Here is a 144,179-nt window from a genome sequence, read left to right on the forward strand (position 1 = left end):
ATTATTGTGAATGTAAACACCATAAAATTATACATGTAAATGTGTTTAAAAGGGGGAATTTTAGGTTGTGTATATGTTACCAGAATGAAAATTAGAAACTAAAAATAGGATTGCACAACATAAACAGAGAATCCTAATGTAAACTATGGACTATAGTAAAAGTATAATTACAATAATATTATTTCATCAATTGTATCCAAGTACAACAGTAATGCAAAGTGTTAATAATAGGGAAAACTGTGCAAGGAGGGGTGGTTTATGGGAACTCTGTATTTTCTGCATGCTATTTCTATAAACCTACAACTTCTCTAATAAAAATTTAAACACTTTTAATTGCATGTGCTTTTTCTCTTTGACCCACCAATCATAGTTCCAGGAGTCTATTCTGAATTGCAAAATGATATTTGCTCAAGCTTAGTCATTGCAACAATTCTTGCAATAATAAAGACTGTAAACAACTCAAATATCCATCAATGGGGACTAATTGAATATATTATGAATTATGCAAACATTGAAGTGCAATGCTGCTGTAAAAGGAATAAAGATGACTGGCTGAATATATTAGTGGTGAGAACTACAAAGTCAGAAGAGTATATACAGTATGCTATTTTTTTTTAGAAAGGGATGGGGGATATAGTCACATACTATCAATAACAATGGGAGGGTAAAGAAACGACTAATTTTAAAAAAGTTATCTCTAGGGGGAAGAAGAGAATGCTCATTGAATGGGGAAGAGAACCGAGATGGAAGATAAACTTCTCAGCTTAAATCTTGCTTTATAACTTTGACTTTCAGCCATGTAAATATTCTACATTATTAAAAAACAAAGTATATTCAGAAACAGCAACTCCTGCCCTCAAAATCACGCTGAAGCAAATGAAACTAACAGTATAACAAGCTGATTTCAGAATCACATGGAGAAGAATTATTTCAAGTGACACTGAAACAGTATTTTCAATCCCTAGTGGGATAGAGCCTAGGGACAAAAAGAATCACAAAGAAACCTTGAACCATGTGCATCAGTCTTCCTAAGTAATTCTACAGGACAAATGACCCAGTTTTTCAACAAATATAAAATTCAAAGAAGGAGATTATTTTATAGAGTAGAAAAGACAAGAGATCTAAAACCAAATGCAGCTGTAAAAAGACGGTGTTGATAGAATCAGAAAAAACTGAGCTTTAGTATTAAACAATAATAAGGAAGTATTAATTTTCTTGGGTGTGATAATGGTATGGTGGTTATTTTTAATTCTTTCTCAGTACATATATATATATATATATATATATATATATATATTTTTTTTTTAAGTGGGCTTTAAGTGAGGTCTCAGACATCTAGACAAAAGAAGTTAAGTAGTAACTCTGAATGTCCAGGGGAGCTGTTCCAGGGTCCTGTGATGGTAAGTCTTAAATCAACGGTAAATTTTTCAGAAGGTGCACACAAAAAGCTGGAGCCTTAAAGAGAAAGAGCTTATAACATATTCTGTTTGAGCAAGTTGACTGAAGTGGAAAAACTTCACTGGCATGTAAAATTAAACCATCAAAGGTCAAGACACAGGCTCTGGGGCGGGGCTGCCAAGTCTGAATTCCAGCTCTGCCACTTCCTACCCTGTGACCTTGGGCCTCCCATGCCTCAGTTTCCCTATCTACAAAAGCAGGGCAAAGCAGTAGTAATATTTCCTCCATAAGGTTGTCATATTGAGGAATAATTAAGTTAAATGCAAGTCAACTGCTTAGCATCTATGTGTTATTAAATACAACAAATCTGCTTTAGCATTTAATTTTTAGAATAAATGCATAAGCCCAATATTGCTCCTTTTAGTTTTCCAAAGGAAATATACTTTTAAAAGTGACACATTAGTAGGGAAAAATAACACATTAGATATTACATCCCCACCCCACCCTCCTTAACCCCCACCATCCCAACTCCGGCCCCTCACAAAGGTGGGCTCTGGAAAACCAGGCTCCTCTTCCTGCTGACTCCAGACGGTGGCACTGGTATCTGAAGAGTGAAGAAGCACAAAACTGCCCTGAGGGCAGACCAGACTATGTGCCAAGTTGACCCCGGGGCTTCCTCCTCCAGGAAGCCTTCCGTCTTTCTTTCGCCCAGGTTAGCTGCCCAAGGCAGCACTTCTTCACACTTTACTGAGATTCCCGTTTGTTTCCTCACCCCTGCAGGATGATCCTCTCTTTGTTTCCTCACCCCTGCAGGACGATCCTCTCTTTGTTTCCTCACCCCTGCAGGACGATCCTCTCTTTGTTTCCTCACCCCTGCAGGACGATCCTCTCTTTGTTTCCTCACCCCTGCAGGATGATCCTCTCTTTGTTTCCTCACCCCTGCAGGATGGTCCTCTCTTTGTTTCCTCACCCCTGCAGAATGGTCCTCTCTTTGTTTCCTCACCCCTGCAGGATGGTCCTCTCTTTGTTTCCTCACCCCTGCAGGATGGTCCTCTCTTTGTTTCCTCACCCCTGCAGGATGATCCTCTCTTTGTTTCCTCACCCCTGCAGGATGGTCCTCTCTTTGTTTCCTCACCCCTGCAGGATGATCCTCTCTTTGTTTCCTCACCCCTGCAGGATGGTCCTCTCTTTGTTTCCTCACCCCTGCAGGATGGTCCTCTCTTTGTTTCCTCACCCCTGCAGGATGGTCCTCTCTTTGTTTCCTCACCCCTGCAGGATGATCCTCTCTTTGTTTCCTCACCCCTGCAGGATGATCCTCTCTTTGTTTCCTCACCCCTGCAGGATGGTCCTCTCTTTGTTTCCTCACCCCTGCAGGATGGTCCTCTCCCTCTTCAATCCTCCTCTTGTATCGACTGGTGGAGGGCAGCTTGGAGTGGCAGTCATGGGACCAGTTCCAACTCCCCTCTGTAAGCCTTAGGGGAGCTGATGGGTTCCCATTTTGGGAAGGTTACTGGTCACTCTGAATTGAGAGTGTGGATAACCTTGCATCTTTTGTCCTCACCTTTAGACCTCAGCTCAATCATTTGTGTCACTGGTGGTCGGAGGAGGAAGAGATACTTTCAATTACAGGAACCAGGAAATACTTTCTGGGGGAGAGAACATTTAAACTAGGTCTTAAAGGATAGGTCTGATTGGGCAATGTAGAGATTAATAATGGGGTGAGAGGGAAAAAGAAGCACAGGGCATTCTGGATGGGGGACACAACAAGAGAAAAGACCCAGAAATAAGAAGTTGCAGGACATGTAAGTCTGACCATTCAGCTACATCAGACATACAGGAAGGAGAATTATAGAAATAGAGTTGGAAACACACCTAAACACACCCTGGATTCTATTTCCTGTTGCATTTGGCTCTGTGTGAGCTCAGTTTGTGCCCTGACAGTTTAAGGAGGGAGAAGGCAGCAGTGGAGCAGTTCTCAGGGCCAGTGTTAGCACAAGCTGATTCAGCTGAGAGTCTGGAGTTCACTTATGCTGGCAAGGGGCTGTTCTGAAGGGCTGTTAACCTTGGAATCAGGGTACATTTATGTCTTATGGTTTCTTTTGTGTCAAGATAAAAAATTAGCAAATTGTTCTGCAAGCTGATAACATTTTTCTGTGGACCTCATACACAAGTGTTTCCCACAGTTCATTCTAGCCTAAATGCACTGGGCATCTGTCTTAGTTTGCCCATGCTGCTATAATAAATACCACTGACTGACTGGCTTAAATCACAGCAATTTATTATTTCACAGTTTTGGAGACTAGACGTCCATAATCAAGGTGTTGGCTGGGCCATGCTTTCTCTAAGTCTACCACAGTCTGGTGGTGACTTGCCAGCAACCCACAACTCAATCTCTACCTCCACAGAGGACCACTGTCTCCATCTACTGTCCAAATTTCCTCTCCTTATAAGGACTCCAGTCAGAGTGGATTCAGACCCACACCGATTCACTTTGGCCTCACCTTCACTAATAATACCTTCAAAGATCCTTTACAAATGGGTTCACATCCACAGGACCAAGGGTTAGACTTGAACATGACTTTGTAGAGGAAATGACTTAATCCATAGTTGTATCTGTCCAGCCTGTCCTGGATTCCTGTCAGTGCACAGCCCAATTGCTGTTAGAGGTCTACTCAAGGAAGCAGAACTGGAGTTAAGCTCTGGCCACTCATCATGGGACTTTGGACAACTCACTTAGGACTTAGGACAAAGTGAGACTTAGGTCTTACTTTGGATAGTTCTCTTAACCTCAAAATCATCATCAGAAACGTAAGGGTCAATAATATCTGCCATGGCATAGGATCAAATGAGGGAGGTTACGTGTGTGAAAGTGTATTGAAAATGTCAAATGACACCCAAATGTAAGAAATAATTGTGATGATGTGTGTCTTTATATGCTGGATGCTGCATTTTTATTCCTCTCTAGAACCAGAGAGTAGAAGGGCATAAAGAAGCAGGAAGTATTTCTACTTTGGTGGAGGGGTGGGGGGCTGGTGCACGTGGGACATGATAAATAATCCTGCCGGTTTAAAATAAACATCAGCGTCACAGAAACACCCCTTCCAATCCCCTGATGCTTCGGTTCCTCCCTGTCTCTGTTCCACCTCCCTGCTCTTTCCCTCTATCTATGGCACCTATCTCCATGGTATCTAAATATTCAAGTAAACACATTAAGTTTAAAACAGAGCCATATGTGGAAGACACACTCCTCTTCTGAAGCTTTATCTCCCAAAGCTGGGCTTGGAGAAGAAATGACAAGGTGGAACTGACTCCCTGAATGATGGACTTCTGAGCTAGGATGTGGTGGAAGCAGAGAAGCAAGCACCAAGCATTTATCAAATACCTACAGGATGTAAAACCTTATTAGCTGCCTGGAGATTCAGAGTAATAATTCCTGCTTCTTACCCTCAAGGACTTCAGGCCTCTAAGGCAATAGCAGACTCTCCAAATACACAACTAGCATAGGGACATTAGATTATAACACAGGGCCTGTCCTGGCCAAAAGTAGATATACACACAGATGAAAGCTCATCTCCAGAAAAATACCAGCTCAACTTGAAGCAAACTCTGCCTCAAACTGCACCAGGAGGCATCACAAGCTAACACATAAAAAGTGCATTAAGGGGAGGGGAGGGGAAGGTTAGTGGAAGACCTGCAGAATGGAGCAGACAGAAATAAACAGGGGAAGCGTGTTCTAAATCAAGCAATGATTCTCGGATCTCGTCACAGGAAGCCAGCCTGCTTTAGTCAGGATTCACAAAAGTCTTAAATAACATCCAGGGAGAAGTCAGCTCCTTGGTTCTAGTCCCATTTCTGCCAGCACTTCACTAGGTAACCTTAGGGGTTTACTTCATCTCGTCAAATAAATTTGAAGTTACAGATTTCCTAAATTGTATGGAACCCTAGTGCTTTGTCCATATTTTACAAACCAACAAATCAGGGCATGATTTAGACAAAACATTTTATGCTCTTTCCAAAAGGAAGAGGTCTCCTAGCGGGGTGTGGAGCAAATGTGAGCTCCAGAGATCCTGAGACAGGTGTTTACAGATGTAGTCTCAGGCAAAACATTGAAAGCAAGACTGTTTCACAAACCCTGTAACATGGATTTCCAGGAACGGGCCACTTTTCAGCTGTTCTTTCCCCAAGAACTTCTTCTGCAAGCTTATTTTATTTATCTGTTTGCACAGGCAGGCACCAGGAATTGAAACTGGGTCTCCGGCATGGCAAGCGAGAATTCTGCCACTGAGCCACCGTGGCCCACCTTCCCCAAGTACTTCTTAAATATCATGGTCAGCAGCACTTTCTTGAATATCTCCAGGGGGAGCTAATTGTCTTGGCTTTCTTGAAGCCGTTTTATTGAGATATATTCACACATCATACAATCCATCCAATGTGTACAATAATGGGTCTCTGTATAATCACATAGTTGTACATTCTTCACCACAATCAATTTTAGAACATATTCATTACTCCCAAAAGAAAAACGCCATACCCTTTATACCCCCCTACTAGTGACACAGCATTGGAGTGTTACCTTTGTTACAATTGATGAAAGAATTAAGATAATATTTTAACTATAGTCCATAATTTGCATTAGGTGTATTTTTCCCATATACCACCCTATTGGTAACATCTTGTAATAGTGATGATCATTTGTTCCAGTTCATGAAAGAATTTCATTATATTTGTACTATTATCCAAAGTTATTGTTCATAGCAGGTTCTCTGTTATACAGTTCCATGTTTTATCCTCCAGTTTTCCTTCTAGAGATACAGACGATCCTGAACTTCCCCTTTCAACCACAACCAAACACATAATTTGTGCTGTTAATTACACTTACAATAATGTGCCACCATCCCTGCTATCCTTTTCCAATCATTTACAATCAACCTAATTAAAAATTCTGCACAAATTAAGCATCAACTAGGGGGAGCTAGTTTTAATGTTAGAAGGCTTTCCCTTTTATTGAGGAAAAAATTTGCTTCCCAATAACTTATTCCTTGTTCCCAATTTTGTTCTTTAATCCTACTCAGAATACATATCTTCTCTTTCACAAATATTCCAAATATTTGAAGAGAGACTCTCCCTTGCTTGTCCTTTTTATTCCAGACTAAACACACTTAGCTCCTTCACCTGCTTCTTGGTTCCCAGGCCTGTCCTCCAGGATATCCTTTTAACTAACAGCATCCTCGTGGGCTGCACACCACACCAGAGAGATGCTTGGACCAGGATCCATGCTGGAGGCTCCTTTATCCCACCCTAGCTGGGGAGGGAGCCAGATCCCGGTTAAGGGAACATACAGAGTTGGGCAAACATTCTCCCGGCCTCTCCCACTCTCCTTCTAGGATCGCTGCCTCCTGGAAGCAGTTCTTGTCTAAAGCAGAAGCACTGCCTTCTGCGTGGGGAGGGGCCCTGCCTTTGCTCGCAGAACCAAACAAAGGGGATCTGAGCTCCTGGCCTAGAGAGAAATCAGTTCATGACAGAATTTCATTATATTTGTACTATTATCCAGAGTTATTGTTCATAGCAGGTTCTCTGTTCATCCACCAAGCGGTAGACTCACAAGGTCAGATAAAGGAGGCAAAGAGACTTACCACTTTCCTTGGGATTCCTTGAGCCTGGACTTGGGTTTGAGCGTGAAGCTTACCCAGGCCTGAGGGCTGGCCAGGACCTAGCCATTCCCATCCCCTTCGAGTAGTGCCCAACAACGGAGGGATGCATCCTAAGTATAGCACAAGGAGATTATTTCATTCCTCAGCCTGGGTGGCCGGCTGCAACTAAAACAAGCAAACATTGCATTGACCTTTTTAACCAATTTCTCCATTGGCTCACATTGAAACAATGGATTACAAGGTAAAATGTTTTTCTAAAGAAAACTAAACCCATATCCTGCCAGGTTTAACACCAGAAGGAGAGTTCAGAGAGGCAGGGGTGACAGATCTAACCTCAACTCCATCCTTAACTTTGGGTGCTCTCACTTGAGCAGGGGCTCCAGCCTCCTGGTACAGTCATAGGCCAAACGTGGGTCACCTCTTCCCCAGTCCCGTTGGTTTCCTCCAGATTCTGCTAAGCCAAACTAGATTTCCCCTTACTGAGGTCTTCTCCAACATGGCTGATTTGCCCCCAGAGTGCACAGGCCTCATCCCATTTATTCACTACCCTTGAGACCTACACATTCCCACGGGGCCGCTGGCGCCAGCCTTCAGGTACCCCCAGGCTCCTCATGTCTGCGTGGAGGGGCCCATCCTCCAGCCCGGCCCCTTGGTAATCCTGCGATCTCAACCTAAAGGCAGGGAGACCACCCACTCTGCCGTGCACCCCGATGTCCCTGCTCAGGTCTCGGATTCACAGTTGAGAACGTCCCTCTCCTCACAAGACGGCCACAGTGAGCGGCTCAGCCCCCAGGGAGGAGCTCTTCCCCCACCCGGGGCCCCCCCAACCTGAGAGGGCCACCGGGAAGACAACTGAGAGGATGAGAAGGACCTCTGGCCTTAGCGCCCTTTCTGGAAAGAGATGAGAATGGCAAGAATGTGCTTCAGACCTGTATTTCCATCATACATAAACGTAAACATTTTAAGTACTTAGCAATATTAAGGAGCTCATTTTAAAAGGCCTCAGGCAAAACCCTTCCCTTCTCAGCTTAATCCCCACTCCCGGAGGGGGAGAGGGGTCTTGGGGCCGCGAAGGCAGGTGCGCCCCACTGGGCCGGGGCGAGGCCAGCGGACCTGCGCGTGTGGCCGCGGGGACTCAGGACGCCCCTCCGCTGGGCCGGGGAAGGGCAGCGCGCGGGGGCAGGGCGCCCCGGGCGGGGGAGGGCGCTGGGTGGGCCGCGCCTCCCACCCGGAGACCCGCACTTACCTTTCCCGGCTCCCGCTCCGGGGCTGCCGGCCACCAGGGGGCGCCCCGTCCCGCGCGGGTCAGCGGCCGTGGGCGCATCCGGCCAAGCTGCGCCTGCTCCGCGCGCGGAGGCCCCGGGACTGCGCGGGCGGCTGACGCGCTCGCTCCCCCCCACCCCCCAGGTGGACACGTACGTTCACCGCTACTGAGCAACACTCTTGCAAGAGACAGAAAGAAAACTCCTTCTACCAACCCCAAATCAACCTGACAATAAAACATAAACTGTAGTACGGGAATTGCTGAGCACAGCGCAGTAGGACAGAGCAGCATGGGTGCGGGCAGCAGTGCAGTGTTTAAGCAGCTGGAGTGGGCTTTGGAGTGTAAATGACGGAGCTCAAGTCCTGTTTACTGACAACCTCTGTGCACCCCCTGCCTCATCTGGGAAATGTGGATAATTTATATAGAACTTCACTCACGGGGTTGTAGAAGAGGAATTCACATGAGTTGATACTACATTTCTCTGCTTTTGGAAACGCTTGAAAATTTCCATATAAAAATATTCTTTATAAAATATAGTTAACATTCTTGGTGTTTACTATGTGCTACCTGCTCTAGCAAGCTGTATACATTATTAATTTTTAAAATCTTACTTCATTCAAACAAGAGAAAGTCACACGGGCGTTTTATGTTGTTACTTTTTATATGGAAATTGTCAAACGTTTGCAAAAGTAGAGAAAATATTATGATGAACCCATATGTATCCATCACCCAGCTTCAATAATTATCAACATATGGCCGATTCTCTCTCAACTATATCCCATGCTTCCTCTCCCCCAGTCAACTGGATTATTTTAAAGTAGATTCCAGATCTGATATCACTTCATTCAGAATGAATATAATGTTTTAAAACTCAAAGTTTGTTTAATACTGCTTCGTGTGCAATCTGTTGCATTCATCAGTCCATAGATTTCCTATGACACTGAAAACCTCTTCCACATCGGCATTTGACACAGAAATTGAAGCTGAATATTGAGTTTAGGAAGTATTTGGCACAGCAGTTTCTCTGCTGTAAAAGTACTTTCACTTCTCAAGAGATGTGTTCTCTATAAGGAAGGGAATGCTACATTCAGCCGCTGGTTCCCTCCCAGTGAGAATCTAGAGGGTGACTTTTATCCATGCTGACCCATCAGAGGCTGAATTACCTCATTCTAGAGAAGATTTCTCCAAATTAGACAGATCCCTGTACTCAAAGAATGATATAATTTATTTTCAGAAGGAAACCACTTTTCCAGACAATTGAAAGTTTTAGGACATGCATCCAATACCTCAGGGATAATCTATTGTCTGCCTGAAGTGTTCCTACACGGTGCCAGTACTGCTTTCACACTGCAAATTGAACCAAATTTTCTTCCTCAAGGAATTTCAGAACTTTGTCAATATTTAAATTATTGACTTAAGATGGAAATACACACACACCTGCCTAAAATTCTTTATATTCAGAGCCCTTTGAAACAGAAGATAAAAACTAGACAATTACTAAGATCCCCATAAAATTGTATGTTTTTAAAATTCAGCACCTTGCTCTATGTTTGCACACAGCCTGACTGATAGACAATACCAGTTTGAGATATTTTTAAGCTACTTTGGGAGAGGGTTATCTTATTTTCTGGTATAATAATAATTACAGAAAAAGCAAACATTTATACTGGTATGGATAAAGCACTTTCACACACAATACTGTACTTAATTCTCAAAACCCTGTCAAGTTGGTATTATCATGCCCATTTTACAAAGGACACTAAAACTAAAAAGCAGGGGAATCCAGGAGGTCCCTTCACTCCCCTCCACTTTACGCCAACTTGTAGTTTAATAGGTTAAGTGGATTCTCTCACTGAATCAACAGTGATATATAAATCTTGGCATTGTTCTCTGATTACATCTGTCTTCCTTACATTCTCACAACAGGAAAAAGTGTAGTCACGTTGTAGCAAACGGAGAAACTAACTAGCCTATATACAGAATTCCCAATTTCTTCCATTCTCTTTTAGCAAGCGTAACAAATTTTCTAACACAATTACACTTGTGACACAAGTGAACCCTTTTTCTGACCATTATTCTCCCTTGTCTGGTTAACATTGCTACAGTCCCATGATACTAGGTCTCCAGTTCCTAAGGCCTCTACACCTTGGGGATTAGCATCCTTTTGGAATCAGTATAGTTCAACAGCAGTTCACTCTCTCCTGAATTTGTCCATCAGGCAATAGCCATGCTAGCCAGAGACAAAAAGGTCCAGGGGAAAGTAAGTCTTTTAGGGACCAAGGGCCTCACCCAATTACAGGACGGGGTTAAGAAGGCGACTATCATGTCCATGTGTTTGCTGGTGATCTGAAACCCAGGGAAGAACTCACAATCCTTTTTGTCTTTTAAACCCCATCTTAAATTCCCTAATCCTTCCAGGAGGATGTATTCACCCTTCCCCACATCACCATGACAATTTGGACAGACTTCCTATGCCCTTCTATTAGAATTGTCAATTATACTTGTCAGCCTCCCCACTAGGTGACAAGCTCTACAAAGGCAAAGAGCAGCCTATTCATCTTATGTTCCTTAGTTCCAGTCTCATAGAAAGCAGGTCTGCAGTAAATGGTGACTGGATTGACTTTTCAAATCGTTGGGAAAAGGTACTATCACCACAAACTTGCTCTTTCTTACACCATCTTTCAGCTACTTTACGTATTTTGCCTTTTATTTTTAAGACATCCTTCATAAATCACCTGGGGGGTTGTTTAATACAAATGTCCCAGATCCAAGGGTACCTTGTAAAGTGAAGATATATTAACTTGGAGGCTCACTGGGTCTATGAAACTAAATATATATAACTTAGGAGCTACCAGAGGTAGAGCTGGTAAGGAAAATGTAGCTCTTGACATCATCCATCTTCTCCTCCTTGGGGTCATCTACCCTTGGGCTCAAAATGTAATTTCTGCCCTGCTCACTTACTTCCATTTAATAAGGTGGAAGAAAGCATGGGCTAACCTTGAGTACTCAATATCTTCTTTCCTATTTGAAGCAGACCTTCTCTGCATACTGCAAAGCCCTGGCAACAATCTACAAGATGTTACAATCCATGGACTTATTGTTAGAAATGAGCATTCCATTGCTGACTTGTTGAACTCAGAGAGGTTGTTTCTCTTGTTGCCCCAATCAGCCTGGTGTTAGGCTATACTTCTAGAAGTGTCTCTAATTTAAGCATTTCTTTTTTCTACCTGTGCTTAAAGGAGTTAACATAGCAGGGCTGACGGCTATCCTTGGAAAAGCCTGCTTGCAAGTTTAGCCCTTGGCTAGAGTCTGGGAACTTGGATTGTGGGAATGTTCCCACCATTCCCAGAATGGATGAGTGTCTTACTCTGCTTAAACTGTTTGTGCAAACAGTATGGTTTATGCTGATCACCTGCTTTCCTGGAATTTTAGTGCATGCTAGGCAGGGGGTAATTGAGTGTCAAGCTTCAAATTAAAACCCTGGGCACTGGGTCCCTAAGGAGCTTCCACAATTGGCAACATTTCACACACATGTCACACACAACTCATTGCTAGAAAAACTAAGTGTGTCCTGTGTGACTCCACAGGGAGAAGACACTTCAAAGCTTATACCTGGCATCCCCCCAGACTGGGCCCCAGCACTTTTACCTTTGCTGATTGTGCTTTGTATCCCTTCACCGTAAAAAATCATAGTTTTAGTACAAGTATATTCTGAGTCCTCTTAGAGCATCATCAAGTCCAGGGTTGGTGCTGGGACTCCCAACTCACCACCATTCTACTTTGGCTTGCTGCATAGGACATGTACAGTGTCACATGGCAATCATTCACACTTTGCCTAGGACCAGTCAGGACAGTTGTGTTATTTGTGAGAATGTGAAACAAACTTCATAGCAGCCAGTCCAGGGCCCCTGTTAGCTGTCACGTCCCAGCACTTCTCAGGTCCAGTTGTCTTCTTCCCACTTAAGTCCTCCTGCATACCACCATCAGGTATCTCTTCCTAAAATACATACTTTTCTCTAGGCTACTTCTCTTTCAGGAATCTATAGTGGTTGTCCCAGAAAGGAAAGAGAGCACAAATGTGCTGAGTATCTACTACCTTATGTGCCAGAGAGTGTTGGGTGATGACATCGCTATTCAAGCCAGTGAGGTAAGTCCTATTATATTCATTCTTAGATGCAGCTCAGCAAGTTTAAGAAACTTGCTCTAAGTCAAACACCTTTTAAGCAGTAGAGCTAGGACAGATTCCACAGGCCATAACCTTTTCTCACTCTCATTGCCTGTGAGGATGGAATAGAAAAGTAAGGCAAGCTGGAATTTAAACATTTCCTCATTGGTGCCCACTTCACCAACATGCTCTTATCCTCCAGTACTTTGCAAAGACATACACCATCACAGTCAGATCATTCTCTTAAAGGTCCTCACAGAACTTGCTCATTCAGGCAATGAATAAATACTTGCCTACTGTCAAGTACCCAATACAAAAATGTAAATGACTTGCTCAAAATAATTGGAAAATAAGTGGCAGGGTGAAATATTCTAGGCCTCTGCCTTCAACTCCACTATGCCTGTCCACCTCAGTTTTACCTCTTGTCAATGGTCTCCAGACCCAAACAACCAGAAACACAGCTGAAATCAAAGTTGGGTTTATTGACTTGTAGCATTAAGGGAGATCACACACCCTCAGTAAAAGGGCATTAAAAGGGCAGATTATGGTGTTTGGGCTGTGTTACGTGACTCTGGGGAGGGTTCAGGGAAGTGTGGCTTTGTTGTGGACTGATGTGTCAGGAGGACTTCTCAGCTACGAGGCGGGGGCAATGAAGCAAGTCCACAGCTGTACATGGTAAAGAAGCAGCAGTTACTCAAGGTAGAGGAATGTTTGGTTCCTTTTGTGGTTTAAACAATGTTCATCTTTTCTCTGTTCAGACACAAATATGGTCTCCTTCATTGTCACGGACTAGTTTTGTTGATGTGCTGTTCTATGAAATTGCTTTAAAGGGATATACCAGAGACTCGCTAATAGTGCTTAGCCAGCTCCTGACTGTCAGGGCTGCTTTTCTCTCTCATTCCACCTTACTTGCACTGGTTGTACACAGTTCACACATTGGTGTAGCTGTAGGGACCTCTCTCCCTGTTCCTCACACAGCCTTATTTAAATCTTGGGTCTTCCCAAGAAGACTGTCCCAGTCAGTTTTTCCCTTCACTGACTTTCTGCCTGCACCACACAATTTAGTACAGATTGTGTGTGGATGTCCCCACTGGAGGTTGAGCTCCATTACAGGGGCCCAGGCAGGTCCGGAGATGAGCTGGACCAGCCTAGAGGAGTTTAGGTACACGAGAAGCCTAAATAGCACTTCTCTGGTGACCACCCAACAGAGGTTGGAGGGGAGGGTAAAGGAAGGCAGCCCTTCCTCCTGAAGGGCTAAGGCATGGCTGCCACTTTTGGAATCTCAGGGGAAATGGCACTACTTAGCAGCTTCCACAGAACCTTGAGCACAGGCTCTGCCCCACTCAGGACACAGGCCTTGTAGTTAAGCTAAGGCCCCACCCTGGAGTAAGCTGCTCCAGCAGGTAGTGGCCAGGGAGGAAAAGCAGAACAGGCCTGGCAAAAGCTGGTGAAACAACGGTTATAACCATTTCATGTGATGCAGCATACATCCACAGATTGGTGAGGCCTGAGAAAACAAAGATTATGCATTTTATATTTTCTAAAAAGCTTTCTGGAGTTTTATAAAACACGTTAACTCTAACAATTTAAACAAACTGAACTACAGAATGATAAAAATAATATTTTCTTCCTCCTCTGTCTGATCCCACTCTCGTAAAGTAACTATCATTAGCATTTTGTTATAGATCATGCCATACTTTCTCTTTGCCGATACATAGGATCCCTTATTTAGAATCTGATTTTTGTTTTTTTACAAAAATATGATACTCTTCATATTTTTCTACCACTTATTTTCCTTTAACAAGTGAATATGTATAAATGTGGTTTCTTCTATTTGATGGTTGCAGAGTATTCACATAGAGTAGATGCACCATAATTTCTTAAATCAGCCCATCATTAATCACGTGTTATGGTTATAGCTTTCAGGTTTGTTTGCTAATTGCTTCATATGAACTAGTTCTGTCTTAGTTATTATCTCCTAAATAAAGACCATGCCTTAAATACAATTTTCCTTCCCAAAACCTAACACATCACTGCCTCCACACATCATGCATTATTGGACATGACATAAAATTCCTTTTAATTTTGGAATTGCTCATAATGTCTTCTCATTTGCTAAAAGGAAGACAGTTCATGGCTGAGACGATCCTCTTTGGCACCCAAATTACTTAGGAAATTTTTAATTCCCTAATCCCATATGGTCCAATTTCTCTCCATATGTCAACCTCCCTCCCAACACGTGCATCACATTTTCCCATGGCAATACCCTTTGTCACTGAATAAAGTTTAAAGTCTACCTCCTTACCATACAATTATTCATGTGTCAGAGTGAAGCTACCTAATCCAACACCCTCATTTTAAAGGTGAGGGCCATGGTAGTAGTGATTTGGCCAAAGTAGTATGGCAACATAACAGAGGAGCTGGTGTTCTGATGAATCCAAGGCTTTCTCCACTACAAGACACAGCCCCTCCGGGGCATGGGAGTGACTGGGGGGAAGGCATATAGGTAATGTTTTTATTTGAGGAGAATTTAGAAATAGGTCATTAATTTTTTCAGACTTTGAAACAGGTAACTGAGTGCCACACACCACCCATCCCTCTGAAGAAAGAACTCCTTCCACTAGACCTCAAGTCTTGGGCGTGTTTTTCTCCAGGAGGTCTGGTCTTGCTCCTGTTGGCAGTTTTCTCTGCAACCAGCAGCCGAGTGGTGAATGCTCTTCTTTCCTTGAATTCCCACAGCGCCCTTGGCATTCCAGTGAGCCCTGGTCTGAGGAATTGAGGCTGCTCACTATCTGGTTATATAAAGGTGAAATCCAGCCAGCAGGACCACAGAGAAAGACTTGTCAATGATGGATCCAGATTTACAGGGCTCATAGTTTACTTTGAAGCCTTCCTTATGGGGAAAAAAAACCTTCTTTTGTGTGTGTGTGTCAGTTTTACAACATTGCTAGGATCCTTCCCAGTGCCTTCTTAGAAAGGGCCAGGCCCTGGCAAGTGAGGAGTACTGAAATATTGCCTAAGGGCCTTATATGGAATATTTTAAGACATGCCTAGGGCACCCTTTCTAACCCCTCACATGTAGAGGAAAGGAGTTGCTCAGTCCCCACCGTGAGGTATTTTACCCACTGCAGCCTCAAGTCCCAGAGTTTTCAGGAAATCCCTGTTTCAAATATTTTATCAGACATTGTGTCAAACAAACAACACATCCTGACTTTTAAAAATATATGGGTAATGATGATACAGAATCAAAGTATAAAAGAGAAAGAAAACAAAACAAAAATGCAAATATTCACCTCTTTCCTGTATTTTTTTTTAACTTTTTTTTTATTGTATAATATAACCTATTTACAAAGCAAAGAAAGAAAAAAGCAGTAAGTTTTCAAAGCACTCTTCAACAAATAGTTACAGGACAGATCCCAGAGTTTGTCGTGGGCTACCATATCATCATCTCAGATTTTTCCTTCTAGCCGCTCCAGAATATTGGAGGCTAGAAGGAATAAATATTTTTTAATCATCACTTTTTTTCCTTTTCTTGTGAAAAATAACATATATACAAAAAAGCAATAAATTTCAACATACAGCACAACAATTAGTTGTAGAACAGATTTCAGAGTTTGGTATGGGTTACAATTCCATAATTTTAGGTTTTTACTTCTAGCTGCTTTAAGGAGACTAAAAGAAATATCAATATAATGATTTAGCAATCATACTCATTTGTTAAACCCTACCTTCTCTGTGTAACTCCACCATCACCTTTGATCTTTCTCCCACTCTTAAGGGGTATTTGGACTATGCCCATTCTAACTTTTTCATGTTAGAAGGGCATAGGGAGATGGAACTAGCTGATGCTCTGGAGAGTCTGGCCCCTCTAGGTTACAGGACTTATCTGGTCCAGGGACCTATCTGGAGGTTGTAGGTTTCTGGAAGGTTACCCTAGTGCATGGAACCTTTGTAGAATCTTATATATTGCCCTAGGTGTTCCTTAGGATTGGCTGAAATGGTTATGACAGGTAACAATGTCTAACCGAAACCTATATAACAGTGACCTCCAGAGTAGCCTCTCAACTCTATTTGAACTCTTTGAGCCACTGATACCTTATTTGTTACAATTCTTTCCCCTCCTCGCCCCCCCAATAATTCTTGTAACTGGAAATTAGGTTATAAGTTCAATGGTGTAAGGTTAAGTATGTTTGAGTAAACATCACAGTTAATGCTGTTTACTTCATCTTTGATTACATCAAGAAACATGTAATGTCTGGCTGACCCTCCTCACCCACTGGATGAGGGTGATGACTGATACCGTGAGTGAACACTACATTTTCTCCCTTACAATTAGGAAGTAATCTGTATGTATTACTTTGACACTACATTAACATTCAGCTCTCCATCAACCATATACCTAATTCTTTTAGTATCATTAATAATCCTTGCCTGGGTAAGGTATTGCAGGATGTTGATTTGCCAATATAATCAATACATCTACATTACTGGTTGACATTCTTCCATAAAGTAGAGACTTTTCTTTATCATCTGGGGTCATTAGGTTACCATGAAAATCAGTTCCTATTGGAAAGACAAGTTAAATGTCTACTTCTTTCTCCTTAATTGCCATTTTTGAATTAAGGAGTTAGTTTAATAGCCACTTCGGCCCAATTTTGAGGTTACATTTGTAGTATCTCCATCAAGAAAGTGAGCACCTTCTGGAACAATCCAGTGGTTGTAGCAGAATTCAACAATGTCAAAAAGTCTGGCCAGACTGTGGGTAGACATGATTGACAACAAGAAATATTCCACTAGAAACAGTAGCTATAATGAGAAGTGGTGACTTAACTACAGTTTTCACATCTGATCCTCAAGCCACAATCCTGTACTTTATCTGTGAGCTCAGTTAGTTCTTGAAAAGCAGTTTATGATAGAACACATTCTGTTGCCTCTCAGAAAAAAGCCTTCATTAAGCAGAGGCAATTGTTCTAGTTAATGAGAATCTCAACAAACAGAGGAGTACTGTTACCAAATTATGGAACAATCATTCTTTGTGTTCTTAGCTTTATATGTTGTGTAGGGCTTAAAGGCCTAGTACTTCCAAGAGAACATATATCACACACTGTGGCATATTCTGTTTTCCACAGATGATTGTAACAATATCTACCAATCCCATATAAATAAAAAATATCATAATACGATACAATGAACAACTACTTCAACAAATTAGATAACTTAGATGAAATGGACAAATTCCTAGAAACAATCAAACTATTTACACTGACTCAAGCAGTAATAAAAGATCTCAACAGACCCATAACTAAAGATAAACTGAATCAGTAATCAAAAGCCTCCCAACAAAGAAAAACCTAGAAACAGATGGCTTCACAGGTGAATTATACAAAACATTCCAAGAAGAATTAACACCAATCCTTCTCAAACTCTTCAAAAAACTGAAGAGGAGGGAATACTCCTTAACTCATTCTACAGCTAATATCATTCTAATACCAAAGCCAGATAAAGCAGCACAAGAAAACAGAAGTATAGACCATTATCTCTGATGAATATAAATGGAAAACTTTCAAAAAAATATTAGTAAACCAAATCAAACAGCACATTAAAAGAACTATATATACCATGATCAAGTGGGGTTTATCTGAGAAATGCAAGGGTGGTTCAAAATAAGAAAATCAATTAATGTAACAAACCACATTAAGAGAAAGTAGGAGGAGGGGACACACTTGATCATCTCAATTGGCACAGAAAAGGCATTTGAAAAAATCCAGCACCCTTTCTCAACAAACACATTCTGAGGCTAGGAATAGAAGGAAACTTCCTCAACATGACAAGGGGCATATATGAAACTCCCACCAATAACATCATGCTCAATAGTGAAAAACTTAACGCTTTCCCTTTAAGATTAGAAACGCAAATAGGATGCACTGTCACCCATGTTATTTAACACTGTACTGGAAGTGCTAGCCAGAGAAATTAGGCAAGAAAAAGAAATAAAAGTCATCCAAATCAGAAAGGAAAAAGTAAAACCTTCCCTGTTTGCAAATGACATAATCCCACATATAGAAAACCCTAGAAAATCCATAGTAAAGCTACTAGAGGTAATAAACAGTTTAGCAATATGGTGGGGGATAATATTAACATGCAAAAATTAGTAGTGTTTCTACACACTAGTAATGAACCATCAGAGGAGGAAACCAAGAAAAAAATTCCATTTACTGTAACAATTAAAATAATCATATAGCTAGAAATAAATTCAACAAAGGATATAAAGAATTTATATATAGAAAACTACAAAACATTGCTAAAAGAAATCAAAGAAGACCTTAATAAATGGAAGGATATTACACATTCATGGACTGGAAGACTAAATATTGTTAAGATGTCACTTCTACCTAAAGTCTTTTACAGAATCAATGCAATCCCAATCAAAATTTCAATATTTTATATTTGAATATGGTTAAAATGGGAAATGTTAGGCTGTAAAAATTAAAAAAATTAAAAAAGAAATTCCAAAGCCCTGTTAGCAGAAATGGAAAAGCCAATCATCAATTTGATATGGAAGAGTAAGGGGCCACAATAGCCAAAGCCATCTTGAAAAAGAACGAAGTTGCAGAATTCACACTTCTTGATTTTAAAACATTACAAAACTACAGTAATTAAACAGCAATTTTTAAAAATTAAATAGTGGAGAATAGATTATTTTCTTTTGCTTATACCTTTTATTTTGACTGAATCTTCTGTAATAAACATGTCTTACTTTTATAATCAGAAATATCAGTAAAGTCATTTCAATATTTTTTATTTCACCCACTTAAAATCAGAGTAGAACAGTAGTTAAGGGTATGCCTTTGGAACCAAAATGCCTAGGTTCAACTTCTAGTTCAACATTCAGCAAGTTGCCTGAAACCTCTTTTCTTCAGTTTTCCCATCATTAAAATGAGTATAAAACCATTTCATAAGATTGTTAAAAGTTTTTTAAAAGTTAATATATATAAAATGCTTAGCACATGCCTGGCACACAATATGCACTTGTACATATTACTTGATTTTGGAAAAACAGCAACTATTTAGTGATTTGTGTTTTAGACTGTGTCAAAATGTCTCTGATGTCAAAAGAGGTGATTCAAAGTGTCATTAGTCAAAGGGGAAAGACATGAACAAATTAACAGATTGGAATATTAGAAAGGAAGAGATATAATGTAATTATTTGAAGATAATATATATAATGCCTTTCTAAGAAAACCCAAGTAAGGTAATTCAGCAGCATGGCCAGATAAAAGATAAATATTCTAAATTTAATGGCTTTACACTACACTAGCAATAATAGTTAGAAAATATAATGAAAAAAAATTATCCAGATAACAGTAAAAAAATAAAAATTTTTTTTTTTACTTACATAGGAGTAAATTTCACAAGAAATATATAAGCACTACATAAAACTAAAAAATATGCTTAAGAATTTAAAAGGAGTTTGGACTCTCCTGATACAATAATTAAAATTATAAAAACTATGTTGAGTCTCATAAAAATAATCTATGAATCTAATGCAATTCTATTCAAAATTCCAACAGGGATTTTTTAAATATGTTTTAACCAGTTGATCCTTAAATTAATCTAAAAGAGTAAGTACTTGAGAATAGGCAAGAAAAGTGTCTAAAATGAGATGAATGAGAGATGATGAGAACAGATACGAATTAAAATCAAATAAACCAGATATCAATTGTAGTACTGACAAAGAAACAATCACTGGAACCAATTATAGAATACAAAATCAGACACAATTATGCCTAGGGATTTAGTAATGGTAAAAGTTACCATTTTGGGATTATTCAGTAAACTGTGTTAAAACATTTGATTATCCATACATACAAAACTTAAATTAAAACTTTGCATTATATAGTACACAACAATAAATTGCCAGATGGACTGAAATTTTACATTAAAAAATATTAATATATAGAAAAATATTTGAAATTGTTCTTGTCTTTCAAATCAAGAGTCATAGTCTACAGACCATATGATTCAATTTTATTAAAAAAATAAACACACATATACATATATGGACAGATAATTATACATTAAAAATTTTGGAAAAAGGTCCTACAGTCTATCATAGTGGTTAGGAGTTGGAATTACAGCAGACTTCTACTATTTGTTCTGTATTTTGGGGAGATTTGGATTTTGCGGTTATGTTTGACATCACAGGAAAAATAATAAACAAAGAAAAATCTTTTATCATATATCCTGATGAGATACATCAATGCTCTCAGAAGATACTGGAATACAACAAAGGTAGAATGTACAAAATGCATTGATTTCCAAATTATTAAATGGCCATCACTACACCATCACTATGCTTGATTCACTTTTAAAAAAATATTTGACAAATCTTCACACACATACAGTCCATACACATATAGTGTACAATCAATGGCTCACAATATCATCATGTAGTTGTGTATTAATCACTATGATCATTTTTAGAGCATTTGCATCACTCGAGAAAAAGAAATTTTAAAAAAAGGAAAAAATTCATATATTCCATACCCCTTACCCTTCCTTCTCATTGACCACTAGTATTTCAATCTACCTAATTTATTTTACCCCTTATCCCCCTCTATCATTTATTTTTTATCCATACATTTATTTTTTATCCATATTTTTTACTCATCTGTCCATAAAAGGAGCATCACACATAAGGTTTTCATAATCACAGTCATACTGTAAAATTACATCTTTATACAGTCATCTTTAAGAATCAAGCCTACTAGAGCCCATGACAAACTCTGGGATCTGTCCTGTAACTACTTGTTGAACAGTGCTTTGAAAACTATTGCTTTCTTATTTCTTTGCTTTGTTTATATGGTATACTACACAATAAAAAGTTTTTTTTATTATTAAAAAAAAAAAAAGAAGCAAGGCTACTAGAACACAGCTCAACAGTTTCAGCTACTTCCCTCCAGCCACTCCAATACATTATAAACTAAAAAAGGGATATCTATATAATGCATAAGAATAACCTCCAGGATAACCTGTCCACTCTGAAATCTCTCAGCCACTGAAACTTTGTCTCATTCTCTCTTCCCCTTTTGGTCAAGCAGGCTTTCTCAATCCCATGATGCCAGATCTCGGCTCATCTGGGGAGTTCTGTCCCACATTGCCAGGGAGATTTACACCCCTGGGAGTCATGTCCCAAGTAGGGGGGAAGGCAGTGAGTTCACTTGCCAAGCTGGCTTAGAGATAGAGGCCACATTTGAGCAACAAGAGGTTCTCTGGAAGTGACTCTTAGGCCTAATTTTAAGTAGGCTTAGCCTATCCTTTGTAGGCATGTTAAATTTCATAGGGCCGAACACCAAGATCAAGGGCTTGGCCTATGGATTTGGTGGTCCCTACTGTTTGTGAGCACATCAGAAATTCTCCAAATGGGAAAGCTGAATATTTCCTCCTTTCTCCCCAGTCCCCCAAGGGGACTTTACAAATACTTCTTTATTCACTGCCAAATTACACTGGGATATTTTGGGGCATCACACTAATCTGGACAAACCAACAAGAACTCATGCCCTATTCAAGATTCCATGTACTTATGATGTTCACCTAAACCGACCATGCAAGTTTAAATTAGGAACTGCACTACCCAAAATAAATATTTTGCACCAAATAAACATCTCTCCCTTTGGTCTCACACAGATGTTGAAGTTTTAAAATATGGACGGTATCATTCTTTACTCTGTATTCTTATCTACCTTATTCCTATCCAGATTAGCTTCAATCATATCTCTAGTCGAAGTGTGATCCCTTTTTCAACTGTTCCTGGATGGTGTATTGCTGACTTCCATTGCTTCAGAGCTCTAAATCTGAGTCTCAGATGTCACATAAATACCCTTAGTTTCTTGGAATGACCAGGTTATATACAAACAGCTCAGTATCTCAAAATTTAGAAATAACAGTTACAACTCCTGAATATATGTGACTGCTATAAGAGCTTACAATCTAGGCTCCTTCACAACAGACCCCAACTTGATAACACATGCTCTTGACTTCAGTTCACTGAGTTTTTATGTTAGTTTTTCCCTCAACACACAGGTCTTAATGTTCAGTCACCTAATTGCATGCCTCACAACTGCATTCTTTCTTGTGGCCACTCAGTAGTCCATTGTATGTATACACCACAGTTCCCCGTTCCATTCCTCATCATTTTACCCTGAGGCCACCTCCATCTTTAGGGAATCGAAATACTTCTGCCAGAAACACTAGTATGCAAATATCTATTCATGTCCCCACACTCAGTTTCTCCAGGGATATACTGAGCAATGGGGTTTCAGGATCATATGGCAACCCCACCCCTAGCCTCCTATGGAAACACCACACTGCCCTCCAAGAGGCTGCAACCCTCAGTTTCCCTACTGACAGTGAATAGGTACAATCTCTTTCTCCACATTTTCTCTAGCACTTGTTTCTCTCCTGATTCACTTTAATTTGCTGATGATTCTCAAAATATGACACTCAGAATTGGCTCAAAATTCCAAAAATAGTCTGATGAACCTAAAGTACAGTAAGACATTTTCTCCATGAATACTTCTAATCCTCGTTTTCCTTTTGTTTTAGCCTCACCTCACTATGGTTTCATATTTAGCCGGGGTTACTGAAAAGCCCCGTTACCCAACCAGATTTCTATCATTCTATCTGCAACTGTATTCATTTTTCTATTGCTGCCATAACAAATTACCACAAATTTAGTGACTTAAACAACACAATTATCATACAGTTCTATAGGTCAGAAGTTAGACATCTGTCTCACTTGGTTAAAATCAAGGTGTCAGCAGGGATGCATTTCCTTCTGGGGGTCTAGAGAAAAATCCAAGTACTTGGTCTTTGGGTTGTTAGAAGAATTCAATTCCTTTCAAGGTCCCTATCTTCTTGCTGGCTGAGAGCTGTTCCCAGATTGTAGAGAGCACCACTGTTCCTTGATAAGCCTCAATCTTCAAAGTCAGCAATAGCAGGTTGAGTACTTACGCTTAGAATCTCTCCCTCTCCTTCTCCTGTCTTCTCTCTTCTGCCACAGAAGGGAAAAGCTTCTCACTCATGTGAAGTCTGGACCCACTCAGATAATCCAGGATATTCTCTCCACCTAAAAGTCTATTACCTTACATCTGTGAAATCCTTTTTACTATCTTGGGTAATATATTCAGATACCAGGATTAAGATATGGACATCAGGGAACCATCGGAGCTCCCCAAACCAGGGAGCTAAGGGAGTGTGCTTCAGAAACAAACCTCAGGAATTGGAATTAAACCCACCATTTAATGTCTGAGCAATCTTGGACAGGTTACTCTAAAATTTCCCAGCTGTTTTCAACCCAGAGCTGTAGCCTGTCAAAACTAGTTTTTAATCTTGTTTCTATGGTCCTCAATATTTTGACTTCCTTTTAGATTTATGTTATCTTCCTCTTGATAAGCATGCTTGCTCTATCATCTCAGCCATAGACAGGCAAGGTTAAACTTTGGCTTCCACACCAATGGAGATAGCCCTCATTTGTAAAAATAACTTCATACGGGAGACCCTGAGTAACTGGATGAGTACTGAGAAGAACGAAAAAGAAATACTAGGATTTCTGCCCTTATAGAGTTCACAGTCCAACGGCTGTTTTCACAAATGAGGGGGGAAAATCATTGCATTGCAATGGTGTCTGGGGCCTACTCAATGCCACTCTATATGGTTTTAAATTGATAAATGAGCAATAAATAAGGAAGATTATTAACATCGTCACTTAAAAGATTAACTAACTGAGGCTTAGACCATTTAAATTGCTCAGGCTCATATAGCTAGTAAAGAGCAGAGTAAGGACTAGAATCCAGGACTGTGTCTCTAAGTCCTATCTATGCTCTTTCCCCTTAGCACTTTTCCTTCCAAGAGTATGGAAACCAAAATGGCAAACAGCTTCCTATGCTTATGTAAAACTGGAGTGGGTTCACAGTGGGCATACAGTTCTGCTTCCCACAACCCAGAACATGAAAAGCCCTAGAAAGGAGACAATTAGATGATGGAAGCAATCTTCGGTCTTTGAGCAAAGAAGAGCTACTTAATTAGAACTAAAAGAAAAGAAAAAAAGGGGGGGGGGGGGGGTGGAACGCGAGGACAGGACTTTTCAGTCTGGAAATGGTATAGCTGAGAAAAAACTATCGAACCACACCACAGAACTAAGATTAATAGGGAGTGTTTTCTATAATCTAGCTGGCACCTTTCAAACTCCTGTAAAGTACTTCTTCACAGAGCAGAAAACAAATTTACCAACTCTATACTTCCATGAAGTAGTGCTAGGCAGAAACATTTGGACACGCAGTCACATGGAATGGGCTTCTGGAAAAAATCATATTGAATCATTTAGAATTCGTGTTTTCCCCTATGAACAGGAGTATGATGAGGGGTCCCAACCAAGAGGGTATCATGTGAAATAAAACATAGATATGGTCACACAGTATTAAAATTCAATATTATAAGTAGGAAACTGTGCATTCATTAAAATTAAAAGGATCTACATATACCCTGGTTATACAAGGGATCTTTATTTATTATAAATTGTGTATACAAACATATATAATTTGTATACAAGCAAATTACTAAATGTAAAATTCTATCATAAATTTCCCTTAAACCTAATAGTTAAAATAAATATTAACTTTGCCTGCCTTTGGTCTTCGGGGAAAAAAGCTATCCATGTAGGTAGAAATCATTTTGAATCACCACTTTGTTAGATTTTCTAGTACCTGATTTACATTAAATTTTTTTTTAATTTTAGACCCAGCATTTATTAAGACTCTAAAATGAATGGGTGATTACTTTTAAACACTGCAACTAGAAGAAGAATGATAACTAAACTTTTGACAGCCTTCATTTCCAATGAGGAGAAGAAAGAAAAGAAGTTCAAAAGAGGAAGAAATCACATTATAGACTGAATCTGAGAAAGGATCTCGTTCAAAGATTCACTGTTTGAACTACACTATTTTTTTTTTTTTAATGTACGGACACTTTGGGACTCAAAGTTTTAAATACTGTGTTTCTTTTTACCCTGAGTCTCAAAACTAGGATCTGGTATACCTTAGCTATTTCTTCAAACTCAGAAAGACTGGTACTTGTAGGGCACAGCTTTCAAGCTTTCCAACCCAGTACCTGGGTGTGCCAACATTATCATTCCCCTCCCTTCATCATAACAACCCAATCCATACCCAGGCCACATCCACTTTACCTACAACCTCAATAAGAGGAGGAGATGGATGGTAACATTCTGGTAATCTCACAGAATGGAACCACTGTTGCTTGGCAACCATTTTCTCAGCTATTTTCCCATATGCTGGGGTAGAAAGTTCTTTCTCTAATTCTAGCTATCTCTGATTTGTAGCAGCTTTAAGTATTCTCACCGAGAATTTTTATGATTCCAAGAACTGACAGGCAGCCAGAGTCTTTCCCTTATTCAATACACCGCTGCTACTAGAGCAAAATTACTAGAGAACAAAAACAATAATTAGAATAATTTGGTTGATTTAAAAAATCTATCTGGATAATTCAGACAAGAATGAATTTTTTTCTCAACAATGTTACTTATTTTATCTAAATAATTTCAACAGTACCCTTTTACAAGTAATAACTGCTGAGCCAGAAAAGAATCAGAAAAAAAATCGCCATGAATAGAACTGCATTCTAGAACAATCCATGTCATCTAGTCTAACCTCCACATTGTACACTTGAGGAACTAGACCTAGGAAGTGAATTGCCTTAGACCAAATACAGTCTGTCACATGCTGTTCATTGGAAAAACATCACTGCCCAGTACAGCTCTGAATTAACAGCTCCATCCAAAGTACCTCACCTGGTAGCAAGTAGGTTGTGTGCAACTCCAAGATATTTTCACTCTGTATTTTTAGTATGTTGCTCTATAATTTATAAACCATGCAGCCTTCATTCATGTATAGTGGCAATAATTCCCAAAAGCATTTCCACTGACCTCAGAAACAAACTAATGAAAATAACAGGTTTTATTGATTCTGAGACTGGTGTTTAGAGCAGAAATGTAGGGAGCAAAAGGTTATTATTATACAGCAGGAGACAGTGTAATGGGCTGTGGAACTATGTTAGTATTTTTGGTCAAGCAGTAGAAATGTAGACTAAAAAACCAGCACCTTGTTGAGAAATATTGTGGAATTAAAGAGACAATCACATTAGGCTTTGTAAGAGAAGCCTGAATTGATACTGACAACACCCTATAAATGTTGCTTAGCCTTAGAACAGTTTAGTAAGAAAAGCTGTGCCCATGATTGAGGTCTCCAATATTGGCATCAGTCTTCTCTGTTTTGTATTAGGCAGGAAAATCTGTTTTTATCATGTATCACACAGATGCACAAAAGAAAATGCATTCATTATCTTTTAGATAAAAGATTTCCTAAATCCCTTAGAAGCATAAATATATTACACACATAAATATTTTTATTTTTATGCGATTTCTCTATCAATCAATCTCTTACTGCACTCTTCAAGACTTTGAAACAACTCTGCATGTTAGTATATGGGTCAAAGTCGAAATGAAACTGCGCAGTCTGAATAAGACAGTCTTTTAATTTTTCAAGGACATTTGAGTACATTCATGAATATGCTAGTTCGCAGGGTGAAATTCAGTAAGAGGAGCTCAAAACTGGTAAAACCCTGTCCCAGAAGAACCTAAAAGTAGCCACTGTACTTAGTTTAGAACAAAGAAAACTTCTAGTTTCTATTCATAGAAATCATTCCCACCCTCCCCCATTCCTCAGAAAGTCCTCTTGCCTGCTTCTGTACACAAAACCTTCCCTAGGCTCTCCTCCCTGGATCCGACTCACTTCCACATAGTCCAGGGAACAGAAATAGCCATACAACACTAACATAATCATAAACCAGACCTAGAATCACAACTGCCATGGGGTTGAAACTGACCCACAGATACCCCTAACCCTCTTCTTTAACATATCTAGCCAGCTACGTTAAAAGCTCTGAAGCACCTTATTGGCTTTTGTTGAAACTGAAAGATGGTTGGGCTAGACTGTTATATGTGTGTACGCATATATGCAGTAAAACACACATACCATAAAATTTACTATCTTAAAGTGTGCAATTCAGTGGCATTGAGTGGATTTACCATGTGGTGCGACCATCACCAATATCCAGTTTTAGAACATTTACATAACCCCAAAAGGAAAGTCCATATCCACTGGCAGTCACTCCCAAATCCACCCTTCCCCGGCCTCTAGCAACCACTAATCTGGTTTCTATCTATTTTGCAGAGCATTTATAATAGAGTTTCGGTTAACTACAGTCATTGAGAAGAGCCAATTATTTCAGGCTTTTTTGTTTGTATAAGAATTCTGAGGATTAATATCAGGATTCAAACTCAACAACGTCAAGTCATGATTTTTCTATAAAATTCTTTTAAGCTTGGGTAGATCAAATATCTGGGTCTCTCCTTCCTAATTTATGAAATAGAATTATTTCGCCTACTTTCTGTCCCCCTCTCCACCCCCACCTCTACCCCTATGCAGTGGTAATCATTCATTTACCTCATTTTAGGGTAGAATCCATAAAATCCAAAACAGACTTAGGTTATATTACTCTACGTATTTAGGACAGTCTTTTGCCTCAGATCTGGAAAAATGTCTTTGCCATCTTTTTGTTGCCTTCTTTTATTCTAACAGTTTGCCCAAACTTGTACAGTCTGGCACACTGTGTGCACACAATATATACTGGGTGAATAAGTGAGTTAAATGTCCAAGAAGCCAAATGGCTGCAAGTAATATTTCTAGAATGATTTTTGTAAAAGCTGAAAAACTTCTTGGTTCAAGCTGTCATTTTTCTTTTATATCTCTAAGTTATATAAAAAATAACCATTTTTGGTCATATTCATGCTTTGTGACATCATAAAATCATAAATTAAACTCCAAATGGGAATCATTGTATAATTTGCTTTGACTATGTGAGAGAGAGTGAGAGAGACCAATTAAGATGGAATTTGCACAACGGATCCAGGGTATCAGCACTTTTTAAAAATTCCCCACCTGATTCTAACACGGAACTAAGGTTGAGAACTACTGCTAAATATTACAAGTACTCACAGGGCTCATCTACCTTGTCTTTTCCCTTGTCCTAATCTCCTAAGAAAACAATATCTTAAATAAACCACATCCAAAAATCATCTTTTTTTTTTAAGAGGAAATAAAGTATCTTTATCTGCAGATAACATGGTCATCTATATAGGATATCCAATGGAATCTGTAAAAAATACTAGAATAAATCAGTGAATTTAGTGTGATGGCAAAATTTAAATCAATATACAGAGCAAAAACCAATTGATTTCTATATATTAGCAATGAGCTATCAAATTGAAATTAAAATAACATTTGCAAAAAACAAAAAATATATAAAGAATAAATCTGACAAAATATGTAAAAGACATACAATGAAAACCACAAAATATTACTGAAAGGAAATAATGACTGAAACAAATGGACAACTATACCATGTTCATGGGCTGGAAAACTTAATATTGTTAAGACATCAATATTGCAATGTTTCCAGGTGTATACAAAAAGTGGATGGCTAGGCTCACAGCCCAAACTCTGTCCATGGGAAAGGTTTCCCTCACCACTGGGCCTGTAGTGCAACAGCAGTCCATCAGAAATCATCTTAATAACCTAAGTTTTGCAGTCATAAATTACCATGAAGTTTTACAGTCCACTGGTATTTAGGCACCTAATAAACTACAGTAAAATTATGGTAACGATTATAACTTTTCCAGTATTTACGGGATTATTTCCCAGGCTCTCGATAAACCATAACTATTCCCCAAAAGATACTAACATTGTTTCTTGATTTCTCTCGCTATTACTGGGGATGGGTTGGGGGACCTCAAGAAATGATAACCAAATTATCAAATCATCTCAAAACAAATATTTTAAGATTGTTCAGCAATTTAGCCTACCTAAGTACTGTCACACCACATGGAGGCTACGTAAGTTTCCAAATCAGGAATTGCCACTATAATTCAGTGATTTCTATGACTTAATTCAACTGACAGATCTGTATGATTTAAGATAAAAGGATTTAAGATAGAAAAGCAGACAGGATTTTTAAGTTGTGTATGTATAAGCTTTCACTCTTAAAAAGAAAATGATCACTTACAAATCCAGAGTATTCTTTCAGTGCACGAGTGTCCAGAAATATTGTACATTTTAAAGTTGTGGTAGTACTTATGACAAAAGATTAAAAGTGAGAAAATAGGATGGATTTAAGACTACAACTAGCAATAAGACAACAATATTTCAGGTTTAAAAATATTCTCAGAGCTTTTTTCATTTGACTATTTTGTTTGTGTATTAAAATAAACCACTAGCTAAAGGTGAGGTAAATGTAGGTAGAGATATTATCTAGGTATATATACATATATATATATACACATACACATACATACGTGTGTGTGTGTGTGTGTGTGTGTGTGTGTGTGTGTGATTTGAAGAAAAGGAAAATAAAGCCTAATTGTAATATAGGGGAGAAATTTAAAAATGTACATTGTGATGTGTAAATGCTTATGTGTGGCTGTAAAAGAAGCCAAAAAGAGATGGCTCTAAATGAAGATGGATGCTGATATGTTGTAAAGGCAACTCAAATACCATTTCAATGATATAATTTCTCAAATGGTGAACAGCTCCTGGAAAGGTTCCAAGCAAAAGTTATCTTTCCTTAATTTACAAGGTATTTGTATTTCTAAAAAATGCAGTGTACTATATATTAAAGCTACACAAAAACACTCATGTTTATATATACAAAACAGAGTTAGGTTCTAGGACCAAATCATTATAAATAAGTTCTTTACCTATATGAATACCTGATGGAACAGTGAAAAGTCATTTAAGATAAAAGATCATTCTTCTTGGTTCCTGTCTACCAAATAGTCATAGTATCCCTCAAACACTGTGAAAAAAAAACACCCCTCCCTACAAACTGTCAAAATGTCTCCTTAAGGAGTAGTATGTCCTTAAGGAACTTTTAAATACTTTTAATAAAAGTATTATCAAGAGCCACTGGGCTAGAAGGATGGGACAAGTCAATCAGACCCACACAGACCTTGATTACTGCTACAAAACAGGGGAGGGTTTACTGAGGAGGGTAGAGGAGCACCAATATCCAACATTACTAAATTCCTCAATCTTAAGTTAAAACTAAGAGAATTTTAAAAGTGTTCCCTCAGATGAAAGGCTTTATATAGAAGCAGCTTTTACTAGTAAAACAAAGTCCACTTTATTTATTCAAGTTCAAAGCATTTTAAAACTGAGTTCCCTAGGAAGGTAATTCGCTAAACTAAAATATACCAGGTTTTAACCAACAAGTGAAGTCAATTTGGTGGAATGCTAGGTTTTAAGAAAAAGCAATGACACCATGGGTTAAATGTCATTTAGATTTAAGATCCCAAATAACTTCTTTGCCTTAAACAGGAGTCATGTTCACACATTCACTTACTCTTTGGAAATCATCACAGTAAAAAACACACAAAAAACGGTAGAGGAGTAAAACATAAAGGGTCAGACCTCTGAGTCTAAATTTTTTGTTTCATTTCATCTTGTAACATACTTTTTGTTTTTCTATTAAATGGCAGAACACCACAGCAAACCAGTGGTACAGAGAACGAAAAGGCTTCCTCCTCTTCTTGCTACCATGGACTGAAAGTCTCTTGAGACAGGAAGGTTACTGCAGTTCTGTTAGGAGGATTTCTGTCACCTACTGATTTTTTTCTTAATCTATTTAATTTTTAAAGTGAAGCAGAGCCCCTGTGTGCTTTAGAGTCCTAATTATAGAAGAATGTTTTATATTTACAATTCCTTTACTTCAGCAAAAATTCAAATATCACTGATAACTATGAAAAGCTGTTACCTAGAAACCTGTCTGTCCCTGCAGACAGCAATGTAAATAAGCATGAAACATAACAGACCCCATTTAGTCATTTCCATCCTTTTCTCTCAGTTCTGTTCTAGGAAATATAATTCAGATAACCAGATCACTACGATGTTGCTATGTCTCATGTCTCCTGTAAATGCAAATATTTTTTATTATTATTATTTTTTACATGGGCAGGCACCAGGAATCGAACCCGGGTCCTCTGGCATGGCAGGCAAGCATCCTTGCCTGCTGAGCCACCGTGGCCCGCCCAGTGCAAATATTTTTATTTGGTGGAGTAACATTCTCAGCAAGAAAGTGAAGATTTTAAAAGGCAGCTCATATTCCACTACTCAGATTGGCAGATTTATTATCAAATAATTAATAGTATTTGGGTAGGGAAACTGGTTCAGTTAAAAAAAAAAAAATCAGGGCAGGCAACGGTGGCTCAGTGGCAGAGTTCTTGTCTGCCATCCTGGAGACTTGGGTTCATTTTCTGGTCCCTGCCCATGTAAAAACAAATAAACAAACAAAACTCAAAACTAATACTTATTCCTTCACAGCTCTAAAATCTTATCTTTTATGTCACCTAAAAACAGAATGATAGGCTCAGGGGAAGAATGTTGTCAAAGCTTATGGAAAGAGGGAGTGTTGCCAAAGCAAACAACATTACAGTCACCGTGCCGCAGTAACTATCAAAGATATCCATGACAGCAGCAGTATAAGGTTGACACACCACTGCACAGACCACAGCAAAGCCCGACTTACCAACACGTTTACTCCTGAGAAATTCACTTTACTTTCGGGCAGGTAAAGAGCATTAAGACAGAGCTTATATCCAGAAGTCAGTACCACACTGAAGATGGTGGAATAGGAAAGGCTGGGTTCACCCCTATACTCTGAAAGAACTAGAGAAAAGACAGAAAACAACCAGAATAGCTGTTTCAGGGTATGAGTAACCAGAGAGGAACTTCTACATCATATAGGGAGGACCAGGATAAAATGTGGAGAAATTACAATTGAGAATATGAGGTGAGTTTACTCAGTTGTGACTGCTCCTGGGGCAGGCTGCGAAGCACAGGCTGGAGCAGGTGGCAAAGGAGCAGCACGCTCCCACTTCTATACCAGCTTGAGAGATCTTCCCTCTCCATTCCACAGCAAGGAGTTCCCCTGTGGGAAACCAGAAACCAGCAGTTTTGGTTTACCTTCACAAAGAGACCTTGCTGCCGGGCACAGTGACTGTCCCGACCACTGAGACAGGACACTGTGGAAACCTGGTTTTGGTGGAGACTCAGAAAGAGAGAGGCCCAGAATAGAGTGCATCTGACAACTGGCTGGCAAAAGAGGCATTTTGGGTCCTGCCACCACTATTCTTTCTACATGGAGGCCCAGAGCACTCACAGCAAGGTACACACTGCCCATGCACAGCCCCGGGGTTGGCAGCTTTTAGCACATGTGGAGATCCACAGCCCTTGACTGGACCTGCACCTTGTCTTGATCCTACTCAGCCACCTCATGCAGTCAGGGAGAGCGGGGACCGAAAGGGAAGAAGTGGTCCAAGAGCACCATCTGCTGGGAAAACAAGGAAAGTGCACTCCGGCCACTTGCCTTTCCTTAGCTTTTAACAGATCTTCAATTAAAGTTGCAACTCCTGCATGAGGTCCCAACCTTGGTGTGGTGGGGAATTACAGACAAACCAATGGCAAAAGGAGACTTTCAATGCAAATCCAAGCAACTACAAAATCTTAAGACAAGCGAGGGAAATCAACTTTCAAAATAAACTTATCAAGATAATCGAATGCCATGTCAGCAGAAAACCACAAAGCACATGAAGATGCAAGAAGATACAGCACAGCTAAATGACCAAATTAAAACACAGGAGACACAAAAGTTGGAACAACTAATCAAAGAGCAGGTGAAGATGCTTGGAGAGCAGAAGTGACAGAGCCCACACAGCCAGAGACCTTTGGAGATGCAGGAGGAAATGCTCCCAGGGAAGTATTAGAAACAAGAAATTGGGAGAGAAAGCTAACAGATGTCACCATGTGCCTTCCTGGCTGACAGAGGTGTCCAGAAGCAACATCCCAGCAGACGCCAGCCATGTGCATTCCCAGCTGACAGATGTTATAGACCCATCAGCCCTTCTTGAATTAAAGTATAGTCTTTTCAATAAATGGGGCTGAGAAAACTGGATATCCATAGTCAAAGGAATGACTGTACTCATTCTTTGGTATCTTCTTTCACATCCATAGTCAAAGAAGACCCCTACCTCACACCGATACAAAAATTAACTCAAAATGGATCAGACTTAAGAGCCAGTGCCAAAAAACTCCTACAAGAAAATACAGGGAAACATCTTCAAGACCTAGTAATAGTAAATAGCGTCTTAGATTTTATACTCAAAACACAAGCAATGAAAGAAAAAAATAAAGGATGGGAAATCCTCAAAACAAAAGCTTCTGTGCCTCAAAAGCTGATATAAGAAATCCTACAACTCAACAACAAAAGAACAAACAACCCAATTATAAAATGGGCAAAAGATATGAATAGACATTTTTCCAAAGATAATATTACAAGTGGCTGAAAAGCACATGAAAAGATCTTCGTCTTCATTAGCTATAAGGGAATTGCAGATCAACATCACAATGAGATAACACCTCACACCTATAAGAGGTCACTAAACAAATAGGAAACTACAAATACTGGAGAGGATGTGGAGAAATTGGAATATTTATTTACTGCTGACAGGAATGTAAAATGGTACAGCTGTTGTGGAAGAGTTTAGTCACACTGCCCTAAACTCAAAGACTTTAAAACATAGAATATAGGGGGCCTAGAAATAGAAAAAGTTGGAGAAAGGGTAGCGGTTACCTAATACATTCAGACTTGTTGACGAGGTTGAACTTAAATATATGGGAATGGATAGAGGTGATAGCAGTTCGCTAGTGGGATTATAAGTAACGGTGCCATGCTGAAGGTGAATAGGATTGAGAGGGGTTGTTAAAGACCGTTATCTCACTGATTAGCACTATAAATTCTTGCATGAACTACTTCAAACATATGACGTACCAATAAGTTATAAATGAGGGGTATAAAGGAAAAGCTATCTACTGCAAGCTATGGGCTTTAAAAGGAATACCTGACTAGTATCATAGTATCATAGGTAAAAAAAAAATTGGGAGTAGGATAAAAAGTTAAGGGGAGATTGGGGTTTTCTCTTTGGGTGGGTCTAGCTTTTATTTTTCTCTTTGGAGCAATGAAAATTGTCTAAAAATTGACAGTGATGATGATTGCTCAACTAAGTAAGGAAACTGAGACACTGATTGTATGTTTTGGATAATATACTATGTGAATATTATCTCAAAATTTGCAGATTCTAAGTAAACAAGATTCAAGTGCTAGAGAAAATGTAGAGAGGTATACCTATTCAGTGTTGGCAGGATGGCAGAGTGGGGCAGCCCCTTCAGAGAATAATGTAGTAGATCCACAGGAGGCTAGATACAAGGTCGCCATGATTAGGCAATTCTGTTACTATGATTATACTTGGAAGAACAAAAAGCAGTGACTCGAAGGTGACTTGCACCTTGCTTTATGGTACCATTATTCACAAAAGCCAATGGATGGAGGTGGCCAAAGGGTACATTGACTGAGGAGCAGAAGGGCAAACTGTGGTATATACATTTGAAGGAATATTGTATGGCTACAGAAAGGAATGAAATCATGAGGTATGCAACAAGGTGAATGATCCCCAAGGACATTATGTTGAGCAAAATAAGCCAGAAACAAAAGGCAAATATTGTGTGGTCTCAGGTAGAAAATACCTATAAGAAAATTAGGGCCGAGATCATAAGCTTGTACAGCAGTCACATTTATTCCTAGATTTTAAGTGTTATTTCTAAATTCTGAGATGCTGTGCTCAATGTGAATAATCTGGTATTTCCCTGGAACTTTGGGTTCCTATGTGCCAACTAAGACTGAGAGTTGGAGTTCTGCGGCACAGCTTTAACAATCAGCATTACCCCATACAGCAACTATTAAAGAAACTGAAAAGAGATCTGATTTCAACTACAGGTATGACTGAAACTAATCTGGATAGGGACTACAGTAAATCAAAATACAGGGTAAGGAATGATAGTGTCTGTATTCTAGCACTTCATCTCTGTGTGAGATGATTTTAAATTTTGTCCAAAATTTAAATTTTCTGTAATACAAAATCTAACTTAATCTGTTTGGCCAGTTCATTTAAACAACCTAAACTTGTGGAGCCTAGAATAGGGAATGAGCTCTTGTAATTCGGTATGGCTAATATAATACCCTGATACATTCCAGAATATATTGACTAGATAATAAAAAAGTATTTGCAAAGTCCCTTGAGGACTGGAGAAAAAAATGTGGAACTATTAAAACTTCCCAACCTGGGAAATTCCTGGTATTCTCTCAAGCATTAGAGACTCCTAAGTTTATAGGCCAAGTCTCCCATCTTGAGGCTTATCCTTATGATATTCATTTCTGTATCAGGAAAGCTAAGTCTACCTATACTTATGCCTAAGAGTCACTTTCAGAGAACTTCTTTTGTTGCTCAGATGTGCCCTCTCTCTAAGCCCAACTCCTCAAATAAACTCATTACTCTCCCTACAAAGTGGGACATGATTTCCAGGGGAGTAAGTCTCCCTGGCAACATATGACATGACTCTCAGGGATGAACCTGGCCAGCTAGGCATCATGGGATTGACAACGCCTTCTTGACCAAAGGGGAAAAAGAAATGTAACAAAATAAGGTTTCAGTGGCAAACAGATTTCAAATATAATCAAGAAGCTATTCTGGAGGTTACCCTTATTGCAAACTGCCATGGTATGTCATGCCCCAACCAACAGTATTCCTGAAAACCCTAAAGAATACCCAGAGCTCTATCTGAGAATCGGTAACAGTTTCACCTAAAACCTTCAGATTGTTCCTATGCCAGAGAAGCCCTGAAACCCAGAGGTAGCAGTCACTTCAAGAGCATCAATCAGTTCCATCCCCCATCCCAAACTGTCGAAACTCCTTTTGAACATGAAGTGAGAATGGTCATTGCCCAAAAATCTCTTAAAGACTGAGAAAAGGATCAAATGAGAGGAAAGAGTTGTAACAGAAAAGATAGGATTTAATGAGTATGACTACTGAAACATTATATTGATATTTCTTTTTAATCTCCAGTATATTAGAGCAGCTAGAAGGAAATACTTGAAACTATGAAACTGTAACCCATACCAAGTGGTTTTATAACCACTTGTTAAAATGTACGGTGAAATCTATCACTTCTGCATGTTATGTTTCACAATAAAAAATGTTTTAAATACTAATATATAAAACAAATTCTACATTAAATAAGCCCTGCCACTATCTAATTTTGTTTCCTAAAATTTTAGATGCAAAAAAATCCGTAATACTGATTGACAATGGGTAACAGTTTTCAGAGGAGTGGAATGAAAGGCGACAACCATTATATAAACCCACACACACTTTTTTTTTTAATTAAGACATTTCAATTTTGCAACACATGTAGAAAAGTAGTTTCAGGGGGAAAATGCTTTGTTTATTGTAAAGTTAGGTAAACATAAGTGCTAAATTGGCAACACATAAGGAACATACATTCCCAATCATAAATTTATAGTTCACATACAAGTTAGCCTTGGCCTAATGGACTGAGCCCCATAAGAGTCTAAAATAAAATGCCTTTAGATTGAATAAAAATTTTCTAGATCTTTAAAGAGCTAAAGGGACAGCAGTCCACTGCTGTCAAAATTCAAGGGGAAATAAATGTTAATGTATGTTTAGTTTCAATCTAACCTTTCTATTCAACAGCTCTACTCTTTAATTTTTTTTAACCCCCAATTCATTTTAGTCTAGGAAAACTATCTTTTTAATGTTAAAATTCAAAATAAAGCCTTTATAAAAGACCTAAGTGGAACTTCTATCTGCACATTTGTTTAAAAGTCTCAAGATCACAAAATTGCTCATGGATTTTGTAATTATTCTAAATAGATGACATATATTCTTCCTTCTTTTATGAAAATAAAATGGTTACACCAGATTTCTATCATAAAAAGCTGTGAACTTGTGATAACAAGTGTGTTATATAGTATTTTAGACTTAAAATCTTTTTTCTCTACATATGAGATATATTATTTTGAAAACAATAAGAAAAACAGATCTAGTGGGAGAAAGAATGTTTAATAAGTGAAACTGAGACAAGTAGCTATTTGTTTGGAATAAAAATAAAATTAGATCCTTAAACCTTGCACCATATAGAAAAATACATATATTACTGATGGATCCAAGAGTAAAAAATAAAAATGCAAATACCCAAAATTCTACACACAATCAAAGGGGGTTTACAGATTCCCTAAACCCCATTCATGGACCCCAGATTATATCTAAAAAAAGAACTGATAATTATAACTTCTATTAAAATCTCAATGTCAAATATTAGATGCATTTTCAAAATTAAGTCACATGCAACAAATGAAGATAAACACATTAACTCGTTGTAACTTTATAAAATCTCCAAACTGCAACTAGAAACAGAGGCATGTCAATAGAAATGGACAATGACTTAAAAAAAATTCACCAATTTAAATAAATTTGAGTGCATACTGTACAAGTGTATCTATATGTTGGTTAGCCTTTCAGAAATATAAAATCAGCTAAATCTGTAGTACTTAAAATTCAATATGTGCAATGTTATTCTCAAACTTGATTAAAATACTTAATAAATACAAGTTAGGTTTAACATGAATAACTGCAACATACTTAAACATCTAAACATAAATAGGGACTGTATAATATTAAAATGCAATATTTTCACCTGCATTAATCTCATACATAATGGAAAAATACTTGCAGATAATTAGATTAAGAATGCAAATATACTTTCACTGTGGAAGAAAAAGTATAAGGTTGGTAATCATGTATTTGCATAATCTACAATGAAGCTGTAGATAGTCTACATTATGATATTCTATTTTTAAATGAAAACAATTCAATATTTAAAAGTTTACAACAAATTTACTTGAGGCAAAAATCTGTTTATTACAGAGCAGGATAAATCAAATAAACAAGGCAACATTAGCTCAACACTTTAGATTTTTAAATGAAGTGTAACTTTAAATTGAAACAAAGGTGAACATAAATTCTAACATGCTCTTCTCTTCTTATAAATGGGATGATGTAGAAAAGCAAAGCTTCAATGTGTAGGGATTAGAACCATCTGTAAAAATTTAAAAACAAAATTAATAATGCACTTCAAACTTTCAGACCCCCTTGAATTATTTCACTTTCTTATTAGTTTTAGAAGCAGGAATATAAAGAAGGAAACTTTCTAAGTAAGGTATGGGGAAAGATGACTTTTGTTACAGCTACTAAAAGGTATATTCTATTCCAAGCAGGGACACTGTTCATTACCACATCCTACCCTTCTAAAACATTATCTGGCATATAAAAAGCATTCATTGTTAGTGAATTAATTAATCACCAAAGATAAACAGTATCAGAATCAGGACTACAGCCATCAACAAGCTCATTTTGCAAAAAATACTGTCAATGGTAACTTTATATAAAAGCCAATTCAAATGCAGTTTGCTAGGGAGGACAAGAATGGAGTATGAGCCTAAAAGGTTCCAGGAGCTCTAGTAATCTCAGATCATCAATAGGGCATATATATTTTGAAATTAGCAAAAAAAAAAAAAAGTGTTGGTATTTTCTACAAAAATATATCTATTTTACAAATTTTCCTTTCTTGTAACTTTCCAGAGCCTGCAGAGAGAACTGTTCATCAACTGATTATATGAGAAACCAAAGAAAAGAAACAATTGTGGTACCTTAATGTACCACAACTTTAGTATTAAAAGTTATAGCTCCTCAGGGGAAAAAAATTACTGTAATGGAAAAAGCATATTCACCAACAAGTATTGCAAGATACTACAGAGGAGAAAAAGATAAATAATTGTCCCTTTCTCTAAGGAGCTTACAATCCATACACTATGTTAGAATAGATCTGTCAAATATACATGAAATTTTAAAGCCTTTTAGAAAACATGTTCTATCCAAAATTAAGCCTAATTTACTTTGTGACCCAAAGATTTTATTTTTAGCTTTTTTACTAAGAAGATTTTCAAACATGCACAAAGATACTGATTAGTAATATAATGGACCCCCAAATACCTATCACCCCACCTTCAATAATTATCACCATTTGGCAATCTTGTTTCACCTTCCCAACCTCCAAATGTTTTAGAGGCTGGAATATTTTAAAGCAAATCCCACATATTATGGCACTCATAAATTCCAGTGTTCATTTTTGTTTTTATGTTAACTACTATCCCATCATTTTACCCAATAAAATGATAGTTTTTCCCCCTATTATTTTATAAAATGTAGCTTTAATACCCTTTAAATCTAGAATAAAAGTAAATCACACAGCACAAAGTCTCAGAAGTCAGATACTTGAGAGTCCTCTGCATAGTAAATAAGAGGCCACTTTCTATTCAAATTTAGGACAGCATGGGGTGGAGAAGATAGACTGACAATTTCATTTTATACAAATCAAAACAACAGGATACTATTTTTCATCTACTGTATTGGTAAAAATTGAAGGTTTGACGACACTCAGTGTTGATAAGTGTGTTGAACAACATGCTAGATGGGAATGTAAACTAGTGCAACCTTTCCAAAAAATAATACAGAAAAATTACCAAAATATAAACCTTTATGCCCTCCACTACTAGGAAACTGCCCTACAAACAGACCTTTAAAAATCAGCAACTATTAGGATGTTCATTGCAGTAACAAAAAACAAATGGAAACAATGACAGTGGTTCATCAGCAGGAATACAGGTAAGTAAACTATAGCACACCTCTACTAATAAAAACCCTGCAAAGGCTTAAAAAAATTAGTAACTTCCTATGTTTTGATATAGAAATAGTTCCAAGATATATTAAGTGAAAACAGCAAGGCACAGAACACTGTATATATAGTTTTGTATTATTTTTTTAAATGAAGATATACACAAGAAAAAGAGGAGACAAAAAAAATCTGAAGTCATAGAAAGCTTTTCATTTTGTAACTTTATGAGTTTTCTAACCATTTACATGTATTGCTTTCTCCTAAACTGGTCAAAAGGGATTGGGGAAGCCAGTTTCCAAGATGACCTCCAATGATCTCCGCTTCTATACTCACACCCTTATGTAGTTTCCTCCCACAAAGTACCAGAATATAGCATAAGTGATGTCATTTCCAGTATTAGGCTATAAAAGACATTGTAGCTTCCAATTTGGTTTCTTGCTCTCATCTGTCTTGGGTCATTCACTTTGTGGGAAGCCAGCTATCATGAAAAGCCTGATGTGGTAAGGAAATGAGTCCTGCCAAGTACCACCAAGAGTTAGCATGGAAATGGATTTTTCCCTAGTCAAGCCCTGAGATGACTGCAGACCCAGCCAACAGCTTGACTGCTATAGTAAATTGACTGTGTGCCTCTATTTAGACATGTTCTTCTTCTTGATCCACATTCTTACAGGTGTGAAACCCTCACAAGCAAGATCTCTTAAAGAATTTATTTAGGTTGTGGCCCAACTGAATGAGGTTGGGTCTTAACCCAGACTACCAGAAGCCTTATAATGAGAAAGAAACTGGATGCCAGAGTTAGAGAAGGCCATAGGGAGAATCTAAAATTCAATAGAACCGGCAGAGAAAAACAGAGGGCAGTGCCATGTGACAGGAAAGACAAGGAACCCAAGGATTGTGAGCAAGCCAGCACGAGAACACTACTGACTCCAGGAGGAAGCAAGCCTCTAACCTCCAAAATTGTGAGTCAATTCCCACTGTTTAACCCAATCCACTGAGTGATATCTGTCATAGTATGTGGTAAACTAAGACAACTGAAATTTCCATGAGAGATCCTGAGTCAGTAGCACCCACTAAATGGCACCCAGATTACTGAACCTTAAAACAGTGAGATAATAAATGTCTGCTGTTTTAAACTGCTAAACTCGGTGGTAATTTTTTACACAGCAATGAATAATTAATACAAGATTATTTGCACTGCGAGATTATATGCCTTTTGTTTTTCCTTTGAACTTTTCTGAGTTAAAAAAATTAATATTACTTATTTTATATCTTTAATATTTATAATATTTATAATACTAAAAACTGCATTCAACGTTTCTGGAGGTAACGCCCATGGAATAATTACAATACAAATAAACCATTTCACTTACTTGGAACTCTTATCTGGTAGTGATTAAGTGCTGTAAGGGCTTCTACTGCATCAGTTTTGCATTCCCATTCTAATAGCCCAGAAAGTGTTTTGGCAGAAGCTAAAACGAAATAAAACAAAGAAACACAAACCCAGTTGTTGACTGCTTGTCATCATTTAACCAGAAAACTTAAAAGAGGTAACGTTCACTTACGTTTTGCATCAAACACTTTATATTTGATGAATGTAAGAACTTCATGGTCATTACACAACTGCCAAAGGGATGCAAAAAATTTATTAAAGATATGGCCACAATAAAATTGTCACTCTTTTCAGAAAGTAACCTTTATTGCAGGATTTAAGTTTTCAATCTTGCAAGAATGAATTAAACAAAATATGCATTAAGATTAATGTCAAGTTGTATGAAAAAAATAAATTTAAAAATAGTGAAATACCATAAATTATATAAGTAATTTAGTGCTTAGCAATAAAACCACAGATTTGTAACTGAAATATGTGTTCCCAGAGTTGATGATATTTATCTAGCACCTCAGGTAGAGAATGGAGTTTCAGAAAATCAGTTCTTCCCTGAAGCATTTCTTACAGTCAGGAAATGAGCTAGGGATACATAAATTTTTGTTTAAGAACATGGTAAAAGAACTTTTGAGTAAAGAGTAAGAGTTTCTCATTCTAATGTTAACTCTCTCAAAAGGATTGAGACAGAAACAAAAGACTGATGAGGAACGGAGTCTGGAGAAATACAATGGTGAAAGAATGAACTATAAAGTGGTGAATAAATAACAAAATACTAATAACATCAAAAGCAGAAGACAAAGAGAACAAGAAGCATTTAAAATGAGGCTAAAATATGATATATTTAAAAATAGTAAATGGCAACATTCTACATACATTTGCATTTTAGAATTTGGTGCCTACCTTTGTGAAGGTCTCTTCTGTGACACACAATGGAACATTATAATAATGGAGCACACAAGAAGGTGGCTGGATTATATTCTTAGATGCCTGGCCAGCACTAGTAAAGCGATTATTTTTGCTCATTGCAAAATCCTTGTAACTACTTGTACCATCCTCCAGTTCAAATATTTGACTTGGAACAACTGAATGCTGTTTAGACACACTAAATATTGGAAAGAAAAAACATAAAGAACATATCTAATTAAATAAACAGCAGCAAGTAGTCAGTGTCAAAATGCTAACATTTTTCCTGCATCAATCTTAACAAAAAAGGGCATATGTAGCTATTTAAACATAGTATTTAGAGTTATAATCAATACTCATAGTATAAACATTGGAAAGAAAATCTATTGAATATATGCTGATCTTAGAAAACTTTACCATAAAAACTGGTCCATTTTAACAGGTTGTTTATGATCTTAAAACTAAAAATGGGATACTAGTAAAAAAAAAATCTGAAATATTTATCCCTAATATTTTGTCCAACATGACAGTATGAAGGCTAATATTATTAATCCTCTCAATTATATTAAAATATTATGAAGCCAAAAAGAAACTTTAAAAATTAAGATAATAAATAAATAAATACAAAAATATTATGAAGCCAGAGGACTTTAAGGAATATGGCAGAATAGGACTTGCCTAGTTCTCCCCTACTCCCAGAACAAGTGAAAAACTGACAGAACAGCAGTTCCAGGGTGCAAGTGACCTGAGACGATCTTCTTCTCTATATAGGGAGGTCCTAGATGAAAAAGCTGAGGAATTGAAACGCAGAGAACAGGGTGGGTGTGCTCCATCAAGACTCCACTGGGGACAAGAGCTTGCACATGGCAAAGCGCCTGCTCCCACAGCTGGCTTGCGATATCAGCGCCCTCAGCTGCACAGTCTAGAGCTCCCTTAGGGAACACGGAAGGAAGTAAACTTACTTTCCCTGCTCATAGAGACCATCCAGCTAGTACACAGAGTTTACCACTCCATACAAAGGCCCAGAGCCCTCAGGAGTACACTGACAGGAAGGCAGGGAGAAGGAAGCAAGCCATGCTGCGCCTCTAGGGCCCACACACACCATACCCTGTGCCCTGGCCCAACCTCCATCCCCTGTACTCTGAGGTAAACTCAGAAGCTTATAATATAGAATATGGGGGACCTAGAGACATACAGAAGCTAGAGATGGGTCAACAGTTAGCTGATAAGGCTGAACTTAAATGTAATGTAATGGACAGAAGTGAAGGCAGTTCATTAGAGGGTCTGTACAGTAATACTGCCATACTGAAAGTGAACATGATTGAAAGGGGTTGAATAGAGCCATGTATCTCACCGACTAATGCTATAAATGTAAGTTCTTGTGTAAACTACTTCAAAGGTATGAATCTTGTACAAAGAGTAAATAATAGAGGGATTTAGGGGGGAAACTTTTATTGGTCTGTAGTTAACAGGAAGACATCAACAGTACCTCAGAAATACCAGGGGTAAATAACTGGGGGGAAGTGGGTAAGACAAGAATTAAAGACAGGTTTGGATTTTCTATTTGATATGGGTGTGTTTATTGATTATTTTCTCTTTGGAGCAATGAAAATTGTCTAAAACTGAGAGTGGTTGTACACTAAATGAAGATCATGTGAAACATGGATTGTTGACTGTGGACATTATACATGATTCACAATGGATGAAGGTGGCTGAAGGATACACTGACAGAGAAGCAGAATGGCGAACTGTGGTGCACACATATGATGGAATACTGTGCAGCTACAGAAAGGAACAAAGTCATGAGGCATGCGACAAAGGTGAATGAGCCTTGAGGATGATATGTGGTACAAAATAAGCGAGAAACAAAAGATATTATGCTATGGCCTCTTTCAGAAAATACTTATAAGAAAATTGGAGTCTAGATCCTAAGTCTTAAAGCAACCACACTTAGTCTGAGTCGCATTTTTCTAGACTCTGAGCTATATGTGTACAAGCTGGTTATTTCCCTGAAACTCTGGGTACTTCTGTAACACCTAAGACTCAGCTATGCAGCTCTGAAAGTGAGCACTGCCATATACAACAACTGTTAAAGAAACTGAAAAAGAGATCAGGTTTCAATTTGAGATACGAATAAAATCAATCTGGTCAGGACTAAGGTAAATCAGAATACAGGGGTATGGATGACATTGTCCGTATTTTAGAACTTCACCAATTGTATGAGACCAAAGAAAGAGAGGCTTATGTTGTCCAAAACCTAAATTTTCTGCATATAATCTAATTCAACATCTGTGGATAGCTCATTTAAACACCCCAAACACATGGAGCCCAGAATGGGAATGAGCGCTTGTAATTCTATATAGGTTAATATAATAATTGGATACATCCCAGACTATGGAGGGCTGATAATCAAAAAGTACTGGCAAAGTCTCTTGAGAGACAGGAGAAAAAAATGCGCAACTATTAAGCTTTACCACTGGGGAAACCTCTGATACTGTCTCAAACATCAGGGACTCCCAAGCCAACAGGCCAAGCCCTTGATCTCAAAGCTTGCTCTTGTAAAGCTTATTTCTGAGCGGAGAAGCTAAGTTACCTGTAGTTATGCATAAGAGTTACTTCCAGAAAACCTCTTCTATTACTCAGATGTGGCCTCTCTCTCTAAGCCAAACTCTGCAAGTAAATAATTCCCTTCCCCCTCTACGTGGATCATAACATCCAGGGATGAAAGTCTCCCTGATGATGTGGGACATAACTCCCAGGGAGGAGCCTGGCCCTGGCGCTGCGGGATTGACAACGCCTTCCTGACCAAAAGGGAGAAAAAAAATGCAACAAAATTAGACATCAGTGGCTAAGAGAGTTCAAATAGAGTCGAGAGGCTATTCTGGAGGCTACTGTTAAGCTAGATATTGCTAATTACCAGAGTTTGCTCAACCCCATCCAAAACCATTCCTGTCAACTCAAAAGAACACCTAGGGCTACAAAAGTTTCAGGTACAAAGATTTCTTTCCATAAACCAACAATGTCCAAATGGGTTCCTAGGCCAGATAAGTCCTGAAATCTAGAGGGGCCAGCCTCTCCAAGAACATCAACTAGCTCCATCCCCCATCCCATATTAATGACACCCCTCTCCAACATGAAAAAGTTAGAATAACAGGCATAGCCCAAATACCTCTAAAGATTGAGAGAAAGATCAAAAGAGAAGGAGGAGTTGTACAAAAGAAGACAGGATTTCACAAATGAATATGAATGGCGAATCACTGTATTAATATTTCTTTTAGTCTCCAGTGTCTTAGAGCAGCTAGAAGGAAAAACTAAAAATTAAGGAACTGTAACCAATACCAAATTCTGAAATCTGTTCTCTAACTATTTGTTGCAACATATTTTGAAATATATTGATTTTTTGTATATATATATTTCATAATAATGTTTAAAATGGAAAAATATTATGAAGCCAAATATCTATAATCAAAATAAAAGATTAAAAAGAATAAAATATTATTTTTTAATTTATCACTTAAGATAATTACCAAACATTAAGTCTTTTCCCAAATAACTTGACATTATTAAGGTGTGTGACAGCTCTTTCCACAGCATACTCATCTCCCATTTCTACCAGTGCTGTACCTGGGATGGTCTTCATAAATTTTACCTGTGAATACAAAATCCCAAAAAGTGACCATTTAAATCCCTTTTACAGCAACAGTATTTTTTAAAGACCGCATAATTTAAGCACTTAATGTCAAATAAAGAAGATTCACCTAGAATCTTAACTTTATTCTGCTGTATTATGAGATACACTTAACTCTTACCAAAATTCAGTAAAGTAAAATGGAAGACTATAATGCTAACTATAATAAGACTATAATGCTAACTTATAAGAATAAGCACAGGCTTATTCTTGCAGTGTTACATATTAATTCCTTGATTTAGGGAAATTTACTTAACTTTTCTGAGCGACAGACAAACCCAGTAAAAGGAAGATAATGATAACTATCTGGCAGGACTCATCAATGTAAATTCACTTGACAATTATTTATTAATAGCCTAATAATTTTCAAGCATTTGTGTTAGGTACTGATGGTTTATTTATTTTTATTCACATACCATACATCTATCTAAAGTGTACAATGGATGGCTCTTGACCCAATCACAGAGTTATGTATTCACCACCACGATCAATTTGAGGACATTCTCAATGCTCAAAAACAAAACAAAACAAAAAACACCGTATCCCTTATACCCCCTATATAGACACTTAGTTTTAGTATAATACCTTTGCTACAAGGAAAGAATATTACAATGTTACTGTTAACTATAGTCCTTCGTTTGCATTGTATTTTTCCCATATACTACCCTATCAATAACAATTTGTAATAGTGACGTACATTTGTTCTAGTTCATATAAGAACTTTTTTATATTTGTACAATTAACCACAGTCATCGTCCACAACAGGTTTTCTATGTTACACAGCCCCATGTTTTTCTTCTAGCTTTTCTTCTAGTGACAAACATGTGCCTGGACTTCCCCTTTCAACCACACTCACACTCAGCACTGTTAATTACACTTACAGTACGGTGCTACCATCACCTCTATACATTTCCAAACATTTACAATCAATCTTATTAAAAATTTTGTACACATTAAGCATGATCTGCCCCTTCTCTACTCTCAGTACTGAGGATTTAATGGTGAACATCTACAGACATGGTCTTCTTAAAGCTTGTATTCTAGTAGTTAGGTCAGAAATTTAAAAGTAAACAAATAATAATTACAAACTCTGCAGAGTGTTGTTAATAATGGCAATAAACAAATATTGTTAAGAAATAACAATAAATGGCCTTGAGAGAGCATGGTCAGGGAAGGCCTAGTGCAATGTAGGGGCCATTTAAAAAATAGGCAATACTTCATGAGTTTTCATGATCTCTTAGGCAAAGGCCATACTCATCCTCTCATATTATTCAAACTTTAGCATTTTCTGTAAGGGTTAGAAGGAATAAAGTATGATACCAATCTGGTATATCACCTAACCCTAGAAAAATCTCTATCAACAGTAGCTACTAAATAATCACCAACATATGTGACCACTTGAACATATTTATTTGTCAATCTCACAGGAACACTAAAAACATATTTACACAGCAGATGCAATACAGCATTTATTTTATCATTGTAACTCATTTTTACTAGGTTATCTTAGTATTTTTATACTACTCCTGAACTTGAACTTAACTAAGTCATAGCAAGATTTTTCTGCTTTATTTGAAATCACCTGTTTTCTTGAGGGCAAAATTCCTCTCCCTTGATTTAATTCAGTAACAACCTACAAATCTAACAGTGACAAAATTTATGTTAAATATGAAGTTCCTGTACACTAAATCTCAGAACGAAAAAGTTAGGAAAAAACAATATAGATCTTTAAAGAAACAATATAGATCTTTAAAGGATTATAATAGTTTGAGTTTAATGTATCATAATGAATCATTTAAAAATCACTTTGGAAAGGAAAGATGTGTATTTGGAGAAAAAATTTAAGTTGAGGGTGGTGCATTACCTAAATTAACTAGTATTTTCAGTTAGTTGAACATCATAAATACATGGAATCCTGAATAGGGAGTGAGATATTGTTAGTGAGATACAACTCAGGTTAGTATCCCAGAGTAATGTGGCAGTGAATAAAGAAGTATTTGCAATGTCCCCTTGGGGGACTGGGGAGAAAGGAGGAAATATTCAACTTTCCCATTTGGAGAATTTCTGATGTTCTCACAAACAGTAGGGACAAACAAATCAGTAGGCTGAGTCCTTGATCTTAGGGTTCATTCCTATGAAACTTATTGCTGCAAAGGACAGGCTAAGCCTAAGAGTCACCCCCAGAGAACCTCTTTTGTTGTTCAGATGCGGTCTCTCTCTCTCTCTCTAAGCCAACTTGGCAGGTGAACTCACTGCCCTCCCCTCTATGTGGGATATGACTGCCAGGGGTGTAAATCTCCCTGGCAAGGTGGGACAGAACTCCCAAGATGAGGCAGGACCCAGCATCATGAGACTGAGAAATCTTTCTTGACCAAAAGGGAAAGAGAGAAATGAGACAAAATAAAGTTTCAGTGGCTGAGAAATTTCAGTCGAAAGGTTATCCTGGAGGTTATTCTTATGCATTATATGGCTATCTCTTTTTAGTTTATGGGGTATTGGAGTGGGTGGAAGGAAGCACCTGAAATTGATGAGCTATGTTCCAGTAGCTTTGATCCTTGGAATATAGATGAATAAAAAAAAAAAAAAGGTAAGGGCGGGCCGCGGTGGCTTAGCGGGCAAAGTGCTTGCCTGCCATGCCGGAGGACCTCGGTTCGATTCCCGGCCCCAGCCCATGTAAAAAACAAACAAACAAACAAAATACAATAAAACAAGAAAATGTTTAAAGATGTTTCCCTTTCTTCCATCCTTCCTTCCTTCTGTCTTTCCTTCCCTTCCTCCCTCTCTCTAAAAAAAAAAAAAAACAAAAAAACAAAAAAAAAAAACAAAACAAACCAAAAAAAAGGTAAAATAAATAAATAATGGGGGGGATAAGCAGTAAAATAAGTTGGATAGATTGAAATACTAGTGGTCAATGAGAAGGAGGGATAAGGGGTATGGTATGCATGAGTTTTTTCTTTTTTTCTTTTTATTTGTTTCTGGAGTGATGCAAATGTTCTAAAAATAATCATGGTGATGAATACACAACTATGTGATGATATTAACAGCAAATGATTGTACACCATGTATGGACTGTATGTATGTGAAGATTTTTCAACAAAAATATTTTTTAAAAACAATAAAAAAGAAAGAAAAAGGGATACAAAAAAATCACTTTGGAGGAAATGCTGAGTGAAAAAGAATACAAGTGCTCAAATGACATTCAGTAAATCTAGGTTTTATTTAGACTTATTAATTAAAAATAAATTTAACAACAAACGAACAAAAACATTCTTACCATATGGTCATCCCGTTCTACATTTATAATTCACAATATTATCACATAGAGGCATATTCAGCATCATGATCATTTCTTAGAACATTTAGATCAATTCAGAAAAAGAAATAAAAAGACAACAGAATAAGAAATAAAATGAAACAGAAAAAAAAAAGATTATACATACCATACCCCTTACCCCTAGATTATACCACCTCAATCTTTATCGTCTTTCTTTCTGATTTCATTTATGCCCCCAGCCCTCCTTCCTCTATCATTCTCACATTCAGCTTCATTCAGTGTTTTAACACAATTGATTTACAGTTAGGTAGTATTGTGCTGTCCATTTCTGAGTTCTCATATTCAGTCCTGTTGCACAATCTGTATCCCTTCAGCTCCAATTACCCAATATTTTACCCTATTTCTATCTCCTGATGGTCTCTGTTACCAATGAAATATTCCAAGTTTATTCACTAATGTCAGTTCATATCAGTGAGACCATACAGTATTTGCCCTTTTGTTTTTGGCTAATCTCACTCAGCATAATGTCCTCAAGGTCCATGTTGTTACATACTTCTTAACTTTATTCTGTCTTAAAGTTGCATAATATTTCATTGTATGTATATACCACAGTTTGTTTAGCCACTCGTCTGTTGATGGACATTTTGGCTGTTTCCATGTCTTTGCAATTGTAAATAATGCTGCTATAAACACTGGTGTGCAAATGTCTGTTTGTGTCCTTGCCGTCATGTTGAGTAGATACCTAGCAATGGTATTGCTGGGTCATATGGCAATTATATATTCAGCTTTTTGAGGAACCGCCAAACTGCCTTCCATAGCGGTTGCACCATTTGACATTCCCACCAACAGTGGATAAGTGTGCTTCTTTCTCCACATCCTCTCCAGCACTTGTCATTTTCTGTTTTGTTGATAATGGCCATTCTGGTGGATGTGAGATGATATCTCATTGTCGTTTTGATTTGCATTTCTCGAATGCCCAGGGAAGTTGAGCAACTCTTCATTGCCTTTTGGCCATTTGTGTTTCCTCTTCTGAGAAGTATCTGTTCAAGTCTTTTTCCCATTTCATAATTGGATTGGCTGTCTTTTTTGTTGTTGAGTTGAACAATCTCTTTATAAATTCTGCATCCTAGACCTTTATCTGATAGGTCGTTTCCAAATATTGTCTCCCATTCTGTAGGCTGTTTTTTTTACTTTCTTGATGAAGTTCTTTGATGCACAAAAGTGTTTAATTTTGAGGAGCTCCCATTTATTTATTTATTTCTCCAATGCTCCTGCTTTGGGTGGAAGGTCTATAAAACCACCCCCAAGTAGGAGATTTATAAGATATTTCCCTACATTTTCTTCTAACAGTTTTATGCTGTTAGATCTAATGTTTAGGTCTTTGATCCATTTTGAGTTAACTTTTGTATAGGGTGTGAGATATGGGCCCTCTTTCATTCTTTTGCATATGGATATCCAGTTCTCTAGGCACCATTTATTGAAGAGACTGTTCTGTCCCAGGTGAGGTGGCTTGACTGCCCTATCAAAGATCAATTGTCCACAGATGAGAGGGTCTATATCTGAACACTCTATTCGATTCCAATGGCCGATATATCTATGTTTATGCCAGTACCACGCTGTTTTGACCACTGTAGCTTCATAATATGCCTTAAAGTCAGGTAGTGTGAGACCTGAAAAGTAAGTTGTTGGGATATTAATTGGTATTGTATTGAATCTGTAAATCAATTTAGGTAGAATTGACATATTAACTATATTTAGTCTTCCAAACCATGAACACGGTACGCCCTTCCATCTATTTAGGTCTTCTGTGATTTCTTTGAACAATTTCTTGTAGTTTTCTTTGTATAGGTCTTTTGTTTCTTTAGTTAAATTTATTCCTAAATATTTTATTCTTTTGGTTGCAATTGTAAATGGAATTCGTTTCTTGATTCCCCCTCAGACTGTTCATTACTAGTGTATAGAAACACTCCAGATTTTTGAGGGTTGATCTTGTAACCTGACACTTTGCTGAACTAGTTTATTAGATCTAGTAGTTTTGCTGTGGAGTTTTCAGGGTTCTCAACATATCATATCATCTGCAAACAGCGAGAGTTTTACTTCTTCCTTTCCAATTTTGATGCCTTGTATTTCTTTTTCTTGTCTAATTGCTCTGGCTAGAACTTCCAACACAATGTTGAATAAAAGTGGTGACAGTGGACATCCTTGTCTTGTTCTGATCTTAGGGGAAAAGTTTTCAGTTTCTCCCCATTGAGGATGATATTAGCTGTGGGTTTTTCATATATTCCTTTTATCAAGTTGAGGAAGTTCCCTTCTATTCCTATCCTTTGAAGTGTTTTCAACAGGAAAGGATGTTGAATTTTGTGAAATGCTTTTTCTGCATCAATCGAGATGATCACGTGGTTTTTCTGCTTTGATTTGTTGATATGGTGTATTACATTAATTGATATAATGTTGAATCATCCTTGCATACCTGGGATGAATCCTACTTGGTCATTCTTTTAATGTGTTGCTGGATTCAATTTGCTAGAATTTCCTGGAGGATTTTTGCATCTATATTCATTAGAGAGATTGGTCTGTAGTTTTCTTTTCTTGTAACATCTTTGTCTGGCTTTGGTATGAGTGTGATGTTGGCTTCATAGAATGAGTCAGGTAGATTTCCCTCCAATTTTTTTGAAGAATTTGAGCAGGAATGGTACTAATTCTTTCTGGAATGTTTGGTAGAATTCACATGTGAAGGCATCTGGTCCTGGATTTTTCTTTTGGACGCTTGTTAATGACTGATTCCATTTCTTTATGGGTGATTGGTTTGTTGAGGTCGTTTATTTCTTCTTGAGTCAAAGTTGGTTGTTCATACCTTTCTAGGAAATTGTCCATTTCATCTACATTGTTGTATTTATTAGCATAAAGCTGTTCATAGTATCCTGTCATTACTTCCCTTACTTCTGTGTCAGTGGTTATGTCTCCTCTTTCATTTCTGATCTTATTTATTTGCAACCTCTCTCTTCTTTTTGTCAATCCTGCTAAGGGTCGATCAGTCTTATTTTCTCATAAAGTCAGTTTCTGGTTTTATTGATTTTCTCAATTGTTTTCATGTTCTCAATTTCATTTATTTCTGCTCTAATCTTTGCTGTTTCTTTTCTTTTGCTTGCTTTGGAGTTAGTTTGCTGTTCTTTCTCTACTTCTTCCAAGTGAACAGTTAATTCCTCGATTTTTGCCCTTTCTTCTTTTTTGATATAGGCATTTAGGGCAATAAATTTCCCTCTTAGCACTGCCTTTGCGGCATCCCATTAGTTTTGATATGTTGTGTTTTCATTTTCATTCACCTCGAGATATTTACATTTCTTCCTTGATCCACTGGTTGTTTAAGAGTGTGTTGTTGAGCCTTCACATATTTGTGAATTTTCTGGCACTCCGCCTATTATTGATTTCCAACCTCATTCCTTTATGACTTGAGAAAGTGTTTTGTATGATTTCAATCTTTTTTTTCTTTTTAACATGGGCAGGTACCGGGAATCGAACCCGGGTCCTCTGGCATGGCAGGCAAGCATTCTTGCCTGCTGAGCCACCGTGGCCCACCCTGATTTCAATCTTTTTAAATTTATTGAGGCTTGCTTTGTGACCCAGCATATGGTCTATCGTTGAGAATGATCCATGCGCACTTAAGAAAAAGGTGGATCATGCAATTGTGGGGTGTAATGTTCTATAAATGTCTGTTAAGTCTAGCTCATTTATTGTATTATTCAAATTCTGTTTCTTTATTGATTCTCTGTCTAGATGTTCTATCCACTGATGAGAGTGGTGAATTGAAGTCTCCACTATTACGGTAGATGTATCTATTTCTCTTTTCAGTGGTTGCTGCATGTATTTTGGAGCATTCTGGTTCACTGCATTAATATTTATGATTGCTATGTATTCATGCTGAATTGTTCTTTTTATTAATACATAGTATTCTTCTTGTCTCCTTTAACTGTTTTACATTTGAAGTCTAATTTGTTGGATATTGGTATAGCTACTCCTGCTCTTTTCTGATTGTTATTTGCATGAAATATCTTTTCCCAACCTTTCACTTTCAACCTATGTTTATCCTTGGGTCTAAGATGTATTTCCTGTAGACAGCATATAGATGGGTCCTGTTTTTCAATCCATTCTGCCAGTCTACGTCTTTTGACTGGGGAGTTTAATCCATTAACATTTAGTGTTATTACTGTATGGGTAGTACTTTCTTCTACCATTTTGCCTTTTGGATTTTATGTCATATCTAATTTTCCTTCTTTTTCACCTTTACTCATAGTCTTCCTTTCTACACTCTTCTCCACACCTTTCTCTTCTGTCTTTTCGTATCTGTCTCTAGTGCTCCCTTTAGTATTTCTTGCAGAGCTGGTCTTTTGGTCACAAATTCTCTCAATGATTTTTTTTGTCTGAGAATGTTTTAATTTCCCCCTCATTTTTGAAGGACAATTTTGCTAGATATAGAATTCTTGGTTGGCAGTTTTTCTCTTTTAATAATTTAAACATATCATCCCACTGTCTTCTCGCCTCCATGGTTTCTGCTGAGAGATCTGCACATAGTCTTATTGGGCTTCCCTTGTACGTGATGGATTGCTTTTCTCTTGCTGCTTTCAAGATTCTCTCTTTCTCTTTTACCTCTGACATTCTGATCAGTAAATGTCTTGGAGTACATCTATTTGGATCTATTTATTCTCTTTGGGGTATGCTGCACTTCTTGGATCTGTAATTTTAGGTCTTTCATAAGTGTTGGGAAATTTTCAGTGATAATTTCCTCCAATAGTTTTTCTCCTCCTTTTCCCATTTCTTCTCCTTCTGAAGAGACACCCACAACACTTATATTCATGCGCTTCATATTGTCATTTAATTCCCTGAGTCCCTGCTCATATTTTTTCCATTTTTTCCTTATATTTTCTTTTTCTTGTCGGATTTCAGATGTTCCATCCTCCAGTTCACTTATCCTATCTTCTGCCTCTCAAAATCCACCATTGTAGGTTCATTGTTTTTTTCATCTCTTCTACTGTGCCTTTCATTCCCATAAGTTCTGTGATTTGTTTTTTCAGCTTTCAATTTCTTCTTTTTGTTCATTCCTTGCCTTCTTTATATCCTCCCTCAATTCACTGATTTGGTTTTTGATGAGGTTTTCCACGTCTGTTCGTATATTCTGAATTAATTGTTTCAACTCCTGTATCTCATTTGAATTATTGGTTTGTTCCTTTGACTGGGCCATTGCTTCAATTTTCCTAGTGTGATTTGTTATTTTTTGCTGGCGTCCAGGCATTAAATTACCTTAATTAATTTATTCTGGAGATTGCTTTTACTTCTTTTACCTAGTGTTTTCTTGCTGGATGAATTTGTTGTCTCTCTGTTCTTTGACATTCAGTTCAGCTTTTTCTGGCTCTCTAGCTTAGGTTTTGTTTAACAGAGGAGAATTTTTCAGTTCTTGTTTCTTGCCCTGCCTGTACGGTGCCTTCCCCCGCCCCACCCTTAGGAGGGTCTACGTAGGTATTATAGACCCCAGCCAGACTTTTCCAGACCAAACTGGCCTCCTATCAGGAGAAAAGAGTCACCTGCATCGGTTTTCCCTGAGAGTGACCCAGCAGGTTGAAAGACTTCCCTGTGAAGTCTCTGGACTCTGTTTTTCTTATCCTGCCCAGTATGTGGTGCTTGTCTGCCTGCAGGTCCCCCCAGCATAAGATGATGTGGTACCTTTAACTTTGGCAGACTTTCCCTGCTGGGGATGTGGTAGAGACAGAGGAGAGGTTGTAGACTGGTTTTAATGGCTTCAAATTACCAAGCCCTGGTGTCTGAATTTCTTGAGGGAGGGATTCCACCTGAGTGGGCTTCATCCCTCCCCTGGGGAAGGTACAGGCTCCAGACAAACCCTCATATGAGCTTGTTTCTGCCTATGCCTGGGGCAGATGCAGCCGGAGAAGTCCTGCTGCTGTATTCAAAGGCAGTCAAACCTTTGTAGAAACACAGCCACAAAAACCTGTTTCTCTTTTTTTTTTTTCTTTTTCCGTCAGCCCTGCCCCCCTGGCACCCGGGCAAAAACGAGCAACCTCCGCTTTGACCAGGTTCACCTGAGCTGGGGGCCTTTTATTTTTAGTTATAAGAATTTGTTAATTAATTCCACAATTGGCGTTTGGTTGGGCTCAGCCCCTATTGCTGGTAAAGTCTCTTTCCTCTCTCCTCTGGAAGGCAGCCTGTGGGGGAGGGGCACCAGCCTCCATGGCTTGGGGAACTCAAGACTCTGGGGGGGCTTGCAGCCGGTCCAGCTGGTCCAGACTGGGGTACACTATGTGTCTAGTCACTGACGTGGCCTCAGGAGCTATTCTGTACTGTTTCTGGTTATTCAGTAGCTGTTCTGGAGGACGAACTAAATCGTGCACATTGCTAAGCCACCATCTTGGCCCAGAACCAAATTTAGGTTTTATTAAAAAAGTGAACTATGTTTCTAAATCATGTAAGACAATTAAATCACAAGACAAAAAGCAAAGATTGCCCACCCACCCCTCCCTGCTTGGCTCCAGGCACCAGGTGTTCGCCTCCGGGATGAGCAGTTCTGGGCTGAGGTTGGCACAGGGACAGCTCCAGGACAAGTCTTGACCTCCCAGGATCCACCACAGGCCCAGGGGCATGACCCATTTTCCCAAGACTCTGCCCAAAGGAAGAACCCAGAAACAGGATATGGCTACTGAACAGGGGAAAGCAAGGTCTCAGGTATCCACAACCTTCGAGAATGTGGCTGTGCTCTTTACTTGGGATGAGTGGGCAAAACTGGATCCTTCTCAGAGAAACTTGTGTGAGGACGTGATGCTGGAGAACTATAGGAACCTGATCTCAGTGGCAGGACTCCCATTTGCCAAACCAAAAGTTATCTCCCTGTTGCACCAAGGAGAAGAGCCCTGGAAGGTACAGAAAGAAAGTCCCACAGGATGGAAGAACAATTCCCAAACCACAAAGTCAACTCAAATTCAAGACACATAATTTCAAAGACAAATGAGGAAAATACTCAAAATAGATGAACCTGCAGACTTCAAATGAGAAAAACCCTGTGTACAGGTCAAAGAAATAGTGGGACAAAAATAAAGGCTTCCAAATAATTTCAATCACCCATAAGAAAATCCTTACCATGGAAAGAAGCCATCAAAATACTGAATTCGTCCAAAACCTTACCCTGTAATCAGTCCTTTTTAGGCAACAGAGGGTTTCTAGAGGGAAAGCACCCTTAAAATGTGAAATACAAAGAAAGAGCTTCAAGGAGAATTCAAACTTACTTAACCACAAAAAAATCAACACAACAGAGAAATGCTATAAATTGTAGTATATGTGATAAAGCCTTCATTCATAATTCATCCCGTCGTAAACATCAGAAAAACCATATGGAGAGAAATTATTTAAATGTAAAGAACGTTTCAAAGCCTTCAGCCAAAGGCAGCTCTTATTCAACATCAAAGAACTCATACTGGAGAGAAACTCTACATATGTAAAGAATGTGGGAAAGCTTTCAGCCATAGTGCATCCCTTTGTAAACATATAAGAAGAATTCATACTGTGGAGAAATCTTATAGATTTAAAGAATGTGGCAAATCCTTCAACCAAAGGTCAGGCCTTTTTATACATCAAAAGATCCATGCTCAAGAAAATTCCTATAGATATAAACCTGGTAGGAAGCCATCTAGTTGTACATCCCTTCCTGGATTTCAGAGAGTTCATCTTAGAAAGAAGTCCTATCTATGCAATGAATGTGGCAACTACTTTAAGTGTAGCTCATCCGTTCATTATCATCAAAGAATTCACAGTGGAGAGAAACCTTTTAAATCTAGTGAATGTGGGAAAGCCTTCAGTCAGAGGGTATGCCTTACTCAACATTAAAGAATTCATACTGGAGAAAAGCCCTATGGATGTAACGAACATGGAAAAGGCTTCACTTCTATTTCATGACTTAATAGACATTGAAGAATACATACTGGTGAGAAATTGTATAATTGTAATGAATGTGGTATAGCCTTAAGTTTTCACTCAACACGTATTATTCATGAGAGAATTCATACTGGAGAGAAACCATTTAAATGTAAAGTGTGTGGAAAAGCCTTCGGACAAAATTCAGCTCTTCTTCAACGTCAGAAAATGCATACTGTAGAAAGACCCTATAAATGCAATGAGTGTGGGAAAACATTCAGGTGTAATTCGTCCCTTAGTAATCATGAGAGAATTCATACTAGAGAGAAACCATATCAATATCAATGCCTGGAATGTGGGTTATCTTTTAGCCAAAGCGCAGCACTAATTCAACATCAGAGAATTCATACAGGAGAGAAACCCTTCAAGTGTAACACGTGCAAAAACTTTTAGACAAAGTTCGTCACTTATTGTACATTAAAAAAATTCATACGGGAGAGAAACCCTATGAATGTAATGCATGTGGGAAACTCTTAAGCCAGAGATCATCCCTTACTAATCATTATAATAGTCATATTGAAGAAGCATGTGAAAGTCTTAAACCAAAGTTTATCAGAGAATACCTACTTGAAAATGATTCAATGTAACAAATATGGTACAACCTATTCTCATTTAATCCTCATCAGATATTAAATTCCAAGGATAAATCTTGACTGTGTAATAAACAAAGGGAAAACTTTCATAGCTGTCACTTTTTAAAATATCCTGAGACAGATAATTCACAATCAAAACATTGACTTTGGTCATCTGTAAAATACAGGGAGGAACTTATCTCTCTGCATTTCTTTGCATTATATATTAGATGCCACACTGATCATGATAAAATCTGGATGCAGGTGGATTCTCATTAGTAAAAAAATAACTGTAGAAAAATGTTTCCCAGACTTCCTGGAAGATGGCGGCTTAGTAAGACGCGCGGATCTTAGTTTCTTCTCCAGGACACCTACTAGGGGAGTAGAAACGATACAGAAAGCGCCCAAAGCCACAACAGAGATAAAAAAGACAGCGTACCCCATCCTGGAACGGCTGGCTGGCTGAGAGAAGCAGCTCGGGTGAGATCGCCGAGGCGCGCGGGCCTTACTGGGCGGGGTGGCAAGCGGCCAGAGTTACTCCCTTCCCCCTTCCCGGGCCGGCTGGGAGAATTGGAGAGGTGGTCCCCTGAAACCAAGGCGACTGGCGCCCACACCACGCGCAGCCCCCGGACCAACTGAGAGAATTGGATCGGAAACCCCCAGGCCGCGGAGAACGGTGACGGGTGGGGGAGGCCCCTTCCAAACCCGTGACTCCCGGGGAACGTGCACTCTCTCGGGCGGGCCGCTGCCGCTGGCGCCCTCCCGCCACGCTTGTTGCCCAGGGCCGACTAGGAAATTCGGACGGGCTCTTTCCCTGGCTGCGGCGACCAGCAACCCTCCCTGCGTTCGGACGCCGGGCCGGCTCAAGCCGCTTCGGCTAGCGAACCCCCAGGACGGCGAGAGTTTTCCAAAGTTTAAGGTCCCACAGCACCTTCTACTGGTGGGACCCGCAGACAAACGTGTGCCACGAGCGCCACCTACTGGGCAGGATAAGAAAAACAGAACCCAGAGATTTCACAGAAAAATATTACAACCTTGCTGGGTCCAACACCAAGAGAAATCTGAATAAATGCCCAGACGCCAGCAGCAGAAGATAACTGTCCACGCTCAAAAGACTGAGAATATGGCTCAGTCAAAGGAACAAACCAATAGCTCAAATGAGACACAAGAGCTGAGACAACTAATGCTGAATATACGAACAGAAATGGAAAACCTCTTCAAAAATGAAATCGATAAATTGAGGGAGGACATGAAGAGGACATGGGCTGAACATAAAGAAGAAATAGAAAAACTGAAAAAACAAATCGCAGAACTTATGGAAGTGAAGGATAAAGTAGCAAACATAGAAAAAATAATGGATAGCTACAATGATAGATTTAAAGAGACAGAAGATAGAATTAGTGATTTGGAGGATGGAACATCTGAATTCCAAAAAGAAACAGAAACTATAGGGAAAAGAATGGAAAAATTTGAACAGGGTATCAGGGAACTCAAGGACAATATGAACCGCACAAATATACGTGTTGTGGGTGTCCCAGAAGGAGAAGAGAAGGGAAAAGGAGGAGGAAAAACTAATGGAAGAAATTATCACTGAAAATTTCCCAACTCTTATGAAAGACCTAAAATTACAGATCCAAGAAGTGCAGCGCACCCCAAAGAGAATAGACCCAAATAGGCGTTCTCCAAGACACTTACTAGTTAGAATGTCAGAGGTCAAAGAGAAAGAGAAGATCTTGAAAGCAGCAAGAGAAAAACAATCCATTACATACAAGGGAAACCCAATAAGACTTTGTGTAGATTTCTCAGCAGAAACCATGGAGGCTAGAAGACAGTGGGATGATATATTTAAGTTACTAAAAGAGAAAAACTGCCAACCAAGACTCCTATATCCAGCAAAATTATCCTTCAAAAATGAGGGAGAAATTAAAACATTCTCAGACAAAAAGTCACTGAAAGAATTTGTGACCAAGAGACCAGCTCTGCAAGAAATACTAAAGGGAGCACTAGAGTCAGATACAAAAAGACAGAAGAGAGAGATATGGAAAAGAGTGTAGAAAGAAGGAAAATCAGATATGATATATATAATACAAAAGGCAAAATGTTAGAGGAAAATATTATCCAAACAGTAATAACACTAAATGTCAATGGACTGAATTCCCCAATCAAAAGACATAGATTGGCAGAATGGATTAAAAAACAGGATCCTTCTATATGCTGTCTACAGGAAACACATCTTAGACCCAAAGATAAACATAGGTTGAAAGTGAAAGGTTGGGAAAAGATATTTCATGCAAATAACAACCAGAAAAGAGCAGGAGTGGCTATACTAATATCCAACAAATTAGACTTCAAATGTAAAACAGTTAAAAGAGACAAAGAAGGACACTATATACTAATAAAAGGAACAATTAAACAAGAAGACATAACAATCATAAATATTTACGCACCGAATCAGAATGCCCCAAAATACGTGAGGAATATACTGCAAACACTGAAAAGGGAAATAGACTCATATACCATAATAGTTGGAGACTTCAACTCACCACTCTCATCAAGGGACAGAACATCTAGACAGAGGATCAACAAAGAAATAGAGAATCTGAATATTACTATAAATGAACTAGACTTAATAGACATTTATAGGACATTACATCCCACAACAGCAGGATACACCTTTTTCTCAAGTGCTCATGGATCATTCTCAAAGATAGACCATATGCTGGGTCACAAAGCAAGTCTTAACAAATTTAAAAAGATTGAAATCTTACACAACACTTTCTCGGACCATAAAGGAATGATGTTGGAAATCAATAATAGGCAGAGTGCCAGAAAATTCACAAATACGTGGAGGCTCAACAACACACTCCTAAACAACGACTGGGTCAAAGAAGAAATTGCAAGAGAAATTAGCAAATACCTCGAGGCGAATGAAAATGAAAACACAACATATCAAAACTTATGGGACGCAGCAAAGGCAGTGCTAAGAGGGAAATTTATTGCTCTAAATGCCTATATCAGAAAAGAAGAAAAGGCAAAAATTCAGGAATTAACTATCCATTTGGAAGAACTGGAGAAAGAACAGCAAGCTAACCCCAAAGCAAGCAAAAGGAAAGAAATAACAAAGATTAGAGCACAAATAAATGAAATTGAAAACATGAAAACAATAGAGAAAATCAATAAGGCCAGAAGTTGGTTCTATGAGAAAATCAATAAGACTGATGGGCCCTTAGCAAGATTGACAAAAAGAAGAAGAGAGAGGATGCAAATAAATAAGATCAGAAATGGAAGAGGAGACATAACTACTGACCTCACAGAAATAAAGGAGGTAATAACAGGATACTATGAACAACTTTACGCTAATAAATACAACAATTTAGAGGAAATGGACGGGTTCCTGGAAAGACATGAACAACCAACTTTGACTCAAGAAGACATAGATGACCTCAACAAACCAATCACAAGTAAAGAAATTGAATTAGTCATTCAAAAGCTTCCTAAAAAGAAAAGTCCAGGACCAGATGGCTTCACATGTGAATTCTACCAAACGTTCCAGATAGAATTAGTACCAATTCTCTTCAAACTCTTCAAAAAAATCGAAGTGGAGGGAAAACTACCTAATTCATTCTATGAAGCCAACATCACCCTCATACCAAAACCAGGCAAAGATATTACAAAAAAAGAAAACTACAGACCAATCTCTCTAATGAATACAGATGCAAAAATCCTCAATAAAATTCTAGCAAATCGTATCCAACAACACATTAAAAGAATTATACATCATGACCAAGTAGGATTCATCCCAGGTATGCAAGGATGGTTCAACATAAGAAAATCAATTAATGTAATACACCATATCAACAAATCAAAGCAGAAAAATCACATGATCATCTCAATTGATGCAGAGAAGGCATTTGACAAGATTCAACATCCTTTCCTGTTGAAAACACTTCAAAAGATAGGAATACAAGGGAACTTCCTTAAAATGATAGAAGGAATATATGAAAAACCCACAGCTAATATCATCCTCAATGGGGAAAAATTGAAAACTTTCCCCCTAAGATCAGGAACAAGACAAGGATGTCCACTATCACCACTATTATTCAACATTGTGTTGGAGGTTCTAGCCAGAGCAATTAGACAAGAAAAAGAAATACAAGGCATCAAAATTGGAAAGGAAGAAGTAAAACTATCAGTGTTTGCAGACGATATGATACTATACGTCGAAAATCCGGAAAAATCCACAACAAAACTACTAGAGCTAATAAATGAGTACAGCAAAGTAGCAGGTTACAAGATCAACATTCAAAAATCTGTAGCATTTCTATACACTAGTAATGAACAAGCTGAGGGGGAAATCAAGAAACGAATCCCATTTACAATTGCAACTAAAAGAATAAAATACCTAGGAATAAATTTAACTAAAGAGACAAAAAACCTATATAAAGAAAACTACAAAAAACTGCTAAAAGAAATCACAGAAGACCTAAATAGATGGAAGGGCATACCGTGTTCATGGATTGGAAGACTAAATATAGTTAAGATGTCAATCCTACCTAAATTGATTTACAGATTCAATGCAATACCAATCAAAATCCCAACAACTTATTTTTCAGAAATAGAAAAACCAATAAGCAAATTTATCTGGAAGGGCAGGGTGCCCCGAATTGCTAAAAACATCTTGAGGAAAAAAAACGAAGCTGGAGGTCTCGCGCTGCCTGACTTTAAGGCATATTATGAAGCCACAGTGGTCAAAACAGCATGGTATTGGCATAAAGATAGATATATCGACCAATGGAATCGAATAGAGTGCTCAGATATAGACCCTCTCATCTATGGACATTTGATCTTTGATAAGGCAGTCAAGCCAACTCACCTGGGACAGAGCAGTCTCTTCAATAAATGGTGCCTAGAGAACTGGATATCCATATGCAAAAGAATGAAAGAAGACCCATCTCTCACACCCTATACAAAAGTTAACTCAAAATGGATCAAAGATCTAAACATTAGGTCTAAGACCATAAAACAGTTAGAGGAAAATGTTGGGAGATATCTTATGGATCTTACAACTGGAGGCGGTTTTATGGACCTTAAACCTAAAGCAAGAGCACTGAAGAAGGAAATAAATAAATGGGAACTCCTCAAAATTAAACACTTTTGTGCATCAAAGAACTTCATCAAGAAAGTAGAAAGACAGCCTTCACAATGGGAGACAATATTTGGAAATGATATATCAGATAAAGGTCTAGTATCCAGAATTTATAAAGAGATTGTTCATCTCAACAACAAAAAGACAGCCAACCCAATTACAAAATGGGAAAAAGACTTGAACAGACACCTCTCAGAAGAGGAAATACGGATGGCCAAGAGGCACATGAAGAGATGCTCAATGTCCCTGGCCATTAGAGAAATGCAAATCAAAACCACAATGAGATATCATCTCACACCCACCAGAATGGCCATTATCAACAAAACAGAAAATGACAAGTGCTGGAGAGGATGCGGAGAAAGAGGCACACTTATCCACTGTTGGTGGGAATGTCAAAGGGTGCAACCACTGTGGAAGGCAGTTTGGCGGTTCCTCAAAAAGCTGAATATAGAATTGCCATACGACCCAGCAATACCATTGCTAGGTATCTACTCAAAGGACTTAAGGGCAAAGACACAAACGGACATTTGCACACCAATGTTTATAGCAGCATTATTTACAATTGCAAAGAGATGGAAACAGCCAAAATCTCCATCAACAGAAGAGTGGCTAAACAAACTGTGGTATATACATACGATGGAATATTATGCAGCTTTAAGACAAGATAAACTTATGAACCATGTAATAACATGGATGGACCTAGAGAATATTATGCTGAGTGAATCCAGCCAAAAACTAAAGGACAAATACTGTATGGTCCCACTGATGTGAACGGACATTCGAGAATAAACTTGAAATATCTCATTGGTAACAGAGTTCAGCAGGAGTTAGAAACAGGGTAAGACAATGGGTAATTGAAGCTGAAGGGATACAGACTGTGCAACAGGACTAGATACAAAAACTCAAAAATGGACAGCACAATAATACCTAATTGTAAAGTAATCATGTTAAAACACTGAATGAAGCCGCATCTGAGCTATAGGTTTTTGTTTTGTTTTGTGTTGTTTTGTTTTGATTTTACTATTATTACTTTTATTTTTTTCTCTATATTAACATTCTATATCTTTTTCGGTTATGTTGCTAGTTCTTCTAAACCAATGCAAATGTACTAAGAAATGATGATCATGCATCTATGTGATGATGTTAAGAATTAATGATTGCATGTGTAGAATGGTATGATCTCTAAATGTTGGGTTAATTTCTTTGTTTCCGTTAATTAAAAAAAAAAAAAAAAAAAGAGAAGGGATAATTGGAGATGAAGGGATACAGACTGTACAACGGGACTGGATATAAAAACTCAGAAATGGACAGCACAATACTACCCAATTGTAATGCAATTATGTTAAAACACTGAATGAAGCTGCATGTGAGGTATAGGTTTTTTGTTTTTGTTTTTTTTGTTTTTTTTTCTTTCTATTATTGTTTTAATTCTTATTCTGTTGTCTTTTTATTTCTTTTTCTAAATCGATGCAAATGTACTAAGAAATGATGAATATGCAACTATGTGATGTTATTAAGAATTACTGATTGTACATGTAGATTGGAATGATTTCTAATTGTTTTGTTAATTCTTTTTTTAATTAATAAAAAAAAATAATAACTGTATGCTAGTAGCATATTTATTACATCTAACATTTTAATAGCAAATAAAAGTTAATCTTAGATATATATGCATTTTTTAGAGCAAAGGACCAAATAAAAGATTAAAAACAAACTACCTCAACCTCTGCAATTTGCTTTTTCCTAACTTGTCAAACTTTCATTAAAAACAAAAAAAGAGAAAGAAAAAAAAAAACAAAGATTTCCTAACAGTTCAAACTGCCCGATTCTGATGGCCTACAAATGTGATGAGCATAAACAGAAAAGTAACATTATTTTAAAGAAAATTAAAATATACATTAAAAGCCCATTTAGTTATAAATCATAACTAAATCATCAGTTATTGACCTTAACTAAATACCAGGTCTAAGATAAATGTCCAATCGGAGAAAATCTAAACTACTTTTTCCAATGTTGCTGAATCTGTCTCAAGTATTCTCGGCTAGTTACATAACCAGAAATTACCCACACATTATCCCTCAAGCCAAAGGAGGAGTTTTCTTCATTTTTTCAAAATGTGATTGAACAGTAGTACTGACAAAATTTTTCAGATTTTCCAAGCTGCTTCCTCAAATCAAGGAGTCTTTATAATAAAAGAATTAAGAGTACCAACTTTTCAAGCCATGTTTTTCCCTTCCTACATACTTGCAATTCACATGCTTACACTTTCCTTACTGTTATGAAAGAAACCCTAAAATGACCTTAAAAAACAGGGAAAAATAACATTAATACAGTACTCAAATTCAAATTAGCAAATATATCAAACAACTGATAATTTAGGACTACATTTATCTCCCTAGTAAAGTTTTCCATGATTCTTTAAAGAATATTTTAACATCTACTATGCTCCAAGCACTATTCTAAATATTTGTAAGGCATGAATGAAAAAAAACATCAAAGATTTGGGGGAACCACAGAGGTATCTGGTGGAAATAAAGTTATGAAAAATATGAAATTAAAAATATGAAAAATTTAAATGTTCTGCTACTTTTTGAATGCAAACCTCCAGTCAGAAAGTTTGGACACATACTATCAAAGTAGCTCAGTTTCAAATACTGATTGACCTAAACTTACACAGCTCCTCAGAAGATACTAGAAATGAATGTTTAGGAGGCAAGTGTATAGATCTTAGAACTCAAGAATTTATGAGTTGTAGCCAAGTTCTGAGTCATGTTTATGTATACCTAGCTCCATGAAAGTAACTACTTTCAATTTCCACAGTTCAACATGTTACTGTAGATTCTCACTGAAATGATCAAAATGATAGGCTCTTTGCCAATTTACTAAAGTTGATTAAACTATTTTTATATTAAATTATTTTCAAAATGTCTTTAGCCCAATAACCTATACTTAATCACTTAACAATAAAAAATATTCTGGAGTCCCCACATAATGGATTTTAGCTCATATAAGTCACTACTGAAAGAACTCGTATGTTCCTGACAGAAGGAGAAGGCGTTTTCATATTTGCAGAATTGCCAAAATTTTTTATTAGATTTCCTTGCAAAAGAAATTAACATAATTTATAAAGTGAGACTTACCTTTTCAATATTTCCATATAGGCAGAATAGGTTGAAGACTCTTGAACAATTCATTTTTAGTTGATGTAATCCACTAACCATTACAACTGAACCAGAGGGATTTCCTCCATGCATATAGGAGGAAGAAGCCTGCGGTAACGGATATGCGACAAGCTCAGGTGTATCTCGAGAGCCCATTCTGTAACGACTTGGTAAAGGCAATAATGGGCCATGGGATCCTATAAAAATGAAAAAATAAAATATAAAATATAGATACATTTGTAAATATCAAGGTAGATATAGTTCACCATACCAAAAAAAACCTCTTTATATTAGCTAGTTTGATGTATGTTCAAGGAAAATGCAAAAATATGACTATTTATATTTAACTGTGGAAAACTAATAAAATCTATTATTTACTTGTACCAGGTCTAATATACACTGACCTGTACACATCAAGCTACATGTTTTATTTTTTAAAAATGCTTTTTGTTTACCTAATAATATAAAACTTTCTACCACTGCATGTAAATTATAGCTCAAATTTTAAAAAAATAAGCAAAAAAGTAAAAGAAAAAAAAATATCGCCAATGTAGTAGATTCTTCGAGAATAATACAATGTACAGTGATATCTAGGAAGCTATTTCTACGTCTCTATATAAATAAAACAAAATTTAGCTCCACTATAAAGTTGTCCCTTGAATATATTTACTATAATGAACTTCCAGGTTAGTGTTTTATTCCCCTAATTCTAATTCAGAAAACTAAAACCCAAAGTTCAGTTAATAAAATACCTCACCTACGCACAGGTGTCTATTATACAGCAATATCCAATTTTTGAAATGTCAAGAACCCAAAAGAAAATAATGCCTCTGAGTAGCTGAAAATGTCACAGAAACATACACACCCCCAAACACATACAACTATATGTCTCTTACACGAGAACCCTCATTAAGAATCAATTTTGCTAACTTTAGAGTAGTTCCAAACTTTAATTTATCTGGTTTTCCCATCTACAAGAGATTAGGAGCAACAAAAAAAAAAAAACAAAGCTAGAGTGTAGGAATGGAAAGGAGGGAGGGAGTTTGGAGAAACTGTGACAATAAAAGTAGGCAGCACATTTACAGCAGCAAGAAGAAAGGCATAAGAACTCAGAAGAAGCAACCAAGCTGGAGACATGGAGTTTAGAAACACAAACACTATACATTTTATGAACTCCTGAGTTAGTGATTACAGAAACACAACCTGGAGTACATGCAAAGGTCCTCCTGATGTACAAGAAACCAATATAAAAGTCCAAGGCCCTTCATTTCTCAGAAAGTATATTATAGGCAATGACACTATTTTCATTTTCAGGTAGAACTAAGGGACAACTATCTACTAAGTGAGTTACTGGAACTATAAAATTTTGGTTTTCAGCAACCAAAATTAGAACACTATGCAGTACTCTAAATACAGCTGCCATTAATAACACAGCAATACTACCACTGAGCACAGGTAAACACAGTTTAAATTTCCAAAATTTTAGAGAGGAATACTTTTTCTCAATGCATCATCATCAGTATTGCCTTAAACTGGTTATGGTTTTTAACTGCTCTTCCTGCTGGTGACTGGTAGAGTTTACTAAACAATCAATAAAGCCCATAGAGTTATTTGTTGATGATACCTATACATATTTTGGCCTCTAATTTAGATTGTTAAACATGTACTGAAGTTCAAGGATCAATCATTCTTATCCCTACTGCAAAAAATTACGTATATATATATATTACACTGCCCCCTTCCCAACACCACTTGCTTGCAGTACCATTTGCTTTTACAATAATAATACTTCACTGCTATCACTAATTTTCTTTTTCACAAACAGTAGAAAGATGTGCAGTACATAGGCAGCGGAAACTTTCACTCTGCTTAAATTGTCCAAAGCCCAAAATCTTTGCAATCCATAGTCCTCAATAGCAATCAAACTCTGTGCAAAAGAATACCTGATGTTTATAATTATGATCTTAAGCCATCAGGATTAAATTATGTTGCCTATACTATTTAACTTGTTAATTATATTATTTAAGAAAATATGAAAGAATGGAAGTCTTTTTAAAGCTTTCTAAACTGAATGGTTAATGCACAAAGTTTTGGTTCTTAAAAAATTAATGCTTTCGGTATTTTAAAAATTCATTTATGTAGGAAAATGCTACCTAAATAAGATGGCATTAACATTCCAAAGGCATCTCCCATCTTTGCACTTTAAAAGTCTTTGATCTAGTAAGCATACCTAAAGAGGCTGGAAATTAATATACAAATTTTTCTTCGACTCACAGCAAATAAACCTGTATATTCATTTTTACCGTTGTTCCAGTTTAAGAGTTTCTAAACTTTATACGGCCAAATTTTCCCAAACTAAAAGACTTAAAGAATTCTAATGATAATTATAGACTTATACTACTATAATAAACCAATAAGTAAATTTAATGTAATGGAATCTGTGGGTCCTAAAAGAAGGAATAGATTTTTCTATTCCTTCTTTTCCACACACCATCACACAGGAAAAACTACCTGTGACAAGACTTCAAAATGCAAATGAACCTGTTTTGCAGAACTGCTGATTTGAAGGAACACAGCTGTGCTTGGCAAAATTTTTGAAAAGGCTGAATATCAGCAGCAACACCCATCTTTGCTTTTTCTCCTATTTCCTGATCTTACTTCTCTTCCCCATCTCTTTTTATTCTTCTCTCTCTCCTCCTATATCTCATTTTGCTTAGTTCCAAAGGAAAACAGAACAAATTATTCTCAGAGTTAAATGTTTTAATGACATAGCCCAGAACAGATACCCCTATGCAAACCCACCACAATCACTCCTTCTCAGTAAGACTCTCCAGAGCATGAATGATCCATATTTAACAACTGTCACTCCAAAGAATCTTGCACCTCTTTGCAAATCAGCTTACATTTTAAAATTTACACACACACATACACTAAATAAATTAGATCACAAAACTTCAAAAAATATTTCCCAATAGTTTTTTTTTTAATGTAAATATATGATTCTAGGGCATGTGACATATTTTTGTTCATCAAATTTTTCAGTTAAGATGGATCTTCTAAAGGAAAGCAAACCTGGAAACCTATAGTGAGAAAATAATGTGTCTCAACACTATCACAGTAGAATTCCTTTCCTTCATTTATTCTTTCATTGATTTTTCTAGCCTCCTTTGGCAAAACATTTAATCAGTTTTTGGCCTTTAGCTGAAGGCCATGACATATTTTACCCCAAACTAGGATACACTTGTGATTAGTAATTCTTTCCTCACCTTCCATTGAACAAAGCACACTGGTCCTTTCCTTCAGGATCAGAACACTATACAAACATATTTAATTTGTACTCTTTTAACTGTAACAAACTAAGCAAACACAACCAAAGAATATACTCAACTGGAATAACATTTTCAATCTATACCACATTGATTGTTCTGACATAACACAAAGATTGTTTCAGTCTCTTTGCCATATAGACTAGTATGAAACATTGAACAAGTAAAAGGTGGTACGTTCTTGGAGTTCAAAAAAAAAAAAAGAAAAAGACACTAAGGAACACACAAAAACTCACAGCTAAGAATGGTCAGTAAAGTAAATATGTACACAATTTTTTAAAACATTTCAGACAAAAAGCAACATTGGGGACTTTAAGATAAACCCTAGGAGTATAAATTGGGAATTTCTATTTCCTACTGCTGTTTCTAATAGTACTGTATTCAACTTTAAACCACAGAATAGGTGGGGATCAATAACTACCACTAAAAACTAACCAAAAAAATAAAAAAACACTTAAAAACACAGAATTTATTAACTGGCTAGAAGTCTTAAAGTCTTAATAGCAATTCTCCAACATCCACTTGAAAGGACATTAGTCTGATACCTGACTTTTCACTGGGAATATTATTATTCTAGGGATCACAGCCTTAATCTAACAATATAGTAAACAGTTCTAACAAACAGTAAAAGCTGAAAAGTTGCAATAAGGGAATTAAATACAAGCAAATTTACCAAAGTCAATATACCAACTCTAAAACTAAAAGAAATAAGGATCCAGAAATATGTCTCCTTTTTGACAAATACCCCATTCCTTCTGCCTTTATTACTTAAAATTCCTCTTTGCTCATAATTTCTAGAATAGAAGATAATACACCTACTGAGCAATAATACTTCTTTTTGGTCCTCTAACAGGCCAGAGCCCATTACAAAGCAAAACTGAAACCAAATAAAATAGAAAGGCAAAAGCTTTCAATGCCCAACGAATCACTTATTTATCTCAACGATTATTTGATGTATCAAATCCTAGAAAAACAAAAGATTTTGAACTCCTTAGGAGTACATTATAAGGAGTCTGACCCCATATAAACCAAGTCAGGTGGACAGGGAAAATACAGAAAGAAGAAATGGGCCATTCTTCATCAGAAATGCAAACTAATAGTTCATCTATACTACCTTCCTTCTGCCTTGGCAAACTTACCATAGCCATCATGTCTAAACGAAGAAGGGTGTTCTCCCAAAATGGCTTGTCTCTGGCGACCCTTTCCTCTATCTGACACAAAAGTAGAAACATGGTTTTAACAATTTTGACTGAAGTTCTTAACAGAATTCTCAGATGGAAACACCCATTCAAAACATCCATTATAATTCATAAAAGAAATATAATTCCTGGTTAACTTTAAACATCCATTCACATCCAATTTAAATACAAACACCAACAGCTTAGGAAAATAACTCTATCTAACAAATTCCACTTAGCTTGAAAATATCTTTTTGGCAAATGTCAAATACAAACACACTTTCAAATTTAAGAGAAGAATGGATACTTTTCAGAAAGTGAATGTACACAATGCTAGAGTTTGACACTGTACAGAAGTTTTACCAATACATGTCTTTAAAACAAGCTTTAAGTGCAGTACTTTTGAAAGACAGTACCTGAATCATACTATTAGCTTCAACAGCAACACATTTTCAAAGTGGGCTTCTTTCAAGAAGTTTCAGCATAAGCCAACAACAACCTGTATTACATGGTTTCACAATCAGTAAACACAGAGTATTTTATATGTATATACACATATTTACAAACACCCACTGACTTGAGAGCTGAAAATTTGCACATCACTGGCCCATTTTATATCATGGATTAGTCAGTGTCTATAGACCTTTCAAGAGGCAGGACTATGAGTACTCCCCAACGTTTAATTATGCCAAGATAAAACTAACCAAGGGGGCTACATTATTGGATGAGGGTACTACAATACTCCTAAAGAATAATTTTTATTCTAGCTACATTTTCAGGAAAGGCAGGCAATTTGCCCAAATCTGAGAAATCAACAGCAACAAAATTACTTGCAGCTTTCTAAAATGGCATTTCCCATGTTGGCTAGTAAAATTTAAAAATCATTGTATACTACACTTTTAGAAAGTTCACAGATTGAATTATATTGCCCAGTAAGGGTGTTCTGGTGTTTTGTTTTGTTTTTTTTTTTAAATGTATCTTAAGACTTAGGATATTCTGACCTGTAAAATTTTTAAAATTCAAAGAGAAAGGCTTTCCATATATCCTTAGTCACCTAAACAAATAAGGTTTATGGGAGATGAGAAATACTTCAATTTTCACTTCAGACTAGAGCAATATTATTTTAATTAGCTATTGAAGCTATAGCATTAAAAGGGACCTAAGAGGTCATCTAGTCCAACTTTTATTCTGGGTATAAGTTCTCTTATCAACTGATACTATCTAGCTGCTGTCAGTGCCAATGACAAGAAACTCACTAACTTCCCCTACATTTTCATTTCCAGATAGTCATAAATCATGAAAAATTAATTTTTATATTTTATAGAAATTGATCCTCTATCAATATTCTATCCCCTTTGGAGCCTCACAGACTCCAAAGTCTTCCTTGCAAACACCGTTCAAATGTCTGAAAAGTTGTAATAGTTCCCCTTCCCCAAAGTCATTTCTAGACTAAATACTCACAGTTCCTTCCTTCCATTAAATGATGAGATGTGCTAGAAGCCATGTAAATCTCACTCTTTTTGAATCAAAAGTTTGTCAAAGAAAGTTATTCTGCTTAAATTTACCACTAAATATAACTCCTTATCTGATCTAAGAATCACCAAAGCCACCATGTCTTCATGGTTCAATTTTAGTTATAGCTAGCAGTGTGCTAAAAGGAAAGAGCACCTGATTAGGAACCAGAAGATTCCAAGTTAACTACTAATTTGCTATGTAATCCCATAAAATCACAATCTTAATTCATAAAATGAAGGAGTCAGAGTAGATGATCTCCAAGGTCTCTTTTAGTCAAACATTCTCATTATTAATTCTCTTTATTAGAAACATTCCTTACCCAATATAAGGTCACATAAAACAGAAGAAGTGAGCAGAGGAGTCGAACACTAAATTTATCAGTCTCTAAAGGGTGGTTTATAATCTTTTATGGTTTCACCTGAAATCTGACAGAAGCTGTAGACCTTTTCCATAGAAACATGCACTTATATACAAGTTCTGCTTAACAGTTCTAGAGTTCAATGGAGTCTAGGTTAAGGATTCTATGCACGAAAATGTAGTTTGGGATGATTTTTTTTTTTATGAGTCTATGTTTTTACAAGTGTTATCTGGTTTAAAAAAAAAGAAAAGTTATATGGGGATCTTTATTTTGAGGCAGTATAAACAATTTCAGTATCTTCTTATCAAATTGAGTACAAGCTGAGATCAGTACAGAAACAAAAACTGCTTATTGTCTTGCCCAACACAAATATCTATCTGTAAGAAATCAGAAAACAAGGATTTTCCCATTGAAAGCATCAACTAAAATTTCCTTTATTATATTTCATTATTTAAGAATCTAAATAATACATTTCTAAACTCACCTAACTATAATTCCTTGTATGAAAAACTAATTTAAAGTGGCCGGGTAAACTTCAAATCTTCAAATAGATTGAATACCATTAAAATAAAAATAAAAAATAATAAAAAGCATATCAATAAATGTTTAAGCATACCAAATACCAATAAATGTTTTAAGAAACAATAAGAGAAATGTAATCAGAACTCACTACTTCAAATTGGTTAAAAAACTTAAGAGTGTTTGGTAAATACTGTAAATTGACAGAAGTGAGGTGTTTCTCATCAACCACTTGTCCTGTTGTTTGAGTACTAAGGTTTTATTTTCCAATAGTGCATCACACTGCACCAAGCAGACTTCTGTGACTAATGTAAGTATGGGGTCTAGTCAAAGCTGTATTATAAAACAAATCCATTTGCAACACCATAAATAGGGCAAGAGGACTACTGGGAATTGAAAGTTATAGGGGCAAATCATCTAAAAGTCCTGAATATTTTGAACACGCACATAAAGGTTCATCACACTTTTCTTTTTCCTTTTGCTTAAGTACATGTACTACAGAGGTCCTACTACCCAAAATAGTTTAAATTTCATAAAAACACTTTTCTAGTTTCTCATGTTGTACAGACATACTCATCTTGGTGAGTTTTTCCAAAACGTGGTTTAAAACTGATATTGTAGTTGAGATGTAGCCAATACTGCAGCCCCCTTGTTTTTACAAGATCCACATTTTAATTTGTAAATTCCAGAATTGCCACAGTTAGTTGAACAATCTTATCAGTCAAATCTAGGCTCAAGAAATCTAGCATTTATAGGTTATAGATGAAAATCCATCTCAAATGAAATGCCCTTATTTTCAGATTTTTCAGGTTTAAATATATTCTACCTTGAACAGACATGTTACTTTCATCTACATTTGAAATGTCAAAATTTCTCTTTACACAAATTAACATGAATGATAACCTTAAATTGTTACAAAAAGTGACAACTTATAAACAGCCACTTTACAAAATTCAAACCACACAGAAAAATATCTATTACATATAATGTACCCTTTGTTAGAATTTTTGTTCAATATTCACAATTGAGGAAAAAAAAAAGAGTAACCTTAAGTGTACCAAGTGTACACCTTCCTAGTCCTTTTATTTTGAATATGTCTGTGTGGATTGGTTGAGCATTATCAATTCCCATGGCCTATAGATAACTGGCCCTGGTTATTTGCCAATTAACAATCTGAAACTAAGCTGTAAACAATTACAGTAATGGGTATTATAAGATTTACAACATTGTAGAGAAAGTCTAATTTTTCGTTAGTGAAAAGTTTTAAATTCTACAACTGAAACCTTAGGGAAATCAGACCAATATATACATACAACTTGAATTAATGGGCACAGTCTATCATGGTGTTCATCCCATGCAAGTCTGAAGTACTGTTAAGTGTCCTCCTTTAAAAACTTGGGGTGATGGTGCATGCAGTATGCAGTCAAGGTGAATTGCAAGTCTGAGTTTTTCAGAGGGCTTTTTGCTGATGCCGATGTTGTGCATGATGAAGTGTAGAGTCAGCCTGCTGGAGTCCTCTATCCTTCTTAATGCCTCGTCCAGCTTGGGGGAAAAGTTCTTTCCATAGAGAAGCAGTGTGCAAGTTTGCAGTTTGTAAGGAATACTTTGAATCAGTTTCCTCTCCTCCAAAGAGAGAGAGCTGCTTGGAGAAATGCAAGTCCTTGAACTGCGGGCGTGCCTGTATGTGTGGGCTCCTTGTTGAACTAAATATAAATAGCTCAGTACATACCAGTAGGGGGCGCTAATGTTCAAGGTTATTTTCCAACATTACATGCATGGCCTTTTGCAACAAAAGCATTCATCAACAAGGTTTTCATCTGAATTATTACTAGTTCATCTCAGGAAAGAGGAATCTAACTACATGTAAAAATTTGTCAGATGTAAGTACATTCTAAAATGCATAAAATACCTACCTCGTCTTCCCAAATATGGTTTAGTGTAGTCCCAACTGTCATTGTCATTCCTAATAACATTTAGACGAGTTGGCTGTTAAGATTAAAAAGAAAGTAAGTTAAAAATATATGTCTAAAGCATAAATATTCTATGGTGAACTGTTAAGAAAAATATTTACCCTTGCATATTCAATTTTTAGTGTACAGCATCCAGCATATATATCTGCTCCATTGAGTGCTGCTTTGGCTTTCTGGGCACAGAGGACTGATTCAAACATAAGCTCTATTAAGGAAATTTGGTTTAAGGTGTCCAATATTTAATCTTACCCATTCCCAAAGAAAAGGACTGAAAATCAGAAATAGCACTTTTACTTCTTGAAATGTTTTATTAAATAAATTTTCTAGAGAAATTTTAGGGGAATTTATTTTTTAAGATGAAGGGCTCCAAACAAAACATAATATTTTTTGTTGTGTTGTGTTAGTTAATTTTTTTAATTAATAAAAAAAAACACATAATATAACCAAAGTATCTACACATCAATTCTTTTAGGTCATCTGAAGTACTTTTTAAGCTATAAAGGAAAAGAATAGAATGTGGTTCCATTCCTTAATAAAGGTTCCATTCCTTAACTTGCTACCTCCAAACAGGAAATACTTTACTTTTAAAATAGAAGCATATTAAAAAGAATTTAAAAAACCAAGTATTCTGAGAAGGCAGGGCATTATGATCATTTAACTATCTTCATTTTATTGTTTTTTTAAAAAATTACTTAAGTCCATAATGTAAAAACAAAAATAAAAATAAAAGGACAAAAGTATGTAAACAACTGAAAAAACTCTTGCTAGAAGTAAGCACTGTTAAGAATTTACTGTATAACTGTAACTTTTCCAATGTGTGTACATGAATATATAGGTTAGGTTTTTAAAAATTATCAGTACATGAAAAAATGGGATTGTATCATAAACTATTCTACAACTTCCTCTTTATTCAACATATAATGAAGTTAATTTAACCCAGAGAAGTGGTGCTTACATAAACCATGACCACTTTCAAAGGTTACATTAAGAAAGGTAATAGGGTTCTACGCTACCAATTTAAGGGGAGATTCAGAAAAGTTCATTGTGGTAAATTTAAAAAATGTAAAAGTATACATATCAAATAGTTATTTTTCCCCATTAAAAAGGCAAAGCAAAATGAAGTACTCCACTATTTCATGGTAACAAGTTATTCTTATCATAAATAGTAAAATTCTCTGTGGGTACTGCAGTTCCATTTTTAAAAACCTAAGTAGATTTTTACGCATGGGGAAAAAGTAAAGCATCACTTATCTAGAAATACTTAAGTAAAAATAAAGATTCATATGCATTAGACAATTAACATACATTGATAAAAAATTTATAAATAAAGGATATTCAACCATTGCTTGTATTCCATTTCTCTTGAATATAACAATACGTTGCACTTTTCCAACAGGATTGCATACAGTATATAAAACATCCTATGAAGGAAAAAAAGATTTCATCACATTTTATATTATTTCTTTCTTTCTTTCAGTAACTGGGCCAGGAATTGAACCTGGGTTTCCCACATGCAGGCAAGCATTTTATCACCGAACCACCCATGCACCCACATTTTATATTTAAAAAAACACTGGAGCTATTCTCTGATGTTTGTTTTACCTTAAAACCCAACAGTTGTTTAGATGTCATTTCTATTAATTATTAAACTAAGTTTTAAAATTACTATACTTCAATTAATCTAAGCTTATTTCTTTCCTATGTAATACACCAATATTAGAGAAGTTCCAATGAAACATCTGAGAAGCACTGATACCTATTTTTCTCTCCAATTTTTATTTTCTTAAGGTATCTAAAATTATCTGACAATACATAATTAATAACCCAAAACTGTAATAAGTTAACTTATGTTTGTATTTCCAAATGTGACTCTGAAATGTCTAATATTGTAACCACTTGAATTATAGAAGTAAATATTTATTAAGGAATAGAACATTTTTCAAGGGACAATGGCTATAATTACAAGTCAATAAGTAGTACTTACTATAAAGAAAAGAACCAAAGTAGAGCGTCATACAATCTGAGATATCACAAAACAATATACCTTAGTCATCTAAGAGAGAATCTAAATACCCTCAGGGACAATTATTCAGCTTTCAAGAAATTTCTTGAGCACCAGCAATTTGCACAGCCACCTTATTAGGTACTAGGGATACGACGATGAACATATCAGACTAACTGTACTAGATCATATTCTTTTTCCCAGAACACCAAATATAGTGAATATATTAAAATTGTAAGAATATGTAACACAAAAAAGTGAATATTACAATTACAAATTAAATCTAAATGAGTATCTTATGCTTTGCTTTAAGCTTATACCCATCTAGAAATCATACCAACTGAAACTTTTCTTACTGTGATTATTCTATTTGTTATATATCAAGTGCTCTTTTCACCAGCTTATTATGAAACAGCATGTGATTATGAAGTAGAAAAATGTTTTAGGATACAAATCCTTTTTAAGAATTGTACTAATATCACTTTTTTAAAGGGTGAAGAAGCAGGAAAGTTTAAGTAAATCAAAGAGGTTTTTAACAAGCTATCTCAAATAGTTTATAATGATGACATATGGCTCTTACAGTACTGTGAAATTCTGTAATTACCCAGTAGATACCCTTACTACATGTGCTGGTCTTTAAAGTGAGAGAAGAGTTCCTGGAATCTGGTCTTGTTCCTTATTATTAGAAAGAGAATTGACACTAATGCCAAACAATAAAAATTAACCAAGGTGCCTATTTAATTATGACAACTGTGTTGTGACCTTTTAGCTTCAATGATCACCACTTTTTCTTTGTTCACTATATCTGAGAGTCAAAAATTTAGATTAATTTTATTAATGCTGAAAATAAACTATTTTCAAATATCTAGATGGCAGTGAAGAAAACTACAGGCTGATCATTTTAGAGCCAAATTCAAAATCACTTTTTATTTAGTCAGTCATACTAAAATACATACCACTGTAATTGGATAAAGAGGATTCTGAATTGAAAGCAGAAGAACTTTGTTGCCTCCTGATGGATCATCAGTATTTCCTGGACGTGTGATCCTTTTGCTTGTAGAATAGTTGAAAAACGCCTGTTGACCAGCAATGTACACGGGTTCATCCGCAGCAAATGTCACACATTCTTTGGCACTATCTATGTTTTCAAATTCCACTAGAGCCTGCCGTTTAAATGGCATCATCATCACATAGCTGGAAAGGGGGGTTGGGAGGGAATACCCGAATATAATAAATCCAATTAAAATTATTTGATCTCAGTCAAGTAGAAGTAAGCTTTAATAAAAATGTGTAAAATTACACATATTAGTTTTCTTCAGTACTTATATTCAATCAATGTAAGCCAACACTTAAACCATCCAGTGAAACCATGGTTGACCATGTATGAGGGCATACATTTGCAAGTTTACCCTCCTGACTGAAAGCTTATCCACCTCATCCCCTACTACAATGGCACTCCAAAGAAATATTAGAAAACATCAAGATACAGAAACCAACAGAGATAATAATCCAACAGAAGGTTGGCAGATAGGACCCCTACTTAAATAGCAGACACAACTATCTTTCTTGAATTTTCAAATTAATAAGTGCTCACACTAATAACAATGAACTGACTATATTTTTGTTTATTTTATCAAAAACAAACACAACCAAATTATAGAAACAATTTGACTGACCAAGGTTCACATAATCTCCTCCGAAATATTGTTAAATATTAAAAGTTAAAGAATTCATGAAAATGAATTACCATACTAGAATATGATAAACACTGGTAATCATGGTGGCCCAGAGAGAAGCAAGATGGTGGGGTATATACATTTCATTGTATACCCTACCCTTCTGTTCCAGTTTGCTAGCTGTCGGAATGCAATATATAAGAAATGGAATGGCTTTTAAAAAGGGGAATTTAATAAGTTGCTAGTTTATAGTTCTAAGGCCGAGAAAATGTCCCAATTAAAACAAGTCTATAAAAATGCCCAATCAAAGGCATCCAGGGAAAGATACCTTGGTTCAAGAAGCCCGATGAAGTTCAGGGTTTCTCTCTCAAGTGAGAAGGCACATGGTGAACACAGTCACAGTGTCTTTCTCAGCTGGAAGGGCACAAGGCAAACACGGCGTCATCTGCTAGCTTACTCTCCTGGCTTCCTGTCCCATGAAGCTCCCCAGGAGGCGATTTCCTTCTTCAACTCCAAAGGTCGCTGGCTGGTGGACTCTCTGCTTCATGGTGCTGCAGCATTCTCTGCTGTCTCTGAATCTCCATTCTCCAAAATGTTTCCTCTTTTACAGGACTACAATAAACCAATCAACACCCACCCAAATGGATAGAGACATGTCGTCACCTAATTCAGCTGAACAACCACTCTTGACTAAATCACATCATCCAGGCAGATGATCTGATTACAGTTTTAAACATACAGTATTGAATAGGGATTATTCACCTTTATGAAATGGGATTTTGATTAAAACATGGCTTTCCTAGGGGGCATACATCCTTTCAAACCAGCACACCTTCTTTCTCGGAAATTTTTTTTTAATACATGAAATAATGAATAAAGAAATGACAGGAGGGAAGAGAGCAATCATAGCACATGAATCACAGAGAGAGCTCTCATCAATGGAACAAGGAGCTTTAAAACGTTTATTAACATGGTTTTTTTGTAACAGAAGGTGTGCCGGTTTGAATCTGTAGTGCCAGAAAAGTCATGTCTTTTAATCCTCATTCAATACTGCTTGCTGGGAGCATTTTTATGGTTCCCATGGAGATGTGGCCCTCCCAATTGTGGGTGGTAATTTTTGATTAGATAACTTCCATGCAGTTGTGACCACCCATTAATGCTTTAAAGAGGAAATATTTTGAAGAGTGCCTTTTTAGAGCCATGAGAAAGCCACAGCAGAGCCAAGCAGAGCCACAAGGCCAAAAGAATGAGAGTCCACCAGCCAGTGACCTTTGGAGATGAAGAAGGATAACACCCCGGCAGGAGCTGCATGAAACAAGAAGTTGGAAGAGAAAACTAGGAGGTATTGCCATGTTCGCCACATGCCTTCCCAGTTGAGAAATGCTGAATCCATTGTCCTTTCTTGAGTGAAGGTAACCTCTGTTAGTGCCTTAGTTTGGATATTTCTATATGCGTGCTTTAACTGGGACATTTTCTAGACTTCAGAACTGTAAACTAGCAATTTGTTAAATTTCTCTCTTTAAAAACCATTCAATTCTGGTATATTGCATTCCAGCAGCTAGCAAACTAGAACAGAAGGCTAGCTAGAGAAATCACATTGGGTCACATACTCAGTGTCAGCAATGCTTCCCAATCAGGTATCCAAGGTCCTACTGTTACACTGTAGAAATGAACAATGGTACAGCATTAGTAAGAAACAGACCACCTTGGAAACCTGGCAAATTACATAATTTCTTATGAATCTCAATTTCTTCATTTATAAGACTAGAAGAATTACTGTCAAGATTTTAGTTATTGCATGTAAACTGCTTAGCAGAGTGCCTGACATAATGTAACTACTCAATAAAAGATTACTAGTGAAACAAAAAATAAAATTAAATTAAAAAAAAGTTTTTAAATACATGTCATCAACACATCAGTGAAAGACACCTCCTTGAAAAATCTCCCCTCAGAATCAACTAATAAAAGGGCAAATCCCACTTGCTTAGAATTCTGACGGATAGTAGAGACTGGAGAAGGAATCTAAAAATGCCACAGCAAAGAAAAGAGAAAAATAATCAGGTAGGAGATTTTCTTTCTGGACCCACTAGTCCAGACCCCTCCCCTTTATGTCAGTCAGGAGTAGTTTGGGAGTCACAGGGAGGCAGCACAGCCCAGGACCCTCCTACTGCAAATGCAGACTATAGAGCCACACAAAGCAGGAGTTAGAACCCCATGCAGTACGGAGACACAGAGACCCAAGTACACAGAGACCCAGGGAAAAACCTATCGGCCACTAAGGAGTGCCACATACAAAAGGTTCCCAAGAGGGAAAAAAGAGACCCATGGGAGAACTGTTGGTAAGGGATGAATTCATTCAATCCATTCTCTGTTTGTTGGACTACCTAAATGCAAAATGGATTTTCTTGGACTGACCCATCTCCATCTGGTATTTCCTGAGGCAGGATACCATAATGAAGAAGAAAATGTGAGACAGAAAAGCTTTAAAGAAATAATAAAAAAGAAAAAAAAAGAGGGGTGGGGTGGAACTGAGCTGCTATAAGACAGAAAGGATCCCAGAAGTGAAAAGTGTAAGGAAAAAGGGACGCTGAGGGAAAGACAGAATTTAACACATCACAGGAACTGGGGAGAAAATGCAACACAAAAATAAACAGAACAAATCAAGATTTCTGGAGAAGGAACAGAGGAAAAGAGGCTTTCTCCTAGAGGTGAAACAACAGCACAAAAAGCACAATCTTAAAAACTGTACTGCATATCAGATGAAGAAGACTTGAGAAAATCGAAACAGAGGAACTTGGGCTACAATAAAGGTCCTGAGTAAGTTGGACCAACGATCAAAGAGCCTTAATATAAAACCAATCAACAATTAAACCTTAAAGAGGGGGGAGAAACTGACCTTCAGTGTTAACACATCAAAATAATCAGGTCCCAGACATCAGCAACAAATTATAAGCCACATCAAAAAGAGAAAGACACGCGTCAGTCAAGGGAACAAATTAAAACTTCAGAGGAGACAAAGAATTTGGAACTAATCAAAGAAAAACAAATCTAAATCAATTCAAGGAGATAAAGGAAAATATAGATACAGAGCTAAAGGATATTAAGAAGACAAACAGAGGACTTTCGGAGAAGATGGCGGCTTAGTAAGACGCGCGGGTCTTAGTTCCTCCTCCAGAACAGCAACTAAAGAAACAGAAACGATACAAAACAGCTCCCGGAGCCACGACAGAGGCCAAAAAGACAGAGTACCCCATTCTGGAACGGCTGAACAGGCAGGGAGAATCCGCTGCAGTGAGATCACCGAGGGGCGCGTGCTTCCCGGGGCGGCTGGTGACCGGGGCCCCTTCCACACACGTGGCTTCCCGGTCCGACTGGGAACGTTGGATAGCGGGGCCCTCCCACCACGCTTGGAGTCTCAGGCCGGCTGGGCAATTTGGACCGGCACTCCCCCAAGCCGCGGTGGCCGGCGCCCCCCCTCCACGCGCGGTTTCCCGGGCCGACTACGAGATTTGGATTGGCATTCCCCAAGCCGCTTCGGCTGGCGACCCGCCCCCACAGTGAGAGTTTTCCAAAGTTAAAGGAGCCCCAGCAGCTTTTACTGGTGGGACCCGCAGACAGACGAGCGCCACGAGCGCCACCCACTGGGCAGGATAAGAAAAACTGAGCCCAGAGATTTCACAGAAAAATCTTTCAGTCAGCTGGGTCCCACACCCAGGGAAATCTGATTAAATGCCCAGACACCAGCAGAAAATAACGGATGACGCTCGGAAAATTGAAGATATGGCCCAGTCAAAGGAACAAACCAATAGTTCAAATGAGATACAGGAGCTGAGACAACTAATGCTGAATATACGAACAGAAATGGAAAACCTCTTCAAAAACCAAATCAATAAATTGAGGGAGGACATGAAGAAGACATGGGCTGAACAAAAAGAAGAAATAGAAAATCTGAACAAACAAATCACAGAACTTATTGGAGTGAAGGGACAAAGCAGAAAAGACGGAAAAAACAATGGATACCTACAATGGTAGATTTAAAGAGACAGAAGCTACAATTAGTGAACTGGAGGATGGAACATCTGAATTCCAAAAAGAAACAGAAACTATAGGGAAAAGAATGGAAAAACTGGAGCAGAGGATCAGGGAACTGAATGACAATATGAAGCGCACAAATATACGTGTTGTGGGTGTCCCAGAAGGAGAAGAGAAAGAAAAAGGAGGAGAAAAACTAATGGAAGAAATTATCACTGAAAATTTCCCAACTCTTATGAAAGACCTAAAATTACAGATCCAAGAAGTGCAGCGCACCCCAAAGAGACTAGACCCAAATAGGCGTTCTCCAAGACACTTACTAGTTAGAATGTCAGAGGTCAAAGAGAAAGAGAGGATCTTGAAAGCAGCAAGAGAAAAACAATCCATCACATACAAGGGAAACCCAATAAGATTATGTGTAGATTTCTCAGCAGAAACCATGGAAGCTAGAAGACAGTGGGATGATATATTTAAATTACTAAAAGAGAAAAACTGCCAACCAAGACTTCTATATCCAGCAAAATTGTCCTTCAAAAATGAAGGAGAAATTAAAACATTCTCAGACAAAAAGTCACTGAGAGAATTTGTGACCAAGAGACCAGCTCTGCAAGATATACTAAAGGGAGCACTAGAGTCAGATACGAAAAGACATAAGAGAGAGGTATGGAGAAAAGTGTAGAAAGAAGGAAAATCAGATATGATATATATAATACAAAAGGCAAAATGGTAGAGGAAAATATTATCCAAACAGTAATAACACTAAAAGTTAATGGACTGAATTCCCCAATCAAAAGACAGAGACTGGCAGAATGGATTACAACCCAGCAATACCACTGCTAGGTATCTACTCAAAGGACTTAAGGGTAAAGACACAAATGGACATTTGCACACCAATGTTTATAGCAGCGTTATTTACAATTGCAAAGAGATGGAAACAGCCAAAATGTCCATCAACAGACGAGTGGCTAAACAAACTGTGGTATATACCTACGATGGAATATTATGCAGCTTTAAGACAGAATAAACTTATGAAGCATGTAATAACATGGATGGACCTAGAGAACATTATGCTGAGTGAGTCTAGCCAAAAACTAAAGGACAAATACTATATGGTCCCACTGATGTGAACCGACATTCGAGAATCAATTTGGAATATATCATTGGTAACAGAGACCAGCAGGAGTTAGAAACAGGGTAAGATAAAGGGTAATTGGAGCTGAACGGATACAGACTGTGCAACAGGACTAGATACAAAAACTCAAAAATGGACAGCACAATACTACCTAACTGTAATGTAACTATGTTAAAACACTGAATGAAGCTGCATCTGAACTATAGTTTTCTGTTGTTTGTTTGTTTGTTTGTATCTTTTGTTTTTGGTTTTTTTTCTTTTTCCTTTTTATATATATATATTTTATTATTATTATTATTGTAATTTTCTTCTCTATATTAACATTCTATATCTTTTTCTGCTGTTTTGCTAGTTCTTTTCCTAAATCGATGCAAATGTACTAAGAAAGGATGATCATACATCTATGTGATGATATTAAGAATTACTGAGTGCATATGTAGAAAAAAAAATAATAAGACAAACATAACAGAAATTATGGGGATGAAAGGCATAATAATGGAGATTAAAAATATACTAGAGGCATGTAACAGCAGACTTGAACAGGCAGAAGAGTCAGTGAATTAGAAGTCAGGACAATTGAAATCATACAGTCAGAAAAACAGATACAGAAAAGAAGAGAAAAAATTGAGCAGTGTCTCAGATATTTGAGTGACAGCATTATGAATACAAACTATGTAGCATGGGTGTCTCAGAAGGGGAAAAGAAGGAACAAGGCCAGAAAGAATATATGAGGAAATAATGGCAGAAAATTTCCAAGCCATTATGAAAGACAAAAAAAGACATGTCCAAAGAAGCACAACATATTCCAAGCAGAATAAACCCTAAGAGACCCACTCTGAGACACACAATAATCAGAATGTCAAATGCCAGATAAAGAGAGAATTCTGAAAGTAGCAAGAGAAAAGTGACTCATCATATACAAGGGACCCTCAGTAAGACTAAGTGCCCAGCAAACTATCCTTCAAAATGAGGGAGTTTCACTGCCATCCCCCTCTCCACGTGGGACGTGACTACCAGCGATGTGGAACTTCCTGGCAACATGGGACAGAAATACTAGAATAAGCTGGGACTCAGCATCAAGGGATTGAGAAAAGCTTCTCGACAAAAAGGGGAAAAGTGAAATGAGACAAAATAAAGTGTCAATGGCTGAGAGATTCCAAACAGGGTTGCAAGGTTATCCTGGAGGTTATTCTTACGCATTATATAGATACCACCTTTTCAGATAAGGTGTAACAGAGAGACTGGAGAGAAGTGCCTGAAAATGTAGAGAAGGCTAGCTATGTATCTTGTGTTCCAGTAGCCATGTTTCTTGAAGGTGACTGTATAATGATATAGCTTTCACAATGTGACTGTGTGATTGTGAAAACCTTGTGTCTGATGCTCCTTTTATCTACCTTCTTGACAGATGAGTAAAACCTATGGATTAAAAATAAATAAATAAAAAGGGGAACAAATGTTAAAATAAATTTAGAATAGTGATCAATGAAAGGGAAAGGTAAGAGGTATGGTATGTATGAATTTTTTTCTGTTTTCTCTTTATTTCTTTTTCTGAATTGATGCAAATGTTCTAAGAAATGATCACGATGATGAATATACAACTATGTGATGATATTGTGAGGTATCAATTATATATATCAAGAATGGGATGATCATATGATAAGAATGTTTGTGTTTGTATGTTGTTATGTTGAATAAAAAGATTTTTTTTTAAATCAGGGAGTTTAAAATATTCACAGAAAAACAGAAACTGAGAAGATTTCATCTAAAAAAGATCCACCGTACAAAAATTACTAAATGGAGTTCTGCAGATTAAAAGGAAAAGAGTGGCTTGGATCAGTGTGAAGAAATGAAGATGTTCAGTAAGGGTTACTAAAAGGGTAAATGCAAAACCCAATAGTATTGGATCCTCAATATATACAAGTCTACTCTATATCTTATAACAGTCAGAATACAATAGAACAAGAAAAAGGGAAATTTCCTGATAATGGGCATGCAAAATATAAAAAAATAACGTGGGACAAAAACAACATAGAGAGGGGAAACCAAGAGATATGAAAGCAAAGAACGTGTATGCTATTGAAGCTTAGTTGGTATCTTTTCAAATTAGCAGTTTATAAATGCAGGTTATGTAAGATAAACCCCAGGATAACCACAAAGAAAGTATTTTTAAAATACACAAGAAAGGGATCAGTCAGATACATCACAAAAGATCAATATATAGAAAAAGAGGTGCAATAAAGCAAAAGAGACCAAAAAAAAAAAGATATGACATATAAAAACCAAAGCACAAAATGGCTGAAACACTGCCTTTACAGTAACAACACTGAACGTTAATGGATTAACACCCCCCAAAGACATAGACTGGCAGAATGGATTGAAAAAAGCATGATCAAACTATATTGCTTACAAAAGACTCCCCTTAGACCTAAAGATACAAATGTGGTGACAGTGAACAGATGGAAAAAGATGTTTCATGCAAAGAGTAACCAAATATGAGCTGGGTTAGCTATACTATTATTGGACAAAACAGACTTTAAGTCATAAGCTGTCACAAGAGACAAAGGACACTATATATTAATAAAAGGGTCAATTCACCAAGAAGAAATAAGAATCATGAATATTTATGCACCTAACCATGGTGCCCATAATACACGAAGCAAACAGAAGCAAAACTTAAGGGAGAAATAGACATCTCTACAATAATAGTTAGAGACTTCTGCACATGGATCATTCTCCAGGATAGACCAAATGTTGGGTCACAAAACAAGTCTCAATAAACTTAAAAAGACTGAAATTATAGACAGCATCTTCTCTGACCAAAATGGAATGAAAGCTGGAAGTCAGTAATAGGCAGAGAACTGGAAAATCCCCAAATATATGGAATTAAATAACATACTCTTCAACAGTGAGTCAAAGAAGAAATTACAAGAGAAATCAATAAGAAACTAATCCCAAAGGAAGCAGAAGGAAAGAGAAAAGATTAGAGCAGAAATAAATGAAATGGAGAATTAAAAAAAATAGAGACTTAACAAAACCAAAATCTGGTTCTTTGAAAAGATCAATAAAATTGACGCAACCTTAGCTACCCTAACAAAGAAAAAGAAAAGATATAAATAAAATCAGATGTGGGGGTGGGGGGATTTTACTAGTGGTTCCACAGAAATAAAAAGGATCATAAGAGGATACTGACAATCAAATTAGACAGCCTTCAAGAAAAGGACAAATTCCTAGAAACACATGAACAACCTATACAACTCTAGAAGAAATAGAAGTCCTCAACAGGCCAATTACAATAGAAGACCTCAACAGGCCAAGTACAAGTAAAAACCTTTAACCAGTCATCAAAAATCTTCCAACAAAGAAAAGCCCAGGACCAGGTGGCTTCAAAGGTAAATTCGACCAATCACTCCAAGAAAAATTAGTACAAATTCTGCTCAAACTCTTCCAAAAAATTGAAGAGAAGGGACCATAACCTAACTCATTCTATAAAGCCAGTATCGCCCTAATACCAAAGCCAGATAAAGATATTACAGACTAATTTCTCGAATGAATTTAGATGCAAAGATCTTCCACAAAATACGTGCAAATTGAATCTAACAGCACATTTAAAAAATTATATGCTACAAATCAAGTGGGTTTTATCCGAGGTATGCAAGTGTGTTTCAACACAAGAAAATCAATTAATGTCAGCATACCACATTAACAAATCAAAAATAAAGAAACAAGGACTAATTTTCTAAAACAATAGGTGGCAAAAAAGGGTTCCAAGATGGTGGCTTAGTGAAGTATGAAATTTAGTTCATCCTCCAGAGCAGCTAGTAAATAGCCAGAACAGTACAGAATGACTGCTGGGGCCACATCAGTGACTGGACACACAGCGTATACCAGTCTAGACCGGCTGGACCAGCTCTGAGCCCACCCAGAACAGCGAGTCCCCCAAGCTGCAGAGGTCAGGGCCACCCCCCCCGCCACACACACACATATCTGGTTCCCAGAGGGGAAAGGAAAGAGACTTTACTAACAGCAAGGGCCTAAGCTCAACCAAGCTCCAACTGTGGAATAACAATTCTGACTACTAAAAATAGACCCCAGCTCAGCTGAACGAGGAGTAAAAGCTGAGACAGGGCTGATAGAAAAAGAAAAAAGAAAAAACAAAAAGGTCTTTTTTTTGATCAGACAGCACAAAATACTTGAAGAGGTCTGGGCCCTGAAAGGAAGTGGCACATATGACCCTGAGATACATACAGCAATGTACCAACTTAAGCTATTGATTGGCAAACTAGAGGATCAGGGGTCCTGCTCTGAAAAGGATTTTTTTCTTTCCCTTTCTTTTTTTTTTTTGTTTTTGCACGGGTAGGCACTGGGAATCGAAACCAGGTCTCCAGGATGGCAGGTGAGAACTCCGTCTACTGAGCCATCATGGCCTGCCCTCTCTTCTTTTTTTGTGGCTGTGTTTCTACTGCTTGACTGTTCTGCGGATACAACTGGAATGCTTCTCAGGCTCCAACTGCCACAGGCAAGGGTGGGATTAAGCTTGTCTGAGAGACAAAAAGGCTGGTCAGGTGAAAGGAGGTAATTACCTGGAGGCTGTGACTTCCCCAGGAGAGGGATGGGGCCCAGCTCAGGTGGAATCCTTCCCTGAAGGAATTCAGACCCCCAGGTCTGTAATATTGAAGTGACTACAACCTCTCTTCTCTCTACCACACTCCCAGCAGGGAGAGTCTGCTGAAGTTAAAGACACCGCATCACTTTAAGATAGGATTAGTAAACTGGAGGACGAGGCATCTGAAATACAACAAGCAAAGGAAAATATAGGGAAAAGAATGGAAAAATATAAGCAGGGACTCAGGGAATTGAATGACAACATGAAGCACATGAATACACGTGTGGTAGGTGTCCCAGAAGGAGAAGAGAAGGGAAAAGAAGGAGAAAAACTAATGGAGGAAATCATCACTGAAAATTTCCCAACTCTTATAAGACTTAAAATTACAGATCCAAGAAGTGCAGCATACCCCAAACAGAACAGATCCAAGTAGACGTACTTGAAAACACTTACTAATCAGAATGTCAGGTGTCAAAGAGAAAGAGAATTTTGAAAGCAACAAGAGAAAAGCAATCACATATAAGGGAAGCCTAATAAGACTATCTGTAGATTTCTTAGTAGAAACCACAGGGGCGAGAAGACAGTGGGATGATATATTTAAGATACTAAAAGAGAAAAACTGCCAACCAAGGATTCTATATCCAGCAAAACTGTCTTCAAAAGTGAAAGGGAAATTAAAACAATTTCAGACAAAAAAAAAAATCACTGAAAGAATTTGTGACCAAGAGACTGGCTCTGCAAGAAATACTAAAGGGAGTACTAGAGATAGATAGGAAAAGACAGGAGAGAAAGGTGTGGAGAACAGTGCAGAGTTGAAGACCATCAGAAAAGGAAAAAGAAGAAAAATTAGATATATAAAATCCAAAAGGCAAAATGGTAGAGAAAGCACTGCCCTTAAAGTAATAAACTAAATGTTAATGGATTAAACTCCCCAATCAAAAGACACAGACTGGCAGAATGGATTAAAAAACAGGATCCATCTATATGCTGTCTACAGGAGATGCATTTTTAGACCCAAGGATAAACATAGGTTGAAAGCGAAAGGTTGGGAAAAGATATTCATGCAAATAATAATCTGAAAAGAACAGGAGTAGCTATACTAACATCCAACAAATTAGACTTCAAATGTAAAACAATTAAAAGACACAAAGGACACTATATATGTATTAATAAAAGGAACAATTCAACAAGAAGACATAACAATCATAAATATTTATATATCAAGCCAGAGTGCTCCAAAATACATGAGGCAAATACTGAAAACATTGAAAAGAGAAACAGACACCTCTACCATGATAGCTGGAGACTTCCCACTCTCATCAATGGACAGAACATCTAGACAGAGGATCAATAAAAAAACAGAGAATTTGAATAATACAATAAACAAACTAGACTTAACAGACATTTATAGAACATTACATCCCACAACAGCAGGATACACCTTTCCCTCAAGTGCTCATGAATCATTCTCAAGGATAGGCCATATGCTGGGTCACAAAGCAAGTTTCAATAAATTTCAAAATATTAAAATCATACAAAATACTTCCTCAGATAATAAAAGAATGTAGTTGGAAATCAATAACAGGCAGAGGGCCAGAAAATGCACAAACATATGGAAGCTCAACAACATGCTCTTAAAGAACCAGTGTGTCAAGAAAGAAATACGAGAGAAATCAGTAAATATCTTGAGGAAAATGAAAACAAAACATATCAAAATTCACGGGATGCAGCAAAGGCAGTGCTAAGAAGGAAATTTACTGCCCTAAATGCCTGTATCAAAAAAGAAGAGCAAAAACCAAGGAATTAACTGTTCACTTGGAAGAGCTACAGAAAGAACAGCAAACTAACCCCAAAGTAAGCAAAAGGAAAGAAATAACAAAGATCAGAGCAGAAATAAATGAAATTGAGAACATGAAAACAATCGAGAAAATCAACAAGTTGGTTCTATGAGAAAATCAATAAGATTAATGGACCATTAGCAAAGTCGACAAAAAGAAGAAGAGAGAGGATGCAAATAAATAAAATCAGAAATGGAAACATAACCACTGACTCCATAGAAATAAAGGAAGTAATGAGAGGATACTATGAACAACTTCATGCTAATAAACTAGACAACGTAGATGAAATGGACAACTTCCTAGAAAGTCATGAACAACCAATATTGACTCAAGAAGAAATAGACAACCTCAACAAACCAATCACAAGTAAAGAAACTGAATCAGTCATTAAGAAGCTCCCCCAAAAGAAAAGTCCAGGAGCAGATGGCTTCACATGTGAATTCCACCAAACATTCCAAAAAGAATTTAGTACCAATCCTGCTCAAACTCTTCAAAAAAACTGAAGAGGGAAGGCTACTGTGCTGGTTTGAAGGGAAGTATGCCCCCTAAGAAAAGCCATGTTTTAATATAAATCTCGTTTCTTGAAGGTAGAATAATCCCTATTCAGTGCTGTATGTTTGAAACTGTGGTGAGATCATCTCCCTGGTTGATGTGATTTGGTTAAGAGTGGTTGTTAAACTGGATTGGGGGATGACGTGTCTCCACCCATTTGAGTGGGTCTTGATTGGTTTCTGAAGTCCTATAGAAGAGGAAACATTTTGGAGATTCAGAGAGACTCAGAGAGAGCAGAGAATGCTGCAGCACCATGAAGCAGAGAGTCCACCAGCCAGTGACCTTTGGAGATGAAGAGGGAAAACACCTCCGGGGGAGCTTCATGAAACAGGAAGCCAGGAGACCAAGCTAGCAGATGACACCGTATTCGCCATCTGCCTGTCCAGCCGAGAGAGAAGCCCTGACTGTGTTTGCCATGTGCCTTCTCACTTGAGAGAGAAACCCTGAACTTCATCGGCCTTCTTGAACCAAGGTATCTTTCCCTGGATGCCTTTGATTAGACATTTCTATAGATTTGTTTTAATTGGGACATTTTCTCAGCCTTAGAACTGTAAACAAGCAACTTATTAAATTCCCCTTTTGAAAAGCCATTCCATTTCTGGTATATTGCATTCTGGCAGCTAGCAAACTAGAACAGCTACCTATCTCATTCTATGAAGCCAACATCACCCTCATACCAATGCTAGACAAAGATACTACAAGAAAAGAAAATTACAGGTCAGTCTCTCTAATGAATATAGATGCAAAAATCCTCAACAAAATTCTAGCAAATTGAATCCAGCAGCACATTAAAAGAATTATACACCATGACCCAGTAGGATTCATCCAAGGTATGCAAGGATGGCTCAACATAAGGAAAGCAATTAATGTAAATACACCATATCAACAAATCAAATCACAATAACCGCATCATCTCAATTGATGCACAAAAGGCGCATCATCTCAATTGATGCAGAAAAGGCATCTGAACAAAATTCAACATTCTTTCTTATTGAAAACACTTCAAAGGACGGGAATAGAAGGGAACTTCCTCAACATGATAAAGGGAATATATGAAAAACCCTAACACAGCTAACCCTAAAACATCTAACATTATCCTCAATGGGGAAAAACTGAAAACTTTCCCCCTAAGATCAGGAACAAGACAAGGATGATCCGGCAATACCACTGCTGGGTCTCTACGTAGAGGACATAAGGGCAAGGACACAGACGGACATTTGCACACCAATGTTTATAGCAGCATTATTTACAATTGCCAAGAGATGGAAACAGCCCAAATGTCCATCAACAAGACAAGTGGCTAAATAAGCTTTGGTATATACATACGGTGGAATATTACGCAGCTATAAAACAGAATAAAATCATGAAGCGTGTAACAAGGTGGATGGACCTTGAGGAAGGACATTATGCTGCGTGAGATTAGCCAGAAACAAAATGACAAATACTGTATGGTCTAACATTAATGAATGAACTTGGTGAATGTTCAGTTAAGAACAGAGGTCATCAAGAGATAGAAATAGGGTAGATTCTGGGTAACTGGAGGTGAAGGGGTACAGATAGTGCAACAGGACCGACTGTAAAAATTCAGAAATGGATAGCATAATACTACCTGATTGCAGCACAATAATGTTAGTATACTGAATGAAGGTGAATATGAGAATGAGAAGAGGGAGGAGGGCTGGGGGCACAATGAAACCAGAAGAAAAAAGAGACGACAAAGACTGACATGGTATAATCTAGGAATACCTAGAGTGTACAATGATAGTGATTAAATGTACAAATTAAAAAATGTTTTTGCATGAAGAAGAACAAAGAAATGTCAATGCCACCGGGTGTTGAAAACAGATGGTAAATCATATTTTAAAACTTTTTAAACTTATATGTGAGACACTACCGCAAAAAATGTTTATTTGGTATAAAATTTACATTTTGACTAGTGCATTTCCTGATATAACTTACATGGACAGTTAAACTGAACACCGTAAGTACATGGAACCTTGAATAGGGCATGAGATTTTTTAGGTTTATTCAGTGCGATGCCCTGATAAATCCCAGAGTGATTTGAACAGTGAATAAACAAGTATTGCTAAAGTCCCCTTGGACTTTGCAAGAATTTTCCCTCTTTGCAAGAAAGAGGGAAAATTCAACTTTCCCATTTGAAGAATCCCTGATATGCTCGCAAGCAGTGGGGACAACCAAATCAATACACTGAGCCCTCAATCTTGGGGTTTGTTTATATGAAACTTATGCCCACAAAGGATAGGCTAAGCCTACTTAAAATTAGTCCTAAGAGTCACTCCCAGAGAACCTCTTTCGTTGCTCAGACGTGGCCTCTCTCTGAGCCAACACAGCAAGCAAACTCATCACCCTCCCCTTATCTACATGGGACATAACTCCCAGGGGTGTAAACCTCCCTGGCAACATGGGATAGAAATCGTAGAATGAGCTGGGACTCGGCATCAAGGGACTGAGAAAAGCTTCTTGACCGAAAGGAGGAAGAGAGAAATGAGATAAAGTGTCGTGGCTGACATTTCAAGCAGAGTCGAGAGGTTATCCTGGAGATTATTCTTTCGCATTTTATAGATGTCCTCTTTTCAGTTTAAGGTGTATTAGAGAGGCTAGAGGGAAGTGCCTGAAACTGCAGAGCTGTGTCCCAGTAGCCATGTTTCTTGAAGTTGATTGTATAACGATATAGCTTTTGCAATGTGACTATGTGATTGTGAAAACATTGTGTCTGATGCTCCTTTTATCTATGGTACTGACAGATAAGTAAAAAATATGGATTAAAAATAAATAAAAAATAGGGGGAACAAATATTAAAATAAATTGACTAGACTGAAATACTAGTGAATGATGAAAGGGAGTGGTAAGGGGTATGGAAAAAAAAAATAGGGGGAACAAAGGTTAAAATCTATTGAGTAGATGGAAATACTAGTGGTCAATGAGAGGGAGGAGTAAGGGGTATGGTATGTATGAGTTTTTTCTTTTTTCCTTTTATTTGTTTCTGGAGTGATGCAAATGTTCTAAAAAATGATCCTGGTGATGAATATACTATGTGATGATACTGTGAGCCACTGATTGTACACCATGCATGGAATGTTTGTATGTTAAGAATGTTCATATTTGTACGTTGTTTTGGTTTGATAATAAAAAATAAATTTAAAAAATTTAGGTGGCAAGAGCTTTCTTTACTGCATAAAATATTAAGTTCAAAAAGTTTTGTTTTAGGGCGGGCCGCGGTGGCTCAGCGGGCAAAGTGCTTGCCTGCTATGCCGGAGGACCTCGGTTCGATTCCCGGCCCCAGCCCATGTAACAAAAACGGAAAAACAAAGTACAATAAAACAAGAAAATGTTTGGAGATGTTTCCCTTTCTTCCTTCCTTCCTTCCTTCTATCCTTCCTTCCTTCTCTCTGTCTTTCCTTTAAAAAAAAAAAAAAAAAAAAAAAAGTTTTGTTTTAAAACTTTAATACAGCTAGTCACTACCAAGCTTCCCCTCCTTTAATGGGGAGGGAAGAAGGGAAGAAAAAAGTACTACATAGCACACATTAAATATTCTTCTGTTTGTAATACATAAACACAGCATGGAATAGAAAAAAGACAAAAAAGGTGAAGATACAGTGATGTTATTAAAGACACAACAATTTTTAACATCGTTATATTTTCCCTTGAACTTATTTTCTTTCCCATGCATCGAGTTTTTAGATGTAAACTTAAGACATATTTAACTTGTATGTACCCTTTTAATATGAGCAGTTTCTATATCATTTTTCATAACCCTCAAACTCCACAGGAAGAAAAGGAAAAAAGAAGGGAGGGAGGGAGGAAGATAGGAAAAGTTCCTGTAAATGTGGCATTTCGAAGAAAAGTCTCTACTGGGGACTTTTCATAGCCCTTTCAGCTTTCATAGTAGCCACCTCTTATTCAAGTTATTTCATACAACTGAAACTATAACTGACCTTTTTTATGTCAATTAATCTCTTAATTATATACTTTTTTCCAGTTATTTCTACCCACAAAACTACCAATCCTGAAGGCAGAACTATGTACTATGCAAATTAACAAAATAACTTTCATATATGGAAGACTTTATCATGTACTAAATATACATCAGTCTAGAGTCAAAACAACAGTGTTCTATTTCTTTAATCCCCAACATTCAGGTCCTAGTCATTAACATCAACATACCAAAACAACTGTTTCCCTAAAGCTTCTATCTGTATTTGTCCATCATTTTAATTTCTGACATTTAACTTACAGGGCGGGCCACAGTGGCTCAGCAGGCAAGAATGCTTGCCTGCCATGCCAGAGGACCCGGGTTCGATTTCCGGTGCCTGCCCATGTTAAAAAAAAAAATTAAAAATACTGGTAAGTTAACTACTCAAGCCCATGATCTTGAGGCTTGCTCTTACGAAGCTTATTTATATAGCAGAAAAACTAAGGCTATCTATAGTTATATCTAAGAGTTACTTCCAGGGGACCTCTTTTGTTGTTCAGATATGGCCTCTCCCTCTCTAAGCCCAACTCTGTAAGTAAAATTATTACCCACCCCATCCCCACTATGTGGGACATGACATTCAGAGGTGAAAGTTTCCCTGGCAATGTGGATACGACCCCCAGGGATGAGCGTGGCCATGGCACCAGGATCAACAATACTTTCCTGACCAAAAAGAGGAAAAGAAGTGTAGTAAATAAGGTATCGAGTAAGGGTGCGCAGGTGGATCAGTGGAAGTATGTTGCCTTCCATGCAGGAGACCTGGGTTCAAACCCCGGACCGTGTACCACCACCCCCAAAAAAATAACAATAACTTTAAAATAAATAAATAAATAAGGTATCAGTAGCTGACTGCTCAAATAGAGTTGAAAGGCTACTCTGGAGGCTACTCTCATGCAAGCTTCAGTTTGATACTGCTATTAACAATAGTTTGCCAAACCCTAACCAAAACCATTCCTGCCAACCCTAAAGAACACCAAGGGCTTCATCTGAGATTCTACAAAGGTTTCACACATTATGATTACTTTCCAGAAATCTACAACCTCCAGCTGGGTTCCCAGGCCAGAGAAATTCTAAAACCCAGAAGGGCCAACCTCTCCAGAACATCAACTGATTCCATTCCCCATTCCATATTATCAGCAGCCCTTTCCAACATGGAAAAGTGAGAATAATCCTGGCCCAAATATGCCCAAAGATTGGGAGAAAGATTAAAGAAACAGGTGGAGTTATTATAGAGAAGACAGGATTAAACACATGAGTATGAGCACAGAATCACTCCACTGGTATTTCTTTTAGCCCCCAGTGTCTTGGAACAGCGAGAAGGAAACTAAAATTATGGGAACTGTAACCAGTACCAAACTCTGATATCTGTTCTAAAAACTAATTGCTGCAGTGTGCTTTGAAATTGATTGCTTTTTTGTGTATATATTATTTTTCACAATTAAAAAAGTTACTTAATAAGTCTTAAATATACAAAAATAGAAGTAAAATAAAGCAGATACAGCCACCTCTTTCTTAAATATATTAAAATGAAGTTAAATAAAACAAAGACAGTCATCTCTTTATAACTAACTCCATGGGACAATACACCAGTTATATAACTATTAGAAGGTCCTTACAGTGACTAGGATCAGCCTAACGCTAACATAACAAGTCTAAAGTAGACCTAAGGAGTCTGCCTCAACACGTAACTCTCTACACAGACTTCAAAGGATAGAGAATTAATTTAGTCCTCTTAGTGGTACTTCATGATATGAATGTTTCTATGCCCATATAGATTCTCAATTTTTACCTCCAAGGATAAACGATAATATAACAGCGGTTTCTGAAGTACATAAGATGAGGGCAAAGGGTTTGCCAAGTCATCCACCTCTTAATGGTGACAGGAAAGAAATTAATAACAATTCCATGACAGAAGGTGTCACCTAACACTATTTCTATTCCTCTGAAACAGTGATCCATTTTTGCGGAATATGTGTGATCATTCCCTCACTATTTGTGCAACATTCTTTAAATATTCAAAAACATACATTTCACATACATTTTTATTAAATTGAAGCAATCAAGCTAGCTCAGCAAATAAAAAGTTGAAATTCTTCTTCAGTTTATATAATTCAACTTGGTCTGTCTCAGGTACCTATACAAAAACTACTAACATATTCATCAAGGAAAAAATAAAATAATAAAATCAGCTCTAGATTATCCATACTAAGAAGAAAGCAACAGTAAGGCACCTTTCAAAAATAATTTACAAAGAATTTTTAAGTGGCTATTGTTGGTAGCAAGTTCACTTTTCTAATTATATTTCACTCAAATCAATATTCTTTAATAACACACACCAGCTGTAGGAAAAGGAAGTAGGAACAAAAGGAAGACAAATTAGGATGAAGGGGTGGCTCATGATCTGAATAAACACTCCGAACAACACACTCCTAAGTAAATAATGCCTATACCTTAACCTATCCATTCTTAGTTGCCAGTAATTCCAAATATTCCAAAATAAACAAAAAAGGTATTAAATATCACATCTTGAAACTCTGGAGATAAAGGGCCTAATCAACTAATTGATTTAAAGCCGTGTTTGAAAAGGAATCATGGCCCCTTTGAAAATCAGATGAAAAATGTACATAATCAATTTTACATACTCTGGTTGGGAGTTATGAGGTGATCACGAACCACAAAATTACTTCCATGTATCACCCCAGGAACATTATACTTTTAACCTTATATTTTGCAGATTTAAAAGGTTCCAAAGCAATAATCATAGGCAAATAAATATATGTTTAAAACATCAAAGCTTACTGGAAAATGTTCTATCATACTGCTTTCAATCTGCATGATGTTTCTAATGTCCTTACCATATTGTCCCAAATTTTTCAAGAGCCTCCACAAGGTCTGCTTCCACCACAGATTCACAGAGTCCTCGAACATGAACAACAGGCGAAACAGAAACTTTATGATGACTTCCACCTGCCTCCTAGCAAGAGAAAATAATTTGTAGTTAAAACCTTTTAAAGCTTAAACTGCATCTTTTAGTAAACTCAACTCTGCACTAAAAAGTAGACATTAAAAAAAAAAATCCCAAACCAAACTGCCAATTCACAAGTGAGCAAAAGGAAAAAGTAAAATCAATTGTATGTTTGTGACACCAAGTTTGAAATGAACCATTCTGACCAGGCCTTATATAAACCAACATTCTATTAGCAGTGCTAACAGAATAACAATTTTTAATTTCTAAAAAGGGAGTTTTCCATCCCAATAAGAAGTAAAAAAACTCATTTAAATCTCAGGGGGAAAAAAGGAGACACAAAGAACATGCTATGATGGGAAGCTATGTCTTGTTCTCATAATTTCATAGTTCTGACATAGAATCAAAATCTCAAGTAGTCCAAATGAACAAAAAGTTCCAATTTAAATTTTTCTTTAACATAAAAATTATATTTCTTTATTTTTCCTGCAGTGTAGTAGACTCATTTAATTTTTATCCTTGTTTAAAATGGTTCTCTAGTCCCACAATAATCTGAGGGTACTCACTTAGAAAAGAACAAGAAGTACTCAAAAATGCAAACCTTACTAGGCTTCTGTGGAGTATGTTTTTAAATATAAGTGTATGATCTTAAAATTTCTTTTTAAAGGGAATAGCTATGAAAATTACTTTGAAAATGGAGTCTCTTATTTACTTATTCAAATTCTATTAGGAAAAAGATCTATATTTACAGCTATCCACTGGACCCTTCTCTCTTACATCACAATTTCAGAAACAACTTCCATGTACAATCCAAGGGAAATCTAATAAATTACAAAGAGACTAATCTGAAAGCACTAGTGTTTTGCCATTAGAATTTAGGAATCAGCTTACCAAAATATATATATGGCAAATTAAAAAGATTTTCTAATTTTTCTTTATTAGAAACACTGTTAGGAAAACCTAACAAATGAACTGCTCTATTGATAAAAAATTATGCCACTGTTTAAAGAAAAGAACTGATTTAAACATACAAAGTAACCATGGAATTACACTATTGTCAAAGCCAATAAATTCAATTTTTTTCAAATACTAATTCTGATCGTCTTTTCAATGGTTACACAAACATTCATTACATGCCAACAAGTTTAAAATGACTCATTCTGACCATGCCTTATATAAACCAATGTTCTATTAGCAGTGTTAACAAATAAGAATCTTTGCCTAGGTGAAGCAACAACAAACCTGTGTTATCATCATTAAATTCTTAAACATAACTGAAGGATAATAAAACAGGAAAAGAACTCTAAATAATATCTAGTTTAGAGCATACAAAGTATAAATAACTTTAAATAGACAATAATAAGTTGCAGATATAATTAAGACAGCCATCTCAATTGATTCTTAGAAATAAACTGGCAAAGGTAAAATAAAAGGGCAACAGAAAACTTGCAGATATAGTATAGTTTCAAAAGTGAGAAACACAATCTCTTTTTAAAAACTGTACCTTCCTGGTCTCTTCAAAAAGTTAGTATCACAAAAACTAGTGGAAAGAAGGCTCCAGATTGAGACTCAAGAGACACAGCAACCAAATGCAATGTGTGAGTCTTTATTTTATAATAGATAGAAACTACTACAAAAGACAATTTAGGGACAATTGGAGAACTCTGAACACAAACAAGATATTACACTATAATGGAATTATTCTTAGGTATAGCAATGGGTATTGGTTTTGTGAGAGAATATCCTTATTCTTAGGAATACTGGGATATTTAGGGATGAAGCTTCTTCAGATGTTTGCAACTCGTTTTCAAATAGTTTAAGGGAAAATTTATGTACATAAATAGAGAGATAAAAGTGCAAGTGACAAAACTGCTGAATCCAGGCAGAAAATATAAATAAACATTTTACATAATAAAAAGTTGAAAAAAATTTTATTATATACTTAGGATCCAGAAAAAGGCATTAAGAACAATAAAAAAAAAAAACTACTCATGTACCCACCACCCAATTTAATAAAGTATTACCAGTTGATCACATCTCTTCTTCCTATTCCCACCTTATAATAGTAGCCACTATCCAGAACACAGTGCCTCAATATGGCTATTTTTTCAACTGGTCTTCTCACACAGAGGAGGATCATAAAAACAGATAAAATACCTCAAGAGACATCATTTTAACATATTATTATTTAACGATATTTCCTAAATGGAACAAATTGAGATCAAAGCCATTCCTTGATAGCTGGAAGATGCTAAATATAATCAATATGGTACAGGGGAAGATAATTACCTCAAAGTCTGAAAACTTCCCAAACCCCTTGAATTTCCATTATTTGCCCACTATTAATCTGCCATTTACATGAGTTTATCTACCCACGTCCTCTTGTCTTAAATATAAAAATTTATCATCTTTTCTGTAAACTACTTTATTAAAAACAAAGAAAAAAACATCCTAGTTATTTCCAAATATAAAACTGATTGAGACAGAACAGCTCCCAGAGCCACGACAGAGATCAAGAAGACAGCATACCCCATTCTGGAACGGCTGACTGGCTGGGAGAACCCGCTCCGGTGAGATCGCCGAGGGGCGCGGGCTTCCCCGGGCCGGGGCGGCAAGCGGCTGGAGTCCCTCCCTTCCTCCTTCCCGGGCTAGTTGGGAGAATTGGACAGGCAGTCCCCTCAAGCCGGGGCAGCTGGCACCCCCCACACGCGCGGCCCCCCGGACCAACTGGGAGAATTAGATCGGAGATCCCCAGGCCGCAGAAACGGTGACCGGGGTCCCTTACAAACACGTGGCTTCCCGGTCTGGCTGGGAACGGTGCACTCTCCCGGGCCGCGGCGGCTGGCGCCCTCCCGCCACGCTTGGTGCCCCGGGCCGGCTAGGAGATTCAGACAGGCGCTCTCCCGGGCCGCGGCAGCCAGCGACCCTCCCCGTATTCGGATCCCCGGGCCGGCTGGCACTCTTCCAAGTCGCTTCGACTGGCGAACCTCCCCCACGGCGAGTTTTCAGAAGTTAAAGAACCCACAGCACCTTTTACTGGTGGGACCCGCAGACAAATGAGTGCCAGGAGCGCCACCTATTGGGCAGGATAAGAAAAACAGAACCCAGAGATTTCACAGAAAAATCTTTCAACCTGGTTGGGTCCAACACCCAGGGAAATCTGACTAAATGTCCAGACGCCAGCAGAAGATAACGGATCATGCTGAGAAAATTGAAAATATGGCCCAGTCAAAGGAACAAACCAATAGTTCAAATGAGATACAGGAGCTGAGACAACTAATGCTGAAATTACGAACAGAAATGGAAAACCTCTTCAAAAACAAAATCAATAAATTGAGGGAGGACATGAAGAAGACATGGGCTGAACAAAAAGAAGAAATAGAAAAACTGAACAAACAAATCACAGAACTTATGGAAGTGAAGGATAAAGTAGAAAAGATGGAAAAAACAATGGATACCTACAATGATAGATTTAAAGAGACAGAAGATAGAATTAGTGATTTGGAGGATGGAACATCTGAATTCCAAAAAGAAACAGAAACTATAGGGAAAAGAATGGAAAAATTTGAACAGGGGATCAGGGAACTGAAGGACAATATGAAGCGCACAAATATACGTGTTGTGGGTGTCCCAGAAGGAGAAGAAAAGGGAAAAGGAGGAGGAAAACTAATGGAAGAAATTATCACTGAAAATTTCCCAACTCTTATGAAAGACCTAAAATTACAGATCCAAGAAGTGCAGCGCACCCCAAAGAGAATAGACCCAAACAGGCGTTCTCCAAGACACTTACTAGTTAGAATGTCAGAGGTCAAAGAGAAAGAGAGGATCTTGAAAGCAGCAAGAGAAAAACAATGCATCACATACAAGAGAAACCCAATAAGACTATGTGCAGATTTCTCAGCAGAAACCACGGAAGCTAGAAGACAGTGGGATGATATATTTAAATTACTAAAAGAGAAAAACTGCCAACCAAGACTTCTATATCCAGCAAAATTGTCCTTCAAAAATGAGGGAGAAATTAAAACATTCTCAGACAAAAAGTCACTGAGAGAATTTGTGACCAAGAGACCAGTTCTGCAAGAAATACTACAGGGACCACTAGAGTCAGATAGGAAAAGACAGAAGAGAGAGGTATGGAGAAGAGTGTAGAAAGAAGGAAAATCAGATATGATATATACAATACAAAAGGCAAAATGGTAGAGGAAAATATTATCCAAACAGTAATAACACTAAATGTTAATGGACTGAATTCCCCAATCAAAAGACATAGACTGGCAGAATGGATTAAAAAACAGGATCCTTCTATATGCTGTCTACAGGAAACACATCTTAGACCCAAAGATAAACATAGGTTGAAAGTGAAAGGTTAGGAAAAGATATTTCATGCAAATAACAACCAGAAAACGGCAGGAGTAGCTATACTAATATCCAACAAATTAGACTTCAAATGTAAAACAGTTAAAAGAGACAAAGAAGGACACTATCTACTAATAAAAGGAACAATTAAACAAGAAGACATAACAATCATAAATATTTACGCACCGAACCGGAATGCCCCTAAATACGTGAGGAATACACTGCAAACACTGAAAAGGGAAATAGACACATATACCATAATAGTTGGAGACTTCAATTCACCACTCTCATCAATGGACAGAACATCTAGACAAAGGATCAATAAAGAAATAGAGAATCTGAATATTACTATAAATGAGCTAGACTTAACAGACATTTATAGGACATTACATCCCACAACAGCAGGATACACCTTTTTCTCAAGCGCTCATGGATCATTCTCAAAGATAGACCATATGCTGGGTCACAAAGCAAGTCTTAACAAATTTAAAAAGATTGAAATCATACACAACACTTTCTCGGATCATAAAGGAATGAAGTTGGAAATCAATAATAGGCGGAGTGCCAGAAAATTCACAAATACGTGGAGGCTGTACAACACACTCTTAAACAACGAGTGGGTCAAAGAAGAAATTGCAAGAGAAATTAGTAAATACCTCGAGGCGAATGAACATGAAAACACAACATATCAAAACTTATGGGACGCAGCAAAGGCAGTGCTAAGAGGGAAATTTATTGCCCTAAATGCCTATATCAGAAAAGAAGAAAAGGCAAAAATGCAGGAATTAACTGTCACTTGGAAGAACTGGAGAAAGAACAGCAAGCTAACCCCAAAGCAAGCAAAAGGAAAGAAATAACAAAGATTAGAGCAGAAATAAATGAAATTGAAAACAATAGAGAAAATCAATAAGACCAGAAGTTGGTTCTATGAGAAAATCAATAAGATTGATGGGCCCTTAGCAAGACTGAAAAAAGAAGAAGAGAGAGGATGCAAATAAATAAGATCAGAAATGGAAGAGGAGACATAACTACTGACCTCACAGAAATAAAGGAGGTAATAACAGGATACTATGAACAACTTTACGCTAATAAATACAACAATTTAGATGAAATGGATGAGTTCCTGGAAAGACATGAACAACCAACTTTGACTCAAGAAGAAATAGATGACCTCAACAAACCAATCACAAGTAAAGAAATTGAATCAGTCATTCAAAAGTTTCCTAAAAAGAAAAGTCCAGGACCAGATGGCTTCACATGTGAATTCTATCAAACATTCCAGAATGAATTGGTACCAACTCTCCTCAAACTCTTCAAAAAAATCGAAGTGGAGGGAAAACTACCTAATTCATTCTATGAAGCCAACATCACCCTCATACCAAAACCAGGCAAAGATATTACAAAAAAAGAAAACTACAGACCAATCTCTCTAATGAATATAGATGCAAAAATCCTCAATAAAATTCTAGCAAATCGTATCCAACAACACATTAAAAGAATTATACATCATGACCAAGTCGGATTCATCCCAGGTATGCAAAGATGGGTCAACATAAGAAAATCAATTAATGTAATACACCATATCAACAAATCAAAGCAGAAAAATCACATGATCATCTCAATTGATGCAGAGAAGGCATTTGACAAGATTCAACATCCTTTCCTGTTGAAAACACTTCAAAAGATAGGAATACAAGGGAACTTCCTTAAAATGATAGAAGGAATATATGAAAAACCCACAGCTAATATCATCCTCAATGAAGAAAAATTGAAAACTTTCCCCCAAAGATCAGGAACAAGACAAGGATGTCCATTATCACCACTATTATTCAACATTGTGTTGGAGCTTCTAGCCAGAGCAATTAGACAAGAAAAAGAAATACAAGGCATCAAAATTGGAAAGGAAGAAGTAAAATTATCACTGTTTGCAGACGATATGATACTATACATCGAAAACCCGGAAAAATCCACAAAAAAACTACTAGAGCTAATAAATGAGTACAGCAAAGCAGCAGGTTACAAGATCAACATTCAAAAATCTGTAGCATTTCTATACACTAGTAATGAACAAGCTGAGGGGGAAATCAAGAAACGAATCCCATTTACAATTGCAACTAAAAGAATAAAATACCTAGTAATAAATTTAACCAAAGAGACAAAAAACCTATACAAAGAAAATTACAAAAAACTGTTAAAAGAAATCACAGAAGACCTAAATAGATGGAAGGGCATACCGTGTTCATGGATTGGAAGACTAAATATAGTTAAGATGTCAATCCTACCTAAATTGATTTACAGATTCAATGCCATACCAATCAAAATCCCAACAACTTATTTTTCAGAAATAGAAAAACCAATAAGCAAATTTATCTGGAAGGGCAGGGTGCCCCGAATTGCTAAAAACATCTTGAGGAAAAAAAACGAAGCTGGAGGTCTCGCACTGCCTGACTTTAAGGCATATTATGAAGCCACAGCGGTCAAAACAGCATGGTATTGGCATAAAGATAGATATATCGACCAATGGAATCGAATAGAGTGCTCAGATATAGACCCTCTCATCTATGGACATTTGATCTTTGATAAGGCAGTCAAGCCAACTCACCTGGGACAGAACAGTCTCTTCAATAAATGGTGCCTAGAACTGGATATCCATATGCAAAAGAACGAAAGAAGACCCGTATCTCACACCCTATACAAAAGTTAACTCAAAATGGATCAAAGATCTAAACATTAGGTCTAAGACCATAAAACAGTTAGAGGAAAATGTAGGGAGATATCTTATGAAACTTACAATTGGAGGCGGTTTTATGGACCTTGAACCTAAAGCAAGAGCACTGAAGAAGGAAATAAATAAATGGGAGCTCCTCAAAATTAAACACTTTTGTGCAACAAAGAACTTCATCAAGAAAGTAGAAAGACAGCCTACACAATGGGAGACAATATTTGGAAATGACATATCAGATAAAGGTCTAGTATCCAGAATTTATAAAGAGATTGTCCAACTCAACAACAAAAAGACAGCCAACCCAATTACAAAATGGGAAAAAGACTTGAACAGACACCTCTCAGAAGAGGAAATACAAATGGTCAAAAGGCACATGAAGAGATGCTCAATGTCCCTGGCCATCAGAGAAATGCAAATCAAAACCACAATGAGATATCATCTCACACCCACCAGAATGGCCATTATCAACAAAACAGAAAATGACAAGTGCTGGAGAGGATGCGGAGAAAGAGGCACACTTATCCACTGTTGGTGGGAATGTCAAATGGTGCAACCACTGTGGAAGGCAGTTTGGCGGTTCCTCAAAAAGCTGAATAAATTGCCATACGACCCAGCAATACCATTGCTAGGTATCTACTCAAAGGACTTAAGAGCAAAGACACAAATGGACATTTGCACACCAATGTTTATAGCAGCCAAAATGTCCATCAACAGACGAGTGGCTAAACAAACTGTGGTATATACATACGATGGAATATTATGCAGCTTTAAGACAGAATAAACTTATGAAGCATGTAATAACATGGATGGACCTAGAGAACATTATACTGAGTGAGTCTAGCCAAAAACGAAAGGACAAATACTGTATGGTCCCACTAATGTGAACCGACATTCGAGAATAAACTTGGAATATGTCATTGGTAAAAAAAAAAACTGATCGATATTAAAGATTTTTTTCAAACTATAGTGCTTTAGACAGTTCTCTATTCCTCTTTTGCCTAAAATACTAACACTCTCCTTATATTAATATTTTCTTATCTCTACCTATACTATATACTAGTGATAAAAAATCTGAAATTATCTGTAGCACTTCTTTTAAGATTTAAGCAACAGACTTTCCATCTGGTTCCTAAATTAGTATTGTTCATCCCATCCATATATTAATACTTCGATGATGTCTTCTCCAGATTAAAGAATCTTTAAAAATCTTTCTCATACAGAAGACCCAATGTTCTTTCCATTTCAAAATGTTTAGTTAACTAGGCTTTCTTTTGATCTACTATAGTTATTAATTATCAAACTGGAAACAATATGCCAGGTGAGTGCCCAGTAAAGGAAGGCATGCTTGCAATGTACATGTTCATTTTTAAAAATTATTCAATCCCTTCTCTAGGCAAACTGGATCAACTGTAACGGAGACATTATCCTAATCCATTCCAGACTCTAGAACCAATCTAGTCATAATAATCATTCCAAACCCTGGCCCCTCAAAGGTTGTCTCAAGGACAAACTCAAATAATACTAATCTTAAATGCTAACTCTGCCTACTTCAGACTGATAATTAGGCTCCACTGAAAGGAAGGAAAGCTCAGGGGAATATAAATGAAACTCCTATTCACCATTAACAGCTCTTCATATAATAAAGCAACTACACTGTAAACTCACAAAAGACACGGACAATGTCAAGCTTTTTTTGTTTTCCAACATCTCCATGCATATCATATGCTAAACAGCTACTGAATGACTTTTTCTACTCTCCAAAAATTATAGAATTGAAAAAGACCAACTTCAGATTCATTATTTAATTCCCTACCCCAAACACACATCCACTGCCAAATAATTATCCAGTATCTCCTTAAATACCTTCAATGACAAGAAACACATAATCCATTATATTTTTAGAAAATTCTTCATAATATACATCTAAACCTGTTTTCCTGTAGTTTCCTATATAAAATGGCCTTTGGAATCAAACTAGCATTTGAATCCTTGTTTGGATGCTTACTTGCTCAATGATTTTAGGCAAATATTTCTTTTCTGAGCCTCAGTTTCTTTGTAAAAAAAAAAAAACCCAATCTCCAAGACTACAACAAATGGAACAACATATATAAAATGTCAAGCACAGTGCTAGACATAGTTATTGGACAGGACTTAATAAATGTTCGTTGGCACTCTACCTCCATCTCAATTTCTCTCTTTCACATTGATAATCTTCTAATTACTTGTAATGATTTCTTCTGTCACACCTAAATTTCCCCCTCAGGCTAAATATTCCCAAGATTCCTTCACCACTCCTTTTATGGCTTGATTTCAAATGCCTTCTCCATCTGGTAATCTTTCTCTGGGTACATTAGAATTTATCAACATAACGCCAAGAAGTGAGTATGGTATTTCCAGATATAAGATTATCTTCTCCCTTACTTTAGATACTTCATGTAGACCACGGACAAGTTAACTCTAAGGGGCAGCTGCAAATACTATTTTATATTTTAACTCATACTATGCTTAGAGTTAACCTATGTAATTTTTTTCTTACTAAATTAAACAACTACACCTCTTAGTGTTTTCTTTTTTTAAAGATAAGCAGACTCAAAATGTGAAAAATCCACTAATATTCCTATGCAGTTTTTAGGTACATTTTAACACATAAGAGAGACTGGAAAAGAACAACCACATGACTCAAATAACTTTTTAAAAATAAGTTTTAATTTTTTGCTGAAGTAGTAACTCTCTGGTTTCGCCTACCAAAATCCCTTCTGTCTTTTGCTAAAGAAGGAAAAAAATCTCCTCAAGTCGATTGTTACTTCAATAATATTCTCAATCACACAACCATGCCTTACCAACTTCAGAGGTGGTCCAGTGATCAGTTGAGGAGAGAAAGGGAAATCACGATTTAAAAAATCATTATTTCTCCAAAAATGGTTGATCTGAGAGGATAAATATGGGCATTAGGAGAGGGAGGGTGTTCTCTTTACTTAACAACTGTGAGATATAAGCCTAGCTTCATCACTACATAATGAATAAACCCAGCATAGAGGAAAGCAGAGCCAAAACATAGAAAGAGAAAGACTCAAGTCACTATGATATCACCTCAATCCCTGAATCCAGCCATGCCTGAAACTAGGGCCACAACTTGCTTTCCCAGTGGCCAATAAATTCTCCCTATCTGCTTTTTATTTTGCTTGAGCTCATCAGAGTTTCGGTGGCCGCAACTGCAAGCCCTGAAAGTTATATTCAATTTCATGAAGAAAAATAAGCATTAAATTGTATAGAATCACAGAGTTTTAGATATAGGGTCTTTCTCCACTATTATAGTTCCATCACCTACCTAGAACAGAACCTAGCACACTGCAGGGGTTCAAGGGATATTTTTCAATGAGTTAAGAGATCATAGAACCGTGTATGAGTGGTTCAGTGACAGAATACTCACCTGACATGCAGGAAATCCGGGTCCCATTCCCAGCGCATGCACCACCTCTCTCCTGCCCGCCCCAACACAAAAAAAAAAGAGTTCACAGAAATCATCCAATCCAACCACCTCATGTAATTAAAAGTTGAAGCCCATAAGGTTAAGTCACAAAGCTTGCTGGGAACAGAGCCAAGACACCTGTCTTGCTTGTGTTGTGCTTCCTGTCCTATTAATACAGCTTTTTTCACTATATGTGATAACACCAAGAAATATAGCCACTCGTTAAAACCAGAAGAGCGTAAAATCTACCACTTTTCACTTCTTTTCCAAAACTAATTCTAAAAATAAATAATCTTCACTCTATCATAGAAGTTTAGCTAAAGGAGACAAAGGACACTATCCTTATAAAAGCCTCAAACTCTGGCACTTAACTCCGGGGCACACATCCTTGAACTCTTTTATTCCCAGGAGCACACTTTCTATGCTCACTGTCTCAGCTTTTCCTGTGGGAGCTGAGTTAACAAAGTGACCTCATCCCATCTCCCATTCATCCAATAAACCACTGTAATGTTCATATAATTTCTGTAGTTTAGATCATCCACGTGTAATGGTATATCTTGAATTCAAACTCGACTTACTTTATCTTTTAGAAAATTCTTGTTTTTGGAAATTCTAACATTAAATTTTTCTCTCGACATTCTGCCATCCTGCAAGTCTATTTATTAAAAGCTGAGAAACAAAATTTCACCTCATCAGCAAACAAATCACTGTAACAATTTTTGACTTGCCTGTTTATTCATCAACAGAATAAAATAAAAACTCAAAAATCTCTAAAATGAATTAGCAACGCCATAAATTACTATTACCAGCCATGATAAAGCTCATCTTTTCTACATAATCTCCCAATTCAATTTCTCAATTGGTTTTGCCAAGTGAAGCCCCTAATATTCAGAAGTTAAGTTGCTTTCTTGAAAGCAGATACAGAAATTTACTATTAATATGATCTTGGAAGTCATGCCTACTAAATTTGAGCATATCATTTGCTCCACAAGAATAAAGTAACTGCATAATATAAGGCACAGGCACCATAATTAAGCTTTGTTCTACAATGCAGCCAAGTGAATCTCAAGAACTCTGGGAGTTTTTGCTCTTGAAGGCAAGAGACAGAAGAAACATATTTAAAGATGTCTCATTTCTCATATCCAAAGTGCTAACTAACTTTCTACTTCTCTTTACACCTTAAAACATCATGATCATTCACAATAATTAACTTGCCTTTAAGTTAGGAACATTTGTAGAATATTCTTAAACACTCACTTTCATTGTAAAAAGAAAGCAATATGAATGTTTGCATTCTTACTTTGTACTTTACAAGCTTCCAACTAGAGCTGAAAAGATTACCCATCACTGTACCTAATCTGCATTTATTTTGACTGACCACAAACAGTGCTCAAAGATCACTGAGGTTGGGTCAAACCTCTTTCAATTAGATGAGTTTATCATATTTCTGGATGATGGAGCACTAGAACAGTAAACTATCCAGGGAATTCCTATCCCCAAAGCAGGATTTTATTATGTACAAATTTCCACAGTTGCACTGATTTCAAAATAGTAACAAAAATTAAACAGAGAAAAAATGTTTAGAAACAGGAAAAAAAATAAGCCTTCATTAGACTTTGTTGCATTAATATTGATTCTAGTATTAAATAAAAGCAATTCACTCTGTTCTAAAAAAAACAGAATAGTAAGAAAACAAACCTTAGCATTTATAACTCAATCTTCATATTGAGTTATAAATTCCTGCCCAGGGAATTTAAAAGCTGCATTTTGCCAATCACTGAGCTACAACTTCAGGTACAGAAGGTACGTCATTCAACTTTCACATTTTAGAGACTAAGGAAAATTACAGTAGTTAATTGATTTTCCAAGTGCACAGCTTGCAGGCTAAGACTATACTCCTGACCCTTCCCAAACCCAGCTTAAGTGCTAGTTCCACTGCTACACAAACCACTGGATATGATTACATATTATCTTCCTCACAACATCCAAAATAATAACATTGGCTTAACATTTTCACAGTTGTTGGTTTTTTTAAGTTTTCTGAACTGAATTAAGTACCCTTCCAAGACACTTAAACGAAGACAATTCATCCTGCTGAACAAAAACTAGAGCAAGACTTGGCAAAAGAGGTGTACAAATCCAATACATTTAAATACTGGTCTAAATATTCCTGCGCCCATAACTGTGAAGACACTGGAGTTGGCTTTGAACCCATACTTTCTAAAAAGAAATGCACTTCCTTTATTCACAGCTCCAAGTTACATTTTTAATATTTCAAGTATCTAAGAACAAAAATAAAAAGTAATAGCTAAGCTACAAGGAAATTACTTTCTTTAGAGAAAGAAACATTCCTTTTTAAAATGTGCTGTCACCTTACCCATCACATCGTATTTATAAACTCTAACACTTAGGACTATAACCGTACATTTTTACATAAAAATTCAACAGTAGCTAAAACGCTTCTATTTTGCCTTTTATAAAAGGTACTGTCAAAAGTATTTTCATGTAGTAACAGGATGCTTACAGTTTCGTAAATTTCTGTCAAAGTTTGCTGAATTAACCACAATTAAAATGTGTTAAATATTTAAAGAACATCTAAGTCATTAAGACGGTCAACGTGCACCAAAATAAGAGTAAAAAGCATTTGCTTTGTTTTATTTGCTTTGTCTCCTGAAAGTCTCCATCCACTAAAGCTGAAAAACTACTTGCTGCAGATAAAATAATTTTCACATTCCTTTGCCTCCAACTAACATTTTCGACGACAGAATCTAGGAACGTGCGTTTAATGCAACCCTCAGTTCCTCTTTTGGTGGGGCAAATTTGGAAAACCCTGCCAATAAAAAAGGAGTTGATTTTAAGATTCGTTTTACTTGAAAGGGTGTATTATACACTTAGCCACACATTTTTCTTTTAACCGACGAGCTAAAAAGTGTTCGATGCAATAATCACCAAACTTTGTGGCAAAGCATGCATGCCATGCCTGCAGGGTAAAAGCAAAAGCATTAATTAAACCTTCAGGGAGACTAGTGCCGGGACGTAATTTGTCATTTTGTGACGGCGCTCCTCAAGACGTAGGCAAAGGGAGCGGAGCCCTCGACCAACGACAGACGCAACCATCCCGCGATCGCGCCCACCAGGCCGAGGCTGCGGCCCGTCCCGACGGCGGCTAGACGCCGGAGCGGTTAAAATAACCAACAGTAATTGCGCACTAAAGCCCCGCGGGGCGGAAGCAATGTCTTCCCGCCGCCCACGCCTGCGACCCTCCCCAAGTTCAGGGCCCCAGACCAGGCCCGGGCAGCGTTCGCCCTCGGCATGCGGGGAAACGGCCACACCGAAGAAGAAAAAAAAAAAAAAAGCCCTGAAGAGAAAAGCCGCCGTTTCCCGACCCCGTCAGTACAGCAGAAAGAGGGAAACGAGGCGGACAGGAGGCCCCCGGGCCCTGCTTCCCGGGAGCCGCCAGGCACAGCGGACAGGGACGGCGCTTTGTTACCTACCGGTTGTGAGAAGCTCCGGCCGCCGCCGCCATCGCCCCCGCCCCGGGGCGTTGCTTCCCGGCGGTTGTCGCCTTCCTCAGCCGAGTAGTCGATCTCCCCCTCCTCAGTCTTGAGGCGCTTGGCCTGACTCTCGTATTCCCGGTCCTCCTCATACGTCTCCCTCGGGGAGGAGGAGGAGGAGGACATGGCGGCGTCCGGAGGGGCCGGTGGGCAGATGGGTGGGGGTGGCGGCGAGGCGCGGGCCTCGGAGGCCGCCGGCCAGTCCCGGCCGCAGACAGCGCCTTTGAGAAGGTCCGTGCGGCCCAGCCGTCCGCGAGGTCCGTGCGCCCCAGGTGCGGAGAGCGGGCGGGATGACGGAGGCGCCTCAGGAGGAGGCTGTGGAACGACCGCTCCCCTTTCTTAACGACTCAACATCCAGCCTCAGCGTCCTCCGACTCCGACTCCGACTCCGCTCCCTGCTCGGGGGAGCGAATCTAAGGATGGGGACGCGACTGTAGCTTCCGGTCTTCCCTCCTCCCCTAATCCGCTCCCCGTCGCCCAAACCGAGCCTCCGTGCCCGCCTCCGCCGCCACCGCCCAGGATCGAATCCAGTCGCAGCCCGCGGGAAGCGCCCCCAAGTCCGGGGCCCCCTCCCTATTGGCAGGGAGAAAAGTCGACCGGGCTCCCAATTGGCTGGAAGGGCTGTTTGTCAGAAGCTGCCCGAGGCCCGGCCGCGCCTCCCGCCTCTCCGAGCCTTGTGAACTTGCCCTGGAAGTCCCGACTGCGCAACGCCCGCCGCGCGCCGGCTGGGAGCCGTTGTCGCCCCGAGCCGTTGGCGCTGGTAGGCTCCTACCCCCGGCGAGGCGAGGCCAGCGCCGAGGGACCACGACGGACCATGAGGCGTGCCGTGGGCCGGGGCTGCGGGTGTTAACCGCCCTCCAGCTAATTTAAATGCTTTTATTACTTCTTCAAAAGAGGATGAGGAAAATCTCTGCAAATGTTACCCCCCCACACACACAAGCCCTAAAACTGCAGGGGAGGGTGGGGCGGGGGCTGGGGGTGGGGGACGGCGGGAAAGGGATTAGGAACCGAGAAATTAGCTCACCCTCTCTGATGTGTGTGAAATCGGATAAGACTCTCCCCGCCTCTAACAAGACAGTCAAGAATAGCAGTCAGCATCTACGAAGATCAGATCAGAGCAAGGTGCAAATCTGTAGAAGGCAGACTCCACACAGGCGAGTGTCATTTGTAATTTGGACCTTCTTATAATCACAGTAATAGAGACGTGTCTGTGCAAGTCCCTGCTATTTCACTTTATCATTGATTTTTTTTAAAAGATAAGAGAACCTATCAGAATTCTTTGTCCTTCTGGACCACAGCTCACTTCCTCTGTGGAGGCCTGGGGACTCTGCCAATCCTGCAGTTGCTTCTTTCTCCGTACTCTTTTGCAACGGTTGCCCTGACTCTTTGGGTTTTCTGGTTTAAAGACTAGAAGCGCCTGAGGACAAGAATAGTGCTCGTTTCCATCTTTCTAAACCCGTTTCTGCACAGTCCCCAGCACAACTTAGGTGCTTTACAATGCTGAACGAGGGTCCTTGGGAAACAAAGGTCCAGTATATATTTCAGGAGAGAAACTGGCAAATCTGTACTGCAACCTCACTGCCCTTTGTAACAACCTTTGGAGGATTGCCTGGGATCAAGAGTCTCAAAGGTTTCCACTGATTTGGTCCTTCAGATGCTTACCTAAATGTGACTCATCTTTCTAGCTGGGGAAACTGTTTCCTCCCCCTGCCTAGTTCTCGTATCCAAAGTAATTTCTTCTGAAAACAGTACATTTATTGCTGACAGTGCTTCACCATACCCTGTTTTGTACTTTATAATTTACACTGCCTGTCATTTGGAATCCAGTTGCAAGCTTTTTCACAACACTGCACAGCTATAATCAAGTTTGTGTGCAGCTGCAGGTGTATGCTGACAAAATAGAGCTAAAAATAGAAATTCATTTAAAAATTAAGATAAAATGGAAGTAGACAGAAGAAACATTGATAAGGTTGCTGTAGAGCTGGCTAAAGGTGAAATGTTCTTGGCAGAGCATTGGAAGCCATGTGAGAAGCAGAGGGCCTTAAACTTTCCGAATATTTCATGTGATGGTGATCTTAAATTCTCAAAGTCCTGCATTCAATTTATGGACAGATTAAGATGCAACTCACACCACTCTGTAAAGAAACCTAGTCTTGCCAAACCCAGGCTGCTGTACTAAGCATTTACTTCATTAACAGTAGGTAGAAGTCGAAATGTATCAGGTTTAGACTTTATTCTTTTTCCCAACATCTCAAATAAAACAGTAAACATAAAAGTAAAAATTTAAAAGCATTTTTAGAGAGCATAGGTCAGTACCTTGAACATGGTTAACTTTGAGCTCACTGTAAATAAGCTGTTCAAACAGTGAAAGTTTCTTTGATTAGGGAAATGTTCATTAGCTATCTCTATACCATGAGAAGGGCTAAAAGAGGAGGGAATAAATTGTAGAGTGATTTAATTTAGATGAGATAAAGAAATCATTCACTGTCCAGTAGGCCAAAGGGCCTAAGAAAACAATAAACAGCTTCTAAACCTGGTGTCCACCTGGGACCTTGTGCACTACAGCCTCAGGCCATCAGGCAATTGTCTGAATCCTTGATTGAACTGGCTATTGTTGAGTGGAGTAGATACTGCTCAAGAATTGTTGTCACAATTCAGAGAGGACTTGGGTTATACGAAAGTGAAAGGCAGGCCCAGAACACACCTGGGGAAACTTGATAGTCAGAATTCCTCATAACTAGCTCCAAATTTCCCAAGAGTTTTCTCTCTCACTACTGACCCATGTGAACTAATTTCTAAGACATTGTGCTAGATGGTGAAGGGACTAGAAAAGTCTATGAGCTTGTCCCTATCTTCTCAAAGTTTTCAAGCTCCAGAAATAGCACATAAAATATGCATGCCATAATTATAACAGCCACTTAGAATTAGCCAGGCACTGTGCTAGCCACTGCAAGGGTCATGATGATAAATTCTGTCAGAAGCCCTCTACTAAAAACGTTACTATGTCCATTGTACAACTAAAGAAGCTGTCTAGGATAGGTTAAGAAATCTGCTCTAGAGTCACAGCTAGTAAGCTGGAGAGCCAACATTGGAAACCAAGCAATCTACCTTGAACCAGTACTCTCCCTAAAAAGAATAAAGGCAATGAATGTTATAGGTATTCAGAGGAGAGAGAGAGATTAAAGACTTTATGGCAATGTTTCACAACTGAAAGGTAGTTGAAATTCAGTTAGAAAGCTTCCCTCATCAGCTTTAAACCAATTTCAAAGACCGGCTTTCATTTATCCTTGTGGGTGACTCCCCTGCCTTCCCATGATCTCTCACCGTGAGATTAAGGAACAACCATCGTCCTCTTTCCTTCAAGATTTAACAGTGTAGACTTGACTGTCAGTTCCAGTTTGTTCGATAACTGTTCCTCTCTTATGCAGTAGACCTTGCCTTACCAGAATTCCATAAGATCTAGTACATCAGCTTCATCAGTATTTTGATGTTTTTTTTACTTATACAAACCTTTTTTATATAAGCCACGTGATTAACAGTGGCTTCTCCCAAATAAAATTAAGATATGACCAAAAATTGCTCTCAGTTTAAACTTGATTACAATTAAAAGAAAACTATTTGTACTTCAAGCCCCTGGACACATCCTGAGTGATTTTATAGAATAGAAAACTGGAAATGTCTTTAGCGATCCTTTAATCCAGCCTCCCTCTTTTTTCAGACAAGGAAGCTGAACCCAGAGAGAAAAGTGACTTGCCCATCAAGGTCTACAGAGCTAGTTTCATTCTAAGCTATTATTTAACCACGAATGTTCTGAGATTTGCTTGTGTAGGCTTAACACACAAGCGCTTAACACACGAAGCTTTAAATGCCAGTGTTCCAATTCTCCTGAAAGCTGTTGCCCCTATTTTCAAGTGTGACTCTGGGATCTCTACACAAGCAGAGAGAAAGTTGCTCCTTGGGTCTCTGTGGGAATTCAGGGTCAAGGTGATAGAGCCAAGCGTTCCCAGGCTTCTAACAACTGGGAAAAAGACAGGAGCCAGCATGTATTATAGGCTACAAAGGTATTCTGGCACTCAGTACTTCTTTTTCTTAGACGCTTATTAGGGACGAAAAATTTTACCATTTAATGTAGGCAAAAGTTGCTATTTTTAACTTAATCCTATTACAAACCTCAATATGTGTTCCTTAGAGTAATCCAGATATAGAGAATTAAGGAATGCTCAGGCTGGCTTGTGAGTGTGCCCAAAGAATAATACTGCTTCCCTGGAGAAGGAGACAACTGATACAGGGAAAGGGTTCCACCCTTGGTTAGAGAGGGCAGCTGTGGCAGCAGCCTAAGACTCTGTGCATGGTGTGGGGTTACTGCCCCTTACTCCTCTTTTCTAAACTCATTAAAATTCCATTTTAAAACATCTGTCATGTGACCACACAGCTGACATGATAGAAATCACATTTAGAGAGGCCCATTTTAGCTTTCTTGAAATTCTTTCGGAGAGTTCTCAAGAATTCAACAATATTTATTCATAATGCTTCATTCCCTTCCTCTTTCATCTGGCTCATGTAAGGAGCTGATGGATTCTGGATTCCCAGTTTAGTGAGTTCATGAGTTTAAAAATAAAATGATTCTAAGATTATCTCAAGGGTCCTATTGAAGATGCTGACAGTGGGGACTCCTTAAAGTACAGTCATCTCGGCTGACCAGCACTGGTTGAGTTCCTCTGGGCACACACCTTTAAGGATGGTCCTGGTGTTAAATACAAGTATTCCAGAATGTGCTATATGTTGTGCACAATGTATTGTTTTCCTAATGACACAGTTTTTCCTTTGGAAATAAGAGATCTTGCTCATTGAAGTTTCTACTAACTTCAGGTACATGTCCTAGAACCTCCAGAGTTTTTTCAGCTGCTGATTAAATTACTGTGTATTTACTGCCATGGATATATAGAACTAATTTATAGCCACTTATCATAATACTAATACATTCACTAATTTCTACCAGGGCTTATCCAGCTGTATTTCTGGAAAGAGGTGAATAAATTATATTTGTCCTCATTTTTACTGGTATAAGAAAATTCAGTTAGCCTCCATGAGAAGTCAGAAATAAAATACAGTTTTAGCATTAATTTTAAAATTCAATTTCTCATTTAAAAAGACCCAGAAATCATGTGAGAAGTATCAGCATTTTATCATGGCTGATTCATTTGAATGACGAGAAATACGAATTTTTTCATATCCAAACTCAATTTTCAATATTGCTGCTATTTCATTGAATATACAAAATTTTTGTTTCCTGCCTCAGCTTCTGCAAAAGACAAATGAAACCTGCATACACTCCTTACGTGTGGGCACATTTACGAGGGATTAGAGCATTAGAGGTGTATTATAATTAAGGCAACGTGTTTAGCATGAATTCCAGCTTAGAAAAAGGCTATTCAGAAACAAATCAATTCTTCAAAATTTTGGTAATTCCAGGGTATACCATTTCTGATGACACCATTTTCCTTGTTTCACAGAGATCACCAAGGAAGAGCTCTGTGGCGCTGTTTCCCAAACTAGCACCTTTAATTTGAACCCCTTTTTCGTTAAATATGATGAAAAGAAGCCGCCGTTCCAGGAGAATGAGCTGGGCAGGAAGTGCCTCAAGCACTATTAGCTCACTAGGTAGTGGAGTGTAACCACAGTGGTCTACTCTTTCCGTGCTATGACAGTGCACATCTGCTCTGGGGCGTGAACTGACACCATGTTTGGCCTCTTTAAAAAGAAAATTTGTGATCAACCTGCAAACATAAAATAGATTACCCTTAGAAGTGCTCATTCACACCAGATAATTGTAAAATTCAGACTCTTGTTATCATTATAATCACTTGCCCTTAGTCTTGGAAATAATATTCAAATTATTTTCCCTTTTTTCTCTGACTCGTGAATTTTTAGTGCTTTAGACATTTAAAAATTCTTTTAACCAATAACAAGTAATATCATAGCGTTTCTGTTCACAATTGAGACTAAATAAAACTTATCCAAGTAAATTCATCTTGCATATGAAAATTAGATAAAACTAACAGAGTTGCTCATCCTTAACAACAAAAGGTATTAAGTACTGATCACTACTGGTTATTTCACAGAACACTCTATTTGGTTTCTCAATTTCTCCTAAAGAAAAAGAATTCAACATTTTAAGCTTTGGATTCTTCTTTTCTGTCTTCCTTAAATTCGCAAAATAAAAATATTCTGGAAATGTCCCACTCCCATTCTATCATTGAGAAGCAAGTTACTTACTAACTCATTCATCCTTCTTTCTTGATCTTTGATGCTAAGACTACTACAACAATTACTTATGTTAAAGATAACACATAAACTAGGCATTTTAGACCTCAGCTTTTTTACCTTTACTGTCCTCAGCTTTCTTGGCCTGGAGATGCCTTTGCATTCTGAACATGTTAGGGGACATTTGAATCAAATAGAATATATTTTAAACAGAATTGTATAATTGTTTCTCTTATTGCTATTTACTTTCCCAAACTATTGCAGTGTATTTCTCACCCCCACCTCGAAGACTAGAAAATTAATAGACCACAGTTTTATCTTAAGACAGAAGAAAAGTATTTTGCCTATGTATCCTTTCTTTGGTAACCTCAAGAAAGCTGGTTTGGCCTAGAACAGGCTATTAAATATGGTGACCACAAGCCCTCATGTGGCTGTCTAAATTTAAATTAATTAAAATTAAATAAAATTTGAAATTCAGTTTCTCAGTTGCACTAACTACACTGTAAGGGATTAAGAGCCACAAGGGCAACTTCCTACAGCACTGGACACCCCTGGATTGGACTGCAGTTTAGGAAATGACTGTGTCACTCATCTTTGTGCCTTCAGCACCTAGAACAGTGCCTGAAACATGGTAGGCACTAAGTAGAAGTTGGTTGCTTGAGATTAAGCTTGTCTTTCTCGTGACTCAAGAAAAAGAAGCATGTAAAACAAAGCCAGGAAACTTTTCAATGTATGTCTATGCAGGTATTCCAAAGACTGAGCTGTAATTTGACTTGCTGTTCACCCATACTTGAACTGAGATAATTTCAAAAATATAATTCCATTTTGTAAACAACTAAACCAAAGGCATAGCTCATTTTGTGCATTGGATTTACCAAAATCTGTACAGTTTAAATATGTAAATCAACCATGTGTATTAAATATGAGAGAGTTTTTTAAAATATTTTTATTGTAGACAACAAACATTCTTGACATACAAACATTTGACATGGTGTACAATAGTGGCTCACAGTATCATCACATAGTTGTGTATTCATCACCATGATCATTTTTTTGAACATTTGCATCTCTCCAGAAAAATAAAGAAAAAAAGAAAAACTCATACATGCCATACCCCTTACCCCTCCCTCTCACTGACCACTAGTATTTCAATCTACTCAATTTATTTGAACCTTTGTTCCCCCTATTATTTATTTATTTCTTATCCATACTTTTTACTCATCTGTCCATACCGTAGACAAAAGGAGCATCAGGCACAAGGTTTTCACAATCACACAGTCACATTGCAAAAGCTATATCCTTATATAATCCTCTTCAAGACACATGGCTACTGAGACACAGCTCTACAGTTTCAGGTTCCCTCTAGCCACTCTAGTTTACAACATAAACTAAAAAGGGGATATCTATATAATGTGTAAGAATAACCTCCAGGATAACCTCTCTACTCTGTTTGAAAACTCTAAGCCATGGACACTTTATTTTGGAGAGAGACAGATTTAATGAAGATTTCCTATTGTGGATATTTTTCAAAAGTGAAAATTTCAAAAAGTTAGTAGTCACTCTGATTTATCTTTAAACACACCATTATATGAAAATCAGAATTTTCACTGAAGTGAAGAATTAGGCAAAGAATTGTTTTTTAAAAGGTGCTATCGTAAGCTTTTGCTATTGAAAACTTTGTAGGATAAAGTTACTATTATTACTATTTGTAAATAAATAACCAGCACTGTGCAGCATTTTGTACAAAGCAGTTTCACATACATCGCCTCATTTGATTCTCACAGAAAGCTTATCAGGTAGGCAAGACAGGTCTTTACTATCTCCATTTGGCAGAAGAAATGGACATTTAGAAAGACTAATCTTTTGCCTCTAAATTCCCATCTTCTTTTCACTGTGCCAATGAGGACATGTAAACTATCTCTGGTGACTGGCTGGAACTGGAATTTTTTATTTTTCTTCCCCACTTGGATTGGATGGACTGCTTTCCTATATGGGGATATATAGAAATCAGTAGATAATTTGTGTAAAGTAAAACTATTGTCTTTCACGTCTGAAAAAGTATGTGTACATATATATATCCCAACACCTGCCCATGGAAGACCCTTAATAAGTCCTAAATAAATTACTAAATAATACATGAGTGATCCTGAAAACAGAACAGACTGTATTAAAGTTCACTTACAGAGAACAAAATTGACTCCAATTAATTTAAGTCATAAGTATTACAATGACTTAAAGAATAATTGAAAGGACCAAAGAAGTGACTCCCAAAGCCATACCTCCTCAGAACTGGGATACCAGAAGAGCTGTGCTCTTCCTCCTCAAGCAGCTGACAGCCCTAGAACTGTACCATTACAGCCACCATCTGGAAGCCACCACGACCAGGAAGCTGCCACTCTCAGAGCTCCGGCAATACACCACATGACTGTAGGTCATCTGCACCAGCAAAATTTATGCACCACACCCTGCTTCCTGATATCCACGAAGCTGATGACTGAACACCAGGACCTCTGGGATAGCTGCTACAGAGGAAAACGTAAAATAAAGTACCTCCACAACCACGCCTATTAGCAGAAGCAGTCTTCCAAATCATACATGGGGGCATCTGATTATTAAAACCTAGCTGTAAGAGAGTCGATGCAATTTTGGCTTCCCAGTCTTTGCACCACAGGAAGCATACCTGAAGGAGGAGGAAATGGGATATTGGGTGCAATCCCCCTTGTTTTCCACATGCACCTAAAGAAATTGAATGTTTGGGTTAATTAGACCACCCATTCGCACTGCATATTTACAGAACACAGAACTATCTTATATATATATATATATATATATAAATTAGAGAAGCTCCGTGATTCAGGAAAGTTAGAGGCTCAAATCTCAGATTCCAGGCAGTACCTTTACAGTATAGCTTCTTCCGAGAGAAAAAAACATTTAAATGATTTGCTATTTTGTTAATGCCGGTAAGTGCAGTGTCCTTCCAGTTACATTTATCCACTATTCTCTAGATGAGTGCTCTCAAACTTTATTGTGTGCATAAATCATCTGGGAATCTTATGAAAAGGCAGATTTTGATTCAGTAGGTTAGGATAGAGCGTGCAATTCTGCATTTCTAGCAAATTCCCAGGTGATTTTGATGCTGATGATATGAAGATCACACTCTGAATAGCAACGTTTTAAACTAGCCCTCTCCAACCAAGCTGCCCAGTGAATGAGTTATGCTGAGACACTAATTTCCTTCAGCTTTTGGAGCAGGTTAGTAAGGCCAGTGATAGCCAGAGCTTCTAAGCCGATCAGTTTACCTCTGTGGGCCACGTCAATATTAATATCTTCTACTTGGGTTGTGATATGGGAAGCATTGCCCTATTTGAATTAATTTGTCAATTATCAAGCCTCAGTCAAGTATTGGCCAACAAGTATGGGCTGTTTTTTTTTTTTAAGAATCTTTTATTAGTAGCATAAATTGAAAAAAAAAAGGAAACTGTTCTTGTAATAAATTAAGAGGACTATAGATAGCAATAATCAACGTATATGTCATCAATCAACTCATAATATTTACAGTGCGAAAAGATAGTACTAATACATTATTTTATCTCCATCAGAAAAGCAGTCTATCAATAATGCCACAATAAGCATAGGAAGAGAGAAGCAAGAAAGTTAAATGATCAATTGCTTCCAGAGTGCAATGCTTTTTTGCAGAAAATAAGTTAAAATCTACAGATCTGATTTGATTTTAAAAGATAAATTCTTGGAAATGTTTCTGTATGAATACTTATATGTACATCTTCAATTTAGACAGAATTTTTTTTTTTTTGTACCACAGCAGTAAGATAAACTCTAGCCCTTTTAAACCAGGGAAGGCAATAATTCTGGTCCAAATGAGCTCTTTTCACACATACCAACATTTGAACCACTCCTTTAACCCCTTCTCTGTCTTTCATTCCCCTATTCTGTCAACCAACTGACGGTGAAGCTCTAAGGGGGTAGTTGTTGGATGGGAAAAGGGGAAGGAACTTCTTCGCCTCAGCCTTACATGGAGAGCAGTCCTGTATGAACTCAGGTGTGGGGGTTGGAATGGTCAGGGCACCACAGGGGCATTTTATGCCCCAGAAGGAAGCCACCAGAACAAGAAAGAAAGGTGAAGAAAGTCGAGGTCACCAAAGACAAATTTCACCTATTTCACAACTTTGAAAGATTAACTATGCTTAATGTTGTAATGGAAAAGGAAGTTTGCCCAATGACCTCCACATTATCAACCCCCAGTCTTAGAGATTCAAATATAAGGAAGAGAAAGATGGGTGAAAGTAGACAAATGGTTTAGAAATGAAATGGATAGAAGCATCAGGCCTTTATTTATTGATGGCTATTTATTTGCTTCTTGTTATTTTGGATGGATCTAGTTGTCACATGCCAGACATTACAACTCATTATAGGGGCAGATTTTAATGATCCGTAATCTGTCTGACATCATTAACCCATTGTGAAACAATTGATTCTTACTTTTAGATACCCACAGCTACAAAATCATTTCTCCCTTTGTGCAATAATAAAGTTTCATCTAGGCATACAACCACCCAACTAGAGACTAGATTTCCCAGCCTCCTCTGCTGCTCGGTTTGGCCATGTAACAAAGTTCTTGCTAATAGACTATGCCACTTCTGCATCTTTTGCTTAAAAGAAATTGTTTGCTCCCCATGTCCTTTCTTTCCCCTTCCCACATGCTAGAGTACAGAAGTGGTGCTGAGTTAGCTTCCACCATGCACAACACTATAAGAGATGGCAGATCAGCGAGACTGAAGGCACCAGGTCCCTGGACAATTTTTGCAGAACAGAGCCACAGCCTGAACCACTCACCTGAAGACTGGTATATGAAGACTGGTATAGAAAGACAAACTTCTACATTGCTTAGGCACCTTATTTTGGGATCTCTTGCTTATGGCAGCCTTTAGGTAGGAACTCCAGAGAGCTAAAGTGGATTGTTGGAAATTAGAGCTAGAAGGAATGCTTTAATCTATATACGAGCAATTAATAATTTGTTAATGCCTTTGTATCCCTGTTAAAATAAACAAAACCAATGTTCTCTTGCTAGAGAGTATTTTTCCATCTGTATTGAGAAGAAGGACCACTCATTTGTCCCAAGACATTGACATCCTGGCTTCAAGACAATAATAAACAATTCAGGCAGAATCTGATAGCAAGAGTAACAATCTTTAAATCATTAAGTATAATTATAACTCTAATAACTAATCCCAACATGAGGTAATAATGGTTTTATGGAAACCCAAAGCTTCCTATGCTGTCTTCTACGCTGAAAACGTTAGTCACAGTGAGTAGTCACTTCTGCCCTCTCTCTGTTCATTCAGCAATCGTTTATGATGTACTTTTTCAACCTGACCCTGTGGTGGGAATGGAGGAGATAAGGATGGATAATTACAGTTTCAACCTTCTCTGCGTCCATGCCAAGTGCTTATAAAGAAGACTAAGGCATATGGTTACCTTTTTTCCCCTACACACTTCAGATTTCACAAACAGTAGAGAACATAAATAAGGGCAAAGAGATATTTTCCTTGCTCCTGAACTCACATCGTCTATTCAAAAAAAGCTAAGACTGTCAATCATAAGCCTTCTCAGCAATTACTTCCCACTTACAAAATGATAGCATTAGAAACTGTAGTCAAAGGCAGACTTGAATTTCCCATTTGAAAATCTACTACTAATGATGTCTCACCAAAGTTATTGTTTATAAGGTCCATAAGAGCCATAAAAATGATACCCTTCATCAAAATAATTTTACTCATAATAATTTAATATAAACTGATATGGAAGTCATAAGTATGGAGATGTTCATAGAATTATCTGTTTCTATGGAGCCAGCCTATGCAAAAAAAAAAAAACAGAAAAAAAACATAGCATATCTAAGAGTGGGAAAATTCCAGATAAATTATGATTGACAACTAGATAAAATCAGGGATAATTATAAGAATCTTATGGCAACAAGAAAATAATTATTAAAGTGGCAAGTTTTAAAAAGAATAATTCAACATTTATGTGCTTCTATACCAGAGTTTCTCAACCTTGGCACTATTGATGTTTTTTTTTTACCAGATAACTATGTTTTTGAGAGGGAGCTGTACATTGTAGGATGTTTAGTACCACCTTGATGCTACCCACTGGATGCCAGAAGCATCCACCCTATCCCAATCATGACAATAAAAATATCGCCATACGCTTCCCACTATCCCATGGAGACAGCATCACCTGCAGCTGAAAGCAACTGGTATATATTCTAAAATCACAGCTATATAAAATATGTGCATATATGAATAAAGCTAGAAGAAAATGCAAAAAAATGAAAAGGCATTTTTGATAAAATTATGAAGTTATTGAAACATTAAAATATTCTCTTTAATATTTTCAGCAATAAAAATAGTAAGAGATTTTAACACAAATTGAGTACTGTGTTGATACACAAACTCTTAAAAGGAGTTTTAATCTTTAAAGATTATTATACATTTCACTATTAGAGATAATTTAATCTTCCCACTATAATCACATCATCAAAAGGAACTTCATTTAAATTACTTCAAAATCATAAAAAAAAATACATAAAGCAATGTGATTTGAAAGGCGAAGAAAGAGAGAATGAGTCATTAAAATTGGGCATGATTCTGATTCTACAGAAGGCTTTTGGAGCTTGTTCAAAGTCAGTATTGCCACTGATTTCAGAGGAAACTTTGTATAAGAAAAAATAAATAATTCAGAATTATTTCATCCCTGGTATCCATTAAAGAATCTGAGTAAAAATTTAATGTATGTTTGGCTTTAAACAGGAAGTTACTTAAAATATTTTGACAATGCCCAGTTTTTAAAAACTGCATTAGGGATTACAGCATTTAACATTTGCAGAATACTCCACAGTGTTCTTTCATTTAATGGATATGAGTAGAAGAAATAGAAACATCAATTATGAATACGTGCTGAGTAATAAGGCAAGGATAATATGGAACAATTAGGCTACTATAGCACAGTATGACTGAGAAACAATAAAACCGTTGTCAACTTGCATACGGTCATTCTGTTCCTTACTCCATTTGCCTGATGACTAAAACTGCTTTAGGAAGTTCCAGTGACATTTTTCTGAAAGGCAATTGATGTGGGAAGTAGGTGATCCAGTGGAACCTAAGCCTTGGTGGAGAGGGGTGTGGACAGCTGACATATACTTGCTCCTGGTGTGGGTATATTTTTGAATCCCTACACAAAACCAAGAGTGTGATTCTTGACTTAAAGAGAAATTATGCTAGAGGCTTGGGAGATTTGAAGGCTGAGAAAGAGAGGAAAAGGGAGAAGGCTGTGACCAGGTATGTGGAAAGAGTGGCACGGATGATACGGCCTCTCACTCCTCCAACCTCCATCCCACACCAACCCACCTAGCCCTATGGCCTCCAGTCCCTGTGAAACGAAGTGTATCAGAAACTGAAGAACTTTCCCATGAGACTTTGTCAAACTCAGCACACTTAACATTATTTTCAGAGCCAACTAATAAAGGACAGAAGGGGCTGGGGGAATTGTCTTCATTTCCACATGGATGGGAGCAGTAAAGCAAATGCGGCAGGTGTTATGTAGGATGGGGCAACAGAAAAAGCAGAACTTACAGGGATGGCCCCAGCAACTGGGCAAAGTCTCCCTACACCGGATTTGAACAGGGCCTTCCGCCAGGAGACGGCACCCCCACAGCAACATAAGCAGACTTGTTACCAAGAGCCCCATTAAGAAACCCCCTCACACCTCCCAAAATAATTGGTGAAGGTTTTCTGAGGGGAAGTTCTTGAGATCTTTTTCGTAGTCTTTTATCGTTAATGTGACTGTTTTGTTTCCCACACTCTGACAAGGTTTGGCAACATTCTGACTATATCTGATTTACCAAACACACATACACACAAAAACAAAACAAAATAAAGAAAACACTAGTTCCCAGTTTTATATTTCATAGGTATTTCTCAATTAAATAAATATTTTGGTAAAGTTGGCTATGAATAAAATGTGATTGTAAGTAAAATAAAATGCTCTTTTTTCAAGGGGGGACCATTGTCTAGGAATAATATATGTACACAGTACCCATTTATTGTTTTTCAGTAAACTGGGTTCAAACCTTTTGATAATGAAGGTCACTGAGATGAAAGGTTAGGTTAGAGTGGGCTGGACGTTGCCAAGCCAATAGGGGTTTTTCCCTGTTATGCATCCCCTAGTCCAAAATTGTTTTTCCACTGTTAGCCATTGCCATGGTCTCCGTGTTCACAACTATCAGATTATAAAACCGTATTTACGAAGCCTATAACATTAGGCTCTATTCTTCTCAAGGGCACATGGATAGACCATCTGTTTGGTCATGTGTTAGGTCACAAAACAGGTCTCAGTAACTGTTGAAAGATAGAAATCAGACAAAGCATAAGCATCCTCTATGACCACAAGGAAATGAAGCTAGAAATCAATAACAGAAGGAAATCTGGACTTGCAGTGTTGCTGCCTTTTTGTGCCAACATCCGCTCCTGTGCCTCCGACTCCCTCACCGCAGACCCTTCCTCACAAATCCTGCAACCTTGCCAGCGGACTTGCTTGTTTTGGGTTGTGCAGCCCATGTGACATTTGGGAGCACTGAGGTGGTATACCATCTTTGTTTGCTGGTCTTTTTGTTGAACTTCTGACTGGCTGTGGAGCTTAACGTGTCACCAATAACAAATGAGATATAAAACTGTCACTGTAGCTTTCTTTCTGGCCACTGTCATGGGTGAGAGTTTAAGAGGTCCAAGAAAATAATGCCAGCTGGACCGGTTACAGGTTCAAGCCTCATGATGAGTCTGAGACTTGTTTTATTGCTTCTTTGAGAATCCAGAGGAACTAAGAACTAAATTCATGTCATTCCACTGTAGAGGCAGAACCTACCCTATATTTAAAAGATAACTTTCAATATGGAATGTCAGTTGTTTTATTTTATGTTAGAAACAAAAGTAATAGCATCACTTCTAATATGAACATTAGTTTGAAGTGGTTTTTTTTTTAACAAAAACTTCAACTTTTTCCTAATTGCCAAGCACGGTTATCATTAAAGGTGTTTAATGAATCATAATACGCTGCCTTTCATTTGTGATCTGTTTTTATATATGTGGTATCTTTGACAATTCTAAATACTAATACATCAAGTAAGTTTAAACTAAAGTTTACCAGATAATGGAATGTCTTCAGTGGACATCACAGAGTGCTAATTTATTATATCAATTTGTCATTTGTATTGTATTAGAAATGACCAGAAATTAGATTTTTTTCCCATTTTAACTGTTTTGCTGCCAGTGTTATTTTTTTTTCTTTGGAACATTCCATCTCAGTATACCCTGTATACTAATAGAATGTTGCTTGGTATTCAAATAAAAGATGTTTGGTTAAAAAAAAAAGAAAAGAAGAAAGGTCTCAAATCAGTTACCTAATCTCAAACTGGTGGAACTTGAAAAGAAACGCATACTAAATCATAGTAAGCAGAAGGAAGGAAATAATAAAGATAAGTGCAGATACAGATGAAATAGAAAACAAACAACAGAGGGGATCAACAACACAAAAAGTTGGTTCACGTTTTTGCTAGACTGACAAAGAAAAAAAGAGAAAGGATGCAAGTAAGTAAATTCAGAAGTGAAAGGAGGGACAGTACTAGCGACTCTACAGAAATAAAAATGACTATAAGAAGACACTGTGAATAAATATATGCCAACAAATTATATAACCTAGATGAAATAGACAAGTTCCTAAAACACACAAACTACCTATACTAACTCAAGAAGAAATAGAAGATCTCAATAGACCAATAACAAGTAAAGAGATTGACTCAGTCATCCAAAGCTCCCAATTAAGAAAAATCCAGCACCAGATGGTTTCACTGTTGAATTTTGATAAGCACTGCAAGAAGACTTAACATCAATCCTGCTCAAACTTTCTGAAAAACTGAAAAGGAGGGAACGCTACCTAACTAATTTATGAGGACAAAATAATACCAAAGCTAGATAACAAAATCACAAGAAAAGGATATTACAGACCAATATCTCTTATATATATGCAAAAGAATCCTCAAAAATAAAAAAATACTCACAGACCGAATCTAACAGCACATTGAAAGAATCGCAATGAAATGGGATTTATCCCAGGAATGCAAAAGTGTTTCAACATAGGAGAATCAATCAATATAATATACCACAAAATTAGAATGAAAGGGGAAAAAAAAAAGATCATCTCAATTGATGGAAAAAAAAAAGTCATTTGACAAAATACAACCCCCTTTCTTGATTAAAACTAGAAATAGAAGGAAACTTCTCAAGATGATAAAGGGGCTGTATGAAAAAAACCGCAGTTAGCATCATACTCAATGGTGAAAGACTGTAACCTTTTCCTCTAAGATTAGGAATGAAATAGGGTTTCGTTCTTTGCCTGTGTTTGATCACTGTTATTCACTATTGTACCGGAAGTTCTAGCCAGAACAATCTGATAAGAAAAAGAAATAAAAGGCATCCAAACTCAGGAGGAAGACATAAAACTTCACCCATTTGCAGATGACATGATTTATATAGACTATCCTAAAGAATCTACAAGAAAGGTATTAGAGCTGATAAACGAATTCAGCCAAATGGCAGTTTACAAAATCACACAGAAATCAGTGGTGTTTCTGTACACCAGCAATGAACAATGTTAAAAGAAAACAAAGAAAATTCCATTTGCAACAATTACTAAAAGAATCAACTCTCTAGGAATAGATCTAACCAAAAACATAAAGGACTTGCATGCAGAAAACATCAGTGTGCAAATGTCTGTTTGCGTCACTGCTTTCAGCTCTTCTGGGTATACACCAAGTAGTGCTATTGCTGGGTCATAGGGCAACTCAATATTTAGTTTCTTAAGAAGCCATCAAGCAGTCTTCTGTAGTGGCTGCATCATTATACATTCCCACCAGCAGTGCATAAGTGCCCCAGTTTCTCCACATCCTCTCCAACATTTATAGTTTCCAGTTTGTTTAATAGCAGCCATTCTTATGGGTGTGAGGTGGTATCTCATTGTAGTCTTGATCTGCATTTCCCTTATAGCCAGTGAAAATGAGCATCTCTTCATGTGCTTTTGAGCCTCTTTATTTGCTTTTCAGAAAAATGCCTATTCATATCTTTAGCCCATTTTATAATTGGGTTGTTTATTCTTTCATCGTGAGGTGTATGATTTCTTTGTAAATACAGGAAATCAAACCCTTGTCCGATATGAGATTTCCAAGTATTTTCTCCCACTGAGTTGACTGCCTCTTCACCTTTTTGACAGTCTTTTGAGGTGCAGAAGCATTTGATTTTGAGGAGTTCCCATTTATCTATTTTTTCTTTTGTTGCTTTACTTTGGGTGTAAAGTTGAGGAAGCTGCCTCCTATTACTATGTGTTGAAGATGTTTCCCTACATTTTCTTCTAGAGGCTTTATGTTGCTAGTTCTTATATTTAGGTATTTGATCCACTTTGAGTGAATTTTTGTGTAGGGTGTAAGATAGGAGTCCTCTTTCATTGAACTTTTGGCTATTGACATCCAGTTAAGAATGAAGTTTTATGGATGAATCTTGAAGACATCATGCTGAGTAAAATAATTCAGACACAAAAGGATAGATATTGTATGATCTCACTCACATGAAATTGCTAGAATATGCAAATTCATAGAGACAGAAAATAGATTACAGGTTACTGGACTGGGTATGGGGTAAGGAGAATGGAAAGTTATAGCTTATTGGGTGCAGAGTTTTTGTCTGGGGTGATGAAGAAGTTTTGGTAATGGACGGTGTTGATGGTAGCATATCATTGTGAATATAATTAAGTACCACTGTATTACATATTTGGAAGTAGTAAAATTGGGAAATTTTATGTTGTATATGTGCCACCACAATAAGAATTAAAATGAAGAAGAAGAGGAAGATGTAATAACATCATTTCTGCAAATACTATGATCATCACTCCCCAATAAAAAAATATTAAGACTTAAAATGACATAGAACAAACCAGTTCCATATGGATTCTAAACGTATATAATATTTTATACCAAAAGGCGTAACTCCAGTTAGGACCCATGTTGGCCAGCGTGCAATAGGAGCAAAATGCTAATCTAAACCATCATTGGCAAATAAACTTGTAATGGACCACTGTCATTTTTAACATTGTGGTTCCTCTCCTTTCTCTCCTGTGAGGAACACAACCTACATGTCTTGATTGGAGCTGGACTCTCACAGCCACATGGCCATCGCCACAGGGGTGGGCAAGTGGCAAAGCCAGGCCAACCAGAATTCCCTACTTCTCTGGTCCCATCGCTTGTTTCAGAAATGTATATATGACTTAGCAAAACCTTATGGAATCACCCTCAGGAGTTTCTCGTTATTGGGAAGGCCTGCTGTTTTTGCTGGGTCTGCTAAGCTGGGAACATGTGAGTCAAGGACTGGGGAAGTTCAGAATGAAATTGCAAAAGATAAGTAGAACTGGGAGACAGGGACACATTCTTGAAGACATCATTTGAGCAACTAAAGCCAGTTATATCTGAAGCCATGTTGATACCCTTTTCTTCTCCTACCATCGAGTCTGAAGCAATAGGCAAGAGGCTGAATCGTTCAATCCCAGATCAATTTAACCAGCACACCAGGTATAAGAGATACCACCATTTCCAAGTCCTGGATTCTTGGAGTTTCCTTGCAGGCAGTGGTGACAATATAACAACTGGGGGAAAAGTAAGAAACATGCTAGAATGTGATTTATTACTCTTATTAACTTTGACCAAAGTCAGTGGGAGAGGCAACAGGTTGGAAGCACCTAGAAACTCTTACGCTTTTTTTTCTTATGAGAAATTACACTTTTATTGATTAAAAGCATAATTGTTCATGTAGATATACATGAAAACAGCATTCAGATATTCAGAGACGTTACATATATATTTTCCTGTGTGAATTCATAAGCTATATATGAAAGTACTGTAAGTTCAAAGCAGTACTATACTTGTTAATAATTAACAAGATTTTCATTTTGCTGTACTTTTCACCAGAATTTCTGGGACACATCCAACATTAAAACATATTAAGATTCTAGTAAAATAAATGATGACAATAATCCACTAAATAAAAGCAATCTGGAGGTGACATGCAGTTGTCTAGCAATGTACAACCAAACCACAGTGTACAATCAAGTTAAAAAGGGTTTCCAAACAATTTTTTCAAATTTCCTTTAAAAAAACATACTGATCATATTTTAAATATATATCTTAAATACCTAAAGCAAATATTTTACCCTTTCACACACAAAAAAGGAATTCTAGAGAAATTGATAGTGGGTGTGGGGTGACAAGATGTTTTGAACATGGGCTATTTGAAAAGTATTCCATTTGCCACGTTTTCTCCTAGTAAAACAATCAGGATGAAAACATGGACTTAAATGTTTGTGCATGAGGAAGAACAAAGGAAAGTCATTATTGCAGGGTGCTGAAAATAAATGGTAATCAATATTTTAAAATTTCACCTTATGTGTGAGACTAAAGCAAAAAATATTTATTTGGAACAAAATTTATATTTTGACTAGTGCATTTCCTAATATAACTTATGTAGATAGCTTGATTGAACACCATAAGTACTTGGAATCTTGGGTAGGACATGAGATTTTGTTGGTTTGTCCAGAGTGATGCCCCAGTGAATCCCAGAGTGATTTGATCAGTGAGTGGAAAATTATTTGTAAGTCTCCTCCAGGGAATGGTGAGAATGGGGAGAAATTCAACTTCCCCAAGTAGAATTCTTGATATTCTCACAAGCAGTGTGGACAACCAAAGCTATAGGCTGAACCCCCAGTCTTGGGGTTTGTTCATATGAAACTTAACCCCACAAAAGTTAGGTCAAGTCTACTTAAAATTTAGGCCTGAGAGTCACCCCCAAGAGAGCCTCTTTCGTTGCTCAGATGTGGCCTCTCTCTCTCCAGCCAACACAACAAGCAAACTCACCATCCTCCCGCTCTCTGCGTGGGACATGACTCCCAGGGGTGTGTACCTTCCTGGCAATGTGGGACAAAAATCCTGGAATGAGCTGAGATTCAGCATCAAGGGACTGAGAAAACCTTCTCGACCAAAATGGGGAAGAGTGAAATGAGACAAAGTGTCAATGGCTGAGAGACTCCAGAGTTGAGAGGTTATCCTGGGGGTTATTCTTACGCATTAAATAGATATCACCTTGTTAGTCAAGATGTAATGGAGAGGCTGGAGGGAATTGCCTGAAAATGTAGAGCTGTGTTCCAGTAGCCATGTTTCTTGATGATGATTGAATAATGATGTAGCTTTCACAATGTGACAGTGTGATTGTGAAAACCTTGTGTCTGATGCTCCTTTTATCTACCATGTCAACAGATGAGTAGAACATATGGAATAAAAATAAATAATAGGGGGAACAAATGTTAAAATAAATTTACTTTGAAATGCTAGTGATAAATGAAAGCGAGGGGTAAGGGGCATGGTGTGTATAATAGTTTTTTTTTCTCTGTTATCATTTTATTTCTTCTTCTGTTGTCTTCTTATTTCTTTTTCTGAATTGATGCAAATGTTCTAAGAAATGATGAATATGCAACTATGTGATGATATTGAGAATTACTGATTATATATGTAGATCGGAATGATATGTTAATGTTTTTGTTTGTTTGTTCTTAATTTTTTAATTAATAAATTTTAAAAATATATATACATTGAGTGAAGTGTTTTTCTCAGATTAATAAAAATCTAGTTTGCACCTTCAAAAAAGAAAAAACATGGACTGCAGCCTATTTAATTTGCAACACTGTGGAGCTTATTATATAGGAATATGTCCCTCATATAATTTTAATGGCCTTTTCCTGGCCTAAAAAATTAATTATGCTCATAATAAAGCAGTTGGAAAATACAGACATATATGGAGAAGAAAATAAAAGCCTGTAATTCTTCTATATAGAGACACCTCATTGGTAATATTCAGATATGTTTATTTCTTGTTCCCCCCAGCATACAAAAATAAAAACATATGCACATAAAATAGGATTATATTGCGTATGCAATTTAATAGCCTGCTTTCTCACTGAAAAAACTCTCTTGAATTGCTTTGCCTCACCTTAATAGTCTTCATAAAAATTTATGATTTTAATGGCGAAGGAAATATTTCTCACTGAATGGATATACCATAATGTAAAAAAATGGTATTTAAAATTTTCTAGCTTTATATAGCTATATAAATGGTATTTTTAATTTTATAGCTTTACAGCCTCACAAGTGCAATCCAATCATCACATTCTCTTTACATGTTTTCCTAACTCTTGGAAGACTGATCAGCAAGTGATATAAGGATACTACATCCCAAATACTTAAGGTGCTATTCCCCAGGATCCGACTGAAAGCGAGAACTTCTGTACTGAGTAACACACGGATAACAGAAGATCTCCTTGTAAAGTTCACGTGCTCAGATCCAACAAGCCGTAGAACCGAATGGATGGGTTTGTGAGCCAATCTATTCCTATCGCGCTGTATGAAATGAATGTTACTAACTGGACCTAAGGTGAGGGTGCCACCTTGCTGAGCCGGGTCTCCTGGAAAATCAGGAAGAGGGGCAGTCCCCGGCCGCTGCAGGCTCTGCATGCTTCCAGAGGGCATGTGTGACTGCAGGTGGGGGCTCTGTCCTGAGGGGGCAATTTCTTCACCTCTTTTCATTCCCAATCTGTCATACATTTCTCTCTCAGGATCAACATGGATTTCATGAGAATATCCAGTGAGTTTGCAGAAATGCTCAATGTGATGGTAGAACGACCGTCCAGCCACTAGAAAGGCGACATTTGGCAGCTTTTCTACGTATTCCTTGCAGACATAACTCAGGAAATGCCGCGCGAAGACCACGACCCGCCGGCGCTCCCGGAGCAGCGCGCGCGAAGCACCCGCTTCCCCGAGGCGTCCAGCGCGGGTAGGTTGGGCACCGCGGCCGCCAGGCGCACCCGGAATTCTTATGCTTTTTAATAACAAATCCTTTTTCTATAACAAATTCTTTTCCTCGTGATCTTACCCTTTTATCTGGGGCATAAGTCACGCCTAGTCCTCTCCAGACAGTCCTCCAAAGTTTACATAGCCAGACCACCTGCGGCTTTGTCGCTCATTGTTAGTTCATTTACAAATGAACTTTTCCATTGTTATGCCACCATAAAGAGGTTATTTCATTGCTAAAGCTACTGGAAGGCAAAGCAGAGCACTACAACTCAAATGAAACTTGAACTATATCAGGTTAAGTTCTTCTTGTGTTCTTGGCTCCCCTTGCTTTTTTGGTCACAAAAGAAATGGGCCTTTTGGTTCCTGCCCATTTCTCACCTTGTTTTGTCCCCTTTTCCAAAACTTCTGGCTGACATGCTCACTTTACCGTGAATTTACTAATTTAACTTATCTCTACTAACCAACTGAGATATCTTTTCTTCCTCCTACATAATAAATTCCCTCTCTGAATTCTCCTTTAGATAACAATTGCCCATTCAATGCACTGACCACCCCACTTTCATGAGCCAACAAGTTTTTCTTTTGCTTAAGCCTGGTTGAGTAGGGCTTCTTTCGATAAGTGATGAACGCTCCTGCCACAATCTGCTGAACCACGTACTTCTTCTTAGGGGTTTTCAATCCTATAGTCAAATGTTCTGGAAAATCAGGTCAACTAGAAAAAGGGCAGAAAATATGGTAGAGTGACCATAATCACTTGTATCTCTTTACTCTCCAAAATACCATTAAAATAACAGTAAAGGAATATACAGTAATAGGTGGTGATCCCTGAGGAAAAATAGGAGAAGAAACAGGAACAAAGAGTATTCCACAAACTTACAGAAATGGAAAGTGAATAGAGAAGTGTCACGGGACTTAACAGAGCAAAGAAAATTGAAATCTAAGATCTCAAGGGGGATTCCATTGAGTAATGGGCTAGGAAGTCTCAGTCCTTGGAGGCAGCCAGGACCACAAAAAGTATGGAAAGACTTCCGTACACAGGTCCCACCTCCCACTTCAAGCAGACAGACAAATATTCCCTTCTCCACTTACCACCCTACAGGAAAATAAAGATTCCTACTCTAAAGAAATTAACCCAAGAGACCCTGAACTTCAATCCAAGCCATATGTAGGGCAAGGATAAATCATAGAGCAGAAGATTGGAGAATTATATATGTCTATATGCTGAACTATCGCACCCTCAGTTACATTCCCTTCCTGCTCCCAGAGTGCCTGTAACCAAGCACATGTTTATCCTGCCCCCATTCCATCAGTTAGAGATTCTCCTCTGGAGGAACCGGTCAGTCCCAGAGAAAAGGCCTCCAAACGCTAATGTTTGAGGGTTCCGCAATCACCCTACAGCAGAGCCCTTCAGGTGACAAACTTTGCCAATGCACCCAGAGCCTCCAAAGAGCATTTTTATGAGTCACTCTTAAAAAATTAATGGTCATTGATGGATTTTCTCAAATCCCAGACATTTGAGAAAAACCTGTAACATGAAAGACAGATCTCAAAACAAACAGAGAAAAATGGAGTATAGGAATAGAAAGCCAGAGAGCTCTTGACTCTGGAAAGTCCAAGTACAATCACTTCTTATAAAATTGAGCAGTGGAGTTAGCACCATTGTGTCCACAAAGTCTTACATCAGTTAGGATTAAATTTGGCTGCAAGAAACAGAAAACCAGATACCGTAAGAGCAAAATACTCTTATTGGTATTTTGACTTAAACAGAGAGCAGTTTGTTTTCCTCACATAACAAGGAAATGGAGTTAGAAGCAGCAGGTGGTTCAATATCTCATTTATGTCAGGACACCTCTGTGATGTTCTGTCCTTCCCTCATGGTCCGAGATGGCTGCTGCAGTTTCAGGCTTCAATCCTGTCCAAGGCAGGAGAGGGAAGGAAGGGGCCAAAGATGGGCCAACTCTATCTGTCCCTGTTTTAGCATCTCATTGGCCAGAATCATGTAACAGGACTCACTCAGCACTTGGCTGGGAAAGTTCACATCTAGCCCAGGCTGAGCCACTGCTGCTCTAACGAAATCGGGGTTATCCCAACAAGGAAGAAGGAGGAAATGTTAATGACATAGGTAACTCAATCACAAGGCCCATGACAGTCATCAAATCCAAACGTGCTTCTCTGGAACATACATTTTCATGGAGCTTAAGTTGTCTAACATCAAACAAGATCATGTTTTCAAGTGATAATGCATCAGAAGAAAGGCCCTAAAAACTGTCTTGAACCTAAAGGTGGAGATTTTGGAGTCTTTACTTTCTAGATTTTGAAGACTTTAGCTTTTCTATAGCTGACATCATTTAACTGTGTTTTCTGTAATTATATAACAAAATCCAAGAGGAATCCATGGTATCACAAACATGTGGGGCTAAGACAATACATTTTTATAACATTTTAAACCTTATTTCTCCTCTCTAAGTTAAGTTTTAAGTTTCTGCACACCTTCTTGTAAATGGGGAATGTTGGCTCACCAACGACATCGAGAAGAGCACCTGCACAATTATTTTGCATGCTATAAGAACTATTTTAGGTGAACACATGCAATTAATTTCCATGGTATATGTTCCAAATGTAGCTACATGTAACAATGTAACATATTGTAGGCTCAAATGTGAACTTGTCACCGTGAGTCAACAGCTCTCATACTCATGCTCAGCATACCCTACGATAAACCTTATTCAGCCCTATCCTATTAGAATTCAAGCTCCACCTGCAGGGGTCTTTGTTTTGCTTCTATCACCAGCATCTATATCAGTGATTAGAATATAGCAGGGCTCAATACACACTGAATGAATGAATAAATAATTGAATGAATAAATCCCCTAACTTCCCCTTTTCCCCTTGCCTCCCTTTTCCACCTCCTATCTCTTACTCAGAAGAAAACCGTAATATGCCAGGCATATGAGGGACTTCACCACAAAAAACAGAATTGTGTCCTATTCCCATTTATATGATAGTATTTTCACATTTTTACAGCTAGCAAAAGGGTATTATGAGGGAGGAGGAATGTGGACTCCACCATATGGTTCAATACAAGAGGCTAAGAGGTCAGTTTTCTCTTAGAGCAGCAGTCCTGTCTGTGGAAGCAGCAGAAGTTCCCACCTGCAAGGTGAGTGGCTGCAGAGGTGCTGGGAGGACTGGACAACCCATAGAGGCACGTGTGCTGGGGCCAGCTCCCACCACTCCCAGGAATCAGTTGCTACAACTTCAGGAATTTTGTGAGCTGGCTGAGTATATCGGTAGCTTGAAAATGATCTCGGTGGGAGTTTTTATATACCAAGGACGTTAGCAAATGCTACAAACGAGAACTTTCATTTTTTTTCCCCAGAGAGCCAGTTTTTAAAAATCTACCCACATCCCACTGAATAGTGAGACAATGAAATAGAGGCCTCCATGTCGAAAGGCAAATGGACAAAACCATCAACTCCATCGGTGGTAGCACGGTAATACCAAATGGCCAGAGGGGAAGGAACAGTTGCCCCATGGCCAACACTTAAGGATAAGACTAAACAAGTGAAAGGTTTAGGAGGCGAAAGGGTGAGAAAGAAGAAAGGTAGACCAGGAAATTTAAAGTGGGGGTGTTTATTTCTGCGCTCCCGGGCAGAACTCACCGAACCCAAGATGGAGGGAGGTGAGTACGCACATGGGCAGCGTTTAAGGATGGAGGTCAGTTGACGTCCAGAAGGGGCGGTTCATTAGTTCCGGAAGTCAGGTTGGGAGGGGTGACAAAGGCTCTGCAGCTCCAGTTGCAGTGCCCTTCCCCTTTCCCCCAACCTAACAACAAGTCCTTCCATAGCAGAGACCAGCAAGGACCCTGACACCACCTGGATCTGTGGCCCCTTTCCCCTACTGTTTCAGAATTGTACAAATTATTACTAAGCCACCAGCCTGAGGAGGTCACTGGGCATTTACCCTCATGACAGACTGAGTCGTCCAAGAGACTTCTCAAAAGCCAAGACTAGAGACTCTTGATTGACCAGATGGACATTTTTCATATATTGTAACTACAGAAAGTAAAGCGCAACAAAAGTTCTTGAATGGTAGGGAATTGATTTGCTGCAGGAGCTGGGTCGAATTCTTGTATTTCATTAGAAAAGAGAGAGGTTTTTAAAAATAGGATGAGAAAACACTGTCACAGACCAGAGGATTGACACCTCTACTTTCTGTAGACTTCCTGATTATGTTAGCCTTGATCTGGTGTATTCTAGACCCTATGGTTGGGGTGGGAATTATATATAAATACCAAAAAGGATCCATTATTTTCAGCTCCAAGAGAGCATTATTAAATTTTTTAACTAGTATTTTTGTAATAATGGGAGTAGGGAATGGACTAAGGTGAGGAATATCTATTGTATACTTTACTTAGTACCTTTTTTTTTTTTTTTTAACATGGGCAGGCACCGGGAATCGAACCCAGGTCCTCTGGCATGGCAGGCAAGCATTCTTGCCTGCTGAGCCACCATGGCCCGCCCTACTTGGTACTTTTTAAAAATAGTATTTGTGTATTTATACAGAATTATTTTGGCCTGGCCACATCAAAACGACTGTTTCAAAAACTGCTACTTCAAATCTGTGTTCTGTTTGGTCTTCTAACCACATTCTATCCTCATCATCTCGTTCCCTGCTCCTTGAAACTCGAACCTAAAGAACCTAGGAGCATTTGCCTGTGGCAGAGGTCACAAAGAATCCATTCACAAGCAAATTATAGACTGCTTTTTAAAAGCAGTAGGAGCAGAGGTAAGTTTATGCAAATTCTTTTTTCATCACATCTTTTAGGAATAATTTTTTAAATCCTAGGCAATAAGCTCCCTGCACATGATTGAATCACTGTGTCAATTCCTCCCACTTACAGGCTTCTCTCTAAATTTTAAATTACACCGGAATCACCACAGCTTCTCAGTCCACAAAACTACTTGTTAGAACTGAAGGAAACTTTAGACGTCACCTAGTCCGACCCCCTCATTATATTTCTTCAGTTGAAGAAACTGAAGCCCCAAACCCATAGGCAGGTCACTGCAGAGCTGGAACTCAGCCCAGCTTCCTTCACTTGCAAACACTGCTCTTGCCCTGCCTGCCCCTTCTTCTAGTATGACTTAATCACACAATCAATGTTTTTCTTCTTAAACTGCAATTTTCAGAATGTGCAGTGCAATTATTGAAATGTAATGAAATCAATAAGGTTATTATGTACAGTAAAGACTGTAGAGAGTTGGAGAAGAATCCTATTCAAGCAGAGAAAAACTTGGGGTAAATAACATTTGATTATCCCTTCCCTCATCATTCCTCATATTAGGAGTGTATTTATATACAAAATCTTGAACATTTCATATTTAATAGAAAATAACAGTGGTTGGCCATCGTCTCTTTTATGCAAACAGGTTGCTTGTGTTTTCCCAGAACACCGAATTTCCAAAATACAATTTACTCTCCTGGAAGGGGTTGGTTGGTTTACGCCAAATTCCAGCCTTGGTGTGAACATCTCACACTCACTTGAACAGAACGTGGTTTGTTCTCATATAGTCCTTTAGGAAACATTTAAACTTTGTTCTAAAGAATATAAGAATAACACAGAACCTAAGGGAAGAGATCCTTCTCTTTCCTCCATATGGTGTGATGTAAAGATGTGAGTCTGGGAATAGTGGAAGCCATTTCTCTAGCATAGGTGCTGCCAGAATGGAGTTGTGGGGAGCTCTAGGATGAAGCTGACTCTCTAGAAGGCAGAAAGAAAAGACCAAGAGAAATAAGGACCTTGATGACACTGGGTCTGCTGCACTAAGCTTACTTACCTGAAGCAGTAATTTCCTCTTAAACTGTCAGCTGCCCAAGCCAATTAATTCCTTTTATTATTGGAAAACATTTAAAAATAAATACAACAAGGCTCAAGTTGCAAGAAGAAGAAGAGGTAGAAGGAAAGAGATACATGAAAGGAGCCAGGGGAAGATGGCTATGGTAGTTGCCAGCCCCGGGCAAATTTGTGAAGGAGGAAAAATCATTCTCCAAGTCGGTCTTCCCTTCCTTGACCTTGAAGCCTGTACTGGACATCACTGAAGCACCACCTCAGATCCTCTGGGCTCACCTATCTCTGACTGCAGCCACTTCTGCAGCTGTCAGTCCGGGACGGGCCCCACCACATTCAAGCAGGGCCTCTCATCTAAGCCAGCATCCTCTTGCCTCTTCACTGGGGCCTCGCTGTCATCTCTGCGGAGGGGCACTTAGGAACACACGTGGCATTCACGCATGCACAAGGCTGATGTGCAGGGGAGCTAACAGCCCATGGAGTGAGTCTTGGACCAGGGGGTGACTAAGCCAGTGGATAAATGCTTCTCCTTTTTGCCCACAAACGGTAGCAGAGACACATTGCACATTTGAGGTGATTTGCTAATCACCCTGTGTTGCTCCCTCTCCTTCCCTGCTCTACTTCCCCCCCCCCCCCCCCCCCGTCCTTCACATCTGCTCCCTGGGGGTCACACTTCCCACTAAAGTACAAACGGCACAAAAAAAGCGTTCTGATTTCTAGGGTACCCAAGTTAGACAGCCCATTTCCTCCCTTTCCACACACAGTCTCCCACCAAATTCCCTTACCTGTGCAGGGCCCTCCCTCGGATGCCTCTTCTGGGCTGTTACTCTGGCTGTGCTCCCACGAACCCTCCGGAATCTGCCACAGCGAAGGAGGAGCTCTCAAGGATTCCAGAGGGTTTCTTCTCTGGTTCCTGAGGAAGTGGAGATGGGAGCCTGAGGCAGCCATAGGGAAGCAGCTACTCCAGAGCCCAGTGAGCAGACCCGTAGTGTTGTGCCATGTTCACCCAGTTACCTCCATTCAGCATGGTCAGTGGCCAGGCCAGAGAGAAGCTGAGCTGCTTTGCTTTCCTCTCCTGGCCCCAGACCCCAGCACCCACATGCCCAGCTTCATTGGCCCCTTTCACTTTTTTCAACAAATATTTATTAATCTTCCTTTATGGACAAGGTGCACAGTAGGTGTTTTGGGGAATGCAGCCGTGAATAAAGCGTGATCCTCATTTCTCCTCTGAGGGTGCATAATCTAGAACAGGAGATGACATGTGTACATAGACTAAGATTTTTTAAAGTTGTTACCTTATAAGTGTCAGAGGAGTTTTAAAGAAGATAGAAACCCCTTGTATGGCTCAACCTCTCAAATGCTATGTCCACATCTGCACTCACAGCTGAAGAATAGCTTGCATTTGAATTGTTAAATAGTCATGTCAATCTCCCATTAAAAGAGGTATAGAATAAACACAGAAAATGAAAATGTTTCATTTGTTAGGATGGTAGAATTGTGGGTGGATTTCCCCCCAATGGTTTTGATTTACATTACCATTACATAATGGCATTTATGATGTTTTTTCTATGTGTAGGGAAAAGGCTAAAACTTGTTGTTCCCTACAACTTAACTCCAGGAACTAGTCCCAAATCAACCCAGTTCTTCTCTGAATTAATCTCCTAAGGATCTGAGAACTCTGTAGTGGAACACAGAGCAGTGTCAGCTTTACATGATCATAGCAACATATTTTTAAACCATTTGGGGATGTTCTATGTAACATATATAACATATAATGCGGTTTTACAATGGTAAGTGTTATACCTTTAAAAAGTGATGTGCCTGTGAACTCTTTTCAAAACCTTTGCTGACTTTTGGAGAAAGCTGGGAGCTCAGCAGTCTCCTCAGACTTTAGAAAAGAAGAGAAGCAAGGCCTTTTGGGCAGGAATTGCCAGTGAAATTCTTAGTTTGGGATCCTTTAACAGGGACTTGAGAGAGTAGATGGTATACTATCTTGAAGATGATCCCTTAAAGAGAGAATCTGGGAAATGATTAGAAATACCAATTCTTAGGTCACCCCCAAAACCATACTAGAGAGTTGCACACCAGTTTTAATTTCTAATGTACTAAATATTGTAACCCACATACTGAAATTTAATTTTTGAGAACAAAAAAAAATTAACCTGGATTAGTTTTTTACATAAGAAAAAAACTTATATATTTGTTCACAATAGCAGAAAGTAGAAACACCCAAACATCCATCAACAGATGAATGAATAAATAACATGTGGTATATAGACCCAATGGAATATTATTCAGCTGTAAAAAGGAAGTTCTGACACATGTGACAACACGGATGAACCTTGAAGACATCATGTTGAATGAAATAAGTCAGACACAAAAGGACAAATATTGTATAATCTCACTGATATGAAATTCTTGGAATAAGAAAATTTATAGAAAGAGGTAGTAGATTACAAGTTACTAAGAGACTGCAAGTGAGGGGAAAGGAGAGTGATCACTTAATGGGTGCAGAATTTCCATTTGAGGATGAAAGTGTGTCGGTAATGGATGTCGGTGATGGAAGCACAATATTGTAAATATTGTAATTAATACCTCTGAATTGTATAGCTGAAAGTGCTTAAAATGGGAAATTTTGAGTTGGAAAAAAAATGGGTTACTTGTAAAGGTATGTGAATCAAACTGGTATCAGGTGTTTTTTTTTTTTTATCAATAACAGTGGGTACTAGAAGATAATAGAGTGAAATTGTTAAGTCTCTGAGGAAAATGATTTTTCAATCAGAATATTATATCCAATTCAACCACTGTCGAAATGCAAGAACAGATATTCAAGCGCACTGTAAGCTTGCTATCCACGAATCGTTTTTTAGGAGTTACAAAGGAATGTACTACAAGCAAATGAGAACACAAACTAACCAGGTACGTAAACCAGACAACGTTGCATCCGAGAAAAAGAGAGGAAAGAGAAATCCCAGGATGCAGCTACGCAGTAGGTGTGGAGAGCACGAAGATAGAGGGCTCCAGGAGGTTGTCTTCAGGTAGAAAACAAAGCGATCTTAAAAGGTTAGATAGAATAATTAAGAGGTTGGAAAAACTTGAGGATATTCTAAAGTCTCAATGAAAACAAAGGCAACTAGTAAGTCCAGGAAAGGAAATCTGCATAGTAAAATATGTATGGTCCAAACATGAAATAATATAAAAACTCATAATATTAAGCAATCGTGTGGGAAAAAAAAAATCAATCTTGAAGCAAAGGCCTTTCTCCCTTGAGTGTCTCAGAAGTTATCAGGGAGATTTCACAAGATGTAAAGCAAATATGGATGAAAACAGACAGCCAAAGACAGTCTCACAGAAACATCAAAATTTTATGACCCCAAGGGCATATGGACTATCAGTCATATAACAAATATATAGCAAACTACATAATGCAGCAATGGTTTGCAAGTGGATAGGTGATGGACAAAGTAGTGGGTAAACACTACCCATATTTAACTATCAAATTACCATCGGGTTTGTAACAGCATTCCTTAAAGGTGAATTTTCATGTAAGAAAAATAATTGCACAGGTTTATATTTTCATATACTTGATTTTAGAAAAAAATTGCTAGTCATTTTAAGAAATGGGATATATAAAAACTAGTATTCCATGACAAATATTTTGTTACTGGGAGCATGTCGAAAAAATATTTTAAAATAAAAAAAAAACTGAATGAGCAAAGTAAATATTAAAACAGATTAAAAAAGAATTACTAGGGGGTGCAAGGGTAGTGCAGTGGTAGAATTCTCACCTGCCATGTGGGAGACCCGTGTTCAATTCCCGGTCCATGTGCTTCCCCAAAACAAACAAACAAACAAAAACCAAACACACAAAAAAATCAACAACGGTG

General features: G+C 37.7%; 1 protein-coding gene and 2 pseudogenes across 1 annotated transcript; 1 reads left to right on the plus strand and 2 right to left on the minus strand.

Moving 5' to 3' along the window:
- Positions 1-38,451: 38,451 nt before the first annotated feature.
- Positions 38,452-112,702, minus strand: HNRNPLL (heterogeneous nuclear ribonucleoprotein L like). The gene is made up of 13 exons (XM_077134027.1): positions 112,112-112,702; positions 97,958-98,076; positions 78,232-78,469; positions 76,614-76,694; positions 75,375-75,476; positions 75,217-75,289; positions 70,873-70,944; positions 66,387-66,604; positions 46,123-46,244; positions 42,593-42,794; positions 41,871-41,928; positions 41,679-41,777; positions 38,452-38,673 (listed from the first exon to the last, which is right to left on the minus strand). Exons 1-13 carry the CDS (start codon positions 112,295-112,297, stop codon positions 38,618-38,620), a joined length of 1,626 nt encoding a protein of 541 aa, XP_076990142.1. The 5' UTR covers positions 112,298-112,702; the 3' UTR covers positions 38,452-38,617.
- Positions 56,254-58,115, plus strand: LOC143661641 (zinc finger protein 354A-like; annotated as a pseudogene).
- A 21,037-nt stretch (positions 112,703-133,739) lies between the features above and the next one.
- LOC143661090 (peroxiredoxin-like 2C pseudogene) lies at positions 133,740-141,240 on the minus strand (annotated as a pseudogene).
- Between the last annotated feature and the right edge of the window lie 2,939 nt (positions 141,241-144,179).

This window comes from Tamandua tetradactyla, chromosome 17, assembly GCF_023851605.1.
Source record: "Tamandua tetradactyla isolate mTamTet1 chromosome 17, mTamTet1.pri, whole genome shotgun sequence".
In the NCBI taxonomy this organism is placed as follows: Eukaryota; Metazoa; Chordata; class Mammalia; order Pilosa; family Myrmecophagidae; genus Tamandua; species Tamandua tetradactyla.

What these genes read in the sequence shown, in the direction of transcription:
- HNRNPLL (XM_077134027.1), bottom strand. Translation starts at nt 112,297, where the DNA reads ATGTCCTCCTCCTCCTCCTCCCCGAGGGAGACGTATGAGGAGGACCGG. An exon ending in GAAATGGAATACAAGCAATG is followed by an intron (nt 75,477 to 76,613) that starts GTTGAATATCCT and finishes TCCTTAATAGAG; the next exon opens with CTTATGTTTGAATCAGTCCT. An exon ending in GGGAAAAGACTTAATGTTTG is followed by an intron (nt 42,795 to 46,122) that starts GTAATTATCTTA and finishes TCCAATATTTAG; the next exon opens with TGTGTCTAAACAGCATTCAG.